The sequence below is a fragment of the Lynx rufus genome, unplaced genomic scaffold, assembly GCF_022079265.1.
Source record: "Lynx rufus isolate CCGP_SWC_20201006 ecotype Redwood Valley unplaced genomic scaffold, mLynRuf1.p SCAF_32, whole genome shotgun sequence".
NCBI lineage: Eukaryota > Metazoa > Chordata > Mammalia > Carnivora > Felidae > Lynx > Lynx rufus.
The window spans coordinates 4,294,447-4,405,651 of NW_025814848.1; the positions used below are offsets into that span (position 1 = coordinate 4,294,447).

General features: G+C 48.8%; 1 protein-coding gene across 1 annotated transcript; it reads left to right on the top strand.

The window, feature by feature from the left end:
- Positions 1 to 2,161: 2,161 nt before the first annotated feature.
- AFDN (afadin, adherens junction formation factor) lies at positions 2,162 to 107,713 on the top strand. The gene is given in 34 exon segments (XM_047093170.1): positions 2,162 to 2,336; positions 5,734 to 5,849; positions 7,494 to 7,657; positions 11,009 to 11,169; positions 17,846 to 18,003; positions 25,397 to 25,508; positions 26,850 to 27,017; positions 34,532 to 34,626; positions 35,445 to 35,707; positions 40,926 to 40,995; positions 44,821 to 44,936; positions 48,474 to 48,535; positions 48,660 to 48,865; positions 50,769 to 50,789; positions 51,512 to 51,657; positions 51,938 to 52,032; positions 58,945 to 59,210; positions 60,509 to 60,652; positions 62,396 to 62,594; positions 66,245 to 66,348; positions 68,655 to 68,741; positions 81,879 to 81,944; positions 82,156 to 82,229; positions 82,903 to 83,021; positions 84,377 to 84,571; positions 85,216 to 85,307; positions 85,625 to 85,810; positions 88,560 to 88,813; positions 88,815 to 88,857; positions 88,859 to 89,533; positions 98,154 to 98,267; positions 101,087 to 101,375; positions 104,586 to 104,670; positions 105,688 to 107,713. Coding segments are annotated over 34 exon segments (5,274 nt in total). The 3' UTR covers positions 105,842 to 107,713.
- The last annotated feature ends 3,492 nt before the right edge of the window (positions 107,714 to 111,205 follow it).

The following is a 111,205-nucleotide window of genomic DNA, read 5'->3' on the forward strand; positions in this document are numbered from 1 at the left end:
CTGGTGGTCTTGCTTCGTCTGTAGAGCAGGAGCCCTTGGAAGAGCTGGATGGTTTTGCCGGCTCCTGTTGGAGACTGTGGCTGTAGGGTAGAGACGATCTCGGAGTGGTGGCGACTGGAGCGCCAGAACCCTGGGGTAAACACGGGACTCCCGTAATAACGACTTAACATCTGTACAGCTAAATACAGTCAGTAATTGTTGTTTTCTGACGTCTGAGGAGGTGGTGGACGGGGAGAGTAGACCCAGAAGTGGAAATTGTGGCTTGAGTGGAGAGAGGCCGGGAGCTGAGGAGGACTGGGGCCGCCGAGCAACGGCAGGTGCTTAGCACCACCGGGCACTTGGCGAGGGTGGGCTGTTACGAATACTAACCGGTACTTACACAGACTCACAATTGAGGACCATCTTTCACGCGCGTGGTTACTTTACAAAGGTGTTGGGGATTGCCAGAATAACACCAGAGACGGAGAAGAGCATTTAAAGAGGATACTGCTCAACATTCTCTGCTGCTTGACCAGGCTGGACAGAGAAGCAGTTTATCATTTGGAGAGACCAAAGCAGGACTGATAGAGCTCCCATTTTGCTAACTCATAAAGCTGTTTTCAGTCTCCCTTCCATAATCATGGCCTTACTTCAACCCAAGGTCTGTGGTTCCATGGCATTCTTTTATTTTTTTTTTATTTTTCTTAATTTTTTTTAACACATGCTCGCTTTCTCTGTATTTTCTCCTGGGGCAGTGGGAAATGGGAAATTAACTACTGCCTAGTGTTCGGACGGGGCCTGAGCAAGTACAGTAAAGCTTCGGGGCTATAAATATGCCTTATTGTCTTGTTTTCTGTTTTAATTTTCATCCAGGTTATATAGTTAACCACATTCTAATATCCCGTAATTGTTATAATTACTAGGTCATAGTTAATTAGTGAAGAATTAAGTGAGCAGGTCGGGAGGACAGAAAAGCTTACTTGTGATGGGCTTGGAGCCCATAGAAAAGCCATCGCCAGGAGTAAAGCTGAGGAGTGACCTGATCTGACTTTTAACAAAATTGTGGGTGGATTCTAGATGTATTTTGAGGGTGGAATGACTTGACGTGCCAGTGTGGAAGGCGAGAAGAGGGAAGAATTGTCAGTGGTGCTGAGGGCAGTGAGGGCAGACGAGGTGGAATGCTGCTTGGAAGTTTGTTTGGAGCTGTGCTTTTCTTGTGTTTGCGGAAACAGTGGGGTACACAGGAGCGCAGGACCTTGCCCCCTTGTATCCCCAGGTCCAGTGTCCCCCAGGTTCTCTGATGTAGTGGTTCAGCCTGTGGGATACGAACCGCTGAGTCTTGGGTTATAGCAGAGGGCCTGGAAGCTGACAGGAGTTTCACTGAAATAACCTGCATTTTAATTGACCAGAAAGGGAAAAGAAATCACGGGAACGGGCATCCTGTCGTTGCACAGCTCCAGCTCCAGACCACGTTACAGTTCCCTTGCTTGTAAGACCCACCGTATTTATCTCGAGAAGTCCGGTTTTGAGAAAAACCGTGTTCATTGATTTTGGGCAGTAGTTCATATGAAAATTAGTTTCGGTTCTGCAAAGGCTAAGAGTTTCCATCTATTCACTTTCATGTTAGAATTGGGGTTAACATTTTTCCTTTGTGGTTTGAGTCGTCCCTTCATTTAGGCTTTATGATTTTGAGGCTGGACGGGACCTCAGGGATTGCTAGGCATGGACTTTGGGGATCTGTGGGTCTGGATTTTAACTGTGATTTGCTGCATAACCGGGCAAGATCCTTAAACTTTGTGTTTCAATGACCGAGTCTTGAAAACAGAGTTTAGTAGTGAATCTGCTAACCCGCGTCCTTCTAAAGACACAGCCAAGTAGTGCGTGTCGGGGTGTGCCTGGCACTGGCTGGAGACTCATTAATATTAGCTGTCGTTGACGTCAGCTGCTCCACGGCCATTGTCGTATACGTGAGACCAGTAAGGCGCAGGTTGTAAATAACTTGTCCCAAGTCACGTGATTCAGTTTGAAGACTAAACCCTGTCTCTCCGTTTCTGTCTCAGATGTTTGCAGTAATGAAACATCTTTTAAAGATGGCGAATGACTTTTTATTCTAGAAATTGAATCTTATTTTAGAATGTTTTTCCTTTCTGTTTTCCTTTAGGATTTGGAGTTTCATGGCGTAATGAGATTTTATTTTCAAGATAAAGCTGCTGGAAACTTTGCAACAAAATGCATTCGGGTCTCTAGTACGGCCACCACGCAAGACGTGATCGAGACGCTGGCAGAGAAATTCCGCCCTGACATGCGGATGCTGTCGTCCCCCAAGTACTCCCTCTACGAAGTCCACGTCAGCGGAGGTCAGTGTGCACACACGGGGCACTGGCGGGGTAGCCTCTGCTGTGTAGACGACTTCTGAACCACTCCTGTGTGCAGAGCACATCCCTGCCACAGCATTGCTTTGCCGCTGGCCCTTCTCTTCCTGGGGACGTTGGGGGGCGTTTGTGCGTCTGCGAAACGTTCAGACAGGATCCCGGGAATTAGATTTGGTGGAAGTTAGGATGGATGTGTCGTACACTTACTTTCTTCAAAGAACTAGCGTGACGTTTCATCGTTAAAATCGCCAGTGGATCTAGGCGCCCGAACACGTTGATGAAACCGTATGTTACTTGCTTTTGGAGAACTAGTTCACGTAACTTTTTTTTTTTTTTTTTTAACTTTTTAATGTTTGTTTTCGAGAGCGAAAGTGAGCATGAGTCGGGGAGGGGCAGAGAGAGAGAGAGAGGAAGACACAGAATCAGAAGCAGGCTCCATGCTCTGAGCTGTCAGCACAGAGCCCGACACGGGGCTTGAATCCATGAACGGTGAGATCATGACACTTAACTGACTGAGCCACCCAGGTGCCCCTCCTGTAACTTTTATGTATAGATTATGATACTACAATTTAATCCGGTTAAAATATTATGGGCATGAATCCTCAGTCTTACAAAAATGAGTATTTTTGTAATGTGAGATTGTATATTTTCCTTATTTGGAATACTTAGGGTATCTTGGGGAAACTTATGTAGTCATTTCTCCTTGTTTTAATGTTTGAAATTTTTGAAAATATCCTACATATGAGATGGCAATTTAAGTTGGACTGATTAGAAATGTAGAAATTTGGGGTGCCTGGGTGGCTCGGTTGAGCATCCGACTCCGTTTTGGCTCAGGTCATGATCTCACAGTTCGTGGGTTCGAGCCCCGTGTTGGGCTCTGCGCTGAGTATGGAGCCTTCTTGGGATTCTCCCCCCCTCCCCCCTGCCCCAACCTCCCTCTCTGACTCTCGTGTGTGTGCTTGCTCACTCTTCAAAAACAAACATTAGAGATGTAGAAATTTATACATTTTTTAATGAGTGCTGTGGAAATATTGAGTCCCCTATAAAATACATTGTGTCTCCTCTCTCTGCCCCTCCCCTGCTCATGCTCTCTCAAAAATAGATGTAAAAAAATTTTTTTAAAAATACAGATTCCAATTAATGCAACAACTAAAGGATTACATATATAGCACAAACCCAATTTAAATACCTGTTAAATTCCATCCAGAAATACTCTTTGAACATGCGTTATTTGTCTTGACTTCAAAATTGCCGCTTTCTTTGTATATTTGAAATAGGGTAAGAATTCTTGTACTGCATGGAATTCAGGTATGACCAAACACTTTTCCCTTGGAGAGTAGGAGATACAGGCCGTATTTGTTTGTTATTCTTTCAACATTATGAGGAGATCCCACTACATAAGCCACACCAAAGCTAGATTTGATGATAGAGGATAACCTTAATTTTGGATGGTTTTTCTGAGGTTGAATTTTTCCTTTAGCTCAGAATCACTATAACTAGGTTGTTGAGAAGAAACTACAACTTTTTCCTTAAAATTTTCTTTAATTAAAAAGTAAACTGTGTTGCGGTAAGGTGAAAACTCGGCAAAGGTACCTGGAGGCGGTCTCCTCTGTACCCGCGGTGAGCAGCGCGCCGGGACCGTGTGGCTCTGGCCATCCGCACCCCTGCACTCGGAGCAGCGGGCTCCCCCTGTGCCCCTGCCGCCAGGAGGAGCCCTCTGTCTGCGCTCTGTGCTTTCATGTCCTAGAGCCCTAGGGGCGTCGGGGGCGGGGCTTGTTTCATTGAGTAGTTAGATTCAGACAAGTTATGGACTGTTTATGCGCTAACAACTTGGTACGTGTTTTGAAAATAGTGCACAGAAAATGAAAGGAAAAGTACAATTTCCATTCCATTTTTAATGACCGTTCTTGCCTGATGGGGTTTGTGTGCCTCTGGCCCCTGGGTGGGGAGCGGGGCCCTCGATCCCTCTCCGGGCAGGTCTGGGGCGCTGCCAGGGGGAGGGACCGTGCGGCCTGTTGTGCACGCGGGCTGCCTGCGGCGGGTGTGACTTGTTCCCCTGAAAACTGAAAAGGCTCCTCAGTGAGTGTGCAGGGAGCCTTGGTGCATGTTTGGAGACCGCCGCTCCCGAGGGCTGAGTTCTGGGCCCAACGCGCACATCCACCACCAGGGAAACTCCACTGTTACCCTTTTTGTGGGTAGGATTCCTTGGTGAACTCAGTTGGAAAATACTTTTCCAAAAATTGTGCTGTTTTAAAACAAACAAACAAAAACCACTGAGGCGGAAAGGTATCTTCAAGTTACAAAGTTGTAGGAGGGACCCTGACTGTACTTCCGTTTCCTGGTTTGCCACACGCACGTTCGAATGGCTCACCCTTGTTTTGTTTTACTTTTATGATTTAGACTTGATTGTTGTTAAAACTAGCTCTCTAAAAAATGCATGTGAAGGATTTTGACATAGTACAAATCTTGCGACAAGAAAAACTGGGTAATTTTGGTTTGTAGCATCGGTTTCAAACTTCTTGATCCAGTCCCTCATTTATTGCTCTGATTTTTCATCTCTCATTTTTTCAGTTCATAAAACAAATTAGAACTTATTATTTCTGTATTCTTATAATCTGCTTGCGTATAGTACTTACCAAAAGTCTTTATCAGTCTCTGTTTTAAGTCTGTCCTGTTGACTCCTGCTTCCTTGACCACAGTACTTCTTCAGCTGGCCTCTGTCTCCTGTGTTTGCTAAAGACCTCCTTGCAGGCTGCGGTAGGTGGTCCGGGTGAGCGGGCTCTGCAGGAGCCCCTCTGTGGGCCCCGGGACTTATTAGAAGTCAAGCGAGAAGGAACACGCTAAACGTAGTGGCATGCTGTCGGAACCGAGGGACGGGACGGTGGCTTCTCTAGGTGACCTGAGGGCTGGGTGGCGAGCGTGGGAGGATCGGAAGGAGCCAGGAGGGGGAGCACCACGGTCACTCGCTCCCGGGCCTGCGAGGAGCTGTCATGGAGGTCAGCGGAACTTTGTGTCCTCTTAACGTTACTCTCTTAGCCTCCAGCTGCATAGGAGATGGTTTACAGAGGGAGGCTTCGCGGAGCCCTCTATTTTCTTCTAGTTCGTGTGCATTTCTTTTTTCCCAACTGGATTCTAAATGTTGTAAGGAAATTATCCCTGGTCAGTGTTTGGCATTGGGTACGTGGTGGTATGTGTTCTAGTACCAACACGATAGTAGATCATTAAAACTCCCACTTGCTATTTTGGAGTACATTTCAGCCTGTTAGTACTGGTGGTGATAAGGGATTTTATGTCGAGGAAATGAAACGTATGTCAGAACGTTTTATTAGCTGGTGCTGTTAAGTAACCATGACTTAATTTTTTTTCATTTCATTATTTGAAGAAGAAAGAAGATTGGATGTAGATGAGAAACCCCTTGTTGTGCAGTTGAATTGGAATAAAGACGATCGAGAGGGCAGATTCGTTCTCAAGAATGAGAACGATGCCCTTCCTCCTAAGGTACGTTCCGTCCAGGTCTCGTGCTGACAGTGTCCCGGGCCCAGGGTTGCCGAAACACACGTCATGTGAATGTGATAAGGGCTTCACTTTTTGCTTCTCTTCTTAAATGACCTGAATGACCCTTCGTGCAGAAAAAAATGTAAACAGAACCCTGCTTCTCTGTTTCATCCTGTTTCACTGAATAATGCCTAATGTTGCCCTTTACTTTTCCAAAGAAGCATTATGTCAGCTTTTGTTATTAAGAGATTTAATGATGAAGTAACCACCAGTTTTGTTTTGTTTTGTTTTTACCAAGTTATAAAGTCCAAATCTGTTTTAATAAAAATCAGAAGGGAAAGTAAAGTTTTAATAACCTATTTATGTGTGGATTTTCAGATACAACTTCATAAGGTACAGTGAAAACCTTTTCCGTGTTGTATGTAGACTTTCTTGGGTTAACGTAATGGAGTGATTTCTAAAACTTTCTTGGGCAGTAGGTGTCCGGAGCTCCTGTGCTGCTGGTTGTTTTCCATGGAACACTATGGAATAGGGGTCAAGCTGGAAAATAACGATAATTTCTGTGTGAAACAAAGTGGTAGCAAACGCAGAGGTCAAGAACGCTTAGAGAAAAGTCCCCAACAGGTTGGGACACGAGTGCCATTACTCCCTTTTGGAAACGAGAGTTTCATAAGGTGTTGTGACGCGGGTGCTCCATGTTGAGGAGTGTTCTTGGCCTTTCTTGTTCTCTGCTCTAGTGCTTGTTGCTTTTGTAGCAGATTCTTGTGAAGTAATAACGGGCATCTCTCTTCTTTCTTCTCTGGCCCGTGTTTTATTTCATCTCTGCACCGTGACCTCAGCTGAGCGCCCCGCTGTGGGCCAGAGAGGCTCATTCGTGGGCACCCGAGCCCTCGTTCGGGTGAGGACAGCACGGGTGTAGCTGGTGGCAAGGACGGGGCGCCAGCGTCGATGGAGCGGAGGGCAGTTTAGTTCCCAGTACAGGAACCTTTCTTGGCTAGTCTCGAATGTTCACAGTCAACCTATTAATTAGATAAAAAAAACTTTTGTCTCTGTGTCATCTGCTTGCAGGCCAAGTTGTAAATTAAGAGTAGGCAAGCAAATAAGATCTGGAAAAGAAGATACAAAGTTTTGCACAAACAGTGCTTAGTTTTGCATCCAAAAAGCCAGTTTCGTATGGCTACTCCTATATTTGTTTTAAGGTTAGAAAAATCATGTATGAAGTAGATAGTGATTTAAACACTTAGCTATTTCTGTATTTTGATTAGGTTCCTTTTTTTTTTTTTTAAAGTAACTTAAAATTATGTGTAACTTAAATTTTATTTATTGAAAATCTGGTTTCCTGAGTCCCACTCCGGTTTTCTTTACTGGGTTTGGTTTTCCGTTTGCTTGCTTGCTTGCATATTCATTTTGAATTGAGGTAAAAGATACACGTGGTGAAATGCGGAGATCTTGAACGTGTACGTTTTGGTGAATACACGCCTGTAGCCGTCAGCCCAGTCAAGATAAAGAACCTCTCCATTCCCCAGACCTTTCCTTGTCTCGGGAGCTGGGTTTTGGCTGTAATCAAGAGGAAGTCAGCTAGGCCAGAGAGTGCTTTCTGTGATTCTGTGCCGACAGCTGCCTTAGTGATGATGTTACTTTTATCAGAAGGCTCAAAGCAATGGACCTGAAAAGCAGGAGAAAGAAGGTGTTATCCAGAACTTCAAGAGAACTCTCTCCAAGAAAGAGAAGAAGGAGAAAAAGAAGAGAGAGAAAGAGGCAGTGAGGCAGGCATCTGAGAAAGATGATCGGCCTTTCCAAGGGGATGACCTGTAAGTAATTCTGGAAACGTCTCCGTCTCTGTCCTATTTAATGAAGCAGACCTTGTTAAATTACCAGATAAACTGTGAGAAGGACAAGCGTCAGTTAAGAAATGAGCTTGGGTGCTTGGCTCTTCTGTGCTGAGGGGAGCTGAGGGGTCCCCTCAGTGGGGACCCGGCAGTGGTTTCTTAACCAGGTCCTGTAACCAGGTTCCTGGCTGGCAGGGGCAGACCCCTCTCCCCGGGTTTGCTAATCTCAGGTAATCAACCTGCTGAACAGTATTGTTCTTAGCATACTATTGTCAGTGTTTTCTTCGTTTTGGGCCTTTCGTTTCTGGGTGGTTTTTTTTTTTTGTTTTTTTTTTTTCCTCCTTTGGTCCTTAAATTAAGGCGGCAGTGGTTTCTTTTTTTTTTTTTTAATTTTTTTTTTTTTTAACGTTTATTTATTTTTGAGACAGAGCATGAACAGGGGAGGGGCAGAGAGAGAGGGAGACACAGAATCGGAAGCAGGCTCCAGGCTCTGAGCCATCAGCCCAGAGCCCGACTCGGGGCTCGAACTCATGGACCGTAAGATCGTGACCTGAGCTGAAGTTGGACGCTTAACCGACTGAGCCACCTAGGCGCCCCGGCAGTGGTTTCTTAAATACACTGAACACCTTATCAGGGGTTGGCAGGACCAGTGAGAAGAGCAGCTGTGCCTTTTTTTTTTTTTTTTAAACATTTGAGAGAGAGACCAAGTGTGATTGGGGTCAGGGCAGAGAGAGACAGGGAGACACAGAATCTGAAGCAGGCTCCAGGCTCCGAGCCGTCAGCACAGAGCCTGATGTGGGGCTTGAACTCATGAACCGTGAGATCATGATCTGAGCCTAAGTCGGATGCTTAACCAACTGAGCCACCCAGGTGCCCCGCAGCTGTGCCCTTTTAAGGTTCAGCTGCACTGTGTTGTTGGCTCCGGCCCCACCAAGGTTGCACTTCCCCGACTAAAGGAATTTGAGCTTCTGACTTCAGAGCTGATGGAATAAGGGAGATCCTTGCATTTTGATTATAACAGAAAAGACACCTCAGAAGATACTGACCTTTCCCCTTAGGTGCAAGATCTTGGTGGAGACCCGTCAGTTTTCACATTAGCTGGCCCTTCATGTAGCCGTCAGGGTATCATGGTCCCTCTTAGGTCCCTCCTCGCCTCCGTGGTGCCTGCATCATGGCCTCTGTGCTGTTCTATTGCTGAAGTAACAGGTGTTCATTTTAGAAAGTCAGAACACAGATTTTTCGGAAAGGGGGAGAGAGTCACCTGTCGTCCCAGGAGCCGAGAAGGAAACGTGGTTTGTCTGGTGAGCAAATATGTACACTTCATACGTTTATGTAGAGTTTTTAAACGGAATCAGAGGCTTTTGAAACTAGAGCTTTCCACATGACCTCTTTCCACTAAAATCTATCACATACATACATATATTCCTAAGTATATATTTTCACAAAAATGTAAAGTAATTTAAATGATTATGTAGTAGTCTGTCCTGCAGTGTTTCCCAAAACTGATTTCATCAGCCCTCTTTGTTTTGTACTTGTAGGTAGTTCACAGGGTTTGTTGGTGTTACAAGTAACTCTTGTGACCGTCCTTGCTCACAACTCCGGGGACTCATCCTTAAGGAGCACTCAGGAAGAGCGGCTCAGGGACAGCCCGGGACACGTACGTGGCCAGGCTGCTCCTGGAGGCATCTTCCACAGCCCACGAGCCTCGTCGCTTCCTCCTACTCTCTCTCTTCACAGTGCACAATACCTCGAGAAACTCCAGTTTATTTTGTCATTAACAGCGTAGCTGTCTTTCCACACATCACTAACCATTTACTCACTAACCATTTACCTTGTGTTGTAGCAACTTCTCCAAGTCTGTCTTTGTTGTTTGATACTAAGTATTCTGTATATATTGCGGATTATTAACCATTTGTTAATGATGTTTAGAGTGGAATTGAGCCCATTTTGGATTGCATCAAAGTGGGTTTATATCTTAATCCGTCAGACAGCGAGACCTGTGTAATGAACATGAGCTGTTGAGTATAGTATTACCTACACAGTAGGGCTCTGTTTAGCATAGTTACACAATAGAAATTGTTTATGTTGCTTATACATGAAAAATATCAAAAGGAAAGTTTGAAAATTACGCTACGGTTTGTCCTATTCAATTAGCTTCGTTTATGGAGTAATCCATTGTTTGTGTTAAGAAAATGAGCTGCTTAAGGGCACCTTGGGTGGCTCAGTTGATTAAGTGTCCAACTCTTGATTTTTGGCTCAGTTCAGGCTCTCACGGTCGTGGGGTTGAGCCCTGAGGCGGGCTCTGCTCTTAGCGTGGAACCTGCTTAGAATTCTGTCTTCCTCTTGCTCTGTCCCTCCCCTGCTTGTGTGCTCATGCATGCGTGCTCATGCTCGCTCTCTCAAAATTTAAAAAGAAAATGAGCTACTTAAAATGATTTAAGTTCAATTTGGTTGATTCAAAGCTTGACTGTTTAATGATTAAAAAAAAATTTTTTTTAACGTTTATTTATTTTTGAGAGACAGAGACAGCACGAGCAGGGGAGGGGCAGAGAGAGTGGGAGACACAGAATCTGAAGCAGGCCCCGGGGTGTCAGCACAGAGCCCGACACAGGGTTCTAAGTCACAAACTGCAAGATCGTGACCTGAGCCGAAGTGGGACGCTCAACCGACTGAGCCACCCAGGCGCCCCTAATTAAATGATTTTCAGGATTAAAAATGACCTCTTAAAGTGTATTTATCGAAATTGAGTCTTTTATCCGCCTTACCTGAATATGCAGTTTTCAAAAACTCTGCCCTCTGGACAGTTGATTGCTTGTCGGAGGAGCCGCTGGGGCAATTTTCTTAGGAAAATTTACCTTCAAGAAAGTGAATGTTAAATCTTTTAGTTCAAAAATCATGCTATTAGAGTTCAAGATTTACTATAATTTTAAGAGCCTTTTACTAAAAGTATATTCAGTTCTTTATTTCTTGTGGTTGGAATGTTTGTCACTCATTTGGTCTATTTTTAGGAAAACACTGGTGGAAATTCCAGACGTGTGTAATTTGCACGTTTTGCTTCTAGCCTGGTTAGCGAATGCACAGCAATTGGGCTACTACGTAAACTCGCTATAAGATGTTAATGATCCGTTTCTCCTCCGTGTACTAGCTTGCGTCGAGAGGGACCGGGTTGTCCACAGTCCCGATCGGTGGGCACCAGGTACCAGTGCGTGCAGACCCTGGCCTCCTGCGGAGCGAGCCGGGGAGCACCTGCCGCCGTCACCGCTGTGTGACTGCGGCGGAGGGGTTTCCCGTGCGACCCTGAGCGGACGCCGCTGGCGCCTCTTTTTCTTGCAGCGAGAATTCCCGACTGGCCGCCGAGGTTTACAAAGACATGCCCGAGACCAGCTTCACTCGCACGATCTCCAACCCCGAGGTGGTCATGAAGCGCCGGCGGCAGCAGAAGCTGGAGAGGCGGATGCAGGAGTTCCGGAGCTCGGACGGGCGGCCGGACTCAGGTGCGCGTGCGCGGGGGCGCCTCCTTCCGAGCCGTGTGCGCCTCCTTCCGAGCCGTGTGCGCCTCCTTCCGAGCCGTGTGCGCCTCCTTCCGAGCCGTGTGCGCCTGCGCGGGGCGGGGTCGCTCTGCCTCGGGCGGTCCGCGATGGGTCCGGTTAGGCCCTCCTCCCCGGTGCAGCTCTTGATTTAAATTCTTGGGTTCTGGAAACTTTCGAGTATGCACAACACAAGAGAGAGATGCAGCGAACCCCCCGTGGGCCTGTTACCCGGCCTCCGCCCTCGGCCGCCCCGGCCTCCTCTCTGCTCCCACATCGGCGCCGCTTCGCAGATTTCTCGGTATTTCATCCTCTATGTCCGTGCACTTTCCCGAAGGTGAAGGTTCCTGGGAAATAGAAAGGAACCACGGCACTGTTGCCCCTTACCGAAGCCTTGACGGCAATTCCCCCAGGGCCTCAGACTGCCTGGTCGTCGTTGGCTTCTTCCTGACAGCCTCCGATGATGCCTCCCTGGCGTGGGATCCAGATCGCACCTGCAGGGGGCACCTGGTCGGGCGGGCGTTCGCTCTGCGATTCCCTTTCCTCTTGTCTGCCCTCCTGCTTCTCGTCCTTACTGGTGTGCGGTGGAGACCCGGGTTATTTGTCTTGGGATTTTTGCCGACTGCGTCCGGGTTTACCCTGGTTTTCCTCCGGCTCTGCTTCCTTGGTTAGGGGAGGAGGTGGGGTAGGTTTTCGGGGGGAGAGGGAGCGGGGCGGAAATACCTCCCGTACCAGCATCCACAGGTGAGCAGTGGTTGTGAGCTTTTTAACGAATTCGTGGAGTTAAAAGTTGTCAGTGTCTTTCCGTCTGTTGCAGTTACTGTCCTTACTGGTTCTTGAATTGCCACTTTGAGACAGCAAGGGGCTCTTCCACCTGGCCCCTGAGGCTTTGACGTGTCCCCGGTGGTCTTGGGGAGTCTCCCTGCGTGACAGGACACCGAGGCTCACCTTGGGAACGTGCTGCCCCAGACTAGGAAGGTGGCTGTTTCTCTTGCAAATGCTCGCTCTTTCTGGTTGCTCGGAGAGCTCCCTGGTGCTGCTTAGTGTTCGCTCGCCCCCGTCTTCAGTGGACAGAGCTAGCTGACTTCTGGTACGTGTTTCTTACTGCTTCGGTTTCAGGCAGTCTAGCCTTTCTTAGGATAAATTCTCTCCACCTGACACCAGTAATGTCTAATTGTTTTATTTTGACATTACGATTTATTACAGGAAAAAGCAACGTGATACTGTTATTAGCAACAGTATGATTGTGAAAAAATTTGAAGCTTCTTGGGAAACTTGCTTGTGAGTGTATCTTGTAAGGTGATATTGTCAAATAACTAACTAGTTTGGGTAAATATCTAGTGTGTGATTGCTAGGTCATAGGGAAGTTCTGTTTTTAACTTTTTTTTATTTTTATTTATTTATTATTTTTTTTAAATTTTTTTTCAACGTTTATTTATTTTTGGGACAGAGAGAGACAGAGCATGAACGGGCGAGGGACAGAGAGAGAGGGAGACACACAATCGGAAACAGGCTCCAGGCTCTGAGCCATCAGCCCAGAGCCCGACGCGGGGCTCGAACTCCCGGACCGCGAGATCGTGACCTGGCTGAAGTCGGACGCTTAACCGACTGCGCCACCCAGGCGCCCCTAAGTTTTTTTTATTTTTGAGAGCAAGAGACACACAGGGTGTAAGCCAGGGAAGGGCAGAGAGGGAGACAGAATCCGAAGCAGGCTCCAGGCTCTGAGCTGTCAGCACAGAGTCTGACGTGGGGCTCAAACTCATGAACCACGAGATCGTGACCTGAGCCGAAGTCGGACGCTTAACCAGGCGCCCCTACTTTTAACTTCTTAAGGAACCCGCATAGTTTCCCAGAGTGGCTGCACCAGTTTGCGTTCCCACCAACAGTGCGTGCATAAGGGTCCCTCTTCCTCCCCATCCTCGCCAATACCTGTTGTTTCTTGGGTTATTAATTTTAGTCATCCTGACAGGTGTGAGATGGTATCTCATCATGGTTTTGATCTGTGTTTCCCTGGTGATGAGTGATGTTGAGCATCTTTTCGTGTGTCAGCCATCTGGATATCTTCTTTGGAAGATACAAAAACAACAACACAGCTATTTGAAGGGGCACATCCCCCCCAGTGTTTCTAGCAGCACTGTCAACAACAGCCAAACTATGGAAAGAGCCCACATGTCTGCTGACCGATGAATGGATAAAGAAAATGTAGTGTGTATATATACAGGGGAACGTTATTCGGTGATGAGAAAGAATGAAATCTTGCCATTTGCAACAACATGGGTGGAACTGGAGGGTATTATGCTAAGCGAGATAAGTCCGAGAAAGCCCAATACCATATGATTTCACTCGTGGAATTTAAGAACAAAACAGATGAACGTATGGGAAGGGGAGAAGAGAAAGAGGGAGGCAAACCCTAAGAGACTCTTAAGGATAGAGAAACCGAGGCAAGTGGGTGGGGGATGGGCACTGAGGAGGGCACTTGTTGGGATGAGCACTGGGTGTTGCATGTAAGTGATGAAGCACTAAATTCTACCTCTGAAGCCAGTGTTACCAAATATGTTAACTAACTAGAATTTAAATAATCTGAAAAGAGAAAAAATTACTGTGTTGGGAAATTACCTATTTGATTCCTCTCCATATTGACTTATATTTTATTTTGTTTCTGATTTTAGAGGTTTGCTTCTTAAAAATGTAATGTGCTTTAATAATTCCTAAGGCAGGTGTACCCAGCATGGTGTGTGTGTGTGTGTGTGTGTGTGTGTGTATTTTATTTTTTAATTTTTTCTCTTAACATTTATTATTGAGAGAGACAGAGCACGAGCAGGGGAGGGGCAGAGAGAGAGGGAGACACAGAATCCGAAGCAGGCTCCAGGCTCCGAGCTGTCAGCACAGAGCCCGACGCAGGGCTCAAACTCGTGAACCGTGAGATCATGACCTGAGCTGAAGTTGGACGCTCAACCGACTGAGCCAGCCAGGCGCCCCTCAGAGAGCTTTTAACTCCGCCTAGGCTTCAAATTGGAGTGGTGACTGTGGGAGCAGAGTAGAAGTTGGATCTGAGGGAGTCGCGTTGGAAGTGGGCGCCTGCTGTTCGCGGGGGACCCGTCTCTGAGCGCGGCCACTGAGAGCGAAGGGGTGCACCAGGTTCCTAAGAGGCGGAGTTATCAGACCCAGAGCAGACTGGATTCTACTTGGGAGGGGAGGCATTCTGGATAACGCCCGTTTTCCTGGGATGGGTGTTGCTGCTCTGGAACGAGAGGACGTTTGTGAGCGGAAGATAGGTTTTGCTGAGGTGCCGGTGTGATTGGGGAGCTGTTTTGAGCTGGAAGGGCAGTGTGTCTAGACCAGGCACTGGGCAGCAGTGTCCCATAGAGGGAGAGAGTTGGGGAGTGATTTATGGTTGCCAGGTAATGTCACTGGGCGTGGGTGAGATTCTTTTTGTAGAAAGTATGTAGGTAATGGGAAGACTTAAGAGAAGGCCGCTGTTAAGAGGACTGGGCAGTGAAAGGAGAAAACGAAGCAAAACAGTCTCCAAGGAATTAGGAAAACTAGCAGAACATCTAAGAAGTAGAGCTTTAGAGGGATGGGGGTAGAAGGAATAGTTTTCTATCCAGACTTCCAGGAGACACTGAAAACCTAAATATTGTTAGCAAAATAGCTGTGGTTAATATTAACCAGTCAAATATATTAAGTTCAGCTATTTTGTTTGTCTTTAATAAATGACTTAGAAAAATATGTTCTCAGGACACCTGGGTGGCTTATTGGCTAAGCGTCTGGCTTAGGTCATGATCTCAAGGTTTGTGGGATCAAGCCGCACATTGGGCTCAGTGCCGAATATGGAGACTGCTTGAGATTCTCTCTCCCTCTGCTCCTTTGCCTGGCTTGCACTCTGTCTTAAAAAAAATTATAATAAAATGAAGTAGAATTGACAAACAGCATTGTTAGTTCCAGGTATACACTGTGATGATTCAACCCTTTTATACACTGCAAAGTGATTACATAATGTGACTAGTCGCGGGGGGGGGGGGGTTGCTTAGTTGGTTAAACATCTGAGTTTTGATTGCAGCTTAGGTCATGATCTCATGGTTTGTGGGGTCGAGCCCCACCTGGGGTTCTGTGCTGACCGTGTGGACCTGCTGGGGATATTTTCTCTCTCTCTTTCTCTTCCTCTCCCCTGCTTGCGCACACTCTGTCAAAATAAACTTAAAAAAAACAAAAATGTATTCTCGTAACCTGTCCTGTCGGTAGAAGCCGTGGGATGTGGTCACGTGCGGGTGAGTGTAACGAGAGTGACCGCTCAGTCTATTTACTTCCCTGTCTTGTCAGCCTGACAGTTTGCCCCCTCGGTTCTGATGACTGAACTCCCTTCACAGCCCATCGGACTCGGCCCGTAGGAAGCTTCCCCCCTGGGCTTTGTAAAGCACGGTTAAGCACTCAGGCGCGCTCTGTGGTGTCCTCCGAGGAGCTGGCCCGGAAGCGTCCCGTGCGTCTCAGGTAGCTGATGCGTGGCACAGGGCACGAGCACCAGTTACAGCCACGGATTTCTTACTGTGACACCGTCGGCGACCGTGTGGGAATTCTCCCGCCTCGGCGTCCTCACGACCCGTGTTGGGAGTGCCAGCTGTGACCGGGGTCCCGCACTTGGGGTCCTGGAGAGGCGCGGGCCTCCGTGTGCTCGTCTCCAGTCCTGCCTTCATCAGAGACCGAAACGTACATTGATGCAAATGGGTTTTAGTCCATTTTACTGAGCTGCTCCACTCTTCCTCCTCAGCACGGAGGGTGGTGCCTGCCTCTGTGACAAAGACACCGTGGTGTGGTGTTAGGCTTATAAACCGGAAACTGTTTGAATTAGACCCTCTCAACACTCAGTACACTGAAACCAAGTTAGATGTAGATGGATAAACGGATGCCAAAAGTAACCCATCCAGTAGTGAAATTTGGCCACGTGAGCCTGAGTTTTCCAGCCGCCTCATCGTGGCGTGTCCCTTAGAAGAAGTGCTGCTCGAAATTGTGTATCTGTAGGAGCCCTACTGACTCTTGAAAATGGTTTTCTGGGAAGCCCCGACCTTAAGTTTTTTCAGACAAAAATTGTTTGATTCTCTGCAGTCTGTACCTTGGGGTTGCAAAGTACTTGTCTAGACTTCAAGCAGATGCCACGTTTTTCAGAAAAATTAGATTTCTGACCACTTGCATGTTTTGGTAGCCTCCTAAGGGAGGGCACAAGGCCCCCTCATCAGCTTTCAGAACAGGCGTTCTGGTTTGCTCCTTGGTTGTCTGATGGGCACAGTACAGACAGGTTGCCTGTGTCTGCAAAATGGTTCTTACTCGTTCTCTTGTACGTGTTTTCCTTATAAATTACCCCGAATGTGCCTTTGGCAGCAGGGCACGATGAAGTCAGAAGGGAGCACCTTGGGCTAGTGGAGCACGCGCTTTAACAGCTGGCCTCCCTGCTGGGACGGCGTCCCCCCTCTGCGGCTCTGCTTCAGCCGGAAGCCCAGCCGCTTAGGAGAGCACCGGTGGCATTGTGCCCGCCTCCCGATGTGGCACGGGCACACGTGCAACTGAGGCCTTCCGGTGGCTCCCACTTCAGCTAGAGTAAAACCCAGGTCCTCGCGATCATGGTTTGCGAAGTCCCACGTGGTCTGGCCTCGGTCAGCCTGACTGCATTTTCCCTGCCTTCCCTCGGGTGCATCTCTGGCCAGTGAGCCTTCCGGACCTGTGCTGGCTGAAGGCCTTAGCACCTGCTCGCCCCCTGCCCAGAGAGCTCCTCAGGTGGCCGCCGCTGGCCATCCAGGGCTCATGGCCGGTGTCCATCTTCGAGAAGGTTTAACAGTCCCACGAGCTTAGGAAGCTCTTGGTTACGGTCTTTCTTTTTTTTAATTTTTTTTTTTTCAACGTTTTTATTTATTTTGGGGACAGAGAGAGACAGAGCATGAACGGGGGAGGGTCAGAGAGAGAGGGAGACACAGAATCGGAAACAGGCTCCAGGCTCCGAGCCATCAGCCCAGAGCCTGATGCGGGGCTCGAACTCACGGACCGCGAGATCGTGACCTGGCTGAAGTCGGACGCTTAACCGACTGCGCCACCCAGGCGCCCTGTTACGGTCTTTCTTACCACCATGCTTGTGTTTTTCACAACGCGTGCCGCCATCTTAGGTCTTCTTGTCGCTCTTTCCCCCCACCCCCTGCACCCCACACCTAGAGTAGAAGCTCTTTGAAGGCCAGGACACTGGACTGTTCATGGCTGCGTCCTCAGCATCGGAACACGGGCCTCTGTGTGAGTTCGCGTGTGCTAAATCGTTGACAGGCAGCACTGTCGGAACACCGTGGGGTTTCTTCCTTTCCTCATCTTTGAGCCGTGGTGAAAATGGGTTCATCGTTACGAGAACTACTCGGGCTTGAAGAGGGAACAGGATCCGTTCTGTTGCACAGGACTGGTCGGCATACGGTGCTACTGGATCAGCTGGTGACTGTTCACGCGTGTTGTCTAACAGGAAAGGAGGATGGAATTAGGAACACAGATTGCGTCGTTGCACTCGTTGCAACCGGAACTTAGATGCCCTCTTTTAAAGGGATCATAAACGTTAGCTGTCTCGGTTACTGGGATAAAATAAAGGAGTGCTCAGAGATGTCTGAATGTTTTTTTTCAGGCGGAACACTGAGAATTTATGCAGATAGCTTAAAACCGAACATTCCCTACAAGACAATCCTGCTGTCCACCACGGATCCTGCTGACTTTGCTGTGGCCGAGGCTCTAGAGAAATACGGTCTGGAGAAGGAGAACCCTAAAGATTACTGCATCGCCCGGGTAAGTGACTACCCAGCCGGAACCTACCAGTGCTACGCATGCCGGCACTTCTCGTTCAAGTGGCAAGATAGCCTTTGAGTGAAGTTCAGTGTAGGCTGGTTTTCTTCGCACTGTATCATTTAAAATGTAATACGTGGAAACCCTGTGTTAATCCCCCTTCTGTTACAGAAGTAATACGTGTTCTTATTATAAGAAAAAGTGTAAAAAGGTGAAGACGATAAAATCACCCATAGTTCTGATACCAAAGGATAACCACTGTTCACGCTTTTATATACACATATCTTTAGTTCTTATTTTGTGTACATAGGTGACTTCGTGTTTTTCATGATGTCGTCTTAAGGTTTTCACTGAGATACCTCGTGACGGTCCCACTCTTAAGTGGACTCCAGTTTGCTGTTCTAACGAGCGTTTGGTCGGTGTGTTTAGTAGCCGGACTGTCTTGGAGATAAAGCCTGCATCTCTCACCCTGGTACTCAGAGACCATGAGATGCTTTTCCTCACAGCTGAGTGGCTGACACTAAGTGAGATCAAGCAGGTTTTCTCTCCTGAGGCAGACTACTTGGAAAGTTCTTAACCCTTAAGTCAGTCACGAGGAAATGCTGACTTCTTCATCACCGGGATTTCTCTGGCAAAATCTCCTCCTGGCAGTGGATTTTTAGAAGAAATAAATCCCTTCCTTTCCCCATCTTAGCAGTTGATTACAAAACCGTGATGTATTACTTGCCGTAGTGCCCCCGCCTCACAAGATGACTGGGGAGTAAGTAGAGGCAGTAACCGTGCGCATTTAAAGTCTGCGGTGTCCCCAGTACCGACCCCCCACCCCAGGAACACCCCTTCACCTTCGAAAGTCCCTTCCCCCGTCTCCAGCCCAGATAGTGCTCTCTGTCGCTTAGTTTCGTGTGCTAGAACTGCACATAAACGGTGTCGTGTAGCAAGCGGTCTTCCTGCCTGCTCTCCTCCACTGGGCACCGGGAGCTCGGGGTCGGCCGCGTGCTTGGGCGTGTCTACACTGGCTTCCTTCCGGTTGCTGAGTAGTATTTCGTTATATGGATGGTTTGCGGTGCTTTCGCCTGCTTACCTGCTGACGGACATTTGGGTTGTTCCCGGTGTTGGGTTTTGGGCGGTTACGGTCAGGCTGCTCTGAGCATGTGTGTGCGGGTGTCCTCACAGACCTGTTTTCTTAAGTAAATGCTGGGTGGCAGGTGTATGTGTAACTTTTTAGGAAACTTTGAAACTGTTTTCCAAAGCAATTAAATCACGTTGTGGTTGCTTCACTTCCTCATTTGTGTTTGATACTGTCAATTATTTTAAGAATCGGCCACTCTGGGGCGCCCGGGGGGCTCTGTCGGCCGGGCGTCCGACTTCGGCTCGGGCCGTGATCTCGCGGTTCGTGGGTTCGAGCCCCGCGTCGGGCTCTGTGCTGACGGCTCGGAGGCTGAAGCCTGGAGCCTGCTTCGGATTCTGTGTCTCCCTCTCTCTCTGCCCCTGCCCCGCTCACGCTCTGTCTCTCAAAAGTAAATACTTTTGAGAAACAAAAAAAGAATCAGCCTTTCTGATGGCGAATAATGGGATGTCCGTGTGGCAAACGGTTTTAATTTCCCTCTTGATAGCTCTGTGTTAAGTCCTTTGTAGGATACATGTGTTGTGAATATTTTTTCCCCAGTCTGTGGCTTGGTTTGCCTTTTCATTTTTTTAATGATGCCCTTTAGAGAATACTTTTTTTTTTTAAGCCTTCTATTATTTTTGTGTTCTCTGTAAGAATTTACCTCTTTTGAGGTTGCAAACAGTTTCCTCCTGAAGTTTTGTACTTTAGTTTTTACGTTTTGGTCTCTGTTCCATTTCAAGTTAGCGTCTATATGTTGGTGTGAGATCAGGGCAGGTGTTCATTTTTTCCGGTGCAGATAATTGGTTGACCCAGCACCATTTGTTAAAAGGACTTTCTTTTTTCCCCCGTTGAGTGCTTTAACGTCTTTGCTGAAAATCAATTGGCCATACGTGTGTGTGGTTCTGTTTCTGGAGTCTGTTAATCTGTATTTTATCTTTTTGTGAACACCACACTGTATCGATAACTAGATTGATAATAAGTCTTAAAATCAGGTAAATAAGTCCCAATTTTGTTTTTGCTTTTATTTATTTTTTCTAATATTTATTTTTGAGAGACAGCGCACATGTGCGTGAGTGGGGAGGGGCAGAGAGAGAGAGGGAGACGCAGAATCTGAAGCAAGCTCCAGGCTCCCGGCTGTCAGCACGGAGCCCGACGCAGGGCTTGAACCCATGAGCTGTCAGATCATGACCTGAGCCAAAGCTGGATATTTAACAGACCGAGCCACCCAGGGGCCCCTGTTTTTGCTTTTAAAAATTGCTTCAAGTTATTCTGTATTATTTACGTTTCTGAATAAATTTCAGAATCAGCTTGTCCATTTCTGCACAGAACCCGCTGGAGTTGTGACTGGATTTGCATGGACTCTAGATAAGTCAGGGGACACCCTGTCCTCAGTCTCCAGTCTTCTAGGCTGTGGACAGAGTGCACCTCTGTGTGTGTGATCTCTGTGCTCCCAGTAGTATTTTGTAGTGCTCAGAGTAGAGGTCTAAGACCTCTTTTACTAGCTAGATTGAATTAAGTAAAAGAGTTTGTTGAGTTTTATGCCTTTTAATTTTGTTGAAAAGCTAAGAAGTTATATTCAGTTGGAAACACTGTTTGGTAGATTTGTAGTTTGATAAATATAGTTGAATTGTCAGCTGAAAATAGATGAGAGAACAGGTTTTTTTTCCCATTAAAATGACAACAAAGAAATAAAAACCTGTGTAAGTGCTCAAGAACGAAGAGAATGAGAGGAGAGATGGCGGAAGATAGGGTTGTTAGTGAATTTCTGAAGAAGCAGGTGACAGGTGTCCTGCTCATTGGGCCGCAGAAAGCCTACGGAGAGAACCCGCCAGGGAGGAGCTTGCTAGTGCCCATGTCACGAGCCCACGCGGACCCAGGAATGAGTTGCTTTAGCACTTCCCGAGTCCACATTGAAAGCGGAGCTAAATCATATTGGGTTGAAAGTTTCCAGAAGCAGCGGACTCCACCAGATTTCCTTCCCATTCCAACTGCTGTCTCTTGTCTCCGTGTGAAGGCTGTGGTCGACCTGATGGGGAGGAGGCCTTGTGTTTGGGGGTAACGGGCACACAGGGCACAGCAAGGGTCTTGACTGAAAGTGGGAGGGTGGAGCGGAAGCCTCTGCCCGGGATGCTGACGGCCAGAAGATTTAAGGACTTCTCCCAGAAGGCACTCTCTGGCCACGTGAGAAGGATGTGTATGCAAACGGACCTGTGGAAGCGCTGGTCCAGTAACCTCACTCAGGCCTCCTGGCAGGAATCCTCGTGCACACATACGTACGTACGGCCCTCACCTTGAGCTCTCTCGTGACTCACTGTTGAACGTGAACGGATGGCCAAGGTTCAACAGACACTGAAACACCTTTGGGACGAAAGACCAACCCAAACAGGCAAAAGAACACAGATGAGATAAGACAGAAAGCAGACGGAAGTGTTCAAAAACCGAGAGACTCGGACAACAAGGAAGACCGTGTATCTGTGGAATAAGACCAAATAAGTCCTGTAAGAAGGGACACTCAGACCTTAGAAATTTATAAATGTAAGCAAATAAGGGATAGGAGAAAAGTATCAGTGAAAGGGGTGAAAGATAAAGGTAAGGAAACATGCCAAGTGTAGAACAAAACGAAAAGATCAGAAAGTTAGATCTGCAGTAGAATACCTAACACTTACCTAAAGGAGGGTCAGATAGAGAAAGCAAGAGGACGTGGGGAGAGAGAGAAGTTACCAAAGGAATGTACTAGAATATCTCCCAGAACGGGAGGGTTTGAGTTGCTGGTTTGAAAAGGCCCACTGAATGATGGTACAGTTACTGAAAAAGATCCAAACCAGGGCATATTATTTTGAAATTGTAGAAAACTAGAGAAAAGAAAACAAGGATTCCAAGGAGAAAGATTCAAGTCGCATATAAAGGATTGGGGGCAAGATTGCTGCCAGTCATTTCAGTAGTGGTCACGGAGTCTGGAATACACGTAGCTTTCTAATTCAGAGTGAAATGGTTTCCAGTCCAGATTGTCAAATGGTAGGTACATGGAACGAAGACCTTTCAAAACCCGTAAGGCCAAATTTACCATCCATTCAGCCTTTCTCAAAAAGGTACCGCAGGGTATTCTCCAGCAAGATGGGCTGAGTGGGCCAAGAAAGGGAAAGATCCAGCCAGGCTCCCAGAATAGAGTCCAGCACAGGAGGTCATCCCAGCAGTGGTGGCGAAGGAGGGTCTGGAGGGCTTCTGTGCAGTCATCCTACGGAGCACCCACTTCAGAGTGGACGTAGCATTCGAGATTGAGAATGGTGTTCATAAATAAGGTGATAAGTGTTACGGTCTATCTAAAACAAGGGGCTAGTGAATTCCCAAGTGTGTTTCTGTGAGGACTTGTTCTCATTCCCGTGTGTTACAGCAGGTAGTAAGAAGCAGACTCCGCACCCATCACTAAAGGGATGCCCATCCATACCGTTGAATACCTGTGGCTGTGAAACATGATGGATTAAACCCGTCTTATAAAACACCCTTTATTTGGAAAAACAATTACCACAAAATAAAACGAAGCAACGTGAGCCCCTGTGTGTGCGTCCATGACCATACAGCAAGGTGGATGAGTGGGAAGGGTACGCTCCAGCTCACTACCCGCCGACGTGAGCGGAAGGGCAGGGGATGGAAGACTTTGAGATACCACGTGTGATGCCGATGGGAGCCTCTTACGTGAGGTAGATGGGTGAAGATCATTGCCAAAAGCGTGGTCGTAAAAATAGTTCTCTCACAGTGGGGTTCGTTTCTTCCTTGGGCTTTTCTGTATTTCACTTTTTCACAGTGATCCTGCATGATTGGGAATGGGGACGAAACACCTCAAAGCTCGTGTCTCCGTGGGGTGGGGAAGATAGGTGACCACGAGCGTTTGGTGTTGATGTGCTCTTTCGTTTCTTTGGTCTTACTAGGGAAGAGTAAGAACTAGGATTGGTGAATTCGAAGGAGAAACCATGCTTCCAGACGTGCAAAAGTATATTTTATACTGGATTTCTGGCTATTAGCGTTCATAGATAGAGAAACTGTATCATGACCTGAAATTCCACCATACTTTGAGGAGGGGGGGGTGCCTCGGGTCAGGTCGGGAGAGCAGGTAGCCAAGGTAATCGTGTATTCCCTCTGGAGGGAAAATCCTGAAGATCCAGGACATTCTGGTGCATTTTCTCGTGGCAGTGAAGTCTGAAGTAGAGGAGACCCTGCGGTAGTGCTGGGCCCTGGAGACCCTTGCCTTCCGTTGAGGAGCGCGTGGTGAGAACTGCTGTACCCACGGGAAGCACCTGATTGGGCCCACGGATAAGGATGGATTTGGATACGCGCTCCTTATACTTGGGGTCAGCAGCGGCTATAAACGGTGTTCCTGGTCAGAATAAAGTCAGTAAATCAGTAGTGTAAGAGTCCTGCCCCTGCTACTCTGTGGTCACCCGGGGCAGGAGCTCGGTTACCGGGGCCTGACCTTGTGCTCCGTACTTGGGATTGCTTACGTGTCTGCCAGGGGACCGTGGACCACTAAATATATTCAGTTCCGCGTAAAGGTGCATTCGATATAATACATGGTAATGAACTTTATCATCTTTTCCCTTTCCTTCATTTCTGCTGTACTTTTACGGATGAACTTCAGAAGTGTAAGGGCACCTTAATCAGGGTCATGAGGTTGTAAAAGCCTGCTTTGGGCTTGTAGTGACAGGCCTCTTTGAGGTCACTTGTATCTCTTTTGAGGGTCTCCTGCTTTGGGTTTTCTGTTCTATCACATCCTTACAAATTCTGCCTCGTAGGCAGTATGGAGGTGATTATCGTTTTAATCCTGTTTTCTTTCTTGGCTTGCCATCTTGCTAGCTTCATGATATGTAGCTCTTCCATACTCATCGTTGTTCTAGCTGTTTAATTATTCAACAAATATTTAAGTTCGTCTTGTTGGATACTCTGCTAGGTTACAAAAACAACAGCTGTCTTTAAAGGAACTTACAGAGAAGCCAAGAATGAGAAAAGAAACATGGAGTGTTGAAATGAGAGCAATCAGGGAAGGCCTCCTGGAGGAGCTGTAGTTGAGCTAGACATGGCCAGTGGGTCACCGGCCTTCAGGCCCAAGAAATCGCGGAAGTATGGAATTCATGGCCTACTCTGAGAGCTCTGAATAGTTCTACGTGCCCGGATCTACCAGGGTGTGTGACAAAGATCGGGACGCAAAAGAGGAGTGAAGGTCAGGTCCTGAACTGTGTGTTCTAAGCCCAAGATACCAAATTCAGTACAAAGCAGTACGAGGAAAGATTAATTACTTTAGCAAGAGGGTGTGTTGTAATGCATTTGTCTTTTTAAGGTAATCTGAAGCAGTGTGGAGATGTTGTAGGCTTCTGCACAAGAGTCTCATCCATCTGGTGTGTGAGTGTGAGGCTGTATCTAGGTGGTAGGGCCTGGGAACAGAACTCTGTTGCAGTACTGGACGTTGAAAATAATGTTCCGATGCCACTGGCTTGGCTTCTCATATTTTACTTTCTGTAGTCGTGTTGTGACGTGTTAGTATTTCAAACTGAATGAAGGGTGGGCCGATCCAGCAGGTGCATGAGGTCCCTGGGCCTCCGTCCCCTTCATTTTTGCTCTGGATTATTGGGGCTTTCCCAAGTTATCCAGAGAACTGTTTGACTACCATGAAAACATAAAGTAAAAAGTATTATGGCATGATGAATTTTAAGAGCGTCGTGAATGCAACATTTTAAACCAGACACTTAAAAACATCTGTTGCGTGAATAACCCTGTAGTATATCTAAATGATCTGATTAAATTTAATCATAAAGCTATTATCTACAAGAAAGAGCTATTCTGTTTTGTCGTTATGTGACGGCTATCCTGAGAGATCCCACCTTAGATGAAACTATTTTGTAAAAATGATGACCGGATAGTGCGCAAGTGGGTTAGGGACCAGGGAGATTGAGCTACAGTAGAGTGATCTTTCCTGAGGAAATTGCTCACAATTTGACCAGTACGTACAGTCCTTCCATAAGAGTTTGTTTAAAAAAAAACAAAACAAAACAATTACTCAACTAGTTTTTTGGGGGGCCAGAGAGGCAAGTGAGTAGACGCGGCACAGCCAGCAGGCCGAACCGTGTTGGAAGCCGCTTCCCCGCAGTGCTCCTCCACCTTTGTTGGTGGTTTGAGGATTGGTGGTTTGAGGATTGGTGGTAGGGTTTGGTCCGTTTAATTCTATTGTGACTTTTATTTACAGGAAGTTCTTTTTTCTGAATCCTGGTGTCGTCACAGTTAATTATTTGTTCCTTTCAGGTTATGCTGCCTCCTGGAGCCCAGCATTCGGATGAAAACGGTGCTAAAGAAACGATCCTCGATGATGACGAGTGTCCTTTACAGATCTTCAGGGAGTGGCCAACTGACCGAGGTAAAGGGTAATTTTATTTGTTACAGAATCATTCATATGCTACATTAAACCTCTGCCTGAGATGTCAGCTGTGTGACACTGTCAGGGCTGCAGGAGAGCGGGCGTGGCTGTCTGTGCCCTCCTCCCTAGACCTGCTGAATGGCTCCTCTGGTCCCTTGTCCTGAGGGCCACACTCAGCCCACGTGCAGCGGGGGTGTGGGCCCGGAGCGGGCTGTCACGCTGTGGTAGGAGGAGCCGGAGTCCTGTCTGTGCTGACCAGGTGGGCGGATTGATTACAGGGGGGACTGTAACCTGCAGCCCCAAAGATTGTCAGTAATTCGGTCATTTCAGATAATAAACCAGACTTTTCACTGTTCAGTTTCTGCTGATTGTTTCAGAGCAGGAAGGTTGAAAGCTATGTTTTGATAAAGTCTCATTTTGCTCTCAGTTTCACGTGATAAGCTAACTGTCGTTCAGTGGAGGACCTTTGTGTAGTAAAGACATAAAGATTTATTGCCAATTCATCCTATCAGTGCTTGAATGTATGTTGGTAGTTTAAAAAGTACACTTGTGCTTAGTGCTTTCTTTAGACTGTTTAAAATTGAACTGTATTATAAAGTCAGATTGCTTTGAATTCTGAGTTAATTCAGTTGAATTAAATAAAAATCAGATCAACTAAAAACATTTTTGTGTGTATGTATTTGTGTATGTGTGGTGGTGGTGGTGGTGGTGGTGGTGGTGGTGGTGGTGGTGGTGGTGGTGGGGTGTGTGTGTGTGTGTGTGTGTGTGTGTGTGTGTGTGTGTGTAAACTGATCATAGGGTTAGTTACCAATATAAGCATTCATTTATTCTTAAACTGATGCTCTGGTATTTTTCAAGCATGTAATATGCTTGGGTAGTCATTGATTTAAAATAATCTTTGTAGGGGCGCCTGGGTGGCTCAGTTGGTTAAGTGTTGACTGCAACTCAGGTCATGACCTCCTGGTTTGTGGGTTCGAGCCCCACGTCGGGCTCTGTGCTGACAGCTCGGAGCCTGAAGCCTGCTTCGGACTCTGTGTGTCCCTCTGTCTCTGCCCCTCCCCTGCTCATCGTGCTCGCTTGCTTGCACGCTCTCTCAAAAATAACATTGAAAATTAAAAAAATAATCTTTGCACATGGCTACCAGAGTTTTTCAGAATACGAGTGACTAATATTTCCTCCACTGAGTAAAAGTATAAATTGAGTAAACCTTCACTCGATCATTCCTTGACAGATGTTATTAAGTTATATTTTCCTGATAAATCTTAGGGGAGTTGGCCATCAGTCACTCAGCCATCCTCACCTGTTTCAGTCTGGTTGATGATTTACAACATTCTGTTCTAGGGGTTTTAGTCTTTCAGTTGAAGAGGAGGCCGCCAGACTACGTCCCGAAGAAAACGAAGAAACATGTCGACGGGAAGTTGGTGAAAGGGAAAGAGAGAGCCGAGGGTTCCGGCTACGGCTCAGCACTTCCGCCTGAGAAATTGCCCTACTTGGTGGAGCTCAGCCCAGGTGAGAAGGATGATCGGTGCATGTTGTTTCAGCTTTAAATGTTTTACTTGTAAGGAATTGTATTTAAGTACTCTTTCAGTTGGCTGAAAACCTTTTTTAGACCGTTTATTTTTTAAAAAGTTACTCTCATAAGATGACATTTAAAAAAAAAAAATAACAAAACAACCCAGAACCTTGAGGTTATATGGGACATGTATGTTTACGCATAAAAATAAAGTTGACGTGGATAAAAATGAATATTGAAAAACAAAATTTAAAACCGTGAGTATGAGGTGTTTAAGGATAAATGATACACTTCTTTAGAAAATGTTTTTCCCAAAATAACCTTATAAAATACTTAGTCTCCTAAAAATGACAAACTGGAATGTACTCTTTGGGCAAATTTAATACAAGCAGGTACACGTGGGATACGTGTCCTGTTGAATGTGTGAACAGTGTGAGAAAGAGTACCTTTAAGTTGAACAGAACAGTAATCCATCTAGAAGAGGAAGGATATTTGGTTTTAGAATGCTAACAGACTGGGTTTCTTTTGATGTTAGTGCTCGGTTTCTTTTTAGAGCTCTTCTCTAAAGCTGTTCTAAATTAGCCTTAGAGGCAAAGAAATATATGAACGTCCTTACAGAGGTGTTTTATACACACATCTGGATGTAGAGTAAAATGTGCGTGTATGTGATGTATATAAATACACACATGACCTCTTGATCGTTCGGCCAAACTATATCCTTTTTTATTCATCGGCTTAAAATGGTGGAGGGTCCCCCGTATTCTGAAATGCTTTGAAGAACAGAGATTGCGCTCTCGTGCCCAGGACTGCTTTCCGATAAAGCTCAGTTAGTAATTACAGAAGAAGCTGCAAACCCAAGTGGCTGTGTAGGTCGTCTGGAGTTGCTCAGACAGGAATTCTGTCCTTCTCTTCTTGGCTTCTCGAGCGTTGGTGTTTACGAGACGTGGTCCCGCAGCCGGTGGCACAGGCAGGCTCTGTGGATGCGGGAAAGTGGGGTTTGGGCCGATGCTCTGTAACTTATGCTCGGTGGCGGTGTGCTGTAAGTGGTAGTTTTTATACTTGTTATGTTTGAGGAGTTATCAGAATCGGTGAACTGTTTGTGAGGAATGTGTTAGTGTTGCTTTGTCCCTCGGTTCTCTGACCGAAAAGTTCATTTAAACTTGTCGCTGTGGTTTGGAGCCCTGGCCCGGTATTGCTGTGCGACCAGAGGGCGTGTGCACACGGTGGCCATCTGAGGCAGTGACGGCATCTGAGGGCCAGCCGATGTGTCGGAACTTAGAAGTTTCTAGGATCATTGGGTCTGCTTTTTGAAAGTTTGCATCGCATGCTGGAAGCTAATGGTTTTCTCCAAACCTAAATTTTTGAGGATTCAGGAGTGTCTGTCTGGAGGGACCCGATAAAGAGCTGACATGGGATAATTTTCAGAGGACAGTGGGAAGGGGGTTTGCATGGGGAGCAGAGCTGGGGTGAGCATTCATCCGTGCATCTGTCTCACAAGTATTTATTGATACTTACCACGTGTCAGGTAAGTATACTTACCTCCCTGGTCAGGGCCTCTGAGGTAGAGCCACAGCAAGACAGATGAGACCTGGACCACTGACATTCTAGTGAGAACTGCTGTTTTCCCTGCTCATTTCATGTTTGTAGTCACCCTGTTAAACACAAAGGAGTTTTGTAGGCATGTGTGTGGGACGAGAATAGACCCTGCAGAGAAACCTTTCTCTAGATGTTGGCGCAGCGTGCGTGGGGTTCTCGGTCGCGTGTGTCCCTCCTTGCTGGCGCCCTGCTGCCGTTACCCACCTTGACGGAGCTTCTGCTCCAGGGAGGGCGAGGTACCAGAGCCGTCCCCGCCCTCAGGTGCCTCCCTGTGGTCTGACCTCCTTCCCCAGTGCCTTGGGCTGCCCGCCAGGTCGCCTCCCTCGCCCTTGTTCCACAAGAGCCTGTGATTCACATCGGCCACACGGTCGATCCCCCGGGTAGACGAGAGCCGGGCCGAGGCCTTCCTTGCCGAAGCCATGCTGTGTTTTCTGGGCCATGCTGTTTTTGCAAGTTCATGTTTTTTGTTTTTTTTTAATTTTTTTTTAAATGTTCATTTATTTTTGAGAGAGAGACAGAATGCGAGTGGGTAGGGGCACAGAGAGAGAGAGGGAGACACAGAATCCGAAGCAGGCTCCAGGCTCCCAGCTGCCAGCCCAGAGCCCGACGCGGGGCTCGAACTCATGAGCTGTGAGATCCACGACCTGAGCTGAAGTCGGACACCCAACCTGCTGAGCCCCCGGGGGCCCTGCAAGTTCACGTTATTACTAGCTGAGCAGTCAGCATGCTGACTGAGGTGGATTTCGTTTCCATTTACGAGGAAATAATGCTGGTAAATGTGGGTTTGTCCTGAACAGATCAGTGTTGTATTTCCACCGGACGTGTTACCCACCAAGCACCTATCCACAAGGCGGGGCCCGGGCTCGGTGTTTCCGAGGTGTGGGTGTGTGCTCATACTGTCCTCACTGGCTTTTGCAGAGATGGAGGGGTGGTAAAAAGCCCTTTTATTCTTTGATTTGGATTTAAATGTGTTCTTTTAACAGAAGGAATCCGCCACATTGGGTGGTCGTCTTCTATGTGATGAACTAACCCTTGCTCTTCTGCTCAGTGACCTGATGTCTTGGTGTTTCCTTAACAGTGTGCATTGGTTTCTAACACACACGCTGCCTGGAGCGCTGTTGTCTTGTCCTCACAGCCCCGAAAACTGCGGGAGAAATGTGCTTTTCACCCTTTGAAAGGTGTCCTCCTACAGCTCACCCTCTCCTGTCTCTCTCCTCCTTCCCTCTTCACGTGCTCCGCATGGCCTCTGTCCTGCCGGTGCTGCCTTCACCTGGGCCCCGTGCATGTGCGCCTAGTCCCAGGGAGAAGGAGTCACTTTGCCTACTACAGCTATCACACTTACGAAGGTAATGCTATGCTTCCTACTACTGCTGGGACTAGAGCGCTAGTGGACGTCTTGGGCAGAACAGTGTTACCTGACCAGACGTTTCCTGCATGAGTTTTTGAATTGATACGAATAACTTGATGCTAAGAAATGGACTGTACTGTCACCTTATCCGGATCAGTAAGCGCTCCGTATGCAGCATTCGCTTCATTTAATACAGGCGTTTTTTATAGGAACGTCTGGTTCCCCTATTCGGGTTAAGTCTTAAGAGGTTGCGGCCGAAGAAGGGCGGGAATGGTATTCCTATCCTTCCCCTCCTCTGCCCAGGCAGGTTAGGAAGCCGGGAGAAGCTGGGGGAGGAGGGGACAGGGGCGGGAAGAGAGCGAGGGTGGTGGGTAAGAGTGAGGCCCAGAGGAGCGGCGGGTGCCCTGCCGTCACGCACCCTGGCTGTGATGCCGGCGGGGAGGGCTGTCCCAGTCAGTGGTGTGTGTCTGACAACATTTGGGAGGCTGAAGGGGAAGAGAATCCACCCTCAGCTTATGTTACGACCACATTGTAGGACGTTTCCAGGATTGGCTCTGTTCTCCTGGTTGAAATCCGTTTCTTGTTAGCGAAGATGTACTTTCTTACTTAGAATTTCTCAAATTTGTGTGTCTTTGTGACGTTCCATAGTACAGGTAGTTTTTGGTTTTATGGAAATATTTCTTTTTTTGTTTTTATATTTTGAATGTTATTTTTTTACGTGTTAATGTAACATTCTAATGCTCTCCCATGCTGTATAGAGTTTACCCACCTTTTAGCATCTTCTGTTTGTTGCATTTCCTCCAAACTGATTGTACACATTTTCATTGGTTATTAACCGAACTGGGAACTTCTGCATTTGTTCTTTTTAAAGAACATTGAAGCAAGTGATGTTTATCACCTGTTTTGATACTTCTACATGCATAGAGTCTAAGACCTGTTTTTACTGTGTGTTTTGTATTTTTTTATTCCTGAAAAGGATTCTTTAATGTTTTCATGTGTTTGTTAATTTCATACTGTAAAGTTATGGAGCACTAGGAAGGAGAAAACATTTCCTTTTTTTTTTTTTTAACCTGCTGTGTATTAAAAAAAAAAAAAAAAAGTATATACTCCTCAAGTTTGACCAGAGTGTTTCTAGTTTTCCATTTTTATTTAAGAGGAGCTAGTTTGTTTGCTTTTCTAAATAGTTAGTGAAAATACGCTCTAAGCTCTGTTTCAGTAAGCTTCAAAAATTTGATAGTTTCTTAACCATTGCATTGATTCACCAAAGTGTAAGTTGTGGGGATGTGAACGTACGTTCAGTTTCCCACCACCCCTGGGACACAAGAAACGCTCTGTGGCTCGGCCTTCTTTAAATGAACGCATCCCTCCCCCTTTTGTAAGTGGTATGGCAGACCATATTTCGTACCAGAAACCAACTTCCAGAAGTTCACCCTGGGAAACGAGCAAAGGCAAAAGCAGAGCTGGAAGGGTAGAACTGTCATAGGGTAAGAACAAAAGTGCTCTTTAAAACATGGTCTTCTGTGTATAAGGGCTTGTTTTCTCTTAATGTTTAGGGTACTAGGAAAACTTTGGGTTATATCTCAAATTAAACAAGGCAAAAGCAGAGAAACAAGATGCAGAACAGTGTGAATGGTAATTTAGGGGTAGCAGAGTTGACAAATAGAATTCAGGACATCCAGAGACTTGAATTTTAGATAAAACCCCAGTGTTTGTGTGAATGGGGCCCAGCGATTGCCCATTTGACTAGATGACATGTATTTCATTTGTCAACCCTGAAGAGTGTTCTAATGTTTGTCCAGAAAAAAGAAAAAAATGTGTGTTGAGTAGCTCAATTGTATGTGCATAAAACAGATTTTCAAGATTTGCTTCTGGGTGGACAATTAGGCCGGGAAAAGAAGGCTGCTTTCCATTGTGTACTTTCTGTGCCTTTTGAATTTCAAACTACATGAATATTTTATATACTTTTGACTTTCTGTCAGGACAGTAAAAGAACAACCTGCTAGAAGCACTGCTGTTGGAGGGAGAGTTACTTAGACTCGTCTGTGCTTTTAAAGGCGCTGCAGGTCTGTCCTGTGTGCGGAAGAGAGGTGCTCAGGCGGGAGTGAACGGTCTGTGGAGCACTGTTGAGTGAGCAGGGGGGGAAATACAAGGGTTTGTTTCAGGTACCACGTTTCCATGTTCGTTAACACCCATGAGATGGTCCCTGTCCTTTTACTAAGGACAGAGGAGTGAAATGTTCCAAAAAGAAAGATGTCCATCATTTGAAGATGACCTGCTTCCCCTGCCCGTACTCCCCAGCTCCGGCCAAACCCCACTGTATCCAGTGAGTTTGGTCGCTGCCATTTGGCTCACTCAGAATCCACCCCTGGAGGCCGTATCTGTGTTTTCTGTTACTGTGAAGTCGTAAGAACTGAGGAACCGGGGAAGAAGCTTCCCTCTGATCCATCAGTCGGGAGGTCTCCAGCACAGTGAGATGCGGGGGAGGGGCAAGAGGTCCGTACTTCCCCATTGCTTTATACTTGCAACTCTGCTGATGTAGCAAAGCACAACCTGTCCACGTCTTAGCTCACAAGGTACCCCTCAGAAGCACTCAGAATGCAGAAGAATGTTCATGTCAAGTTTTTCTTTCACCCCCTAAACTGGTATTTTTCATGTTCTTGGTATTTTTTAACTTTGTATGGAAACCATTGTTCTTCATCATTTATTTGCTGCTTTTGCTTACTTTGTAATGCATTGGTGTAATTTCTGTGTGACCATATTGCATTATTTTCTTCATTTTCTGTCACTGATTGTTTCCTGTTAATAAACTAAGTCTTTGTTGAATGTATACTGTGGAGCAGACACTGTACCAAATGCCAAGATACAGAGATTTAAAAAAGAGCCGCCAAGGAGCTCGGAGATGGGGCGGCAAGTAAATAAAACACTCGTGCACCAGGGAGAGCGGCAGGAAGATGAAGCGATCCGTGGTGCTGAGGAGGACGACGCACGCCACTTCCTGACCGGGACTATGTACTGGGACTGCCTGTGCTGTTTAAAGCCGGCAAAATCCCACACATTCCTAGGGGGCTTGGACTCCGCGGGTATGGAAGGGAACTGCCCGCGTCCAGGGGAAGCCCTGGATGGTTCCAGTGCCTCATTTTGGGTCAGGACTTGGAGTTGAAATAACTGTTTAAGGAAAAAAAAAAAAAAATGCTCCAGGTGGCACCGCACATGATGAGAATATCCCAGCCGTGAAGGGTGGTAGATGATGAATTCTCATTCACATGAGATGTTGTGTCTCTCAAATACAGGTTATTTTCATCCAGATTTGACAGGTTTCTGAAATACGCCAGAAGGGGGAAATGTTATTGGAATGTTACTCTGTGTGTACTGTGACATTGACAGCAGTGCTCATAGGACTTGTGTGCTCGCAGGGTCTTTTGTCTGCGGGAGCTCAGGCCGCACCACAGCTAAGAGACTTGAGCAGGCTACACCCCGCGTGCGCTCCCAGTGTTTAATTTGGGAAGCGATTACCTCCTGATCCCAGCGACTAGAGATTGTGACTCGTGGCCCCATAAGTGAGGCTGCAGGGTAGTAGCATGTCAGTGAAGTAGGTCAGGGAGGCTCCACTCGGCCTTTTAAGGACCTGGCGTAGGTTGATGGCCACGGCCTGGAGGCGGGTCAGGACTCACTGATCCTGTGAGGCCTGTTTCCTTGTACGTTCACAACTCTGAAATCTGAAGAAATCTTTGATCCATATCCTGCGTTGAGTACAGTAGGTGAGAAGTGAGTAAACATCTGGGCACAAGTGAAGAGCTGTCTTGCTCTTCTCCCTTCTCCTCCCCCACGTCATCCCCGTCCCCTGCCCACCACAGAGATTCCTGCACAGGGAAATTAAAAAGATCTACAGTTCACCGAGGTATAAAATGATTAGCCACCCACCCCCATCCCCAAGTTCCCGTGGAGCTAAGCACATTTGATGGTAGTTCTTACTGGAACTTAATGTCAGAAAGGGGCATTGGAATCACCTAGGGAGATTCTTTGGAAGACGTGTGCGTGAGCCTCCTCCCGAGATCTTGGTCCAAAAGGTCTGGATGAGCCATGAGGTGGTATGTTTCAAACCTCCACCAGTGACCCTGCTGTACCCCGTCCGTGCACCTGGTGCCTGCCGTGTGTGGTCTGCATGGCAGGTTTGCTGGGAGGAGGATCTGGTCTGAAGGGAAGTCCGTATGTGTTGGTCATCTTTACCTAATAGAGTTGCTCTTCGGAATCGTTAACAAAAATCCAGGGCCGTATGGCGGAGAGATTTCTTTTCATGTGGTAAGAAGATGATGGTTATAGATGATGATGTTGGCACCTTAAGTCACGTGAAACAGCTGATGTGTTTGTGTCTTAATGGGAAGTTTCTGTATATCCACTTAAATTGCATGGCATAAATTTGGGGAGTTTTTTGATAAGAAATCCTGAGAATTGAGAGCTGTCGTTCATTCTAAGACAAGCTTTTGTTTGCTTTGTTGGCCTGTTTCAAATGACATGACAAGAACATTACACTTTACAAATGAAGTTCTGTACTTTTTCCTTTTGCAGATGGTTCTGACTCCAGGGACAAGCCCAAGCTTTACCGCCTTCAGTTGAGCGTTACTGAGGTCGGGACAGAGAAGTTCGAGGAGAACTCCATCCAGGTGCGCGGGTGGCCACAGGTCTAGCTCCCTCCGTAGCTCACACTTGGGTGGGCAAGGGCACGTGGCGCAGGGCCTGCCGCACAGCAGCGGATGAAGGAGTGGACAGAAAGGAAAGACTTTATCTTTTAATGTAAAGAAATGCTCCAGTGTGAACAGAGCAGGCTGTGAAATTAGGTCCCCTCTCCACCTCTAGAAACTTGATGTGGTCATCGTGTTCCTCTGAGACTGCTTTTCTCCAGAAGGTGGTGGTGACTTCATGGGTCTTTGTCAGGATTAGAGGAGGTGGCCTGTGTGAGAGTCCTGTTGCTGGGACTGATGCCCGTAGCAGTGGGGGCTTCCTGAACGGTAGTTAAAATGTTAGCAGGATGTGGTTCTCAGGTACTTAATGAAAACAGCATGACGTGTTCTTTCAAGAGGAAGTTCGGGTTCATTACCTGATAGAACTCAGCTGAACCCTGGCAGACCGCCCTTTCTCCTGTGCTGCCCTTTGCCGACTGCAAATGATGGGTCAGGTCATTAGTGTCCTTTCCTGTTCTAACATCCCTCCTTCAGCATAGCGGTAAGACAGGTAAAGAGTGTGTGATCCTAATGATCTGTACAGATTATTATCTGATAAATGTTTCAGGTGGCCGTGTGCTTTTCAACTCCGTATGTCTTCGGTCAGGTTACTGGACGCTAAAATTAATGTGTTCAGTTTGACACTATTTTGACAGTGTTTACTTTTGTACTGTTGGGAGGAAACCCACCGAACAGCACCCAAAGTTGTGTTTTTAAGTACTGTGTCCTTTGTGACGGAAGTTTCTTTGATTTTATCTCAGCTGTTTGGATCAGGAATTCAGCCCCATCACTGTGACCTCACAAACATGGATGGAGTTGTCACCGTGACTCCGAGAAGCATGGACGCCGAGACGTACGTGGAAGGACAGCGCATCTCCGAGACAACCATGCTGCACAGTGGGATGAAAGTGCAGTTTGGGGCGTCACACGTGTTCAAGTTTGTGGACCCCAGCCAGGACCACGCAGTGGCCAAGAGACCCGTGGATGGAGGCCTGACGGCCAAGGGCCCCAGACAGAAGCCTGGGTAATTCTGTGCCAGCTGTGAGAGTTTCAGGGCGTCTGATTATGTGAGAAGTGATCAGAATTAGGCGTGCGTTATTACGGGTGGTTTTGTTTTTAAACATTCCAAGTGGGGTTTGTTCTTGTCGATTTGGGCTGGTTTTGGAGGAGGAAGAAAGAGGTCTTGACTTTATCTGAACATTGGAAGTTGGGGCTGGTTTTTAAATTATTTTCAGAGTTTGTCTTTTTGGCCGATACTTTACTCTTAGGAAGAACTGGTGGTATTCTCCGTGATGGTCCCGTGGAGCTACAAATTCTGTGGAGGTGTTTTTCTGCCCGAGTTAGTGAAACACGTGCGGCTTTAGAAGTGTCTCAGCTCCACCTGGTGCCTTTCTGAGGCCTTGCCACGTGGGCCTGTCACCAGAAAACAAAAGTCCTTACTGGCCATCTAGTAGAAGTTCCTGAGTGGGGAGGGAGTAGGCCTTCATTGGGACACTGTGATCGTTTTTTATAAAGCAGGCGCTCGCTGTGTGGCTACTCTGTTATCCGTTCCGCAGGTTGCTAGGGCACGGGTCTTGGGAAAATAGCCACGTGGCCCTTCGAGCCCAACGGCTCGTGCCGTTGATGGCCACCAGAGAGCCTGCCGCAGGAGCCCTGCTCCAGGAGCGTGCCGGGAACAGGATGTGGGGCCAGGAACCGCGCGGGGCCGCTCTCTGTGCTGCCCGCCCCATTGTTTCCTTCTGGGGCCTGCCTTTGCTCAGCCCGCCGCTCAGAGCTCGCGTTGTGGGCCAGGTGCGAACTTGTAGCTGCTTGGAATTGTCTCTTGCCGGTTTCTCGGCTTTGTAAAGCCTACCGCGATGGTGCCTGGTGGGTTATCAGTTCGTCCTGGGTCCTTGTGGAGTCCTGGCCAAGGAAGCGATCAGAGGCAGCTGGTGCCAGTAAAGACGTGACGTCCCTCTGCACGCTGACACTTTGGGGATCCTCACACACGTCCATGTGGGCAGATTGGGTGTGGGACATGTCACGGGCTGGTCGCCTCTCACTTTGAGCTCCCGGTTGCGACACGGGACCCATCCCTCGATCTCTGCTCCTGAGGAAAACCAACAAGGGCCTTCCCACTCAAAGTCCATTTCTGTCTGATGCTGTTCCAACTTTAAGCTGAACGCGTGTCCAACCTCACCCTTCTGTTTCGCATCTGGGAGGAGCTTTTCTCTCCTTTTTTTAAGGTCCTGTTTATTTATCAGGCACATCCTCCTTTCCCGTCTGTGTCATGACCTATACATAGCCTCTTTTCTTTCAGCACATAGTCATGTTCAGACGGTTTTGTTTCATTTCCTTTCATTTTTCATTATCTTTAATGTTTTCCATTTTAGTCCTCAGCTTTTCTTCAGCTCTGCTTTCTTTCAGCACCAGAGACCGCTCTGCCTGCCTGAGGGTTTTCTTGCCACACTCATTCCAAAGACATGATCGTACGACGCGGTTTCTTCTGGTGTGTTCCATGTTGATTTTCAGCAGTTCCTGCGGTTACTCCCAGCTGTGCTTTGTCCCTGAGTTGCGGGTCCCCTGTCTGCTGGTGGCGGTGGTAACGGTCTGCATCTGCTGCTGAGCGTGGGCGCACCACCGCCGCGATGTCTTGCCCTGGGACGTCTTGCCCTGGGATGTTTTCCGTGGAGGGATCGGATCACTCCCGAGGCTGTTCTGCCGTAATGGTCCCTGCTTTGGGGGCCGACAGTCGTCTCCTTGTTGTGTCTCTGGCCGGAAGCAGAGGTCGTGTCAAGGACGTGGCTTAGGTCTCCTAGACAGGAATGTGCTGTGAAATTTTATGTTAATTATCATTACATCTTTTTCCTATCAACCTGGTGAAACTGCTCACTGGTTGAATATACCAGCGCTTACGTGTACATCCATAGATGAGAAAGAAGTGTCATTTCTTTATAAACACATAATTTTGTTCTATTGTCCAACTGTTAGACACATTTCTAGATCGATAACCCAAGTATTTAATGTTTCACAGACGTGTGTATGTGTGTGTTAACCGAGGTGTAATCGACATATATTAGTTTCAGGTGCACAGCATTCTGATGCGGTATAAGTGGGCACACAGCCTAGGAAGCGTCCGTCACCAGACCTGCGCACAGTTATTTGTACTTGTGACGAGAACTTTTAAGATTAACTCTCTTAGCAACTTGCAGACCTGCAGTACAGTAGTAACTATAGTTTCCATGCCGTACGTCTCGTCCCCAGGACTTCTATTTATTTTATAACTGGAAGTTTCCACCTTTTACCCACTTCACCCACCTCCCAGCCTCTGCCTTTGGCAACTGCCAGTCTGTTCTGTGTCTATGAGCTTTTGTTTTTGTTTTCATCTTTGTACATTCCGCGTATAAGTGAGATATATGGTACTTGTTTTTTTCCGTCTGGCTTATTTTACTTAGTACAGTGCTCTTAGGGTCCATCCCTGTTGTGGCAAATGGCAAGCTGCTTTCTTCTGGCTGAGTAATACTCCTGTGTGTGTGTGTGTGTGTGTGTGTGTGTGTGTGTACACGTACACGTACACACACCGCGACTTTATTCATTTATCTGTCAAGGGACCCTTAGGTTGCTTTGATATCTCAGCTGCTGTAAATTATGTGCATGAGCCTAGGGTGCAGATCTGCCTTTTCGAGTCACGTTTCCATTTTCTTCAGATAAATACCCAGCAGTGGAATTGCTGGATCGTATGGTGCTTGTGTTTTTCATTTTTGAGGAACTCCGTACTGTTTCCCGCAATGCTGCACAAATTTACGTTCCCACCAACACTGCGCACTGGTTCCCTCTTCTCCGCAATCTTGCCAACACCTGGTATTTCCCTCCTATGACACTTGTTAATGTTTCCAGTATTAGCCATTCTAACTGGGTGAGATGACATCTCATTGTGGTTTTTTTTCTTGTTTTAATGTTTGTTTTTGAGAGAGAGACAGACTGTGAGCATGGGAGGGGACAGAGAGAGGAGACACAGAATCCGAAACAGGCTCCAGGCTCTGAGCTGTCAGCACAGAGCCCGACGCGGGGCTCGAACTCACGGACCGCGAGATCGTGACCTGAGCCGAAGCCGGACGCTTAACCGACTGTGCCCCTAGGGTAGCACAATTTGATGTTGATGGTCAGCGTGGGAATTTTATTCATTCATCTATTCACTTATGTATTTATCTAGTCTGTATTCGTGGAGCACCAGTGTCATGTGTCGTGCTCTGAGTGCTGATGTGATCAAGACCTGGTTCTTGCCCTCACAGGTCATACTGAGATAATGTCATCAAAGTCATGAATAAAGTCACTTTGGAATCGTTTAGTGTATCCAGAATGTAATACAGCTGAGTCCCTGTTAAATTTTAGTTTTGTCAGCTTTGGTGAAAAAATAATGAGCTTTGCATGGTGTTAAATGAATTTGTTATTCTAGAATAATTACAGGTGGAGTCAAGAAGGCTTTGGCTATGCTTCTGTGTGTCGATAAGAGGGAGTTAGGGGTGGGTAAGGTGTATATGTAGCTTTGAGAGATGACAGAGGGAGGTGAACTATCATACTTCTTTTTTGCATTACCAGAGACAGAGTAGCTAAACTGAATTTCCCATTCAAACCATCAGAAACCAGGAGAACAGTTTCTATGTTTTGTAAACATCTTAGTGACACAGGATAGATGAGATGTAACTTTTAGTAAATGCTTTTACTTTCTCAAGTTCCTATTTCAAAGTGATGATATTTTGTAGTTTTTTTAATGTTTATTTTTCGAGTGTGTGTGTCCACACCAGTGGGGGAGGGGCAGAGAGAGAAAATCCCAAGCAGGCTCCACGCTGTCAGCATAGAGCCCGACCTGGGGCTTGAACTCATGAAGGTGGAGATCATTACCTGAGCCAAAACCAAGAGTCGGATGCTCAACCGACTTGAGCCCCACAGGCACCCCTTTATTTTGCATTTCAAGATGATTTTTTCTTTTCTTTCTTTCTTTCTTTCTTTCTTTCTTTCTTTCTTTCTTTCTTTCTTTCTTTCTGTTTTTTAATGTTTGTTTATTTTTGAGAGAGACAGAGACAGAGTATGACTAGGTCAGGAGCAGAGAGAGAGGTAGACACAGAATCTGAAGCAGGCTCCAGGCTCTGGGCTGTCAGCACAGAGCCCGACGGGGGCTCGAACCCACGAACTGTGAGATCATGACCCGAGTGGAAGTCGGGTGCTCAACCCACTGAGCCACCCAGGTGCCCCTCCAGATGATTTGATTTTCTTAGTGATGAGGTAGAGGAGGAATTTGTATCAGATTTTCTAATTTGAAGAATTGTTTTGAGTTTCCTCATCTCTTTGTGGTTTCATTCTATAGGTTGGGCTTAAACATGAGTTTAAAGTTACCACAGTGCTGTGAAACTAGACCCTTGTCTTTCAGATACTGTAACAAAAGAGGTTATCATTCTCTTTGACTGTCTTGTGCAGAAGTCCCGGAAATGTAGGCACTAACCCATCTTGTCGATTTCCAGATATTTTTAGGGCTCTTTGTTTTCCTTTTATTGGGCCTCTCTCTTGGGCTGGGATTAATGGATTGTATTTACCCTCATTATTGAGTAGGACTTAAAAATTTTTTTTTAAACGTGTATTTATTTTGAGAGAGAGAGCTTGAGCACATGAGGAGGGGAGGGGCAGAGAGAGAGGCTTCACGCTGTCGGCACGGAGCCTGCAGTGGGGCTCTCAGTACCGTGAACTGTGACCTGAGCCACAGTCAAGAGTTGGACACCTGACCGACTGAACCACCCAGGTGCCTCCCCATTTCTGTATCGTGGCCCAAGTGGTGGTATCCGTGAGCTTTTCAGCTCTCACCAGATTGGCTTTCAGAGGAAGGCAGTTTAGTGCCTGTGCCGTATTCTCCTGAGGTCAGTGTCGCTTTCCCTGCGTTGACAGATGGGCTCGTGGCGCCACAGACTGGGCACTTCATTTATGTGCCATTATGTGATGAAGCGGCTTGCTTGTTTCTTGGACGGTTCTTTCCAATTTATTGTTATTAAAATATAGTTTGAAAAGCATCCTGAGAGTATTCAGTATAGAGCAGTAAGAAAAGTTCATAAAGTTTTAACAGCGTTTTCATTCTGTGACTTTATATGCTGAAAAAAAAGTGGCGTCTTGATCTTTGAGTTGGGATATTTAGCCGTTCCTTTTGTGTTAAGAAAAACAATGCCTTTTCATTTGAGAATTGTTAATTCAGTGTCTTTCTTTTTTTACCCTGGCAGAATTGTTCAGGAGACAACTTTCGATTTGGGGGGAGATGTTCACAGCGGGGCAGCGCTGCCAGCGAGCAAGGTGGGTACTTTACGTTGCCTGTAGCAGGGAGTTTGTGTAGCATTCTGGAACATTCTGGACCCCGTGGCCAAAGTGTCGGGAGTATGCTCCTGGAGCTCCTGCGAAAGCCGACTTCACCGTGGCTTCTGACCGTGGCTTGCTGTCCTGATCTGTGCTGTCTCCTGGCGCCACACCAAAGGCCACGGGTGGCAAGCTGGGCCGTGTCCTCCGAGCAGGGGGCCCCAGGCTTCTCCCCTGTAGAACCAGCCCTTCTCCGTCAGGCGACCGCTGGAGACCGTGGACTTCCCCTCTCCTCTCCCTGCCAGCTTACCTTCTCGGGGACCTTGCCCCCACAGTTGTCCCGTATCTCCGCGTGACGGGGGGGATTTGTGTCCTCGTTCTGGTTATCTATATCGCTCAGTAACAAACCACCCCAACCTAATTGACCAAGGACGCGCAGCACCCGTTTTACTTGGCGCACAGCTGTACCGTGTGGTTTGGACTCACCCGGGCTGTTCGTTGGCCGGTCTTGCTGGGGGTTACTCGAGTTGCTGCGTTCGGCTGCTAGTGGGCGATGAGGTGGCCCGGCTGTGCCGGGACGCAGGTGGCCGGGCCCCCCTCTCCACGTGTTCTCCTGTTTTCTCCCTGGGACAGCTTGCTCGTCTCTCCACAGGGGTGGCCAGATGTTTGGGTGTCTCACGAGAATCGTGGAATCGACCAGCCTGCTTAGGCTTGGGCCTGGGGTGGCACACAGCACCCACTTCCTTCGCCTTCCGGAAGGGGCCGCCGAGGCTGTGGTTCGTTGAGGCCACGGCACGGCAGCCGCCGTGCGGACACGCTGCTCTGTCTCCTGTTCTAACAACTGTACCGTGCGCTCCAGCCCTTGCCCAGCTTTCTGCTTCTCTTCCCAGCACGATTTCTTGAGGAAATAATCTGCGGTCCGCTCCCTGTTACTCCGTCTTCTCCCCTCGGCTCCCATTGGCTCCTGCTGTCGGAGGGACTGTGTGTGTCCGGGTCTCTGATGGCCTCCGCACGGCCGAGTCCGTGGCCTGTGTCTCCTCTGTCTGAACTGGGCCCCTACTGCATACTGGGGGCGCTGCCTGACTTCGGCCCCCAGGGTGTCGTTCTCCTGGTTTCTCCCCCATCGGTGCTCAGTCCTCCTCTGGCTCATCTGCCCGTGCCTCCTCCTTCCCCGTCCCCTCCACTTGGCCTCAAAACTCGGTTTCAGACCCAAGGCCCCTTCTCTCCTGTCTGTACTTGTTCCCTAGGTGATCTTAGGCAGTTGGTAGTTAAAATGCACGGATATGTTCATTACCGTTGACTGTATCCTTGGCCCCGACCTCTCCGGACCCCGGAAGCTTGCTTGACGTGGCCATGGTGATGTCTGACACGTGTTTCGCTCTCACCACAGCTAGAGCAGGGCTGGGCTCTCTTAAGCCTCCTCGTCCTTCCCCGTCAGTAAGTGGTACCCTCATCCGTGGTATCGTTCCAGCAGAAGCCCGTCACTGCTTGTCCTTGCTTCCTTCTCAGCCTTCAGTGTCGGCGTGTTTCGTTTGCGTTGGACCGAAGCAGTCCGCAGGTACCTGCCTCTCCCCATCACTGCTTCTGTGGTGTGACACTGGCTGCAGTTGTCACACGGCAGAAATGCTGCATGGCCTCTGAGTTGGCCTTTCTGCTGCTGCCCTGGCTTGTCACTCTTCTCCCCACGGCCAGGCTCGTGTTCTGAACGTACGACTTAGAGCCCGTTACCGCCCGGCTTTCCAAGCCCCCAGTGGCTTCTCATCCCAAATGTCACACACTTCCCTCTGGCTCACACAGCTCCTTCGGCCCCGGCCACCTCCCCTCTCGACCTGGCCCGTGCACAGAACACGCGCCTCCTTCCCATCCGGGCACTGGGGCCAGTTTGTTCTTCCTCGACTGTCCTTCCTGCTGGTTTTCGTGCAGCCGGCTCCTTTCTGCTCATTCCTCCTTGAAACCTTCTTGAGCGTCCAAGCATAGTTCATGCTTGGTTCATAGTTCTTAGTTACAGCGCCTTGTTTTAAATTCTCTGTGCCAGCTGATGCTGGCCTTGTTTGTTGACTTGGTGGAGGTAACGGTCCCACTCGGGATGTTCACTGCTGTTCTTCTCGTGGTGAGAAGGTGCTTGGGGCACTGGAGCTGCAGCAGAGACCCCTCTGAGAAGCACGTGAGCAGGTACTCTTGGAACCAGATGCAGCTGTCTCCGTAAAAAGTTTAGTTTCTTATAAAAATGTGTGCTCGGAACAGAAAGCTCAGCACAATGAGGAAAAAAATGAAAATCATTCATCTGCAGCTAATAGTTGGCTGTTGATGACATTTTCATGGATCCTCTTCTGATCTCTTTCTGTCGTAGATGTATTCATGTATACATTTAAAAATAACCAGGGGTGCCTGGGTGGCTCAGTCAGTTAAGTGTCCGACTTCGGCTCGGGTCATGATCTTACGGTTCGTGGGTTCGAGCCCCGTGTTGGGCTCTGTCTGACTGCTCAGAGCCTGGAGCCTGCTTCGGATTCCGTGTCTCCCTCTCTGTCTCTGCCCCTGCCCCGCTCGCACTCTCTTTCCCAAAAATAAACATTAAAAATGAAATGAAAAAAAGTAAGTACCTGCACACATCCGCACCTTTCTGTCCTGCTTCTTTGGCTATTATTTTGTAAGCCTTTTATTTGAAAACAAGCTTAAAATTGTTTTATAATATGTTAGCTTATAAATGTACCGTAATTTACTTACCCATTGCCTCCTTACCCATTTATGACAGTTTTTTGTAGTCTGTGCTGCCATCCTGGCCAAGGAATCTTATTTTTATAAGTGTATTTTATGAAAGTATTTATTGTGTATGAATACATGTATTTACAAACGTGATTGCCAGGACACCCTGGACTGGTGAACATTTTAAACAGCCTAACAAAGGATTAGTTCAGTGAACTTTGGTAAACAGACAGCTGTTATGCAGCCGTTACAGTTCTGTGACATAAAAATACCATCCGATGTTTACAACACATGAAAAGGAGTCTTTTTTATGAAGGGGGTCGTATAACCTCCTTTATGGAAAATATGAAAAACTGTAAAGATACAGCCCAAAGTTACTCTCTAGTTGATAAGAATGGCTTCTGTTGTCAAGCTCAATTTCTACAATAAACAGATGTAGTGAGAAATCTCACATAACATTTTTGCTACGGTGGATTTCTTTGTATAAGTAGAATGATCCTGTTCCTGTTGTTTGCTTAATAACCCAGGTAGCTTTTCCCTCTGCCACAGGGTGGTTAGGGATGTGCCCTCCTTGGAAGGACTGAAGCGTACTGTATCGGGCCCCTGTATTGTGTTCTTTCTCTCCTGATGAAGGGCGAGAACCAAACCAGCCTCTGTCCTAAGTTCTTCATTGGGTGTTGAGCTGTCACGAGCAGATTTTTAAATCCTTTCCTTACAAGTAAAAGAAGGACCCTAACTTTTCAGAGTGGACACACACTCAGCTCTGTTCTGATTGGAGAGAGTGTTTGGGAGGAGTCGCTCCCGTCCCTGCCCGTTGTGAAGAGCCCCGTTTACACGCACCACCTCTGCACGCCTGTGTGTTAGAGCCTGCCTTTAGCTCTTTGAACAGGAAAGCAACTGTGTGGTTCGTTCTTTCAGCGACCGTGTTCTTGGGCGTGCGTCTGTGCACCTGACGTCCTCAGCACGGCCGTGCCCTTTTCTGCTCTCTGCTCTTCTCCGGCATCTCTGTCTCGCCTCCCCCTGCCGGGCAGCCTGGCATCAGCCGTTTCCCTGCAGCAGTCTGTGTGAGCGTGGCTGACTGGCACGCTGTCTGTAAACGCTCCGTGTTTTCTCTCGGCTTAGAGCGCCACCAGGCTGGACAGCGACAGGGCACTGCCTGCCCCCAGCACGGCCGAGCGCGGGACAGTGAAGCCGATGCTGAGACTGGAGCAGGAGGACTACCGCCGGCAAGAAAACAGGTAGGACGTGGTTCCTATGCAGTCAGACGGGTGGGACTCGGACAGGTTGCGGCGGGGGGGGGGGGGGGGGGGGTTGGGGACCAGTGGGACTCGGACTCGGGGGGGAGGGTTGGGGGATGGCCTAGTGACTGCTGAGGGTTTAGCTGACGTTTTGAGAACGTTCGCGGTGTTGTAAAGAGGATTTTCTGTTCGTGTTGCTGAACTGGAAGAAAAGGCATCGTCAGCAGCTGTGTGTGTCCCTTGCTTCTGTGCCTCGGTGCCGTCTGCCCAGGTGAAGCAGGAGGCACTTTGAATTAAAAATGCTTCTATTTTAAATGTGCTATTCTACAAAAACAAGGAGAAGGGGAGTTTTTACAGTTTAATATTTGATCATTTGTATATTAAGACACTCTACAACTGGCCATTTCACCTGTTTGTAGATGAAATCCTTACATGTTTGAATACACATGTTAAAAGCCAAAAACGATTTTAAGTGGAGTTAAGAATTATGAGTGCCACGTTACCACGTCTCCCGCTCTGACGTGGCACGTCTTCGTGCCGAGGCGGATAGGGATGGATATTGTCGCCTGTCCTCGTTCTTGAAGAGAGAACGTCTGCCTTTTGTTATTTCCTTTTCTTAGGATTTGTAAGTACACGTTACCTGAATTAGAATTCTACTTTCTTGCGATTTCTAAAATTGTTTAAATGTTGAAAAGTAACGTCAGTGCCTCAGATAACCAGTGATGAGTTCAAATGCTGGTGAGCTGGAGCCGCAGAGCGCTTCTGCAGAGGCATCTACACGGACACGGCGGCTGGAAGACCACTCCTGTGTCCTCGTACCATGCATGCTGGTGTCAGCAGGGGGACCGAGGCGCCCACCAAAAATCTGTTCAAAGTTTTCATGAAGCCATTCTAACTCTTCTCTTTCAGATCCAATACCAGAGGCCCATGTCTGGCCCAAGGTCACTTACAGGCAGCTGACTTGGTTCTTTAATCTTCTGCCTTCCAGTAGAGGGCGCTGTGTGTTATAAGACTTTAATACCACTTATCACAGTGATGCGATTTCTAGGTTCCTGTGGAAATCTCAGGTTTTTACCTTGTTTTTATTGTGGGCTTTTGGTTATGAGAATTTTGTTGATTGTGAATGTTTTTAGATGTAGTAATAAGTCTGCTTTCTGTGTGCTTGTTTCTGGTGGCGTATTCTAGAATAAGATGTTTAGCACTGTAAACTGTATATTAATACGGTGTCAGAGGAGTCAGATGGTGGCCAGTTGTATGTTAGAATTTATCTTATCCTGCCGGCAAAGATTTCACTAAAGGTTTTATTTGACCTATAAATACGTATTATTTGGTTGGTGTTACAGCATGATGGAAACCTGATTCTTCTACTTTCAGTCTTTGTATTTCACATCTACAATGTGGGCATAAGCAACGCTTCATTGGTATATTCATAAAAACCGAAGTTACTTTAATAAATATGTTTAAAAACACTAGTTTTAGTCAAGGAAAAAAATCTTTTTGAATAATGGAGTTCTTTAAATTACCACTGACACGTTTACTTTTTCAGTGAGATTTTATATTCCTTATTTTACCAGATTTCTCAAATGGATGAAACAGACAAGTGAGGTTGACCCAGTTTATTGTTTAACTAATGAACTGAAAGATCTCTGCAGTTTTAGCTGTCTGTGTGTGTGGCAGTTAGCAGACTTGTTAACATAGTTGAGCATACAAATTCTGTCTGAAGAGCTTTTTTATACCTGCATTGTCGAGTTAAATCCAAATCCCAGATCACAGACTAGATAAGAAGTTTTGAAGCACGTAATTTGTTGAAAAGAATTTTGTTTTTCCTTCTAGTGCTTCTGATAGTTCGGGGTAATGGCGTCGGATTTTCTCCCGGTCGAGGCCTCAGTGCGCAGGGGCGGGAGGGGAGCACGGGCCTGCGGGAAGGAGCCACTTGCGTCTGTGGCCGTGGAGACCTGCAGCCACCACACGTTCTTTCCCTCTTCTCTTCATTTTTGAAGCAGTTGTTACGTCCAGAGTAAATGCGTGAGCGGTTGCTGCTGAAAATGTCCTTTCGGTTCCTCACAGGTTCTTAAATATCAACGGCGATGTTGATGCTCCGCTCCAGCAAATGTGACGCTTCGTGTGAATATTGACCTCCCTGTTGTTTGATCCGTATTTACCTCAGTAGTTGTCTCCCTCCCGGTCTAAGTCCTCATAGCCTCACTCTTTACTCTTCAGTCAAGTTTGTGGAAAGACGCAACACGGTTCATTGCTTTTACTGTCAGTTTCCTTCATCTAGTCGAGGACAGATTTTCGGAAGATTTATCCGGATCGTCTCTGTTAAAGCTGAGCTAAAATGATAAAGGTTTAAACTCTTAAGGAACCTGATCACTTGCCAGCTTGTTAGGGCAGTGGGACTTGCCTGTGTTCTACACAAAATGTAGTTAGTAGCAGACTAACGTAGAGTAATAATTAAATTGCTCGAGATTCGAACCCCGTGTCTGCGCGAAAGAACAACTAAACTGAACGCTGTGGAGAACAGGGTAACTGCAGCAGTGAGGAGATCTAAATCGGACTGGTAACTATTCGTCTTACACATTGTAGAAATTCTGTGCTTATTAATGGCTTTCAGACGTTGTTTGACCAATATGCAACACAGAATCAATCATATTTTACATCGTGTCTGGTGGACACACAACCTCCATATGCATGTATTCATACTGAAAGGAGACTTTCACAGGACCGTGAACCTTTGATCCTACCCGTGGGGACAGAGTGACCCACTATTTGAAGAACTCTTAGGGAAACCGAAATGTACCTAACCTTTGAATTACTTTGATCGGGATGCCTGGAAACACATAAACATTAGTGCGAATTCTTACAAGGGTTACCGATTATAGTTGCTCTTGGTTTCTATTTCTTGGCAATTCCTTGTGTTTGTAGTGTCAGGCTAGATGATGAAAAGTGGAATTTATGTGACTTTAAAAAAAAATGTGAGTAGGAGGCCTTTTTTTTTTTTTTTAAAGGTGTGCTTCACCGTGAGCTTGAGAAATGCTAATACTGAGCGACCGAAAGGGTCTGTAGGAATCGTCTTGGGTAACCTTTATCAGAAGAGAAGGGCAGCGTCTGGCTCTTAGCAACTTGTTCTCCTTTGTAAGAGCTCCGTTTCAAGCTCACTGTGGTTTAGTTTTCCTTTGTGTCTCCCAGCAGCGTCTTTGCATTGTTACTCGAGCCGTTGCCGTGGCAGGTGCGCGGCAGCCTGGTCGCCCCGCTGTGCGCAGTCTTCATGCATAATAGAGAATCGTGGTCGGGTCTGCTCTCTCGATGGAAGCAGATACCGCAAGGAACCGACCTCCGTGAGGTGTAGGGATAGGATCACTCCCAGGACGCTCATCTGCATATTTGAATGGTTTCCATGTGAAAACAAGTCATTGGGCTCTCTATCATGTGTACGAACTGTGTAGAGATTTTGAAAATAGTTGCAGAAACACGCATAGGCTGACCGTCAGTAGCCATGTGATCTGATGTTAAGAGGCGGCCTCTCTCTTTTTTCAGAACTCAGGATGCTCTTGGGCCTGAACTCATACTGCCTGCAAGCATTGAATTCAGGGAAAGTTGTGAGTAATTTCAGATTCCATTGTTAGTGAATTATTTCTTGTTCCATTTTTCTCCATCTGATTTTCATGGGTTTTTTTTTTGTTCTTTTTTTTCTTTTTCTTCTTTTTTGAAATCTTTTCACAGCTGAAGATTCATTTTTATCTGCCATTATAAATTATACTAATAGCTCTACAGTCCATTTTAAGTTGTCACCTACATATGTATTATATATGGCATGTCGGTATGTATTGTCGAGCCAGTACAGACCCGATGTCAGTCCTACAGAGCGTACTCACAAAGTGATTGCCATAGTCAACAAGATGGTGAGCATGATGGAGGGGGTGATTCAGGTAAGCGCCAGCACGCCGGGCCCCGCTGCTTCAGTGCGCGTGCTTCTTGTTCGCATGTGTCGGCGAAGCCAGTTCCGCCATGTCTCCGTGTGCTTACGTGTTCGACTTTGAGAGGCTTTTCTGAAATGAAAGCTATTAGAAGTAGCACTGAAAACTGTAGAGCTTGAAAAGTTGAAAAGGAACGTAAACGTCTATTTTTTTCTACAAGTGTTAGAATAAGGGAAAGTAAACTATGTGGTAACGTCATGAGCAGGGTAAAAATCCTTAAAAGTGCAATAGTTGTGAGAAAGTACTGACACTTGTGGGTTTTCTTAGACTTAAAAAACACTTTGTTGAGATGAATTTCACAGGAAGGTAAAACTACCCATTTTAAAGCGACTAATTCAGTAGAATTTAGGTCGTTCAGTGTTGTGCGGCCGCCCCTTCTGATTCCAGAACTTATCTGTCAACCAACCCGATTCCTGTCCGCCCATTCAGTTGCTTCCCTCATAACCCTCCCCCGCCCGGAATTGTGTAAGGGCTCTACAGAGGCATTTGCCCTTTTTATAAAAAGGAGCATATGATGCTGGTGGGAACTCTCTGGGTTTTTCGATAGCACTTGGGTAGGTGTGATGGACATGACATTTCTCAGTTATGATGAAAGTCCTGTTCAGATTGCTTCATAAGACTGTTTTGGAAGTTTGAAGAAGTAAGGGTATTTTCTCTGTAGAATGGTTTGTTTCTTTTTAAGTCGTCCTCACCTGTGGTGGATCAAATTGGCATAGCAGTTTGCCAGATCACAATTTGAAGATTTAAAGTCCTTAGAAGTAAATTTACAGATTTTTTAAAAAGTTTTCCCAAACCCCTGATGAGTGCTATTATTCAGCTATAAAATATAAAGCTCTAATTATGTATCATTAAGCAATGTGATTAGACAGTTGGGTTGTTTTTCTCCTGTGAGGATAGCTTGAGCTAACTAATCTGTTAATTCCTTGAGAATTGTTGTCAAAGGCCACAACTTTTCAAGAAATGTTTCTATTAGGTTTGAGTGGTTAGCATAAGAATGTAGTGGGCTTATGATTCTTTTACCCAAGTGAGGAAGTAGATAAAAAGTGTTGTCATTTTATTTGGATACCATTTTGTGTTTCTCTCTTAGTAATTTATAAACAAACATGGATTTCCTTTTGGTTCAAAACCATTGTCTTCGGTCATGTTTGCATTTCTGAAGCCTGTTTCAAATTGGGGAAACTCCTGTCATCAGACTACTTTTGATAGACTTTGTCTTGTTGAATTTGAACTAGTCAGTGAGATCATCATTATCAAAACAGGTCTTTTAAACTTCAGATTTAGGGTTAATCTGTGATTAGAGAACTCCTAAAATTTTGGGAAAGAACTATAGTAAATGCTTTAATTCGTAAAAACTTTTCAGAAACGAGTTTGTTCCATTTTAGTATGGTTATGTTTTTTATACATTTTTTAATTCTTAGTTTTTTTGTTCGTTTTGTTTTTTGCTGTTGGTCTTTTCTGTCTCTTTCATCCTATTAACCCAGGGGATAGACACACTTCTCGTGTACCTTTAGCTAGTCAGACACACAATATCGTTAAAAGACGTTAAGTCCTTTGTGTTATAAATCTTTTAAGTAGATCAGTGTGTTTGTGTGTGTATCGTAACACCTTCCCTGTATAAACTGGAGGTCGCTCACTCACGCCACTCTGAGAACATAAAACTAATCCTTTATGTCACGTACTTCCAGAGATGCTTCCGAACCGTGAATGAATGTGTAATTTGGGAATAACATAACTAAATGTCGTACCTTCATGTCGTGCCTTCATATTAGTGTTTTGATTTTTTTAAACTATCATGATTGTTTACGAGTTTCTTTCTCTCGTTCTGCTTGATTTCCCCTCGTCTGTTTCTCTCCAGGAAGTAGACCAGGTTGATCAGGTAGGATGCGCTGCTGGGAACTGGTCCTGGCTGTGTCGGCTTAGCTGAGTTTCTCGCGCTGCTTCCATGTCAAAACACAACACTCCAGCAAGCGGACTGGGCGGTTCATAACACTCATTCAGCAACTGAAACATGCAGTACTAAATCCTTTTCTGACTGTGCAACCTTTATCAGCATTTCATAATTTCTGCTTAATGCACTCAGTGTGGATATGAAATGACAAAAGTTCTGTTTCTCCTCTTTCTCGTTTATCCTTGGTTCCTATTCTTTGGATCTCATCTGAAGTTGCCTGGCCTGCACATGTGGTCGGGAGATGATGCGATAGATCAGTACTTGATACCGAGTTGCTCGGCATCTCAGCCAGCGACTGCGAGTATCAGGGTGGCTGTGGGTAACCACGGATAGATGCGTGTGTACTTCACAGATTACCAGATAAAGCACGATCTCCAATTGGGTGTTGTATGATTTGGTGTCTCTGTTTTTGCACTGTAGCTAATCGGATCCATGTATCCATACATGAATCCCAAGAAGAGGTTGCAATTCCATTGCTATATATGTATCCAAATTCTTTTGCAAATATCTGGTATCTGTGGTAAATACCTTGGTGAAAATGGGAAGGTACTGGTCTATCTTCAGCAGCTTTTCAAGAGCATTCCTTTTTATTTTCATTCTTCTTTTTTTTTTGTCTTGGGGTTGCTTATAGGAATGTGTTCTATCTACAGAAACAGAAGAATATCGCAGGGGCACTTGCTTTCTGGATGGCCAACGCATCTGAGCTTCTCAACTTCATTAAGCAGGACCGAGATCTTAGTCGAATCACATTGGACGCCCAAGATGTTTTAGCACACTTGGTTCAGATGGCGTTTAAGTAAGGAACACGTTCTTGGAGATTACACTATTCCGTAGAGATTTTTTAAAGGTTTTTATTTACCCTAACTGGAGATGAATATCAAGAAGCATAAATACATGCCAGATGTGTTGATTTAGTAAAATGAAGTTACTGAGCTATGTTGCAAGAATCCTGAGAGTAAAACTATATTTTAAATGGAAAATGTTATGGAACGTGTAAACTGTTTCGTCTGTGACGCCCTGTCTGACAATGGCAGTGCATCCTGCTGAGGTTATTAAAATTGTTCCCATGTTTTCAGATATCTGGTTCATTGTCTTCAGTCAGAACTGAATAACTACATGCCGGCTTTTCTGGATGACCCTGAAGAGAACAGTCTACAAAGACCAAAAATAGGTCAGAATATTGTTTTCTCCCTTCTTCCTCTATTCCTCCTTCTCCCTGCCTCTGCTTTCCTTCTTCCCTCCGTCCTGTTTAACTTTATTTTAATACTTAATCTACACAAGAGGAAGGTATCTTACAAATAAATGAGATGACCTATTTGATTTGGCATTCTTTAAGAAGTTGTAACTACCATCTGTTTGACTTAAGACTAGCTCTCACTGTGCATCTGGTAGAGGCCGTAGGACCTCTTCCCATAGGTCCCAGTGGACCCCGGAGAGCAGCCATGTTTGCTGGTATTGAGACCTAAAGAGGCCAGGGTGTGGCAACACCTGACACCAGCTGTGTGTTGTGATTTGCTATAATCTCAGAGCTGTTGCTGCTCAGTGATTGCATGGACATTTTCGGAGGCAAGCCGGTACCCTGCCATTGCTCAGCAAGACCCTCCCCCAGGGAGTTGACATGGGTCCAAGCCACAGGGGTCTCTGAAGTATGGAGTTTTGCTTTTTCTTTCTTTCTTTTTTTTTTTTTCAGTACATGAAATTTATTGTCAAATTGGTTTCCATACAACACCCAGTGCTCATCCCAAAAGGTACCCTCCTCAATACCCATCACCCACCATCCGCTCCCTCCCCCCCACCCCCGCATCAACCCTCAGTTTGTTCTCAGTTTAAGAGTCTCTTACGCTTTGGCTCTCTCCCACTCTAACCTTTTTTTTTTTTTTTTCCCTTCCCCTCCCCCATGGGTTTCTGTTAAGTTTCTCAGGATCCACATAAGAGTGAAAACATATGGTATCTGTCTTTCTCTGTATGGCTTATTTCACTTAGCATAACACTCTCCAGTTCCATCCACGTTGCTACAAAGGACCATATTTCATTCTTTCTCATTGCCACGTAGTACTCCATTGTGTATATAAACCACAGTTTCTTTATCCGTTCATCAGTTGATGGACATTTAGGCTCTTTCCATAATTTGGCTATTGTTGAGAGTGCTGCTATAAACATTGGGGTACAAGTGCCCCTATGCATCAGCACTCCTGTATCCCTTGGGTAAATTCCTAGCAGTGCTACTGCTGGGTCATAGGATAGGTCTATTTTTAATTTTTTGAGGAACCTCCACACTGTTTTCCAGAGTGGCTGCACCAGTTTGCATTCCCACCAACAGTGCAAGAGGGCTCCCGTTTCTCCACATCCTCTGCAGCATCTATAGTCTCCTGATTTGTTCATTTTGGCCACTCTGACTGGCGTGAAGTGATGCCTGAGTGTGGTTTTGATTTGTATTTCCCTGATGAGGAGCGACGTTGAGCATCTTTTCATGTGCCTGTTGGCCATCTGGATGTCTTCTTTAGAGAAGTGTCTATTCATGTTTTCTGCCCATTTCTTCACTTGGTTATTTGTTTTTCGGGTATGGAGTTTGGTGAGCTCTTTGTAGATTTTGGTGAAGTATGGACTTTCGAAACACAATCCCATCTGAGATGAAACTCTGGAGGGAGGTGCTGCCTGATGAAACTTTGGAAGGGACGGCTTGGACACTGACAGGGTAGAGGCAGGAAGTGGACAGAGGCCTGAGACAAAGGAGGCGTACTTGATTGCAGGTTGGTGAGAGTGCGAGATTCCTGCACCAGAGACTAGGAGCTGGGTGAAGCCATTTCCACCTTTCCTGATCCACCCCAGAAGCTAAGCTAAGCAGTGGCATCTAGTGGAGAATGGAGCCATCACACGTACCAACCAAGCACATCCCCCAGAAGACCAGCACAAGTCCCTCCATCTGTTTAGTGTACAGATCATAGAGGGCTTCATAGTTTCAGTTCTAGGGAAAACTGGATGTAACTTCACTTGGTTTTCATTGTTTGCTGGCCCACTTATTTGTTTTCTTTGCTTCTGTTTTTGTTTAAATCTTTTTTTCTTTCCTCATTCTTTTTGTCCTCTTGGGTACATAAATGGCAAATTCTTTTTTATTTTTAAAATTTTTTCAATCTATTTTTATTTTCTTTTACGATTTTAAAATTTCTTTTAATATCCTGACTTTTTTACTTTTTTTTTTCCTTTCCTGTCTCTTTTTTCTCTCTTCCATAAAGCTTCTTTCAATAAGCAGACTGAAACACACTTAGGATATAGCTTCCTTTATTTGATTTTTGTTTTGTTTTGAATTTTTATTTTATAATTTTTTTCTTCTTGCAAAATGACAAAGATGGAAGAATTCACCCCAAAAGAAAGAACAGGAAGAAATGACAGCCAGGGACTTAATCAACATAGATATAAGATGTCTGAACTAGAATTTAAAACCACGATTATAAGAATACTAACTGCGGTTGAAAAACAACGTAGAAGACACCAGAGAATCCCTTTCTCAGATAAAAAAACTAAAATCTAGTCAGGCTGAAATTAAAAATGCTATAACTGAGATGCAGTCCTGAATGGATGCCACAATGGCAAGGATAGACGAAGCAGAGCAGCGAATCAGTGAGGTAGAAGATGAAATTGTGGAAAATAACAAAAATTATGGAAAATAATGAAGCAGAAAAAAAGGGAAATGCAAAAGATGACGATACAAGACTTAGAGAACTTAGCAGCTTATTGAAAAGGAATAACATTCGAATCCTAGAGGTCTCAGAAGATGAAGAGACAGAAAAAAGGTCAGAAGGTCTATGTGAGCAAATTATAGCTGTAAACTTCCCTAACCTGGGGAAGGATACAGACCTCAAGATCCAGTAAGCATGGAGAACTCCCATTAGGTTCACCACAAACAAACCGTCACCAAGGTAGATCATAGTCTGATTCACAATATATACAGACAAGGAAAGAATTATGAGAGCAGCAAGGGGAAAAGAAAGGTCCTTAACCTACAGGCGAAGACAAATCAGGTTCACAGCAGATCTGTCCACAGATACTTGGCAAGCCAGAAAGGAGTGGCAGGATATATTCAACGTGCTGAATCCGAAAAATACGCAGCCAAGAGTTTTCTATCCATCAAGGCTGTCATTCAGAATAGGAGAAAGAGTTTTCTAGACAAAAACTAAAGGAGTTTGTGACCACTGTCCAGCCCTGCAGGAAATATTAAGGGGGACTATTTGGAGAAAAGACAAAAGACCAAAAGCAACAAAGACTAGAAAGGACCAGAGAACATCACCAGAAACACCTAGCTCTACAGGCGGCACTACACGGCACTAAATACATGGCACTAAATTCATATCTTTCAGTCACTGTAAATGTAAATGGACTAAATACTCCAAAAGACCTAAGATATCAGAAAGGATAAGAAAAGGCCTATCTGTATGCTGCCTACAAGACTTATTTTAGACCTTACGGCACTTGCAGATTTGAAAGTAAGGGGATGGAGGACCACCTGTCATGCTAATGGTTGTCAAAAGAAAGCCAGGGTAGCCATTTTTATATCAGACAAACTAGATTTTACAACAAAGATTGTAACGAGATGAACAAGGGCATTATAACTAAAGAGTCTATCTACCAAGAAGATCTAACAATTGTAAATATGCGCCCAACTTGGAAGCACCCAAATATATATGTCAATGAATCATGAACATAAATTCATTGACAATAATACCATAATAATAGGGGACTTCAGAACCCCACTTACAGCAATGGACAGATTAAGCAGAAAATCAACAAGAAAATGATGGCTTTGAATGACTTGACCAGATGGACTTAACAGATCTATTCAGAACACATCATCCTAAAGCAGCATTTCATTCTACACATTCTTCTTGAGTACACATGGAACATTCTCCAGAATAGATCACATACTGGTCACAAATCAGCTCTCAATAAGTACCAAAAGACTGAGATCATATCTTGAATGTTTTCACACCATAACACTATGAAACTAGAAATCAACCACAAGAAAAAATTGGAGAGACCACAAATACTTGGGAGATTAAAGAATCTCCTACTAAAGAATGAATGGGTTATTAACCAAGAAATTAAAGTGGAAATTAAAAAGTGATGGAAGCCAATGAAAATGAAAACAGCGAAGGCTTTCATAAGAGGGAAATATATAGCAATCCAGGCCTTCCTAAAGAAGGAAGAAATGTCTCAAATACACAACCTAACCTTACACTTAAAAGAGCTGGAAAAAGAATGGCAAAGCCTAAAACCAGCAGAAGAAGCAAAATAAAGATTAGAGCAAAAATCAGCTGTCTTGAAATCAGAACAGTAGAACAGATCAATGAAACCAGGAGCTGATTCTTTGAAAGAAGTAACAAAATTGATAAACCGTATCCAGATTTATCAGAAAAGTAAAGGATGCAAATAAATAAAATCCCGAATGAAAGAGGAGAGATCACAACCTACACCACAAAAACACAATGATAAGAGAACATTGTGAGCAATTGTATGCCAACAAATTGGGCAATCTGGAAGAAATGGACAAGTTCCTAGAAACATATAAACTACCACAACTGAAACAGGAAGAAATAGAAAGTTTGAGCAGATCCATGACCATTAAAGAAATAGAATCAGTAATCAAAACTCCCAACAAACAGCAGTCCAGGGCCAGGTGGTTTTCCAGGGTAATTCTATCATTTAAAGAAGACTTAACACCTATTCTTTTGAAACTGTTCCAAAAAAACAGAAACAGAAGGAAAACTTCCAGACTCATTCTGAGTCCAACATTGCCTTGATTCCAAGAGCAGAGACCCCACTAAAAAGAACTACAGACCAGTTTCCCTCATGAACACAGATGCAAAAATTCTCATACAAGATACTAGCAAACCAAATCCAACAACACATAAAAAGAATTATTCACCATGAGCAAGTGGGATTTATTCCTGGGCTGCAAGGCTGGTTTAATATCCACAAATCAATCAATGTGATACATCACATTAATAAAGGATAAGAACCACAGGATCCTCTTAATAGATACAGAGGAAGCATTTGACAAAATACAGCATTCTTTCTTGATAAAAAAAACTATCAAAGGGATATAAGGAACACACCTCAAGATCATAAAGGCCTCATATGGAAGACCCACAGCTAATATCCTCATGGGGCAAAAACAGAGCTTTCCCCCTAAGGTCAGGAGCACAACAACAATGTCCACTCCCACCACTATTATTCAGCACAGTGTTGGAAGTCCTTGCCTCAGCAATCAGACAACAAAAAGAAAAGGGGTTCAAATTGGCAAGGAAGAAATCAAACTTACTCTTTGCAGAAGACATGATACTCTGTGAAAAACCCAAAGACTCCACCAAAAAACTGCTGGAACTGATACATGAATTCAGCAAAGTTGCAGTGTGTAATATCAGCATACAGAGATCTGTTGCATTTCTATCCACCAATGATGAAGCAGCAGAAAGAGAATCAAGGAATTGATCCCATTTACAATTGTATCAAAACCCATAAAATACCTAAGAATAAACTTAACCAAAGAGGTAAAAGATCTATGCACTGAAAACTACAGAGAGCTTATAAAAGAAATCGAGGACACAAATGGAAAAACATTTCATGCTCATGGATTGGAAGAACAAACGTTGTTAAAATGTTGATACTACCCAAAGCAATCTATATATTCAGTGCAATCCCTATCAAAATAACACAGCATTCTTCACAGAGCTAGAACAAGTCTAAAATTTGTATGAAACCAGAAAAGACCCCGAATAGTCAAAACCAAAGCTATAGGCATCACGGTTCCGGACTTCAACCTGTATTACAAAGCTTTAATCATGAAGACAATGTAATCAGTGAAGAAATGGGCAAAAGACATGAACAGACACTTTTCCAAAGAAGACCTCCAGGTGGCTAACAGACACATGAAAACATGTTCAACCTCACTCATCATCAGGGAAATACAAACCAAAACCACAGTGAGATACCACCTCACACCTGTCAGAATGGCTAATATTAACAACTCAGGCAACAACAGATGCTGGCAAAGATGTGGAGAAAGGGGAACCCTTTTGCACTGTTGGTGGGAATGCACACTGGTGTGGCACTCTGGAAAACAGTGTGGAGCTTCCTCGAAAAAATTAAAAATAGAACTACCCTATAACCCAGCAATTGTACTACTAGGTATTTATCCAAAGGACACAAAAATGCTGATTCGAAGGGGCCCATGCACCCCAGTGTTTATAGCAGTGCTATCAACAATAACCAAAGTATGGAAAGAGCCTAAATTTCCATCAACTGAGGAATGGATAAAGATGATGTGGTATCTCGGGGCGCCTGGGTGGCTCAGTCGGTTAAGCGGCCGACTTCGGCTCAGGTCATGATCTCGCGGTCCGTGGGTTCGAGCCCTGCATTGGGCTCTGTGCTGACAGCTCAGAGCCTGGAGCCTGTTTCAGATTCTGTGTCTCCCTCTCTCTGACCCCCCCCCCTCCCCAGTTCATGCTCTGTCTCTCCCTGTCTCAAAAATAAATAAACGTTAAAAAAAATTAATAAAATGATGTGGTATCTGTATACAATGGAATATTACTCGGTGATGAGAAAGAATGATGTCTTGCTACTTGCAACAATGTGGATGGAACTAGAGTGTATTATGCTACGCAGAATAAGTCAGTGAAAGACGAATATGATTTCCCTCATGGAATTTAAGAAACACAACAGATGAACATAGGGGAAGGGAAGGCAAAATAAGATACAACCAGAGAAGGAGACAAATTAGACTCTTAAACACAGAACAGACTGAGGGTTGCTGGAGTGGAGGTGGGTGGGCGGGATGGGCCAGATGGGTGATGGGCATCGAGGAGGGCACTTGTTGGCATGAGCACGGGGTGTTATACGTGACCGTTTTTCAAAAAGTCTCTTAGGGTGAACTTAAGTGTAGTTAACACCCGTGTGCGTGTGACTCCTTCCTGTTTGAATAGATCAGTATCTTCAACATGACTAAATTGGTGTTATTACCGTAATCGCTGTCTTCTCAAGTGCACCGTTGATTCACAGACTCGTCTTTTCATCCCGTGTCTCTGCACAGATGACGTCTTGCACACGCTCACGGGAGCGATGGCGCTGCTGAGGCGCTGCAGGGTCAATGCCGCTCTGACCATCCAGCTTTTCTCTCAGCTCTTCCACTTCATCAACATGTGGCTCTTCAACAGATTGGTGACCGACCCCGAGTCGGGACTGTGCTCTCACTATTGGGGGGCGATCATCCGCCAGCAGCTGGGGCACGTGGAAGCCTGGGCAGAGAAGCAGGGATTAGAGCTGGCGGCCGACTGTCACCTGAGCCGGATAGTGCAGGTGGGCTGAATCGAGTCTCCTCGCGCAGGTTCACGGACGTCGTCACGAGCGTCTCTCGTTCAGTGTGGGGTGAGAACTTGGGTTCGGCACGGCCTCCATAGCCCCCGTTGGGGTTCTTCACGTGCTGTACTGGTGTGTCTGGGTCGCCGTAACAGGGTACCCCAAGCTCGGTGCTCAGACCACAGACACGGTCTCACGGTTGCTGAGGCCAGAAGTCCAAGACCAAGGTGTCGGCAAGGTGGTTCTCTGCCTTCATCTTCAGGGTGTTTTCCCTCTGTGCGTGTGTCTCAGATGTGCACTGTTTGTAAGGACACCAGTCACGTTAGACCTGCCGCCCTCACTTCCTTCCGCCATGACCCCGTCTCCAAGTAAGGCCCCATTCTGACGTAACGGGGTGAGGACTGCGGCATATGAACTTTAGGGGCCACAGTTCAGCCCATAACGGGTTGTAACCAGTAGCATAGATGCCGTTCAGAGGTTCTTTTTACTGAGACCAGTAGGTGTATTTCATAAAAGTCCTTCCTGAAAGGTGGATTCCAGCCAAAAACTGGGTAATGATTTGCTCTTCGTCACGTGGAGCCAGGAGAGCACAAAGCAAAAACCCATAGTAGACGTACGGAGGATAAAGAGAAGGGTCTGAGCGTAGCGCTTGGCAGTCCCCACCTCCCAAAGGACAGGAGCACGAGGAGGAGAAGGGGACCAAGGCGCACACGACAGTGCGGGCCCGACTCGTTCTCCAGGAGCCCTTGCACGGCCAACGACCGGAAACCACAGCTCCACGATCGAGGGAACGAGGATCCACAACCTCAAACCCAAGACTTTTATTATCACAGAGTATAATTCTGTATTTTTTCTCAATTTCTGAATCTCTTTTGAGGTAATTTAGTACCAAAGGAGGCTGCTACCCTCCTCGCATGGCGGGAGCTGCTTGTGGGAAAGGTCATTACAGGGAAACTTCATTCAGACCCCAGTAATTGGTCATCGGACTAGTTACGTAAACTTTTAAGCTTCTCAGAATTTTTTAAAAGTTTTGTGAACGTAAAGAATTGAATGTCATTTACGTTTCTGTATTTTAGCAAAATATAAACGTATATATGTTTAGTAGAATTACGAGGCTATCTGAACCCTTGCTAGACCATGTTTTTCAGCTCAGTTCCATGTCAATAGAAGTGTGTTGACTTAAAAAGATTCCGCGTTTCAAAATGAAATTAGCAAGTTCTTACCGTTTTAAGCATTACGTACAGGGGAACGGTTGTGAACTGTTCCTGAATCGTATCTCCTGTTACTCTTCCAACCAGGCGACCGCTTTGCTCACCATGGATAAATACGCTCCTGAGGACACCCCAAATATCAACAGCACCTGCTTTAAGTTAAATTCGCTGCAGCTGCAGGCCTTGCTACAGAATTACCACTGTGCGCCCGATGAGCCCTTCGTCCCCACGGTGAGTGAGGTGCCATGTTAGCCACACGGCACGACGCACGTTCGCGTAGGGAAATTCCAGTCAGGGGGCTTTCAGTAGTTATCTTTTTTCTTTAACGAATAAGCTGATATGCTTAATCATCTCATAAGATCATTTTTGTTGGGGTGGCTGTTAGGGTTTAGTACAAGAAGTAGAAACTAGGGGCGCCTGGCTGGCTCAGCCGGTTAAGTGTTCCTCTGGATTTCGGCTCAGGTCACGATCTCACGGTTGGTGGGTTCGAGCCCTGTGTTGGGCTCTGCACTGACAGTGCGGAGCCTGCTTGGGATTCTCTCTCTCCGTCTCCCTCTCTCCCCCTCCCTCTCTGTAACTGCCCCACTCGCTCTTGCTTTCAAAATAAATAAAATAAATGTTAAAAAAACAAAATAGAAACTCCACGAGCATTTAAAGTAGGGAGGGATTTAATTCAGGGAATTAGGTTCTTGGAAAGACGTTGAAAGGACAGAGGAGAGGGAGGTGAGATGTCACCCTGGCTCACGGGCTCACCACTGTGACCTCTGAGGCTCAGAGGCCCCCAGGCCTCTGCCACGGGCGCGAAGCCCCACGTCACATCCCCCCACGGGCTGCCGACAGCAGGCGGCCCAGGGGCCTCCCCGACCTGTGTGGAGGTCGGCTGGTAAGAACCCCGTTTTGGTATCTGTGCCTCTTGGTAGATGCCTGGCCCCTGGTGTGCACCACGGCCCTGTTTAAAATTTTTTTTTTTTTCAACGTTTATTTATTTTTGGGACAGAGAGAGACAGAGCATGAACGGGGGAGGGGCAGAGAGAGAGGGAGACACAGAATCGGAAACAGGCTCCAGGCTCTGAGCCGTCAGCACAGAGCCCGACGCGGGGCTCGAACTCACAGACCGCAAGATCGTGACCTGGCTGAAGTCGGACGCTTAACCGACTGCGCCACCCAGGCGCCCCACCACGGCCCTGTTTATAGAGAGAGGAAGACGGCAGGTGCTGTGGTCACAGCTGAACCCCGTCTGCTCGCCGCAGGCCTCCTGAGAGGGGCAGTTCTTGGGGGGGACGTGTCCACCTGTGGGACTGGGTTGATGCCAAGGAAGGACTCGAACGGAGTAGCCCAGGGTGGGAAACCCACAGGTGCCGGCCAACACACGGCACGCGGGAGTGCGGTGCAGCCACCCCGTTCACAGGGGACAAGTGGCTGCGGATACAGTGTGCCACCACCTGTCCGGGTTCCAGAGAAGACAGGTGCGTCTGTGGCGGCACGGGCCCGGGAGGTTGATCCTGGGCGCGGGGGGGGGGTGGGGGTGTGGGGGGGGGTGGCTTCTACGGGGAGGCCTCCGCTCCATGAGCCGGTACACTTGTCCACGGAGCTGCCTAGTGAGGGGCTGGGACCTTCCCTCTGTCGGCTGCGAGTGCGTGGTTTTATCCTGTTCACACTCACCCTTGTGTGAGCCTTTCCTGTCATTAAACGTTCTGAAAAAATTGGACTATTAGCAAGTGGATATGAAAAAATTGCAAGGAGAAAATGATTACCCTTGGAAAGGGGAACAAACATTTTCTGTTCACGTGTTATAAGTGCGTACCCCGTCAACGTTCCATTGCTCTGCGAACTGGTGGTGTGCAAATCGATACGTTCACCCTCCCTCCGCAGCCCTGCCAGAGCGTGTAGCTGCGCGAACGACAGAACTTTGAACGGTTAGCCCGCTGCACCCGTGGCGTGTCTTCTTAACCCGTGCCTTCCTTTCCCCCCCAGGACCTGATAGAGAACGTTGTGGCCGTGGCCGAAAACACGGCCGACGAGCTGGCACGCAGTGATGGGCGGGAGGTGCAGCTGGAAGAGGACCCTGATCTGCAGCTGCCTTTTCTTTTGCCGGAAGACGGCTATTCTTGTGACGTCGTCAGGAACGTTCCAAACGGTTTACAAGAATTTCTGGACCCTCTGTGCCAGAGAGGTGAGTCGCCTTTGCTGTGCCTGCGGTCTGCACCGCGGCCCGGGTCCAAGTGAGAACTGGTTGTGCCGCGTCCTCACGTGCAGTCCCCCGCATCGTGCACCCACCCCGTGCTTTCCGAGAAGGCTGTGTTCTGGGGCTCAGGAGTGAGCGCTCCACGGCGACAAGGGGTCAGAAACGTGCAGCCACCAAGGGCACTTGCTGTGCACGCTCGGTGTCACGGCCACACGTCTGCTGGGCTGGTAGGAAGGGCCTTTGGTTGCTCCTCCCTTGGTTTCTTGTGGGCCTGGAACGGAATCGTCCCTGGGGGGTGACGCGGCAGACGTGTCGGGGCGGCACCGGGTCTGGAATCGGACGGTCTGAGGCGTGACCTCAACCTCGTCACCTGTGACTTCCCCCCTGTGAAACGGCCACATGGATGGCGTGCCCCTTGTGGGATTGTCGTGAGGACCGAGCAGGCGCTCAGTGGCAGAGTGAGCCTCCGGTGTGGCTGCTGCCGTCGCCGTGCCCAGTGCCCGCGGGGACCTGCCACGTGCTTGTTGGCCAGGCTCCAGCCTGTCTCGTCTCCCGGCAGCGCGCGTCCCTGGTTTGATCCTGTGCCTTTTTACATATTGTTGGTGCATGTGGATAAAAATGCCACACTTAGACCTGAAGCATGAACTTTTAAATTAGGCCAAGTTGCAGTCCCAGTCTGCTGCCGTATTTTGTACCGCAGAGTTCAGATGAGTAGAAAGATAGATTCAAAATTCAGAGTTCGTTTAAACAAAAACACTAATAGCAAAGTTAAGGTTTTATGTCCATCAGTATATAAATGTAGCGTGATTTGTAATCTCACCGAATATTCCACTTGCTACAATACATAGATTCTCATGTTTTTAAAGATCTTGACGGTTTAAAATTTTTTCACTTCACAAAGGCTGCTGCTTGTAACGGAAGGGTTATGTGCTTCTACATCCCCCAGCAAATGTGGCTGGAGCCCCCCTCCCCCCCAGGGATGGTGACCGTGGGCTCGGGGAGGTGGAGGCGAGGCGGCCTGTGCTGCTTGAAGGAACCTCGTGGGAAGGATGAAGGGGCAGGCACGGAGCCTGTGTGAGCAGGGAAGAAGGGGGTCCGGGCCGCAGCATGCGTCTAAGAAAGCTGCGGTCGAGATTGGGACTCTTGGGGCCACGGCTCCTGTCGGGGGACCCCACGTCCCGGCAGACTGGGGCTGAGCTGGTCTCTGGCACCACACCCATCAGCCGTGTTTCCTCAGCACCTCACACACCCAGGGAGGTGATGACGGGTGCCTTCCCAGACCTCCTCCTCCCTGCGGCCCTCCGCGGCCGGCCGGCCCGTCAGCGCTGGGCTTGCTGGCTCTCCTGCCCCCAGCTCGGCCCCGCCACCTCCAGGATCAAGCACACCAGTGGCCAAGCACGATAAGCCACCTCCACTTGGTCTTAGTTCTCGACCTCGTTGTCAGCGTTGAACCGCGCATCGTACGGCCCCGGACGCCCCTGTGCCTTGCTCCCTGCTGCTGCTGCTCGTTACTTTAAATCTGCATCAGGCAACCCTTTGTCAAGAAAACTCGGCCGCCTCTCCTTGCACTGAAGCCACTTTTCCACAAGGGCTTCTGTGTTCTCTTGGTTAGGGTTCTTGTGAGAGCACTTGAAGCGCGTGAATACGTCCGTCCAGGGTCAGTCTCCGCGTACCCCTCAGCACCTAGCGGCGGGCTGCTGGGTGCCCAGGGCTCAACAAGCCCCGCTTCTCATTAATTCCTTGAGAACGAGCACGAGGGAAGACTAATTTACTAGCATTCTTCGGATGCGTACGTGTAATTTGTGGTGTGTGCACAGCTGTCAGTGTTGGGGTACGTGCCCTAGAGAGGTTTGCCAAGCTGGGAAGACTCCGGTCTTGCCTTGATGGTGAAGTGCACCTCGTGCCTTCCCCTGAGGCTCCCTTGCATGATTGATTTCAGGACATAGGTGATATTTCATCATGGTCTTGGCATCCCCACATCATTTCGTATGTGTTAGATGGTAACACAGCCTATTACACAGATGCCTTTAAAAGACTTACAAAGAGCTGGGTGTTTTCTTTTATGACATCAGTGTTTTTGATTCTTCAAGCTTAATTCTTTGTAAGCCAGATAAAGAACTACTGTGCCCTCTCAGTGTATATTCCTTTTGTTTTGTCGAATCCTGCGGTTCTGTGAGAGAAGGCTGTAAAACAGCTCGGACTCACACCTGACCTGAGATGCGTTCCTTAAGCTGAGGCAGCAGAAACTGTTTGCTTGACGTATGACCCAGCCTTGTTGTGGAACCCTGGTGTTTGAAAAAATAAGAAAATGATGAAAACTGTTGATTTCAAAAGTGTGCTAATCGATTACATGAGTATTACAATTCCCTAAAGCAGGAGAGAGAGAAGTTGCAGGTTTTATTTGAATGAAACTGGATTGAAACAGTGATTTAACAACAAAAAGAAGACTATACGTTTATATCTTTATCTTAACCAAGTAATTGTGACGTCTCCTTTTCCCTTTACCGCAAAAAAAATGTCCTAAGTGCCCCCAGATAGCCATACTTTCCTTACTGGTGGAATCCTAGTGTGGGAGAGGGCCCGCCAGCACCTACTGGGACTCTGCCCAGTCCTGGGTCCTCAGGGCGCCCTGGGGCCGGGAGGGCCGCTGAAGAGCACACGTTTTGGGGGGGGGTGCTCTTCAGAGCTGCTAACTGCTAATAATAATGAGACTGCCGTGGAGAGAATTTAAGAACTGTTCAAGGCCTGTGTGATACGACTTTGTCAAGAAATTTCTGGGAAACACAGAATAAGATCTCAATGAAGAATGACATAAATTGAAAGGCTTACTTTTGTAAAGATACCGTTTGTTCATGATGGGAATACCAAAGATTTTCCTTAAAACATTACAAAATGATTCTAAGATTTATTTATAAGAGCTTTAGGTAACTAGTAAGGAAATTGGGACAAAGGGTAATGAATGAGTAGGGGCCCATCCTCCTGCAGAACCACCACACAGGTCACATGACACCCTGGCCATCACCATACCGCCTGACTACGGGCAAACACCTGCATTAGCATTGTCCCTGGTCCTGCTGTGCAGGGCATCGCCCACACACAGGTCAGAAGGAAGGAGGGACAGCATAATACAGTCATTTCTCCAAGAAGTAAGGAGAAAAGTTCTTTGGAAATAAATGGGGGGGGGCAGGAGGGGAGACGAGTTTCACTTTTCGTCTTGATGTTGATCCGTTAGACCAAAAAATAATGATTTTAACTATCTGGTAAGACCATTTTGAGAGGGAATAAAGGTGTAGAGTAAGAAAAGTAAATGCTGTTACTAGATACTAAGTATTTGATGCTTAATGTTGCTTCCCTTCTTGAAGATTGTTTTTGTTTTTTCTTTAATTTTTTTTTTAATGTTTATTTTTGAGAGCGAGCAGGGGAGGGGCAGAGAGAGAGGGTGAGACACAGAATCTGAAGCAGGTTCCAGACTCTGAGCTGTGAGCACAGAGCCCAACGCGGGGCTCAAATTTACAGATCGCGAGATCATGACCTGAGCTGAAGTCGGACTTAACCAACTGAGCCACCCAGGTGCCCCTCGAAGATTGTTTTGACATGCTTTACTTTTCAGTTTTATAATTTGCTTGTTTTCTCCTTAGGGTTTTGCAGGTTAATTCCTCATGCACGTTCACCAGGTACTTGGACGATATATTTTGAAGGTGCAGATTATGAGAGCCATCTTCTGCGTGAGAACACAGAGCTGGCAAGTATTGTGAAGGGTGATGGGCGGGATAGAAACCAACCTGTATTCCTTATGATTCGAAAATGGAATGCAAACCCATTCCTTGATTGTAGAGAGTGTTGTTGTGATAAAAAAAAAAAAATTTTTTTTAATCATTTTTTTTTTTTAAGATTTTATTTTTAAGTACTCTCTACACCCAATGTGGAGCTTGAACTCACAACCCCAAGATCAAGAGTCACACGTTCCACCGACTGAGCCAGTCAGGGGGCCCTAAAAAACACCTTTAAGTACCAATTTTATTTAAAAATCTGAAACTATGATTTATGTATATTTTTCCCATGCCATGTTTATACACTTTTTTCCATAAACAAATGATACTTTTAAAATTAAAAAATATTTCTGCTCACAGCTATACCAGTCTTACTGTTAATACGTGTTTTTAAACACATATTAATACAATAGCCTTAATGAATTTTATTAGGGAATATTTTTCTTTGGTAAAAATAATTTCTCCTTATAGTTGGTTCTACCCTGTATTAAGTTTGTATCACATCATTTAACATTTTGTATCTTTTGAAAGAGTAGTCAATCCCCATATTTGTTAGCTTCATACATTTTATGGAAGATTCTTCTTTGCTCCCTACAAGGAGTTTTAGACAACAAAGAATGTTTTCCCATGCCTGAGAACGTGACATGTAGTGACATGTCTTTCATTAACATACGAGTGCAGAAAAAATAGAAACAAATGAAATCTTTCCTCCTTGAACTTTTGTTGAGTTGCTCAGTTTAAATATTTTGCTATAATTGCCATTTTCATCTTTTAAACCACTTCAGGGTTCAAAGGAACAACAAACGTAACCATACTTTGTCAAGATTCCTGTGGGTAGGGCGCGAGTGCATTACCTGTGATGAGATGTGGCCATTTATTCACTGCCCGCCTGTCCCCAGAAGGCATGGGGTAGGCCCCGTGTGCCCGAGCCAAGATTTAGAGATTCTGCCGTGTGAAAACAGCCACGGGACTTCATTATACTATCCCAGTTATTAATCAGTAGTCAGTCCAAACGTTTTGCCCATTTTATATATAATTTCTAAGAAAACGTAGATTTCCGTAAGGTGGTAATACTTAACGTAAGATAGTGTTTTGTGTATTTTGTGTATTGAATTCAAAGGGACTTTTTATCATGGCATAGTAGCCTACTTCAGATTTGAGTGCGTATCTCCAGCACCTGACTTAGTTCATAGTCGCCCGGTTAGGCCAGATAGCTGGGCGCTAACTGCTGGCACCACGCACGTGCTTCTCATACTCGCGTCCACCCTGCTAGCTGGTGGCCGAGTCCCACGCAACAGCAGTTACAGTTCCCAGATTTTACAGGAAAGAAGTACCTTGGTAGATGAGATCAGGGATTCCTCATCTTTCTAGTTTGTTCCAAGACTCCTCGGGAGATTCCAGGTCTTAATCTAAAAAAAAAAAAAAATTGTAACGTCACCCATTGTTTATTTTCCTTAAACTATTCTCTCACTGACCTTGGTCCTAAATTAGAAGCCATATGTAATTACCACTTGTGGCAGTGTGCCTTTGTACTTAGTGTACTTAATTGATTAAATTCTCCCTTAGTGGGTATGCGCTGGTGATTTTCTTCTTCAGCTCTGTTTATCCTCTGTGTGAGGTGCGACTTGTGTATGATGTAACTGCAGTGGGTAATTCCCCGTTCGCCTTCGGTTACGGATCTTGAAATGATCCGCGTGTCTCATCGAGCCGCGACTTAGCTCCTTCGGGTCTGTTACCCAACGTAGTGACCCAGCACTGTGGGCACTGCCGCGGCATTGTGTGGTTGTTGTGTGTTTGCTAAGATAAAATGACAGCCGTATCTTCCCGAGAGACGGGGACGCTTGGTGGCAGCGGTTGTTTGCTGACCTCCCCATAGATGGTGTAAAAGGAGTCTAAATTGCTTCTTTAAAAAACACCTAGTAGTTTACTTTGCAAGGTAATAAAGTGAAAACTTGGTATTGTCTCTATGGTTGGGTTTTTCTAATCTGGTAGTGATGGAAGTTTAGTTTTGTTGGAGAAATTAGGCTCTCGAAACACGTTTAAGTAGCATGTGTGACTACATTCATCTTCAGGGTATTGACACGAATATGGACACTTATTGTATTGGCTTCACGCACGAAGAGTATCTGTACTCCTTGACTGGTCTTCTTCCCGCTCCCTGCCCCCTGCCTCTGTCCTGTGCGCCCCGGTGCGTAGGATCACTGCGTAGGTCAGGAGGTGGCGAGCCTAGAAACGCTTCGTTTCAGCCGTAAGACACACCTTTGTTTTTATTCTTCAGGCTCAGCCTCTGCGGAAAGAACCTGAAATAATCACTGTGACTCTCAAAAAGCAAAACGGAATGGGCCTCAGCATTGTCGCGGCAAAGGTAGGACGGAGTTGGCACCGTGCAAGTTGGCACACCACATTCCTGAGACCTTGAATCAGCTGTTGGCCACGGCGGGACGCGGGGGCGTCGTTCCCCGCCCGTGGGCCGGGTGCGTGTGCGGTCCTGTTTCTGGGCTGTTTCTGCGGCCGGGACCGCCGTGCTCAGGCTCCTTTAACCGAGGGCTGGCCTGCTCTCAGTTTAAGCCGGGGCTGGAGGGCGTGCGACCTCGACGTGGGGCGGCCGGTGCTCCCGAGGAGCAGACTGAGTCAAAACGTGACGCGCCGCGACAGGCAAGAGAGCCCCGGTGTGGGAGGAGGGGGATTCCTGGGTTTGAAATAGGAGGTGGGTCTCGCACATGGTCAGAGCGGGGCGAGAGGCACATGAGAGACTTCTGGTTCCTGTGTCCAAGTGCCCTCTTACGGGGCGGGTGGGAGGGGGGGGGGGGCGTCCTCAGCCCGGGCTGCGCGTCGTTCCGGCAGGTGCAGCTGCCCGCGTGGGGCATCAGGAGGGAAGCCTTCCCGCCGCATAGCGAGTACCGGGAAGGGAGGAGTAGGGGACGCATTGGGAACAGGCAGGGATGGAGCAAACCGGGCCTGGGGGCTGGGGACCTGCCCCCACACTGCCAGGGAGAGCCCCGTGCTTTGGGAGTCGGGGAGTCGAGATTCTTGATTGACGAGCGAGGTCTCCGCACTGTGTCTTGTCCCCAAAGAGAGATGAAAGGGACGTGACGGAGCTGGCGTCTCAGGATGCCGTGTCGCGCAGGGCTGTGGTGTAAGGACCGATAGGGGAACGGGGGGCCACGGGGGGATTCCAGCTGGCAGTCAGCCGGCCGAGGCGAGCGCCCGCCCGCTGGGCGTGCGTGGAAGGTGCTGTGTGGGGCACAGCGGTCTGGTTCCGAAGCACCGGCTTACATGGGGTCACCCTTAGATGTGGACTGTTTTGTCTTTGCTGCCCAACTGAATCAGATGCCCATTTTGAGGGAAAAAAAGTGTTAGGATAAAAGATTACCTTGCAGCAATCAGATACACCGGAAACCTTTAACCTTTATGTTTTCTGGGGTGTGTATAAATCCTCTTTCAAATATTCCTCTTGGGATTTGAAACACTCATCTGTGGGGTGATAGGAGCTACCATTTATCAGCGACTCCATCTTTTCCGGCTTAAAAAATTACCTTCCAGTACAGAACTACCTGTTTGCTGAAGATTTAAGTCTGTCTTACGTGTAAGTGGCTTTGATCCTCTCTCTCTGGCGCCCTGCCGTGTGGACGGGACGGGCATCGTCTACACAGGGAGGCCGCCTCGGGCACCCCCGGCCCTCTCCCTGGCTGGCCCCCAGCTCCTGTTCTTGCGTGGTTAGGACAGGGAGACACATCGAAGCCCCAGTCGCGCCTCTCGTCGCTTACCTGCACCTGCGGGTGAGGGGACGGGGAGAGGGTGCCGGCGCCCTCGTTCTCCCCCAAGGAGTGGTTCCTGCTCCGGGTCAGACGGCAGGCAGTGAGGACGGTCTTCTCAGTGTCAGGAGGAGCCCTCTAATAGACCGGGGCGGCGAAAGGACTGAACCGCAGTGAGGCAGTGGGGGCACGGGTGAGGCCCCGCGAGGAGGTCTCTGCGCGGAGCTGCCGAGCCGGGACCAGTGCCGACGGCTGCTTGCACCCGGCCCGCGCCCACCGTCGTGGCTGCTGGCCACACAGCTGCACCCGTGTCTTCTTGGTGGCCCCCTGCACTTGGCCGCCTCTGCCGAGCGCCTGTGCGTTCTGTGTGTGTTCACGTTCATGCGAGGAAGCACGGCAAAACGCTGTTCTCTCCGCATAGTCAGTACAAAGTGCTTTTGCCGTAAAAATAGAAACGACTCTGGAATCCGTGATGTTACAAAAGCATTTGTGGTAAGAAACCAGCGTAGCACAGTGACTGAGTCCCATTAGCCTCACGTAGTTTGGAATATGCAGGACTTAGCTTTGGGGTAGGTAAGTAGTAATCTTAAGATGAGGTCTTTTGTTATTTTCGCCAATATTGGAAGAAGCTTCGTAGGAAAGCGGTAGTTAGTTGTTAGGGTAACATTTATTCCAAGAGAGAATGTCGAGTGCCTCTTGTGTGAAAACAGAGTGTAATTTTCACGTTTTCATCTTTAGAACTCTAGGTTTTTGTTGTTGGTATTTTCTGTACTAAGACGTTTAAAAAAGAGAGATTTGTAGATGGAAAATACCAGTGTTAATATTTCTAATTGGGACGTAGGATTCTAGAATTGGGGCTTCTTGGGGAATAGGAAGAACACAAGCGAGGTAGAAATCAAAGATCAACCTTTTTACCACCCACAGCCAGCAAGGAGAGCGTGGCCGGGGCCGCATCTGCAGCAGACCGGCTGATACCCGGTTTCTGAAATAAACCTACTCTCTTCCCCTTCCTCTCCCCCTGCCGCAGCCACAGGCGTCCCCTCCTCTGGGAGCAGGGCCAGAAAGCAGAGCGCCTCACTCAGCGGGCGGTGGGGGTGGGGGTCCTTTCCAAAACTGGGAAGGTGGCATTCTCTCCAGCATTCCTAGCATTTCAACACTCTTCTTGTTTCTGGTCTTTCTAAATACTTTCCACAGTGAAAGTATAAATTTAGAACTAGAAGAAAAGTAATAGTTTCTCGAAAGGATTCCAGATTTAACGCTAAGGTGGTTTATCCATCAGATTATAAAATAGATTTAATAAAGGGGAGCGTGCTCCTGGCTCTATTTTCTTCTCCCACCGAGCCTGTATCAGTGATCCCTCGATCACTTGAGGGATGAGGCAAAACAATACAAATGAGCGGATGGCATCAGAGGTCGGTATTGATCCAAGGGTGCTTACGGACTGTCTAAACACCAGTGCAGAGTAGAGGTCGAGGACGGCCTCCCTGAGGAAGCGCCTACTGAGCTGCAGCCTCCAGGGTGAGCAGGTGCTGGTCAGGTGGGAGGCGGCGAGCGGAGGCGCGGCCGTGTGGCCGGGGCACAGTGAGGGGGGCACGCCTTCCGAGGTGGACCCGGGGCAGGGGAGGCGAGGCCGCTTCTTGCAGAGCAGAGTCGTCCCCCCGCGGGTGCTACGGCGTGTGGGCCGCGTGGCCTGTGCCGCAGCTGTGGAGGTCCCGTCAGGGCGGGAGAGCTGGCGTGGGGTGGTGGTCGGTGGGGGAGTGGGGCTGTGTCCCACTGACACTTACAAAGCCCCCGAGGTCTTGATGGAGTTGTGTGTCTTGTCACAGGGAAAAGAAGTCGCCATCGAAGGGGTTCGGAGAAAGGTGGAACGTGAACAGGGTACGGCTCTCTACGGAGCACGGGTTCCAGGGGCCCAGAGGTGCAGCCCAAACAGCTAGGAGTAAGGAGTCTGTTACTGGTTTTCCAGAGGGGAGGTGGCAGTGGGGACGGCGGCCGGCCAGCCCAGGGCACGTGTTGGTGGGGAGCAGTGGGACATTCACTAGACGGGGTCAGGCACTTGGTCTCGGTCAGTGCTAAAGGGATGGTGTCTCTAGTGCGTCACAGGTGCTAGGACTTGTTAAATGACAGCTGTCCCTGCGATTGATGCGTCGGCTCTCGCGGGTGAAAGGGAGACGCCCTGGCCGCCCCGTGGCTCGCCCTCAGCCATTGAGCTGGGGATGGGGGTGTGGGGAGAGAGCCAGGTGTTCGGCCCCGGAGGTGGTAGGTTAGAGGTCGGGGGTGCCTGTGAGGCTTCGCGAGTGAGCATACCGTGTAGCAGCTGGTCGCAGGTGGGCGTAGGGGACGCACCCGGAGCCAGAGGGCGATGTGGACGTCGGCTCGCAGACGCTCTAGAGGACGGAGCTCTGGGAGCCTGGTCAGCTGACTGGCCAGCGTGCCGCCGTAGGAGGCGGGCACGTGGCCTTGACGCCTGTTTGTCCCAGGAGACGGCAGCCTCGAGGATCCCAGGCACGCCCGATTGCCTGCTCCAGCTTCTTTGTGATGCCTTCACTTGGAAAGGAAGGCTCGGCAACAGAAATCACGAGTCATTGAGTTTACAGGCGTTGCTGAAGTGCCACGGTGCCGCTGACACATGGCACAGGTCTGCGTAAATTACAGCGGTCCAGCGGATTTGTTTTCGAGATTTCAGGAATGTATCTTAAGTGCAAGGCAGGCCAGCACCAAGCGAGAGGAGCCACGGAAGAGATCTGACCCAGTGCTGTCGTCTGTCATTTTGTTCTCTCGTTGCGGCTCTGCGTTCTGCACTCGAGGGCCTGTGGGCCCCCCTGGTTAGCTTTACCCCAGTAATTCTTACTTGTGTCTGTGTATTTTGTTTTCTCTGTAAGCTGTTGTGGTCTTTGTATCTGGCCCAGTCTTTTTTTGATTTTTGCCCTAATTAGCGTGTGGCTAGCTGCTGTGAGCCTGGACGATGTTTTGATGTTCAGCTCCCCGACGCCCCTTCCACATTGTGGTTCAGTTTTATGAAATCCAGATGATTGGGACAGTATGTGTGTGCAGTTTACTTTTTCCAAACGTTGCTTTTGGGGAAGTTTAGTGTGCTCCTTCTTACTCATCTGGGGGACAGCACGATGCTTCCTGTTTAATTTGGATTTTGTAAAATGCAAACAATCCCCTCTTTATTTTTCTAGCTCTTTTTAAAGTTTAATAAAGTACAAAGTGAACGAAAATCAGAGCTGACTGGTTACGTAAGAGTCTGAATGTGGCATTGGCTCCAGTCCGTGTTGATAAATGCCATACGGTGTCCTAACGTCCAGCTCAGAACTGTGCTGATCCGGGTCTCGAAAGACCAGCTGGGTTGGTTGCTGTTGAAATCGGAGTGGAGCAGACGGTTGTGTCTTTCTTCTGTTGGAGAAGTTGCTGTAGTCCTGAGATCAGAATGTGGTTCTCTGTTGTCGGAAGAACAGGATCGGTGGTGAGTTTCTCCAGGGTGCAGTTGTGGAATTGGATGTTCTTGTGCAAGGTCTTAACCTGTGATGCTTCCAAGAATGCGTTTTCTTCCATTGTAACTTGTTTAAACCTGCCAATAATTAACTTGCTCATGAGGCAACCAGTGAACGTAGCTTGTAATTACACACCCAGAGGTTTGTTGCTCTGTATTTTAATGTTGCAAATTCTTAAGGTTCATAGAAATACAAGGTTTCTATGTGCTTTTTGTACCAGAAAAAAACCCATATAAATTTAATTCTGATTGTAATATGGTGAAAATTGCTTGAAATAATGGCAAGCTGCTGCTGTGTAATTTGCTGAGGACGTTACAAGAGGATCCACCATGTAACTTCTTTTGGCCACAGTAGGTGGTTTTTACTGGAGGCTTTTTCTGAAACCCACGTTTGCTAAAAGTGAACATAAAAATGACAGTTTTAAAGGTACATAGGATATTTTATTTAAAAATGATTAATCGAATAGTGTTTTAAAGGTGTTGTATGCTTTTAGACGATATACCTACACACGGATTTTAAGTTTTAAAATCTTATTTAATTAGCTTAAAACACAAAATTACTATGCCTTAAAGAAGAAGGTGAAAACAAATGTTTATTAATATACCACCTCACTGTTAGAAGAATGAATTCTGCTATGAACTACAATTTAGTCCTTTGAAGAATTTGAGACCTTCATTCCTGTGTTCTTTAATGTCCTTAGTGTGACCACGTGGGAGAGACTTAATCAAAGAAATGAAGTCAGGAATTTCTTGGTTCCTTGTTAAAGTCAGTCTCAAAGTATGCAGTGTGACTGCGGAGTTTCTTCCATGGAAATGCCAGGAATAATTTTCTGTTAAGTTACATGAAATGACCAGTGCCCTGCGTGGCTGCTGTTCATGAATTTGGAAGTAATATTTTATATTTTTGTTCTAAAAGCGAAAGAGTAAATCATGTACAAGAATACCTTTTTTACCTATTTTATAATAACGGTCTAAGTGCTCCTATCTTGGATCGACAGAATTAGTGGATTCTATTACAGCATTAACATAGTAGGAACACGAGACGTTAATACTCTAAAGCAGAACCGTTTCACATGGCAGGACACCGGGTGCGCAGGGCTGTGTGTGTGTGTGGCCGGGTGGGAGGAAGGTTCACACTGCCCCAGCCTCGCCCACGTGCTCTCAGCCAAGGCTTGGGAGTCTGGACGCCCCCCTGCACGAGGGGTATACAGATGCAAGGAGCTCGCCTACTGGGCTCACCGCTTTCGTCCCCAGGCCACCTGAAGGGCCTCGGGGGGGAGCCCTGCGCCTTTGCCCTGGTGCACCCACGTACACACCACATTTTGCACAGTTTTGGGGGATCCAAGGACCTCCTGCAGCCCATCGGGAGGGCCCACCTAGGAATCTCCTGTTTAGTTCGTTTCTTCATTTGGTAAAGAGGGAGAGAATAGATGTGATATGTTCCTTTGGTCTTCTGTGCAGAGAGAGGGTAAGCAGCAAACATGCTGGGTCTGGAGCCTGGCGTAACAGACCAAGTGTAGACGCGTCTTTGCTGCCAAACCTGGTGGGGAGCACCGAGCACCCAGCCACGTACTTGAGGCTGTGTCGGGCACGAGTTTTAAAACTGATCATTTCGGAATTAAGGTAATTCCCACCAAGAAGAGAGAACTTTGCAGTGTTTTTAAAACCCTAGTCTGAATTTTAATAGTTTATGAATCAGAACTCCTTGTCTGATGAGAAAAAAAAGCAGCTTTAGCCACTGAGAAAGGAGTGTGTGGGCAGAGCGTCCTACGGAACGTCCTAATGAGTTTTCAGTCCCGCCGGGCTCTTGGGGTCCTCTCGGCCCACTATTGTTCTAGAACCTTCAGCAGAGAGCCCAGACTGCGTCTCCATTTCTGGGAACAATAGGCTTGAGTCCACACCGGCATGCCTTCCTTCCTCTGCTGCAGCCTGGCTTTGTTTTGTTTTGTTTTTGGATTGTGATGTGATGATGTTTTTATGCTGTTACTCATATCATACCCCCCACACGCTTGGGTTGCCACTGAGCGTTTGAGGCGTGGGCTCCTCCGACCTAGTTTCTGTGCCTGAGGTGAGAGGGCCTCACCCTGGGCCTTCCCGAAGGTGTGCTGGCCGGACCCACATCAGCCTCGTCCCTGCGGCCTCTTCTCCTCCGACACGTAAGCTGCTGACCCGTGGGCGCCCGTCCTGTCCGGTTCTGGGGGGGTCGTCGTTCCTGCCTCCGTCGTTCTCTTTGGGAGACTTTTTGTTAGTTCCCTGCCATTCCTCTTCTGCCCTTTTCCTCGAGTGAGTCCCAGGACGCTCCTGTGTCGCCTCTCCTCCTTCCACCCTGCCCTCCTCTTCCTCGGGAGTCCCCCCTCCCTCTCCAGCCCCTTCCTTCCATTCTACAAGAAAAAGAGGCAGACTCGGGGTGCACCCGAAAAGCGTAGGTGCTCAGATCACACGGGAGTGAGGTCATCTCCGCTGCTTCTCCGAGGACGGGGCCTCTAGCTCTTTGCTGCTCTCGGGCATGACTCCGCTGGTGCACATTCACTACCGGTCTGCAGTCCCAGGTGGGGCTGCAGGGCAGAGGCCAGCCGGAGCATCCAGGCGCTGTGCCGCCTCCCTCCCTCCCGTGTCTTTGGAAGGGGAAATGTGCTTCTGAGAGCAACAGATTACTTCTCAGTACTTCCCTTCATTCCAGAATTGGATCTCGTGGAATTCATAATTCCTGACGCCTTTGGAATAGCTAACTGCTTTCCAGAAGACCCTTTTAAAAAAATTCTTTTTTAATGTTTATTTTTTAGAGAGACAGACAGAGTGTGAGTTGGGGAGGGGCAGAGAGAGAGGGAGACACAGAATCCGAAGCAGCTCTAAGTGTCAGCACAGGGCCCGATGCTGGGCTTGAACTCACAGACCGTGAGATCACGACCGGAGTCGAAGTCGGATGCTTAACTGACTGAACCACCCAGATGCCCCTGGCCTTTACATTTTAATGTTTGTGGTTACTCTTCCCATGGTTGGAAATCAGGATGTGTAATGTTACCTATAATAGATTTGATATTGTAAAAACCTTATTTTCAGCCAGTTGTCTGCATAACTACAAATTTATTGCTAGTGCTTGTGGTTACTAATAATATATATGCCATAAAAAAATAGTTTTAGAGTAGTGTTGTCCAATAGAACGTGTGAGCCACAGAGGTAATTTTAATTTTTAATTTTTTTTTTTAACATGAAATTTATTGTCAATTTGGTTTCCATACAATACCCGGTGCTTATCCTGTCAGGTGCGCTCCTCAGTGGCCATCACCCTAATTTTAAATGTTCTATTAGCTACACTAAAAAAAAAAAAAAAAAAAAAAGCAACTGTGAAATTAATTTTAATGTGTTTTGTTTTACATAATATATCCAAAATGTTATGATTCCAACACGTAGTGAATAGAAGTCATTAATGAGATACCTTAGATTCTTTTTTCCGTACAAAACTCTCGTGTCTGGGTATATTTTATATGTAATACACATTTCAGTTCGGACTAGCCACGTGTGGCCTGTGGCGGCCATATCAGACAGCACGCTGTATAGTGTCTAATTGCATTTCCCCAGCACTGGCAAAACTGTTTCTTTGTATTCCTGTAATTGGCTTTGGTTAACGTTTGCGCGTTACATTCCCTTAGTGACACGTGTGTCACACCGGTTCGTAGCAGCAAACACCTTCTGGGCCCCGTTTTCCTTTCTTAATTGGAAAAGGCAGGAGGCGGTGGGGGGACTTGCCTGAGAGCTCAGTCTTCTTGGGCTAGGTCAGTGTGCGTATGATTGTTCAGAAATAAGACAGAAGTCAAGCGGCTTAATGCTTCTGCAATAAATTTTGTTTCATACAACTTTTATCATTGTCTGTAACGTTCTTTTTTTCGCATGAAGCGGGCAGGTAGTGAGAGCTCCATAAAGTTGTGGGATTGCTACAGCCAGATAGATGGTGAGCCTGCCTTGGGGCCTCCCGAGAGCTGACTTGTTCCCAGTACGAGTGGCGTTAGCAGGGCGAAGCAGCACCCGCTTGCCCCACCCACCTGGCAAGGCGGACATTCCGGGCCAGGGCTGTTGTGGCCACATGGGGAGACACTGGGCCACCTCAGAGTGGGTCACAGACTGTTTTGGGTCTAAAGTAACTACCCATCTTGATCTTATATAAACATACACACATATATGTATGTGTGTGTAGTTAGAAATTCCTTAGAGTTCTTTCACTTCTGGGTACTCGTCTGTAATTTTGTTTTCTAGAAGAGTCGCCAGTGGAACTGGTCATTTCTCCCTATAGCAGTATGCGACTCTCAATTTTTTATGGCCAGTTTGTAACTGGGCTGCATGTGAAGCATAGATAGGATTCAAATAAGCGGAGGTGGGAGGAGCCAGAGTAGAAGCAGGGAAGGGAGTGGGTCTGCGGAAGAGAATGTGTAGAACACGGCCCGTGGGAAAAATGTAGGCGGTGTGGTCTTGCGGTAAAGAATTCTTCTAGGTAAGTAGTACGAGGTTGAGACCACGTTAGTAAGAAGATTCAAATGCCAACCAAAGTGTGGATACCTCTTTAGAATATTCCAGATCCACATTCTTGTGTAGCACCCTCCCCCAAGAGTATGTTTTTTTAATACTGACTTAATTAAAGTCCATTTTTATGACCAGCCTTAAATGGACCTTCTGAATTAAAGTCTCTTAGAATCATTGTCTCATGATTCCTCAGATAAGCACCTTTTCTAACTAGCAGACACACTGATAACGTTGAACTTGGAATTAAAAGATGTGATTATAGCTTAGAATGTAGGCAAATTCCCATCGTGTAAGAAAATGCCACTTCTCAAATACTGTGCCTTTCTCGTCATCCATTACCTGACAGTAACGGATGTGCGTGCTTCTTCCCGAAACGGCACGTTTGGCGCCGTGGTCAGAAATGCTGAGGGTTTGTAACTTTATAAACTAGTAATTTTACGGCGTTACCAGTGTTCTGTTACCAGCTCAGTGTATGATGGCCACACGAGCTGCTTCCTAACCTACCAGCAGATCCCGTCGGTAAGATTCTGGGCTTCGTCCCAGTAAGGAGTGAGCACACTCTGGGCGCATCGGGCAGCGGCCGGGGAAGGGGCCGGGGGGAGAGCCATCTGCACTGTCATGTCGCTGGAGCAGCGTCAGGGAGGGACGGACTGTGTCTGGCCTGTCGTGGGGAAGGTGGGCGGGCCGGCGTGCGGGGGCAGGTGAGCCCGGGGTCGAATGACGACGGTGCTTTGGCAGACACGATGCATCAGACTGGCGTGTGGCAAGTACGAACAAAGGCAGGAACGTGGAAACAGGATGGAACAGGGGTGGGGGGCGGGGGGATGAGGCACGGTGTGCTGCAGGGGCGAGGACTCGAACCGGGTTCTGGGGGTGTGGCGCTTGTCAGCTGGCCTCTGGTCAGGAGCCCGGACGGGCGTGCTTCCAGAAGGGGCTCCCGCGCCAGGCAGGCCAGTCACGGGGCGGGGGCTCGCCGGGACTGTTGAGAGAGTGAGGCCACGATGATGCCCAGTGTCTCCCTGGGATATTTACACTGCGACCGCGTGAGTGTCCTTGCACGTGGGCGGTAAATGCCTGGAGGCACTGCAGGTTTCGGCCTTCTTAAACGTTACTTGCGGTTCACGCGGAGTCCGCCAGATTCAAGCGTGTGTGAGTTGTTTAGGACGCACGGTGGCCGTGGAACCAGCCTCGTGGCTCCCCGCGGTGTGAAGTGAGGGGCGGGGGGTGAGAGCACGAAGCGATCCCACAGGGAAGCCGCGGTTCACGGTGACCGTGCAGGAGGGACTCCCCAGACCGAGAACGGCCCCAGGTGTGTGAGCGGGCTCTGGGCTGAGGCGAGCGGACAGGAGTCCCCGTTTTCTCTTCTTCTGTGTTGTGACTGTGGATGGAGTCCTCGCACCGTGTCCAAGTGAGTGAGGCTGTTTTCATCATTAACAGGAACCTTAGAAAGTGTGCCGGAAACGGGGCAGGAGGGTCTTCGTTTATTGTTTTAAAATGTATATATTTGGTACTCTGTTGTTTCTATCCCTGTTCCTAAAAATGCTATATTATCAGTGTTACTGCTCAGCGGTTTTCTTTTCAAAGATGGCAGTAATTGAATATTTGCACTTGATCTTAGCCAAAGGCTGAGAATCGACAGAGTAGCGATCGTTATCGTCTGCGTTACGAGGACAGTATCGCATTGCCGACAGATCGTGCTTGTGAAGATGGCTGTGCCCGCGCGCACTGAAACCGGCACCCCGAAATGCCGTAGGCCCTGCGTCTCTGTCAGAGCGCGGAGGGAAAAGGTAGCTCTGCCCTCAGAACCTATTTTCACAGAAATTCCGGCCTCGGGTATTGTCCGTGAGGAAGTAGCGTGCCCCGTTTGTGGGAGGGGAGAAGAGAGCTTTTCGGTTCCCCCGAGGTCTTGCCAGGCAGCTGCAAAGTCTAGTGTAGGACACAGGCCTCGTGAGGGCAGGGGGTGCGTTCCGTTCGGTGACGCACGTCCAGAGCCTGGGTCAGCATAAGCGTTCAGTGAGCGAGGGTCGGGTGAACGAGATCCTCACTTAAAAGGGCTGAGTTGCGGAATTAAGCACTCAGTCGCAGAGTACATAAAAGTGTCGAATGTATTGAAAACGTCAGGTCACACGCAAGGGAACACCCCGTATAACGGATGGGGGTAGGGAGGAGGCTGTCCTAGAAGGAATTTCCCACAGTGTGAGCTAGCTGCCCAAGATCAAGGAAACCCAGTACTGGCCTGAGTGAAGCTCTTTTGCTAAGTGACTCACTAAAATTCAGAACGTTGCCATTTATCGAGTGCCTGCCATATATTTTCTTTATTGTGAAATTTCAGATTTACCAAAAAGCACAAAGCTTCGCAGACTACCTCGGTGTTGGCGGAGGGGGGTGAAAAGGTCACAGGCTGCACCTGGTTGTCATGTTGTATTAAAAGTGCTGGGTGATTCCTGGGGGGCAGGTGGCCTAGGGGACACCTAGGCCAGGGGGTGGGGGGCTGCCAGAGAGGGCACCGGGCTTATACCTTGTGCATGGCTTTTATCAGCCCAGTTCCCAGATAACGGAGCCATGGGAAATCTGGAGCTTTCCCAAAATTGAGTTGTTTTGTTAAATTGAGACATTTTATGCCATTTTTAAAATGAGCCACGCAACAGATGGCTTTAGGCTCACAGAACCGGGGCGTGATACGTGCTGGAGTTTCCTCGAGGGGACCACGGGGGGAGAGGCCTTGGGCCCCGGCAGTCACACCGTCCTCCTCCAGCCTGCCTGTAACTGGAGGGAGACACGGAGGGCTTTTGGGGGGAAATTACATAGTTCCAGAGTATTCGACCTTTGTTTCAGTTAAGTCGTGTATTGAAATCGCAGTCTTTACAGCTTTGTGTGATCCCTTTTATAGTTTTGCTTTTATGACACGATACTTCATAACTGCCGTGGTTACTGTGACCTAAGAAACATGTACTCGGTTGTAGAACATTGGCAGGAATATCCAAGTGAGAGTTCATGCACGATTGCTTCCCTTGTTCGTTCCGATATCTTGTCCCTGTTTGATTTTTATGTCATGGTTATAAATGTCCATGTAGAATGTTGGCGATTCTACTACGCCAACATTGGAAGTTCTCACCCCCCCCCCCCCGAGTCCCCCGTGGTGTAACATGAAGCAAGGCTGGTGCGCCCTCTGTGTGGACTGGGGCTCCAGGATTCACCTAGAGTTACGATACGTGATCCTTCAATTGAGTCGTATAGAAGATTTTCTACGTGATCTTCTCACTGCCTAAAGCCCCCTCCTACTTGCCGCAAGAAGGTTTTTCTTGTTTTAATTTTCAACGCAGGTTTCGAAAAAATAATGGGATATAGGAACGTAAAAGTACTGTAATAAATTGCCTTTGTATCAAAGCGGCTAACGGTATGTGTCAGCGGGTAGCATTAGCTCACCCACTTAGGGCTGCTCAGAGCTCAGCCGGAATCTGCACTCGGATCGTGTGTCTTCATATCCTCATCAGCTGGGTTAGTAATATCTGCTTTGCAGGAGTACTTTTCCTGAATTTAGGAACATAAAATAGGTACATTTCCTGTCAGTTCCTTTATGTTTACCACGTAGAGTGTTAATTTAGTGCCAATTTTCGTGTAGAAGCAAGAACCGGGACTTGTGTTACCACTCTGTACCTGTTTTATTTTATTTTTGTTCTGTTTTTATTTCACTGCGTATTTTCAATGCCATGTTTCTTACCCTATTTTTGCCTAGGGTGCTGGTCAAGATAAACTTGGAATCTATGTCAAGTCTGTCGTAAAAGGAGGTGCTGCAGATGTGGTTAGTATGATTTCTCCCGTTGTAAGTTCACCGCGTGTCACATTTAGCAAACAACCTGAGGTACTTCAGTGTTACTTTCTGTTATAAAATGCTAAGTGTGGTGTTTGCTGAAAAGAGCAACGTGAGCATACTTACCGCTGACTTTCCTCTTCCTCCTCTTGCCCTTTGCTGTCCCTCCCGCCCAACACACGTACCTTTTGGGTGTGCGCAGGATGGGCGCCTGGCCGCAGGTGACCAGCTCCTCAGTGTGGATGGACGAAGTCTGGTAGGACTCTCTCAAGAAAGGTATCGTTTATGTATTTGTTTAAGGTTGGCATTTTCAGGATGTTTCACAGTAAATTTAGATTTAGAAGACAAAAAGTAATGCTAGAAAGATCTGCCCTTAATCTTCACTTTTTAAAAAAAATTTTTTTTTTTTTAACGTTTATTTATTTTTGAGACAGAGACAGAGCATGAACGGGGGAGGGTCAGGGAGAGGGAGACACAGAATCTGAAACAGGCTCCAGGCTCTGAGCTGTCAGCACAGAGCCCGACGCGGGGCTTGAACTCCCTAACCGTGAGATCGTGACCTGAGCCGAAGTCGGCCGCTTAACCGACTGAGCCACCCAGGCGGCCCCAATCTTCACAGTTTTAAATATAAACTTCGTGTATATGACCCCTCTCTTGTTAGCATGTTAGAGTGTGTATTTTGGTCTGGAGCAGTTTCTTTGAAGCTTAAAAAAGCCTATTCTTAGCACATCCTGAGGATTCCTGAAAGTCCTTTTACTGTTCTTGATAGAATAGTTCTTGGTTTCTGAGGAAGGGAGCCGGCAGCCGGGAGCCTGCGCAAAGGTTCAAAGCTGCTGCTCAGAACAGCGGGTGAGGCCGCACGACGTGCGGTTACTGTGGTCACAGGCGGCCATCGTGAGGAGCGGGCACTGCTCTCCTTTCCCTTACTAGTGCTGTTCTCTCTTCCTAGGGCAGCAGAACTCATGACAAGGACCAGTTCCGTGGTGACACTGGAAGTAGCCAAGCAAGGAGCGATCTACCACGGCCTGGCCACCCTGCTCAACCAGCCGTCCCCGATGATGCAGAGAGGTGAGCGCTCCCGGCGCAGCCTTGCACGCCGCGTCTGCCCATGGCCGCTGTCGCGGTCGCCACCTGGTGTTGATCGCTTACCGCGTGCCGGGCATTGTACAGTCACAGCCTCTCTCGACAGTCACAAAACTCTATGGAGTAGGTGCTGTCCCAATTTTAAAGACAAGCTCGGGATGCGATCCCTTGCAAGATGGCCAAGATAAGTCTTTCACGACCGTGTCCAGTGTAGGCCCGCTGGCCTTCCGGCCGTGTGGGGGTTCACTAAGGTCCTGCCCCCCGGCACCTCCCGTGGGGCCGGCTGGAGAGTCTCCACCGGCCCGGCACTTGGCCGTAGTAAAGCAGGTGGTGAGGGACGTAAAGTCTTCAAAGAACAGGTAGAATTCTCCACTGGAAGAATGTACGTGTGCGTGTATGTGAACAGTTACTTCGGTCCTTTGTGTGCTGAGACGGGACGTGATTATCCCGTTCTGCGTAGTTCACTTCAGATTTAAAAGCTCAGTTCGCATAAGATGATTTGTTGGTGGGAACCATGATTTTAGAGCTACATCAAAAATCCCGGAATAAAACCAATATAAATTTAGGGCTTTCTTAAAGGATCAGTTCAGAAATCACAGGAGAAAACCCATTAGGACTCACATCGTCTCTTAAATCATTATATACTTTGCATTTACCATGCTCACTGTGTGCAGCTGCCAGGTCTGGCCTCGATCGAGCTCTCTTCTCCACTGGCCAGTGATCTGGGAGCCTCCCAGGCCAGCACCTGCCTGAGGTCGACCTAAGGGTCACACACACACACAAGAAAGCTTCTGAGAACCCAGACCCATCGTTCACTGAAACGAACAAACCGCGTCTTGACAAAACCATGTGTTGTAGCAGAGGCCTTCGTTACTTTTTTCCTGACACGATGCCAGGCTGCTGCCTGATGTCATAGCTTACAGCCGCTTCCAAGAGGCAAACCCAACCGTGAGTTACAGGTCAGAGGGAAGCTGTTCGAGCAGAGAACATGCCGGGGCGACCATGCAGGGAGACGAGGCCAGAAGTAGAGCTCACCCCCGGGGTTGACAGAGTTCGCGTGTGTTTTAGAAAGTGTGTTTTAGAAAGAGGGGAGTGTGTTTGGTGGACTTTGAGAAAATCGGCTTTGAAAGAGCACCTTTCCCATCAATAATAGCTAAATGTCACTTTTAAGCTTCTCTAGAAAGATTTGATTCCTAGACTAAAAGCTACCTTATTCCTTCACCTAAGAAGAAGGTCTTTTGAAATTTTAAATATTTGTAGGTTCATCTTTCTTGAAGACTAGGGTATTTAAAATAAAATCTTGAACAATTGAAGAGACCCTGAGTGCACTCTGACTTCAGTTTCAGACCGTCGTGGCTCAGGTAAACCCCGACCAAAGAGCGAAGGTTTCGAGCTCTATAACAATTCAGCTCAAAACGGGTCACCCGAGAGCCCTCAGCTGCCTTGGGCAGAATACAGCGAACCGAAGAAGCTCCCTGGCGATGACAGGCTGATGAAGAACCGGGCTGACCACCGCTCCAGCCCCAACGTGGCAAGTAAGAGGGACCGCTGTGGCCATTCCTTCCCTGGCCTTTGAGCTAGCTCTTGTCCAGATACACGCACGGTCACGGCCAGAAAAGGCCGGGGGGGTGGGCACCCTGTGCTTTCTTAGTTATCAGAACGACATTGCCTGCGTATGCTGGCTGAGATGTGTTTTTCATGAGAGATACCCCAAGCACTGTCCTTCCGACAGGTAATAAGAACGAAGTTCGAAAACGTTTGATTGCCCTGATGCTCTAGGGCAGTACGTTGACCACGTCCGCGGCAGGGGATGGTGAACGTTTTATGCTTTTAAGGGGTTGTTAACAAGAAGGAGGCTCAGTGGAAGGGTAATGCAACACTCACGAGGTTTGCAAAGCCTGAAATACTGACTGACTGTCCCGTTGCCGGGAGGGTTTGCCGGCCGCCAGTCTGTAGGTAATACTTTCTGGCCCTGGGCTCTGATTATTCGAGAGAGGGGAGTGGGTATGAGGAGCCCTGATGTCTCCCGTGCCCCAGTTTTCGTCTCTGTGCTGACTCCTCACCGGCCGTTGGAAGATGCCCGGCACGTGCTCACCACCCGTAAAGGACGTTAAGTGACGATGTGTCGAGTTGTCCTCCCAGGAGTCACCTTTCTTTTCCCTGCCTCTTTCCAACGCAGATCAGCCCCCCAGTCCCGGAGGGAAAAGCGCGTACGCCCCTGGAGCAGCCGCTAAGATCACGTCCGTCTCCACCGGAAACCTCTGCACTGAGGTCTGAGAGAGGAGGGAACCGTTCTCGCTGTGATGAACACCTAGATTATCTCGTGACGCTCACGCTGTGTAGATTAGCATTGTTTGTAATCCCTGAGTACTGCTTTTTTTGTTTTTAATAGAATAGGTAAATTAGCTTTAAATTGATAAGTCAGGGCAAAATGAAATGTTTTTCATTATTCCTAGTAGAGGACCACTTTTAATTCTTAACACAGGTTTAAAAATACACAGAAACCACATTTTAAAACAGAATATTGGAAATTAAATGAGTCCGTGTACAAATTGCCAAAAGCCCGCTTTCTTCTTCACGTTTTACAGGAGCAGACCCCTCCACCTCGACCTGAGGCCTACCCCATCCCCACCCAGACGTACACCAGGGAGTACTTCACCTTCCCGGCCTCCAGGTCCCAGGACCGCGTGGCTCCCCCTCAGAACCAGTGGCCCAGTTACGAGGAGAAGCCGCACGTGCACACAGATGGTCATCAGTCCGGCCCCGCGATGCAGGTCAGAGAGGAGGCCACGGACATCCGCGCCCTCAAAGAGAATTGGTTTGGCAGGGTGGAGTCTGAATGATTTCTGAGCTACGGCCGACGTGCTCTGTAGGACAGTGCTGTCCTACATGGTCTCCCGGGTAACTGAGGAAGAGGGGACGGGAGGCAATACTAAATGTGAAAAGGAATTCTTTGTTCTCTGGAAGTTCGATTCACAAAGTGTTAGTAATAGTGCACCCTAATGACAGTTTGTGAGGTGGGATCACGGGCTCCAGGGCTGAGAAACGAGCGGTGTGTGTTTTTTCTTACTTACACCAGAAGCCGTCCCAAGCGCTGGGACGCAGGCGTAACCGGGGTCCCTACCCGTGACCCTAACGATGCGATGGGGAAGCGAGGCAGAGGAAGTAAACACGGGGTAGTAGGTCCTGCTAGGGATGTGGGTCCCCGCCGAGCGACTGGCGCCTGGGCTCCCGCGGTCCGTTACCGCTCTCTGAGGGAAGAGCGTTTCAGACAGGGGAGGAGGCCCGGGTGGGCTGCTGAGCGGGAGCCGGGGGGTGGGGCGCGTCACAGGCCTTTGCAGCCTGGAACCACGTGGAAGGGCTCAAGTGACGGGAAGATGAAGGGTTCAGGTTCTATCCAAGCTAGTAGAGAAGGGGCCGTCAGGGCGGTGGAGCTGGGGAACGTCATCAGATGTGTCTTGTGTTCAGAAAGAGAACTTTGCACCGTGGGAGCCTGGGAGAAGTCAGATGTATGCTTAAAAATAGGTATGGTCTGGGATGTGTGACGACGCCGGGCCTGGGTAGCGTGTTCCGGCTGTGCTGCTCTAGAGACTGGGGGCTGAGGGTGGGACTGGGCTGAGCCGAGGAGGGTGGGAGAGCAGAAGAGGGGTCACAGTCACAGTCACGGGAGGCAGCACGGACAGCGAGGAAGAGCCTCGTGTCCTGAGGTCCACGGCTCCGTCCTGTCCCGTTACCCGAGAAGCCCAGTCTCTTCGAGAGTATCGGACACCCCCCGCCGGCTTGACCAGCGGGCTAGAGCGGGCTGCGAGAGAGGATTTCTCCAGATTTCTCTTGCACAGTGAATGCTCGTGTGCCTTGCTCCCTCCCCAGGGAAGACCCGCTTCCCATATGTCGAGAGAATCCACACGTGTCTCCTGTCTTACGGGAATAGCATTTAATAAGCCTCCACATTCATGTTCGTGGTGCACGTCCGCTTCTGCCCCACACGTGGGTAACGGGCACCTAGAAGAGGAGGCCAGGAAACCGGGACGTCCGGGTGTGGGAGGGTCGCTTACTTGGATCGTGAAATGACCGAGCATAAGAGTAGGACTTGCCAGGGGTGCACGGAGAGGTGGAGCAGGTGTGCACCGGGAGCTAGAACGATGTCCTCGAGGAGAGCGGTGGCCTGAGCCGGGAGGACCGGGAGCCGGGTCCCGCGGTGCCGCGGAGGAGGCGTGAACTCCACAAGTGTATGCTTTCGGAGGATCTGTTCCACACGTAGGGCATTTCTTGCTACGGTGGACTCTCAAATGATGTGGGTCTGGACTGTTCATGTCCACTTCTACGCACGTTTTCTCAGCATGGTGCTCTGTCTTTTCTCATCCTTGTGGTTTTTGTCTTTTCTGTGGTTTGTTGGAAGAATGCAGTAAGTACATAAGGAAACAGACTGTGTGCTGGTCGACTCTTCATGTCACGGGAAAGGCTTCCAGTCGGCGGTAGGCTGTTAGTAGTTCAGTTTCTGGGGGAGTCAAAAGTTGTATGTGGATTTTTGACTACCCAGGGTTCAGTGCGCCTGTCCCCTGCCTTGTTCGAGTTGAGGGCCAGCTACCTTTTTGTGCCCTGTAGACTGTCCAGCGATCAAGAAACTTTCTGTGTCTGTAGTAAAGCTATAGCAAGATATTGGCAGTAAATGTTACATTTCTCTATAAGGCTACTGTGTTTTCAAGTGATACTTCATTTTTTTCTTGGCTTATTTTTTAAGGAAAGGGAAACAGTTTACCTTCCAGGTTTACATCTTCAATTTTTACACATTAACAGAACAGGAAAAAATGTTTGACATCCTAGTGAGTCATTTCTGTCACTTTAAACTACTTTTAGACATGCCGTTTTTCAGACATGAGCCTCTTAGCCCTTTGAAACAGTGTATTCGTTTCATCTCTGACACACACGCATACACGTTCATGTTCAGCGACCGATGGCACTGTGTTCTATACTTTGCTTTCTAAGACTGGAACAGACAGGCTCGGATTCATGGCTTGTCCTGGCCTGTGCACAGGTCTGTCAGCCCGTCAGCCCTGGGACCATGGCTCAGATAGTAAAGATTTGAGAACTACTACTCTTACTTCGAACCTTACGACGGAGAAGTAAATTTTGCTGCTCTTCGCGTAGTTAGACTGAACACATTCCTCCTCGCGAAGTCCGTCGCGTGGGAAACCACAGCGGAGATGTGTGCACGCGGCCGTACAAGAGGGGGGAAGGGCGCCGTCCGTAAAGCACCTGCGTTTCTGTGCGCTGCGCCGCCTCCTTTTCACAGTGATGCGGAGAAGGAAGTACGGCCCTTCCCTTTTTGTAACTGGAGAAGCGCTGACCCCCCCACATCGTGCACCCCGCACCGCCAGAGACCTGGGCGGTCTCCGCCTCTGTGTGCCACTCGCTAAACAATTGCCCTAAAATGTTTTCTCCCTCAAGGTACGATATTTGTGAGTTTTTAGTAATTTTTTCCAAGTGGCCGAAAGATAACGGTTTTCCGTGTTCTTCCTCTAGCGCGTCACCCGCTCCCAGGAGGAGCTCCGGGAGGATAAAGCTTACCCACTCGAGCGGCATCGGCTGGAGGCGGTGCTGGATCGCAAGTCCGACAGCGACGTGTGGATCCAGCCGAGCTCCTCGGTGGGCTCCAGCACGTCCAGCCAGGAGCACCTGGACCCCTGCTCCAAGTCGGGCACCCCCGCCTCCACGCTGACCAAGAGCGGCCCCGGGCGCTGGAAGACGCCAGCCTCCGCGCAGCCCCTGCCGGCGGCCCCCCCCGCCCGCGCAGACAGACCTGCCCCCGCCGCCCCCGCCGCCCCCCCGCGCACTACGCCGGAGACTTCGACGGGATCCCCGCGGACCTGCCCCTCCCGCCCCCTCCCAGCGGCCAGGCGGCGGCGGAGCGGAGGAAACGGGAGGAGCAGCAGCGCTGGTACGAGAAGGAGAAGGCCCGCCTGGAGGAGGAGCGGGACAGGAAGCGCCGGGAGCAGGAGCGGAAGCTGGGCCAGATGCGCTCCCAGGCCCTGAACCCGGCCGCGTTCTCCCCAGTGACCGTCGCGCACACGAAGCCGGAGAAACCTTCCACGCTCCAGAGGCCCCAGGACACGGTCATCCGGGAGCTGCAGCCCCAGCAGCAGCCACGCACCATCGAGCGCCGAGACTTGCAGTACATCACGGTCAGCAAAGAGGAGCTGTCCTCGGGGGACAGCCTGTCCCCCGACCCCTGGAAGCGGGACGCCAGGGAGAAGCTGGAGAAGCAGCAGCAAATGCACATCGTGGACATGCTGAGCAGGGAGATCCGGGAGCTCCAGAGCAAGCCCGAGCGCAGCGCCGAGGACAGCGACCGCCTGCGCAAGCTCATGCTGGAGTGGCAGTTCCAGAAGAGACTGCAGGAGTCCAAGCAGAAGGACGAGGACGACGAGGAGGAGGAGGACGACGACGTGGACACCATGCTGATCATGCAGCGCCTCGAGGCTGAGCGGAGAGCAAGGGTAAAGGGGAAAAGTGCTGTGGGCGCGCGTTTCTGTGCTACCTGCCCCGAGCGCGTGGCGCTCCCGGCCCGGGGCCCTGGAGGGTTGAGGGGGGCCCCTGGCCTGTAGCCTGTCGCTCCGTCTCCCGCACGACCAGCCGGGCTGGGGGGCGTGTTCTCTGCAAAGGGCTCACTGCCATCCAAGTGGAACTTTGCCGTTCAAGTCGGCAGACTCCCATTTGTCCTTCTCGTTAGCGCTTCAGTTGAGAAAACAAGCTCGTAACCGCTACTTTGTTCGGAGCCAGTTGAAGGCCTCCCCAGGGGTCGGCAGGATTTTTTCTTAAACGGCCAGATAGTCAGACATCTTAGGCTTTGTGGGCCGTACACGGTCTTCACGGCACCGCTCTGCTGTTGCACGACGGAAGCCGCCTTGGCCGCGGCGCAAACGGGGAGAACCGTGGGCCAGGGCACCCTTCACGAACGGGGGCAGGACACCTGCCCAGCCCAGGTCGTGATGGTCGGCACTGGACGGTGGGTGACGGAGGGGACTGTTGAGAGTTCCAGGGTTGCGGTTCTCGTAGCCTTGCCAGCAGGACACTCCGCGCACTGGCTGTACGCGGTGAAGCAGGTACTTAGGAAACTAAACCGTTCTGTTTCAGCGGGAGTATAGACACCGAGAACTTAGGGTTTTAATTTAATTTCTCCATAGGACGAAAGTAATTTCTGCTTTTCGCATCAAACAAAGGAAGGAAAGGTCGTGTTAGTTTCGTGCGCTAGATTGTTAAAGTGCCACATTGAAGACTCCATTACCCTATCAGAACGGAGAGGCATTTGCCGGTATTAATCTGCAGACGGTGCTGTGGACCACATGGTAGGAGGTCTCACACAGGGCAGCTTTCTGGGAAGAGACGGCCGAGACCACGTCCTCTGGATTTTGTTTCTAATTGCCACTTTTACTTAATGCTGTCTGCCAGACATCTAAACAAGTAACTGTTACGTCAGATGTTTGAATGTTTCCACATCAGGACACAGAGTGACCTTAGATAGTGACCAGTCCACACAGCCGACTCTGACCCCTTTTCAGGTTTGCCTCGTGAGTTTTGTCCTGAAACGTTTCGCACACTTCTTATTACACGCTTCTTGTCAGCAAAGGGGATGTGGGACTTTACCCAACATCCAGCTGAACGAACACCCAAATGTCAAGTCACCAGTAATAAACTCCTGAAAAACAACTGTATTTACCCTCAGTGCTACTTTATTTCAAAGCGCATCCGGTTAACGATGCATTACTTGAGCATAAGAATTCTCAGCACAGCGCTGACCCTGGGATCAGGACCCTGGTGTCCACCGTGTCCACCGTGTCCTGGCTGAGTGCTCCGTGCAGGGTCCCCTCCCTGTCCTTGGCCAGTGCCACTAGAGGCAGGGCGTGTGCCCCTGGCCCAACTCTCCCGTCCCCGGGACACAAGAAAACAGCGATGTTTACTGCAGTTCATACTGAACCAAAAGCCGACGTCTATGGTAAATAGGTAGACGTTGTTAACATTTATTGTTATAACTGTATCCCCCCCCCCGCCCCGTAGTGAAAAGTTAGCAACTGCATTGTAGTATTTCTCTAATTATTCTTAGCTGTGAATTTTTATTAAAGGCCTGTCAGGTTTTCCAAATAGTTCACAGTGACCATTTCAAAGCCTCATAGCGTGAACTATGACATTTGGAAAGTTTCTTACAATTTTAGTGAAAAGTGTCTCCGTGTTCATCATTAATCAAATTTAAGGTGAATATCTTAGTCCTCAAGTAACAGCTCAGAGGAATTTTAAAGTCCCTTCCGTGTATCATAATAACGAAACTCAAGTGTTTAATGCTGTGTGGACATTTTCCTGTTTGTGGGTGCCTGAAGTCCACGCATAGTTTTCGCTGTGCTCCCCGGGCCGTCCTCCAACGCAGGTGACGCGCGGGAGCAGCGAGCACGTGGGGTGGAATACGGTCTAAACTTGACTTTTTTTCACACTTCATCTTTCTTTTTGTTTCCTTCTCTGTTACTGCAGCAGACTGGTCTGCCAGCAATCTCTGTTCTAGATTTGGTATGTTCTCATTTCTTTCCCTTTGGTACTTTTTTCCTGTCTTGATTTTCTTTTTTTCTGTTAGTGGTGGTGGTTTGTGTTCCTAGTAGACACAGCTCCTTGGGGCGTCCTAGCGCAGGCGTGTAGTTGCGGGATCGAGAAGCATGCCTTTCCGTGTGTTTAGATTTAGTTACTCTTTGCTTTCCTCCGTTAATTTTAAGTGTTACTGTTTGTTTATGGCTTTGACCTTTTCTCGGTTTTAGTCACAAAATTGATTCTGTGTATTTTTACGTAGAGTCACAAACATGCGAGCAAACGAAAGAACCTGCAACAAATAACCTATTTCATTTTTGTTACCCTGGTGATAGATTTTGAATAACCGACTACTAGAAACTCAACTGAATTGGTATTCACGTTGTTTTGCCAATTAAGATGTAACTGGCATCTGTCTGTTGGCAGAAAAAGAGAGCTTTTTGGTAAATGTCACTCCGTTTTCTTTAATAATTTCGCATGGACTTCAGTTTGCTTCACCAGCCATATCGTCTGCCGAAACATACCTGACATCCCATTCTGTTGTCAGTTCAGGGTTTTTGTTTGTTTCATGTTTTATTTTTGAGGGGGAGTGCAAGCTGCGGGGGTGGGGGGAGGCGGACAGAGGATCGGAAGCGGGCTCCACACAGTCAGCGCACAGCCCAGCGCGGGGCTCGAACTCCCGAACCGTGAGATTGTGACCTGAGCCGAAGTCGGGCACTCAACCAACTGTGCCCCTCGATTCAGTGTGTTTGGTATCCACGTTCGGGAGATTCAGTCGACCGTTTAGTGTCCATGGTGCTCCAGGGCCATTATCAGTGTCACCGGCCACGAGTTCTGCGCCGGCTGAAACGTTCCTAATAACTTGAGGTCATTTTTTGTTAGTCACTTTTTAAACGAACAAGGACGGGATCCGACAGTACTTTTAAAACGTCCTGAATCTCCGTTTGACTTCAATGGCCTCTTCATCAAATGACAGCCCCTCCCCCGTTTTTAGCTCAACAGTGTGGTGGCACGACCGCTGTGCAGAGAAGCCCCTCCCAGAAGCATTTCCCGCCTCGATAACCAAAGAGCATATTTGTTTTAGCGTTACCTCCCCCCCCCCACCATGAGACAAAGACAAAATGTGGATGTTTTCTCCGTACTTCTTTGTATGGCAACATGCACCTGTGGTGGGGCGGTCGGAAGATACCGGCTAGAGCAGATTCTTCGTTTGAGATGCTCATGTTACATCCTCTCTGGGCATCCATTGCCCACCAGCTACTGTCCCGAGGCCCTGGCTGGTAGAGATTTTCCAGCTCTGTAGGCCTAGCGAGACTCTTCTGTGCAGATTATGTGACAGATAGACAATACTTAGGGATGAAGGAGGACACGAGGATTTGTGTTTTGAAGACACAGTTCAGAGTTCTTCTTTCTTTAAAAGGTAGTTTTTTTTACCTCTATTGACCTCAACCCCCACATCTCTGAGCATTTCTTAGCCTCATTTCCCGGCAAACATGACCGTTCTTACAGCGGTGTCCTTAGGTAGAGTCCTTCGGTCAGAATTGGCAGCTTGTCTACAGGGAGGTGCCTCTGCCAGGCGCCCGTCCTCTTGCCGGGACAGGGGGCGGCCCAAGTGCCAGCAGAGTGTAGGGACAGCGCCCCGCGTGGCTGTGATGGTGTCTCCTGGGTACGACCCTGGGATGAATGGGGCAGGTGCTCTGTCGGGAGCAGCCCACAGTCTCCATGAGCTTGGGGGGCCACCTCACCGGCTCTGCTCTCCCTCTGGATTTGTAGTGGTCGGCACCCCAACCAGCCCGGGCCCCCACGCCCCTGCCTCCAGACCCCGGGAACTGGAGAAGCCAGCGACACCCGCGTTTGCGTTTCTAGCCCAGGACTTGCCCTGGCCCACACTTCCGCCTGCAGTCAGACAAGACTTTTCAAAGCTCAGCATGTTCGGAAACTGTCCCCCCCCCCCCCAACATGCTCCTTGTCTACCTTCAGCCTTCCGCATTTCAGCTGATTCTTTTAATTGCTTAGTCTAAAAGCCTTAGTTACCGTAACCCTCTTTTTCTCTCCATCAAGAAACTGTTTTTACTTCTCAGAATCTGACCACCTCGACACCCACATTGGCCTGAGCCACTGCTGTCCCCACCTGGCTCAGTGCAGGGGACTCCCTTGCTTCTGCGTTTGTTCCCTGTGTCACAGTCTGTTCTCAACACAGCAACTAGGGTGATCCTGTTAAAAAAAAAAAAAAAAAAAAAGTCACATCTCAGGAGTCTTCAGAACCCTGTCATTTAGAGAAACGTCCTGGGTCTTCCCATGGCCACGAAGTGCTGGTGTTCCGTCCATGCCTCTGTGCGCCTGCTGTGTGGAGTTGGGCAGATGTCAGCCTCCGCCGTAGCCGCACCCGGCTCCACTCAAGTTTGCAGGGAGGGACGGGCTGTGTGACCGGGCCTCCGTTGCCGTAGGTTGCCAGACAGTTACACACACTTCCCCCGGGGGAACCTGTGACGGAGGCAGAGCAGACGAGGCGGCACGCCCAGTAGTGACAAGTCACGCAGTGTCGCAAAGAGTGAGAGTCAAGGTTCTTACCGGAATTTTCTGAGTTTATATTTATTTCATATCGTGCTGCACAACAGTGCCTCCTGCTCATGAAACTCCTGCCAGGAGCTATCTTCCAACTAGAAATTGACGTGACCTGACAGTCTCTCAGTTGCCTGGTCTCAGGCTTTGTCCTGTTACCGTCTTAGCGGTTCGTCTCTTGGCTCTGAGGACCCGACAGCTCAAGGGGAAGACTTCCTCCCCTTGGGGTGGTACCAGCCGAGTGACGCTGTCACCGATTTCAGCATCTCTACTGCTGACCTCATGGGAAGACCCAGGCCAGGTCCGCCCTCGTAGGCCGCTTTCCTGTCTGGTCTTCGTGTGGGACTGGAGGAATTGGCATACGAGGGGCTGAGCCGAAAGCAAGGTCATAAAAACCTCAAGCAAGAGTCAGTAGGAAACCCAGCCGAGAGCTGCACCTGCAGAGAGACCCTGCCTGCTCCCCCGGAGTCCCCCGCCTCGTGAGCGGGGTCTGGCTCCGAGGCTGGTGTCCAAGCCTGCCTTCAGGGAGGGTCAGTTTGACTCCAGGAAGTAGGAGGAGAATATGCTCGAATGAAAGCCAGCTTGTTGGCATGTTGGAGTAGAACACAGACTCGTGTGGTTGCAAGATAGTTGCTTCGAGAGAGCTCCCGATGTACGTGGTAGGCCGTGTGCAGCCATGCAGCCCCACGCAGGCTCACCTGTCCCTGCAAAGCCAGAGCGTTTCAGCAGCCAAGCCGCACGCGTTACAGCTGCCGATAAAATTGTCACTGTCCTTACATTGAACGGGCGGGGTCATGGGCTGTGCCCAGGGAAGAGACTTGTACACCAAGTGCCCGGGGTCGTGGGGATGGCTTTCCCCATGAAGAAACACAAAGCAGACTTCCTCTCCCGCATGGGGCTCGTGGGCTGAACCCGAGTCGGGTGCCTGAGCCCGGTAGCAGTAAACGGCCTGCATGTGGGGGTCCTTCACTGCGGGGCATTAACATTTTTTAGGGTATTGTTGATGGGTGGGAACATAGGCAGATGACGCTTGCCTGTTGCCTTAAGGGTGACCTTGATAGGCTTCCGGTCCTGTCTCCAGCGAGGATCCCAAAAGCGAAAGGACACCTTGACCCTGATTTGTATTCAGATATCACAACAAGATCGTCTCCCTTAATGGAGTTTTTACTGTACATTAAAGACACGAGTGGGGCGCCTGGGTGGCGCAGTCGGTTAAGCGTCCGACTTCAGCCAGGTCACAATCCCGCGGTCCGTGAGTTCGAGCCCCGCGTCAGGCTCTGGGCTGATGGCTCAGAGCCTGGAGCCTGTTTCCGATTCTGTGTCTCCCTCTCTCTCTGCCCCTCCCCAATTCATGCTCTGTCTCTCTCTGTCCCAAAAATAAATAAAAACGTTGGGAAAAAAAAAAAAAAAAAAAAAGACACGAGTTAGTGTCTTCTGTGGCATAAAGTTATAAACACACATTCTGTGGATCACAGTGTAACTGTTTTCTTTTTTTAATCTGAAGATGAGGGGAGGACCGCCAGCGTAGCGAGAACCAGCCAGGCTGGTGACAGTGGCTTCTGAGACCACGCCTTAGTTCTCGGCTGAGAGTGGCTGTGGTTCGGGCTGATGGCTGCTGTAAGAACTGCGGCTGCTTCTATCTAGGCCTGTTCCCCCGAACGTAGCTTCCTGCAGGTGGCTTCCATAGCAGCCCACCCTTCATTCTCTGCGTGTAAAACACTGAGCCCGTGTCCTCTTCGTCTCACCCCAGGTTGACACAATCTGTCCTTGCAGCTCAGCCTGTGTTAAATGTGTGGCTTAGGTTGAAATGCCCTTTACCAGGCACTGAACGCAAGTAGACCACACAGCACAGCGTACCATTTTGAGCTAATTTGGAGTAAGTTTAGAGGCTAGGTTATCATTCCTGTCATTAACGCTTTTGGGGGAGGAGGGTCGGGCAAAGCAGCATCTGTATGAAGAATGAAAAGCCTTGTTTTGGAAGTGAAAAGACTGGAAGCAGCTTGCCAGGCAGTGGGCAGAAACTGCCTCTGTCGCGACAGCACGGATGGGTTCGTCGGTAACAGTAAAAAGAGGAGCTGGGGACCTTAACACCGGAGAAGGTTCCTCGCCGACCCCATCCAGATGTAGAAGAATGAAGGTTTTGAAGAGAAGGTGCCTGCTGTAGATTTGCTAGGTAGCATTCTGTACCTGTAATTATGAGAATTGCAGCTGTGCCCGTTCCTGAAAATGGTGCTTCTCCTCAGCGTGGAGGACCCAGCGGGCCATTTTAGCGTGTTCTGTTGTCCTTGCTCAGACCTGTTTTTAATTGCGTCTGGCAGGTGAAGCACGACGAGGGAGTCTGTGCGGAACGCTAACGTGCTTTTACGCCCTTCCATGTAGCGTATTTAATACCAGCTTCTAGCTTATCTGGTTATTTTTATTTGGGTGCCGTTTCTCACACTTCGGACCGATGAGTGTAAATTGGTTGACGCACTGGTGCTGCGGGCCATGGACCCTGCCGTGGTGGGGGGAGCTCCCCGGTGGAGGCCAGCCCTGCGCGACCCCGGGGGGCCGGGAGCCCTCACAGTTCTGCCTTGTTTCTTGGGCTCGGAATCCGTAGCCTGTGCTCCCGCTCTGAGCCCCTCACAGCCAACATCCCAACATCTCCCCTGGGCTTATGCCTAGATTTGAACTAAACGGGAAATTAAGTAAATTTGTCTTCTTGAGGAGCGGGTTTTTTTTTTCTAAGATGTTTTAATATTGTTTGCTGACCTGAAAAAGCCTAACGATGCCAAGTTAATTTGTTCCTTTCCCATCGGCTGCAGTGTTTATTCCACAGAAATAAGGCAGGAGTGAAGCTGTTAAGGTTTTTGTTTTAAAAAAAAATACAAATACAATTCAAATCCCGTTTCTGTTTTTGCTGTGAACGGTTTCTACAGTAAGCAGTAATTCCGTAAATACTGAAACACACCACGAGCAATTTTACTTAAGGGGAGTCCTTCACGGGCTTTAACAATGAAACTAGATGGCGTTGGGTTACGTTCTAATTTTTAAAATTTTGAATCAACTCCTCTTGACGGCTGGAGGCACATTTCTTGGGTGCTACCGCAGACCAGCTCTGGAACAGAAAGGAAATACTTGGAGAAGCAAGCTTTCAAAGTTGCCGTTATCTGGGGCCGTAACAAAAGGGCGTTTTCCTCTGTTCTGGTCAAATGTACGTTTAATCCAAGGATCCTTTTAGAAAAGATATTCTCAACCTGTGGCACATAGAGGAATTTGACTCTATGCTATTTCGGGGAGCGGGCGGTAGGTTTCCAGACACAAGAATTATTCAGAGACCGGCCAATTGACTTGGCTGAGAGGTTGTAGCAGAAGAGAGGTGAAGTGAGGTCCCTTGCGAATACAGGCTCAGATTCTTTGGCTCAAGACTTTGGGGTGTCCCTGGGCTGAGAAGGAATTCTTGGAGTCCAGGATGGGGTCTGGAGAAAGCCGATGGCCAAGGGTCAGTGGGCCAGGGGCTTGGCCCACGGTCCCGGTATCCCTCTGGGGTTGTGTGCTGGCACGTGGGACCCGCCCCAGGGACCTGAGGTCTGTGTGCCCCAGCCCACAAGCATGCAGACCGGAGGGAAGGAGGATGGGGGGGAGACGATGGCCAAGTGCACCCCGTAGTTGCGTAACTGGAGGGTCCGTGTGTCACGGGAGTGTGGTTTACGTGAGCTGGCTACAGTCCTGCTTGTTCACAGTGTGGATGTATGAAACACATTCCTTCTTGGAGCAGTTCGTGGAACTGTGGGGACAGTGCTGTTAGGCAGCTTAATTTTGAAACGTAGAGCTGTGAAATGTGTACGTTTTGCCGTCTTCCCACGGTGATCTAACCGGGTATTTTGTATCTGACGTCGTGTGTGTGTGTGTGTGTGTGTGTGTGTGTCTGCTTGTGCCAGTGTGTGCTCTCTGCGCCTCGTGCTGCTGGAGCGTGCAGGGCAGAGGTTAAAGTCCCTGCGTTGTTAGTTACAGGACGAGGAGCGGCGGCGGCAGCGGCAGCTGGACGACATGCGCAGGCGGGAAGCGGAGGACCGCGCCAGGCAGGAGGAGGAGAGGACGAAGCGAGACGCCGAAGACAAGGTCATGGTCCTGTAGGGGCGGCTAGAGGCTTCCCGGCTTAGCCTGAACCCGATGGATGGGCTGGGGCAGAGGGGCAGACGCTGCACGCATCCTAACGCGTGCGAGACACAACGGGGCCTGGACCCCTCCTTTGTTGTCGGACCGGAGACTGGAGCCCGGCCCGGCCCGCCCGCCTCTGCTCCGGACGGTGTCCACGTCCTCCCACCTGAGTCCTGTCTCTCTCCCGCTTCTGAACTCGTAGGCCTGTTGGGGTGGCCGAGCCTTCTCCTGGCCGGTCCGCTCCCTCGGGGCCCTGCCCTTTCCTGGACGTGGCCCCGCCTGGTGGGGTGAGGGTGGTGCTTGTGCGGCTGTGCGGTCGGAGCTCGGGCGGTGAAGCACCAGGGACGTAGACGGTGTGTTCGCCCCACGCATTTCAAGTAGGTTCCTTACGGAAAGTACTCCATTCTGGTTGGCGGTCAGCAGGTCAGATAGCTTACAAAAAAGCGTGATACGAGGAAAATTCAACTAGAATGTGATCTAATATCCCGAGTTGTTATTTTGGTTCCACATGTGGATTCTTTTTATGGAAGTAATCTTTTACGTGAATTTCAAAATGACAACGGATTGGGTCCATCCTGAGAACCGGGACCGCAGTGTGTGCGCAGCTGGCCCTGAGCAGGGCACCCGTGGCGGGGGTGGGGGAGCCTGTCCGCTCTGACGCTTCCCTTCTGTGAAGGCGGGGGCCGTGGGTGCCACAGCTGCTGGTGGGGAGTTTTCGTTCCTGATTCCTCCTTTGACAGTCTGGTGAGCCGCACTAATGAAGCTCCTCCTCCCCCGAAAGAGAGAGCTTTTAGGAAACCTTGTGTAGTGATACGATCCGTCTGGATGTGTAACTAGTGAAGAGCTCGATTGGCAGAAACGATGTGACTCATCTAGACGAAAGTAGAATAATAAGGCTAGGACACATACCTGTGTGAAAAGTAGCGGTCTCTGCATCTTCTAGACCCTCACGGTTCCTTGGCATCATCCTGTGACCTTCAGCGGCTGTGTCCACATAGCTTCTGCAGTCTCGGAAGCGGCCTCTGCTAGTGGGGCCGGGTGCCCCGGTGTCTTTCACTTGTGTCGGGAGAAGTCCCGGTCAGAATCAGTTCTCCGCAACGTGAGCCCCTAGACTTGTCAGTGCAGGGGTGTGTTGTGGCCCGCACCCCCCTCGGGGCCCGTGTGCGGGAGGCCTGCCCGCGCCCTGTGCTCAGGCCCTCCGCTCCCGGCCTCTTCCAGCGTGAGCCCTCACAGCTCACCGCTATGTCATGTAACGCTTGGGTCTCACTCCGTAACTGCTTCTAGAGTTGAGTGGTCACTAAAAAGCTGGATGAGCTGTTTTTTTATCCGCAGCATCCACAATTGAGGGGCTGGCTTTGTTACAGAAGAACGTGCCACTCGTTAGTCGGCTGGGCCACCTGTCCGGTCACGTCACTGTATCTGCTCTTAGTGTAACTAAAGGGATACTTTGGTCTCCTGCTAAAATGTCGTCAGGTGGCTGTTGTTCATGTCACACTAAAGGCCGCAGGGCTCATTCTGGATTTGATTCCCCAGCCTAATAAGCAGACCCTTTTTTTATGTTAGAAAACAAGGTAAAAGATGTCTCAACACAGAGTAAGAAGATAAAGTGAGAAATTGGGTCCAGTGCCAAGACGAGGCTGGCTGGCACCTGACCACGAAAGGGGAAGCGTGAGTGCCGTGGTCACCGTGTGTGGGGCTGGGAGGGCTGGGGGGCGGGGAGCAGACCGCAGACATAAGCACACACCTCCCGGCGGGGACCAGAAGCCTGTACCCGAATGCCAGCAAGGTCCCTGAGATTAGTTGTGTGTTTTGGGTTGAGTGGACTTCAAACCCGTTGGCTGCACTCTGCAGCCTGCACGGCATCTAGGCGGACGCAGAGCTTCCAGTTTGACCTCACATCCCTCTCTTCCATCCACTTTTCCATGTGTTCTGGAACCTGTCAATCTTTAACCCAACTGTGCTGTGACCTTTTTTAATGTTAAAATAATTTTAACGCTGTCAACTGTAGTTTGTGCAGATGTATGTCAGAAAAAAATGTACAGTATGTGTCAAAATATATTTGAATATCGTGTTGCTGTTGCTCTTAATGCCTGGCTCTCTCATTTTCTGTCTGCCAGGGAGTTTAAGGTTTGAACTGTAAATTAAGAACTGCCGAAAGCATACCTCTATCTGTTAGATTGTCGCCCTGGGAAAATGAGTAATGTTTTATGGTTTCTGTTCACTTCTCTGAATAACTGGAAATAAACCAGGTGACTTCATCTTCCTTCTGGTAGAGGAAGGGCTGCTCTCTGGACCCTGGGGCTCGGTGAGGCAGCGCGCGCGCAAGGCGGCTGTTCTTGAGGGCGCCGGCTGTAGAAAGCCAGCTAGAGCCTGTTTTTGGTTTGGTTTTGTCTTTAAACCCAGCAGTGAAGAGGTAAGTTAACATCCTACAAGAACAGAAGGAGAGAGACAGGAGCAGCCGAGAATTAGAGAGAGGCCTGGAGGGATAACTGAACGGGGACAGTGGTGTAGGATTGGAAGCTGGAGCTTGAAGGTGCCTGAGCGTCCGTCCGTCCATGCTTTGGAGCGGTTTCACGTCAGATAATTCCACAGTAGCCTGAGTGTGTCCATGCTTCCGGATGGATCTGCCTGTCCTGTCCTAGAACGTTCTGTCGAAACTCTCCTATCCCCTGGATTCGCAAGGGTGTGCAGACGGGGTCAGAGGGTGACGCGTCCTTTTGCACCCTGGGAAGGCCCCCTCCTGACTCTGACCTTTGCGCTTTTGTGTGTTCCGCCCGCAGAGGCGACAGGAAGAAGGTTATTACAGCCGCCTGGAAGCCGAGAGGCGCAGACAGCACGCGGAGGCCGAGCGCAGGCTGCTGGAGCCGGAGGAGCCGGGCCTGGGCAGACCGCCGCTGCCGCGGGGCTACGAGCCCCCGGCCCCGTCCTCCCCGGCGGCCGCTCCTCCTCCCCCACCTCAGCGGACCGCCTCCTCCCTGCAGGCCCCGGCCCTGTCCCCAGACTCCCTGTACACCGCCAGGCTCGTTGCGTACCACGAGGAGGAGGAGGAGGAGGACTGCAGTCTGGCAGGTCAGGACAAGCTCTCCCACACCGGCGAGTCCCGGGGCCGCCTTCCTCCCGCCGCCCCTGCGCCACGGCCGCCCCCCCGCCGGCCGCGCCCGGCCTCCGACGGCCTCTTTCTCTCCGGCTGCCTGCAGCCCCCCTCGGCCGCTGCCCACGGTGCTGCTCCCGGAGCAGGCCGGCCCCCTCCTCCCCCTCCAAAGCCACCGGGCTCCCACCACCCCCGCCACTCGAAAGGTAGAGGTAAAGCGTGGGGTCATGGGGTCACCAGTCAAGCCCCCTGTGTCTTCCTTCGTGGTTGGAGTGGGGACTGCGCGGCCCCTGTGGTGGGGGCCGCCCCAATCAGCACTCGCTCCGGCCTCTTGATCTCGCTTGCTCACTAGTCTCTGCCTCCGGGTGTGTCCGCCCTGCACGGCTGTGGCCTGTAGGGTCCCAGTCCTTCTCCCCCGGTCACCAAGTACTGTTTCAGCCTTCGTTCTCTGCCTATTCTGACAACTCTTACACTTACTTGAACAAGTACTTTCTTCCACACTTTTTGGTGTCTAAAGATAAGATCCTCTCAGCCGTAGTGTCACGGTCACACGCACACTAAGTTTTGTTCTTTAACATGAGCAACACTTCTCTGTTCTCAGTTACCTGCCCCAGTAGTTCCCCTACCGAGCTGGGTCATAACGATGGCTCCTGCTTTCCGTGGTAGTCTGGTGGCCTAGTCAGTGCCACGCTGCGCGGATGGCCCTGCTGTCACGCGAGCTGCCTCGCGCCAGGGGCAGGGAACCCAGTCCTTGTGAAATCACTCCTCCCTCTAACTGGTTTCTCCTTCCCGCTCTGTGACATTCTCTGCCATCGCGGCACTAGCCAGACCTCAACAGGCACACGGCCACCTTGAGTTAACATGTCCCGTGACGTCACTGCCCAGTGTGACAGTGGTCCTGTCTGTGCCGGGACCGGAAGGCCACCGCAGGCGCATCTGCAGTGACCAGTGTCCAAGACAGCACTGCAGGGATATTTAAGATATAACCGAAAATCGTAAGGATTCAGACCCGACTTTCGTCTTACTATCTAAACTTGCTCAGATCTAGTGCTTTTCATGAGCACGAGGGCTTCCAGACCCTCGTGGTGTGATACGCAGGACTCACGATTCCAAAAGAAGTCGGAAAGTCGGAAACGTGCATAATGGTGGCTCTTCCGGAACAAGTGGGCTTGGCCAGGGTCTTGCCTCCTGTCTGCGCCAGTGCTCTGGTGCCCCTGGAAGGCTCGGCATGATATTCAGGCTGGGCCGCCCAGAAGCCAAAGTTAGATCTTTATAAAACTTCTGTTTTCGGCATCTAGAAAGTAGGACCTCAAAGACGTTTGTGGGATAATAGTCACTTTTGAAGGGAGATGCCATCAGTCTCCTTGCACATTACACACTGAACTTTAGATATTTTGTGTCCCGACACGAACAGATGAGGTTCGGTGACGCGGTGTTGTGGCGAGGCGGTCACTCGAGACCACTTTGGCTTTCACCCACGAGCTAACACTTAATTTATTTCGCATCTGAAACGCCACGTAGGAGGTTCTGTCCCACACCTGCCGGCTCGTGCCTCTTTGAAGACTTCCTTCGTAAAGTACAAAGCTGTCTGCACCACATGCAGGGTGCTTGTGACCTCCCTGCCTCTCCCTCACATGGCCGTGCCCTGGGCTCAGCTCACTTTTCTGTCGTGAGCACTCTGGGAAGGACACAGACTTGGTTTCTTCCACTGGGCCCTGGGGGGAACAGAATCGGGCTATGCATTGGAGTAAGTAACATCCCGTTCCAGCATAGCAATATATTGAAAAATGTGGTTTAACTGGAGCTTTTTGAGAACTATTTGAAGTGTGCAGGATTCATATATATAGTCTCCTGAAAGTAATGTTCTGATTAACTTTGAAAATTTTGAAGAATTTTTACCAGTGGAAGAAGCAAGTGTCATTCTTAAAACAAAGCTCAAAAGATATGTCTTCTAAAACAAAACTTAGAGTTAAAATTGAAAAAATTCTATTCTGCAGATAATTAATGTGAAGATCCACTCTGGGTTATCTGAGGTTACGGATTCAGTCTGTCTCATCTTTTGAGTCTTTGTGGAGGATGACTTTGCATACGGTGACCACAGGGAACCTTGCTGAGGGACAGGAGAGGTGCTGTGCTGAGACGTGACTGCACGCGTCCGCACAGCGTGTCCTGTCCTACAGAAAAGAAGCAAAAATTGATTTTTGTGCAACCTGTCTAAAAAGGATGATTTTAATGTTGAAATACTGTAATAACTTTGCCGTTTATTTAATCGGACACGCAATGCTGTCAGCGTTGGCTGAATATTTTGAGTATTGTGCTCCGGCTTGTATCCCCATAAGCCAAAGGTTCTTCAAACGTGACATTTCTTTTTGCTGGTGTGATAATAGAGTACTGATATAATGCATTGTGATTTTAACACACCTTTCAATATGATACTGGGATGCATTTAAAAGTTCTCTCTGCATCATTTCTTGACCTTCAACATCCCCGTGGAGTAGATAAGGTGGCGGTGCTATTCCCGGACTGATGTTGTCGGTCACCTCAGTGGCTGGGCCAGGCTCAGAGCCAGGGACCCAGGCCGAGTGTCCCGCGGGCTTGCTCACTCAGTACACGGTGCTGCCTCGGGGAGTATTTTGAGTGAGTTTGTACCTGCAGCATTTATATCAAACACGAGGGGTTTTGGTGGCTCATTTGTTTTCAAAGTGTCAATAATTACAGCCATTTATGTAGGAAAAAATCCATTAGCTGTCCTGAAAAGAGACCCTTCAGTCACATGGTTACTGGCTAGGTTACATTCGCTCTCCTTTGTTTTGTAAGGAAGCTCCTCCCATCAGGACTGTCTGACCCCCCCGCCCCCCCGCCCCCCGTCAGGACTGTCCTGTGTGACTCCCTCCCCCCCGAAGCTCATCTTCTGAGCTCATGGCGACTGCATCTTGCCTGGTTTGAGCTTTGTGGCACTGCCACCTAAGACCTGTGCCGTCACAGCGCCTGTCGGGGCAGTGATGGATTTCGCAGGCCGCTGAGCGAAGCCGGCTGCAGACCAAGGCATCTTTGGTCTCGTTTGAAGAACCTTGTGCTTTCACTCAGTAAAGACCTCCTCTTCTTCTGTGGGCCCCGCATCTCGATGATGATAAGGTTTTGGGAAGTATGCGGGCACTTTAACTTTGACTTTTTCTTTTATGGAAAAGGACCAAACTCTTCCGTGGGATCTTCCGGGGCAGTGATCGGTGCCCGTGACGGCTCCCGGGACCCGAGAGAGAGGCTGGCGAAAAGGTATTGACAGCTGTGAACAGCTGCATGGAAGGATCGCTGCCTTCCTCACACCGTTCTCGTATGAGGCTGGATCGCAAGTTTAGAGACTTGATCACCTCAGGCGTCCCTCATTGTACACAAGTGTGTGAGCCTGCTGGCTGCTTCATTTCACGTTGCTCACAGAATTCTGTTTCAGACACTGGTGTATGTACCCGACTTCCTAGTCTAGAACTTCCTAGACCTTCAGAAGCAGCGGATGTGCTGCTGCTTGCTTCCACCCGCGAAGCCAGGAGGCACGAATAGGCTTAGTGTCTCCACCGAGCGCTCTCACCCGGGTGGTAGAAACAAATTGGCCCAGACAGTTCTTAAAGCTCTGAAATGGAACTGATGGAGAAAATCTTCAGCGTCTTCCTGTAACTTGGTGTTAAGTTAGGTATCCTGATGCCTCTTGGGTACATGTGGGGCTCGTTAAAATTATGTGCTTTTAAACTGCCCTCTTTAGATCAACTCGGTTATTAAGAACCCCCTGCCTGCTTAGGGGCGCCTGGGTGGCGCAGTCGGTTAAGCGTCCGACTTCAGCCAGGTCACGATCTCGCGGTCCGTGAGTTCGAGCCCCGCGTCGGGCTCTGGGCTGATGGCTCAGAGCCTGGAGCCTGCTTCCGATTCTGTGTCTCCCTCTCTCTCTGCCCCTCCCCCGTTCATGCTCTGTCTCTCTCTGTCCCCAAAAAATAAATAAACGTTGAAAAAAAAAAAAAGAACCCCCTGCCTGCTAAAACTGAAGTTACCAGTGTTTTGAGAGTTGGATGTGTCGGGAGAAAGTTAGTATTTTAGGCAGGAGGGCATTCTGCCCCTTTTTTTACACAGGTCTGAATACAACCCCAGTGATTGTATTTATAGGAAGGGTCTTGGCTGGTTTAACAGAGAATGAGTCTCCCTCAGGAAAGATTGAACTGAATTGCCCGCTATGTAAAGTTACCTAATTGTTGACAAGTTATTTCCATCTTGACCAGTGATGTCTTACGTTTCCCTCTGATGCAGCCATGATGCAGATTTACCTGGAAATTCCGGAGCCCCTGAGAACTTGACATTCAAAGAGCGCCAGCGGCTGTTCTCACAAGGTCAAGATGTGTCCAATAAAGTGAAAGCCTCTCGTAAATTAACAGAACTGGAAAACGAACTGAACACAAAGTGAGACCAGGAAATGGCACCCGTGCTCAGCCCAGCGTCCTCCCGGTGCGGCTTTGGAGGATGGTCGGGGGAGAGAAGGAGGCGGCGGCATTTCCGAGTCACAGAAGGGCTGTTTGGAAGATGGGTGGGATTTAGAGGTGGTCCCAGTCCAAGAAGCCCTTTTGTTTTACCAGGAGATTATCATTTATACGATGTACACACTGTCTAATTTCTTAATTATCTGACTCACCCGAAGATACGTTTTTTGTTGCTTTTTCTAGAGTCCAAGCTGGAAAGGGGGAGCGTGCAGCGCAGGCGAGGGCAGTGGGGTGTCTCCCCCGCTGTCCCCAGGGGTGCCGAGAGGCCACGTCCGTCCCGTGTCACAGACTGGACTGTAGGGATGGGACGGGGAGTAGCCTGAACCCCCAGACCTTGTTTGCACTATTCCGTAGTAACTGCAGATGTCCCGGAGGAGGGTGGGCACGGAGGACACGCCCGGCGCGTTGAGTCCAGAGCTCTCGTGGGCCGGGCTCGCTAGTCTTGTCTGTGCAGTCAGGATGCGGTTCGGACCCACACCTCCTGGGAGGGAGGTGATGCCCATCGGAGACCCTGCCCCTCTCCTTCCATACGGGGACAGCCCTCCCAGTACATTCTAAATAGTTGATTTTAAAAAATTCTCCAAGAAGAAAATTTTGAGGATTTAAGCTTAGGATACTTTATTTTTATAAACGTCAGATTATCGTTAGGCTAATAAATCATTGGTGATTTTGAAGATGGCAATGACGTTAGGAAGTTAATATTTCAAATATTCAGGGGAATCTGTAAAAGAGCATCTGTTTAGCTGGGCAGTGTCGATGTGGGTAGAAACACAGATATTGGAGAGGGATGGGGGGGGGCAGGGGTCAGTAGTGACCTTTGAGCACAACTATTGCTCAGAAATTTTAAATGCAGAGAAGAAAGAGTGACATCCATGTCCTGTCTGGGAAAGAAGGGCCAGTGACATGGCATCTGCGATTTAAATACTGTAAGAGTGACTTGTGAGGCAGTTGAAAGTATTTTTTTTTCCACATCTGATAGTTACTGAACTTTCATTTGATGAGTTACTGTGACCAGTGTCCTTTCTTTAGCTGTGAACATGTGGCCGATACAGACACGGATCTCACTCTGGTTTCTACTGTGTGATGTGAAAATGGTAAATTACGTGGGGATTATGAGCAAAGCTTCTATTTGACAAGGCCCTGCTGTGGGATCCTGAGGATTTTTCTGCACCAGATTGTTCTTACAAAATGCGTATGTTAGAAAAACGTGCACGCTTTCAAACAGAAGAGGGAGGAGAGCCTTTTTAGCCTTAGAAATCACTTTAATAGGCGCTGTATGATAAATCATTGAAACGCGAGTGTAAATATTTTTCACGTCTATCAGGGTTCTTATCTGGAAGTGTGCTGTCACCGCTGCCCTCGTTTAAGAGAGTAACCTGGTCTACGTGTTTATGAAGGATGTGCTTGCTTTAGAGCTCTAGGAGAAGCGGGCCCCTCCCGGAGAGCTCGACAACACTGGCCGCCTCACAGGGACAAAATCCACACTTGCTGTCATGGAGCAGACGCAGCGGGGTCACTGTTCCGTTAATCTGTAGAAAGAACAAACACGCCTAAGTACACGCACATACATGTAAATACTTACATGCAGGGGCGTGTGTGTGTGTGTGTGTGCGCGTATGTGTGTGTGTGTGGTTGTAAACCTGGAAACGGGTGGGTTTGGCCGCCCGTGGGTGACGAGGTCATGACTGTGCGTCACTGTGGAAACACCAGAACTGCTGTACTTCCCATTTCTACTGTAGCTCATTTGCAATCTATTTTTAATAAACTTTGTATGTATTTGAGCGGATCTGTTGTTGTAATCGTGCTGGCAAAGATTGTATTTGTCATCTCAGCCCCTGTCTCCTGCCTGTGTGTCCTACTCATTAAACAGTCAGCAAGCATCATTCCTGTGTCAGATGGGGAGTCCGGCATGTGGGGGACGCTCTTTTCCTGAGCGCACAGACTCTAACGGAGACCGCAGGCCGCGCCGACATCGGTTCCCCCTCCCCCCCCGTGCCTTTCACCCGGCTCGTGGGCAGACCCAGACCCAGACCAGCGGTCACAGGGACTCTGCACACCAGGTGCTTAGTGGACTGTGTGGACCGGTGGCGAGGACCCGCCTGGGGTGGCTCCGGGAGGGTGCACGGTCGCCAAAGCCCCCGGGCCCGGCTCTGCTGCACCACCCCTCTCCCCCTGTGGCCCCAGAGCCCCTGCCTCCGTGTCCCTGGGGCAGGTGGGCTGAGGGGGCGTGCCAGGACTTCAGGAAGGGCTTTTGGCGGGAACGGTGTGCATCTTTTTAGGACTGTCTGCCTATCTACGTATTGGAGTGCTAGTGTCTGCCCGTGGTGTACTTTCGTGCCCAAAACGGTGCCCTGAGGCTTGAGAGGACGGAAACTCCGTTGGTCTCCAGGACCGCCCATGTGCGCTGAGTGCTGCTCGCGAAAGGAACGCTTCTGAGCCGCAGACTGTGTGCACCGCACGGGGTTCTGGGGGGCCGTGGGAACGGGATTCCTCTGCTCCGTTGCTTGGGAAACGGATTTGGAAGACTTTTACTTGGACCTCTGGGGAAATGCCACAGCAAAGTCTCAGGGCCCCACTTCCGCTGCAGAAGGGGCCCTCACGGGAAACAGGCGCCAAGTGACGGGTCTCGGTACAGCATTCGTGCAGTTCATTCTAAGTCACGGCGCCCCAGCAGATGTACGTTCAACTCCAAAGCGGGATTGATTGATTGATTGATTGATTTTAATTTTTTTTTTCAACGTTTATTTATTTTTGGGACAGAGAGAGACAGAGCATGAACGGGGGAGGGGCAGAGAGAGAGGGAGACACAGAATCGGAAACAGGCTCCGGGCTCTGAGCCATCAGCCCAGAGCCTGACGCGGGGCTCGAACTCACGGACCGCGAGATCGTGACCTGGCTGAAGTCGGACGCTTAACCGACTGCGCCACCCAGGCGCCCCTCCAAAGCGGGATTTAAAAACCAATGTCTTACACAGTTTATTGAACAAATACAATCCGTGAGTGCCTGCCCTGTGTCAGTCACTGTGACGCTGGTTCCAAGTATCCCAGAGCAGCTGCAGGAAGACAGACACGGTTCACAAATTGTCCACAGAAGGTGAACAGGGCGCTTAAAGGCCTTGACAGAAGGACCCGGTCTAGCTCGTGGTGGAGGACCTTTGGAGAAGAGGACTTGCCCTCCTGAGAGAAAGGACTGGTCCCCGTGGGAGGATCCCCAGGGCAGAGAGGTTGCTGCAGGCAGACAGCAGGTGGGAGATGGGGCACTGGGGCCGGGGGGTGGCAGGAGGTAGGTCTGAAACATGGAAAGATTTGCAGTCTTCGTGCCCCTTTCCTGCAGGCCTCCAAGGGTGGCTTGGTCACATGTGGAGAAAGCACAGGAAGGAAGGTCCTGTGTGCACTGAGGGGCACACGGCCCTTGGCCGACAGCGGGGCCCAGCTGCGGGGCACAGGCACGGCATGGGGGTGCGGGGTAGATCACAGAGGTGCCCAAAGGCGAGGCAGGAAGCCAGTGCCAACGGCTTCGACCAACCTGGAACGGTGACTTTCAGATCATACTTTCACATGTTTGCTGGATTGAGCCTTGGTTTTCCTGCTCGTCTAAGCCTGGTGTTGTGTTCTTTTGCGGAGATGGCAGATGGCCAAGTCTGAACTGGGGACAGCGGGTCCAACTGCACCTTGGAATTGTTAAGAATAACATAAAACGTTAGCACGAACAACAGCAAACAGGAGACCTGGAAGACAGTGGGTTAGCTGCACAGCTCTATAGACCTGCCTCCCCAGGTTCTGCCCTGGGGACAGGCCCCCGGATGGAAGGCCGGCTTGTCTGAGTTGAGGAGAACACAGACGCGTCCTAACAGCATCTCCTGGCGGGAGGGAAAGAGGAGTGCAGGGTCTGGGCTCCCCCCTGACGGCCGTCCGGGTTCCAGGTTTGCTTGCAGGGTTCCTGAGGTCCTTCCGGCAGCTGTGGACACCGGTCCAGACACTCGGACTCCGGATGCAGCGTGTGACGCCTTTCAATGCACCTGCCTCTCCCCTCGGTCATCTGGGGCGTGTCGGTTCGTTGTTTCACGATCTTTAATGTACTAAAAGTCACGGCTCGAGGAAGACCGCACTGTGCCGCCTGCTTCCGCCACAAGTTCATGCAGGATGCTCTCTTGGAAAGAGTTCGTCTCCGCTGGTGACAGAAGCATCGTGGGTTGCAGGCAGCAGCAGAGGAGTCTGGAGGGCGAGGAGACGGAAACGCGGGTGGCAGAAACGCACAGGGGGCTCCTCAGCGCGGGGCTCCGGCCACTGAGGGGCACCGGCTCGTCGCGTGCCGCTGACCCAGGTAGCCCCGGCGGTGTCCTCTGCCCAGGGGTGCGCCGTCCACAGGCCTCTGGTGGCCTCAGGCGGAGCACACGGTGGCCCTCGGCCGGGCTGCCAGGGAAGTGGATGGGAGACCATCAGTGGCCCCATCGGGCTGCGGGCAAGAGCCTGACCTGGACGGCGCTCAGACGCTCTCCTTGGGCACCACTGGGATTTGGGGCAGAGGCCCCTGTGTGGCCCGGGGGTGCCCCGTCCCTGGAGACACCCGCATGGGGACCAGATTCTGCCTGCGGGGAGGCTCCCCCTCCTCGGCAAGGGCTGCAGGGAGCCCAGTGGAAGGGTGTCCCGAGTGGTATCGGTCAGCAAGGCCGGGACACATTCGCCAAGTTCTGCGTTCCCTGTCACACCATATCACTTCTGTCATTGCGTCCCTGCTGCCCGGGTCTCTCCTGAATCGTGGGCTCTGGGACCCGAGGCGGAGTCGTCTCCCCGTCACTGCGCGGCTTCTACTCAGAGAAGGGTCGCTGTATCGCGTGTGCATGGCACATACACGCATCATACGTGGTGCACGTGTGCACATTACGTGCGTGCCGACAGGCGGCCCCGGTGGCCTCACCAGCCCCCAGGAGTGAAGAGAGTCCTCGTATCCGACCAGCACGTTTGCTGCTGTGAACCCCAACTCAGTGGTCTGTCTGTCTCTAATTTCTCAGGTCTAGGCAGCCTGTTCTGACCAACGTGCTGTGGAAGGAGGATGCGGCTTATTCACAACGTCATCGTCATCGCCTGTTCTTTCTGATTCGTCTGAGTTCCTAAATGTGCCAAACGTTGTAGCTGCTGTAGGCCCAGCGGCTGCTGTCTTTGGAGCTCTGGATCTCCTCCGGTGACAGTGGCACCGGATAACTGTTCCATGTTAGCAATCCCAAGAGCCATGTGCCAGGGGAAGGACGTGGGTCCCGTCCACGAGATGGTTTTGATCGAGCCCTGAACAAG